At 38.7% G+C, this 104,121-nt stretch overlaps 6 protein-coding genes, 1 long non-coding RNA gene and 1 other non-coding gene across 13 annotated transcripts; 3 read left to right on the top strand and 5 right to left on the bottom strand.

Moving 5' to 3' along the window:
• Positions 1–1,746: 1,746 nt before the first annotated feature.
• Positions 1,747–13,621, top strand: ctdsp2 (CTD (carboxy-terminal domain, RNA polymerase II, polypeptide A) small phosphatase 2). Its single transcript, XM_014991896.2, has 7 exons — positions 1,747–2,385; positions 6,132–6,298; positions 7,696–7,797; positions 8,014–8,070; positions 9,458–9,550; positions 9,802–9,987; positions 10,522–13,621. The coding sequence occupies exons 1-7, from the start codon at positions 2,325–2,327 to the stop codon at positions 10,645–10,647; spliced, it is 792 nt and encodes a 263-aa protein (XP_014847382.1). The 5' UTR covers positions 1,747–2,324; the 3' UTR covers positions 10,648–13,621.
• LOC148158385 (uncharacterized) lies at positions 8,077–8,595 on the top strand. The gene is made up of 2 exons (XR_015763772.1): positions 8,077–8,238; positions 8,293–8,595. It is a non-coding gene; the product is annotated as an uncharacterized LOC148158385 (long non-coding RNA).
• A 2,194-nt stretch (positions 13,622–15,815) lies between the features above and the next one.
• On the top strand, positions 15,816–25,998 carry tmbim6 (transmembrane BAX inhibitor motif containing 6). 3 transcript variants are annotated; one of them, XM_014991895.2, is made up of 10 exons: positions 15,816–15,961; positions 17,284–17,391; positions 17,488–17,596; positions 19,721–19,841; positions 19,943–19,991; positions 20,100–20,197; positions 20,279–20,358; positions 21,361–21,461; positions 21,604–21,679; positions 25,113–25,998. In XM_014991895.2, exons 2-10 carry the CDS (start codon positions 17,336–17,338, stop codon positions 25,134–25,136), a joined length of 714 nt encoding a protein of 237 aa, XP_014847381.1. In that variant the 5' UTR covers positions 15,816–15,961; positions 17,284–17,335; the 3' UTR covers positions 25,137–25,998. The 3 variants fall into 3 exon arrangements, with proteins under 3 accessions (XP_014847381.1, XP_014847379.2, XP_014847380.2); XM_014991893.2 differs by having other exon boundaries at positions 22,475–25,183; XM_014991894.2 differs by having other exon boundaries at positions 15,819–15,957; positions 22,475–25,183.
• An 842-nt stretch (positions 25,999–26,840) lies between these two features.
• nckap5l (NCK-associated protein 5-like) lies at positions 26,841–76,478 on the bottom strand. 3 transcript variants are annotated; one of them, XM_014991890.2, is made up of 13 exons: positions 74,755–76,478; positions 49,744–49,813; positions 39,475–39,618; positions 38,849–38,917; positions 38,736–38,774; positions 38,526–38,645; positions 37,080–37,172; positions 34,005–36,832; positions 32,774–32,903; positions 32,511–32,583; positions 31,290–31,568; positions 29,716–29,873; positions 26,841–28,590 (listed from the first exon to the last, which is right to left on the bottom strand). In XM_014991890.2, exons 3-13 carry the CDS (start codon positions 39,616–39,618, stop codon positions 28,330–28,332), a joined length of 4,194 nt encoding a protein of 1,397 aa, XP_014847376.2. In that variant the 5' UTR covers positions 49,744–49,813; positions 74,755–76,478; the 3' UTR covers positions 26,841–28,329. The 3 variants fall into 3 exon arrangements, with proteins under 3 accessions (XP_014847376.2, XP_014847377.2, XP_014847375.2); XM_014991891.2 differs by lacking the exon at positions 74,755–76,478 and adding an exon at positions 55,401–55,710; XM_014991889.2 differs by lacking the exons at positions 49,744–49,813; positions 74,755–76,478 and having other exon boundaries at positions 39,475–39,675.
• Positions 76,479–76,985: 507 nt separating this feature from the next.
• Positions 76,986–84,692, bottom strand: kansl2 (KAT8 regulatory NSL complex subunit 2). Its single transcript, XM_014991887.2, has 10 exons — positions 84,596–84,692; positions 83,208–83,465; positions 82,947–83,119; positions 82,122–82,236; positions 81,767–81,930; positions 81,517–81,680; positions 80,514–80,610; positions 79,358–79,611; positions 78,357–78,569; positions 76,986–77,214 (listed from the first exon to the last, which is right to left on the bottom strand). The coding sequence occupies exons 2-10, from the start codon at positions 83,456–83,458 to the stop codon at positions 77,125–77,127; spliced, it is 1,521 nt and encodes a 506-aa protein (XP_014847373.2). The 5' UTR covers positions 83,459–83,465; positions 84,596–84,692; the 3' UTR covers positions 76,986–77,124.
• LOC148158384 (small nucleolar RNA SNORA2/SNORA34 family) lies at positions 80,272–80,408 on the bottom strand. The gene has a single exon (XR_015763887.1). It is a non-coding gene; the product is annotated as a small nucleolar RNA SNORA2/SNORA34 family (small nucleolar RNA).
• A 122-nt stretch (positions 84,693–84,814) lies between the features above and the next one.
• Positions 84,815–92,998, bottom strand: ccnt1 (cyclin T1). 2 transcript variants are annotated; one of them, XM_014991885.2, is made up of 9 exons: positions 92,794–92,998; positions 91,826–91,907; positions 91,618–91,746; positions 90,205–90,265; positions 89,741–89,803; positions 89,594–89,639; positions 89,283–89,446; positions 88,316–88,386; positions 84,815–88,213 (listed from the first exon to the last, which is right to left on the bottom strand). In XM_014991885.2, the coding sequence occupies exons 1-9, from the start codon at positions 92,964–92,966 to the stop codon at positions 86,948–86,950; spliced, it is 2,055 nt and encodes a 684-aa protein (XP_014847371.2). In that variant the 5' UTR covers positions 92,967–92,998; the 3' UTR covers positions 84,815–86,947. The 2 variants fall into 2 exon arrangements, with proteins under 2 accessions (XP_014847371.2, XP_087863213.1); XM_088007087.1 differs by lacking the exons at positions 90,205–90,265; positions 92,794–92,998.
• Positions 92,999–93,966: 968 nt separating this feature from the next.
• sarnp (SAP domain containing ribonucleoprotein) lies at positions 93,967–99,037 on the bottom strand. Its single transcript, XM_014991884.2, has 11 exons — positions 98,930–99,037; positions 97,765–97,864; positions 97,338–97,381; positions 97,190–97,260; positions 96,935–96,986; positions 96,368–96,441; positions 96,075–96,112; positions 95,508–95,533; positions 95,160–95,228; positions 94,821–94,907; positions 93,967–94,736 (listed from the first exon to the last, which is right to left on the bottom strand). The coding sequence occupies exons 1-11, from the start codon at positions 98,960–98,962 to the stop codon at positions 94,695–94,697; spliced, it is 636 nt and encodes a 211-aa protein (XP_014847370.1). The 5' UTR covers positions 98,963–99,037; the 3' UTR covers positions 93,967–94,694.
• Between the last annotated feature and the right edge of the window lie 5,084 nt (positions 99,038–104,121).

Raw genomic sequence — 104,121 nt, 5'->3', positions numbered from 1 at the left:
CCTCACTCACAGGGAGGTTCAGAATCGGATACAGAAAAAAAGAGAAACTGGACGGATCCTCGTGCTCCGAAATCTGTTACTAGTGTAAGTTATCAACAAACAGACTGTTGCTAAGATCTTCGTTATTTATTATAGAGGTTTAAAAAGTTGAAAAAGTAGCATAAATTTTGGTGTTTGCAAAATGTTGCAGTGTATGCTTGTTATTTATTGTTTTTTTTTTTTTTTTTTTTTTTTTTCATTTTTTAGCCTCATATTACTTATACTGTATTTATGATAGTTTGGTCAGAAGTTTACATCCACTCAGTAAATTATCTGAACGTGCTCTTTCTTGGTTGAATTATGCCTCAGGCTCAAATCTACGTGTATGCCAACAATAATCTTTGAATAAATGTCCATTCTGGCCTAATTTTGATTTAACATGTCACCACTCCATTTGTAAGAAAAATTTAAAGTGGTTGGTTTCCTTTGAGACCATATATTGTAAGCATATTCCATACTTTTTAAAAATGGTTTAAGTCAGTACCATTAAAGAATCTTAAAGCTAGCCTGCTTTAATTCTTTGAAAACTAGTTTTGATGTGAGTTAGGGGGATCATTGTTCTGATAAAACACCTAAATATGGCCAAGTTACAACATCTGGGCCAAACTGTGAAGCTCAGATGAAACAAAATGGGTCAGAATATAAAACAAAATAACAGAGCAACCACAAACTCCATAAGAAGTGAGGTTTCTGCCCAGGGTGGCATGAACTGTGGGGAACCAAAAAGTCACTTGAATCTATCTATCTACTAAATAAATCATATAATCTGATTGGTTAACCTGGGTCGCAACTCGACCGCAGACCAATCACCTTTGGATTTTATTTTTAATGTATTGGATTGTGGCACTTGTAGCCTTCCATACCCTACATAAGATGGCCAAAATCGTTTTGAGTTAAACCAAAAAGGCCAAAGTTGTTCACAAATACAAGTGATGCCCTTGGTTCTATAGTTGTGTTTGTTCTTTTGTGACCTCTTATATCAGTTGTTGATCCGCTCTTTTCGTAATTTTGACACTTCTGGAAAGGTTTTCCCCTCTTCAATGTTTCCTTTTCATCTATGTGTAATGACTGTCACTGTTGTTCACATTTCCTTAAATGAAGGTATGGTGTGTTTATCTTGTAGCCAACTTCATTTTGTCAGGCCTCAGTGTGATTTCCAAAAAAATTGGTTAATTTTATTGTTTAATGAGAGGGGAAATTATTTTTCTCCATACCTCTAAATAGGTTTGGATTTGGCTTTCTTCCCTCCTCCTTAATATATTAAATCATCATTTAAACTCGGCTGAGTTTTGTCTATTATTAAATGATTTCGACTATCTACAACTTCTAAGTGTGACCCCGAAATAAGAAAAAACAGAAGAAAAATTGTTGCACTGTTTTGATTTGGAAGTAGTAAATATTCAGCTTGCAGTTAAACTAACAAAACAGATCTTATTCTAACGGTTTTGTCCCGCATTATTTGCGTGGATTTGTGTTTTGTTTATTTTCTAACGTTTCATAAACAAGGCGCGCGCCCATTTGCACGAGAAGCGCTGGAATGTGTTCGGCTGGGCGCGTGCAGGATAGGGAGGAATGCCTTAGCCACGCCCCCTCCCCACCCCCCCTTCCATCCGTATCGTCCAATCGGAGAGAGGGGACGGTTTCAAGGCGCCCGAGGAGTGCGGTCCGTGGAAAAACAAAACCCCGCATAACATCAAAACCCGCATTTTACAGCCAACTACCGCCCGGAATCCGTTTTTCTGTGTCGGATTTTACGTTTCGCAGCAACAGACGCGGGTTTTCGCCGCTCTTCGGGCCGTGCGGGCGGTGTTGTTTATCTGTAGTAAGGGGGGGCTTGAAACCGACCTCCCTTGCCCCATTTCCTCGGTTGTTTTCCTTCTCTCGCCTGGATTCTCCATGTTGTTGGTGCAAAAGTGACGGCGGAGGGGGGCTGCTCGGCGGCTATCACCACCAAATAGTAGCGGTACACCCGAGGAGACGGAGCGGGCAGAGAGTCGGATAACCTCCGGGAAACATATCCAAGTGCCTCGCCCCCCTTGCCTCCTCCTTCCTCCCGAGGCAGCCGACTGAAGAACAAGAAGCATCGGTGTGGAGAAGAAAGAAACCAGGCAGGGACGAGATAAATCCGGACCGTAACTGAGGCGGGTCACACGGACGGTAACCTCGGTGAATACTGCTGCTAGAGTCGCCTTATCAAAACAAAAACAAAAAACCCCAATGAGGGACGCCCATCATCAGTGCTCGGGGACAGGATTTGAGGATTTTGAGGGCTCCGTGATTGTCAGATGGAAAGTTCTGTTATCACCCAAGTGCAGAAAGAAGACGTCCAAGTGTCACCGAAAGCAGGTGAGCTCATTAAACCCCCGTAGCTGCTGTGTTTATGCCCACAGCTCGGGGCCCCGAGCTAGCTGGGTTTATGTGTAATAATAAAACCTTGTAAGAAGAGCGCCTGTTTTTATTTGACAGTTGAGGGCTGCGGTCTGAAAGGCGCGCTGCCTTGTTTTGGCATTTCCCCCCTCTCCTCTTCCACTCCACTCCACGCAGGTCTTAAGTGATCACTGTGGAATACCCACGCTTATCCTGCTCATTTTATATGGCGCCAAAAAAATCTGTTTTCCTTCTGAGATCACCAGAGAGGAAGAAGAGGGGGAAAAATAGCATCAAATTACAAATGAAGACGTGCAGCGTTAGTTTTATATAACAACACAGAAAATGTGTTTTATAGTTCGCGATGTCCATTACAGCCCGGGCTTAGCTATTGTTGATCCTGTTTGTCTCTTTCTGCAGTGGGTGCAAATCTGTGGCTCCTCTTCGTGTTATTGTCAGTAGCGGCACTAAGGAGGGGCCAAGGGGGCTTTTAGCCCCTTTATTAGGAATGTTAGCAATAAAAAAAAAATCTGTTTTGCCTGAAAGAGGAAGGGAAGAAAGTTCAATTCTCTCTAGATCATGTGAGTATGTTAAAAGTTTAAACAGCTATAGCATTTTAGAAGCTAATTCTAATTTCATTTAATGGCTTAATTTTTTTTTAAACTAGATGTTGCAACTGTTTTTATGGAAATTTTGAAGACAAAATGTATGAACTCTTAAGAAAATAAACCAAATAGATAAAAAATAATATATTGTATGCATCTAGCCATCTTGTTTTAAGTTGTTATAATCTTGAAAAGCACATTATCAGGTGTCACAAAAATGTACACAAATGAGCAATAACAATAAACACAGTCAGAATAAATAGTAACAGCCTATGTAGCCTAATTAAAACCTAGAAGAACACAAGTATAATAAAGTAAATAATATTCTTAAAAAACTGTATATATGTGTGTTCGTGTGTTTATAGGAAGGAACACGATGTTCAAAATGTGACACACCCACTACCTCCATAGTCCAGCCCACTGAAGACACCTCCGATTATTCTATTTTTCTTTAATTATTATTAGAATAAATACAATTACTTTACATGTGCTAATCATTCTTGCAGTCAGTGTCTCAGATTTATTACTTCAGTGTTGGAAATTTAAACCATTAAAAAAAAGAATATTCTACACAGAGAAATTCAAAGTAAACATAATTCATTTCTGTGACTGAGTTAAAAAAAAATATTCCTAATTTCTAATAGAAACTGAATTTTCCATGGGCTTAATTAGGCAAGTTCACACATGTAAAATCAGTGGAAATGTATGTAATATTTGGCGAATATTTACATTGTAAAGCAGCAAATTGACCCATAAATATGCATTTATTTTTACTTAAAAGGGAAAAATGACAATTGTTACCAACTAGCTACCAGAAATATATTAAAAAATAGTCTGGATTGTTTTTGTTTTCAGCCAGCTGACATGCAGTGTGCAGCAACAGCTAGTGTACAGACTTTACTGTGTTCCTTAACGTGTCAGTGTAGATTGTTTCTCCTCATTTAAAGTTTTTTAAATGAACGGCATGGTGAAAATGTTTTGAAATTTATAATAGTACATAAGAATTTTTTTTTTAATTTCTGTTAATATATGTCCTGACTTTGCCCTCAGATGATGTCAAACGCCATTTTGAAATCATGAACACTATGTTTTTAGCGTGTTTTTAGCTGATTTTTGGTATCTTTGTAATTAAAAATATTAATTTACAGCATTTTTAAAATGTAGAAAAGTTCAAAAACAGAACTCCAAAAACTCTGTTGTTGCTTTTGGCTTTGATGGTACATTTCTGAGTTCGGCTAACTGTTTAAAAACTGAGTACATTTTTAGTTTTTATGTGTTTTCTTTCATCGATCGACATCAGGATAAACCTGCTGAATTAGGAATTTTCTCTCGGATGTGCTTTGCTTCTGTTTCCGGCTGGTTTGGCACCGTCCCGCGCCCTGCCAGCAGCAGGCACAGCGCTGTTTCTGTCCTCTGGACGCCAGAAGCATCATATGCGCCTCTGGCTGCAGCCGATCGCGGCGCCGCTTTAGGGTTTTTTTTCGGAGCAGGAACTGGGCGTGCATCCTGCCGCGCATGAACGCTGGGATGTTTGCTGGTCGCAATAAGGAACAATCAGGTGCGGCGGCGCTGACAGCGGAATGCACAAACACTCCCTGTCCTTTACACGCCCATTGTAGCACCGCTCTGAAACATTTGGTTGTTTGCACACTTTGCTCAGGATTGAAAGAGGCTTTGCTTCACTAATTCGGCCTCTTGGTTCATGTTTTATCCATAGAAGATAATCCAGCCTTAGAGTGTCAGATTCTTTGGCTTGTATCTTTTTTTTTTTTTTTTTTTTAGATTGTGTGGGCTTGGGTGATATTTTGCATTTTTTTTGGATCCATCTGTCTGTCACTGATAAACCTCTGAGAGATTAATCTTCCCATCCTTTTCACATGAAGGGGAGTTTTTCTGTGTTATGTCATACGTATCTTTTCCCTGGAAACCAAAAGACTGATTTAAATGCCAAATGTGTGTGTTAAATCTTTAACCGTAACGTCGTCTATAAAGGGAAAAAGGTCGCATGCTTATCTGCAGTAACTGTATTGAGTTGCAGCGTGCTTTGTCTCAACATGGCGTTGTGTAACAGGGTTGTTGCCGTGTTTGCATTACGCGTTTAGAGCAGCGCCGATCCGGGTGCAGGCTGCTGGTTGGATGATTAAATACTGAAAAATCTCATTTTCAAGTTTCTAAAAGCATTAACTGTAAATACACTTTGATGCACTTTTTCTTTTAGTTTAACATCAATCAGATGCATTTTTGACATGCAATCTGACTAGTTTTCTTTTCTCAGCTCTGATTTTGTTTTCATTAAATGCAGAAAAATGAAGCTCTCCTATGAGTTTTGCACTTATAGAAATGTGTCCTAATGATGCAGTTTTCAGCTTGATTCACAACTTTTTGTTCTTTTTTATGTGAAAAGATTGTAAAGAGAAGCAAAAATCGGTTTCTGCCAGTGAAAGCCTAATTGGTGCATCTCGGTTTTCTCCACTCTCCCTCCCCCTTTGCATGTTTATTCCAGCGATCACACAATATTGATGGGTTTTAAACTCTCGTTGCGTTTCTGTGCAAGTCCTCACACGAAATGCACCAGAGGGAGGTACGGGGGGGTGGGGGGGACTCACAAGAATGCCTTCCTCCCCTTTTCTTTGTCTGCAGCACAGGTGTTGCATGGAGCTTCGGGTCTGATCAAAGGCGAGCCGCGGTTGTCTGTGTGGTCCGGTCCGGCTCGCCATTTCTGGCCGAAAAGGGCCCTGGGAGTTTAAAACAGCTGGAATGTTTTCTGTCTGTGTTTTCCGCTGAAAAGTGTGGGTTTTCCCGCCCTCTGCGATTATGTAACCTGTACCAGCCATTTCCAGCAGAAGCAGCAGCGGCAGGCGCATTAGAAATAGATTTCTGTGCATGGGTCTCTGCCATGCATGTCGACAGATGGACGATGCCTTCAGGAAAATGGGAAGTTCAGAGTAGATTTTGCAGGCAAATTGCATCTCATTACACTACATTAAGCACTTTTTTTTTGTTTATTTAAGCTTTTTTTTTCTTTTTTTTTTAAGTTAGCTTATGGGAGTTGTGGGATTAAAAGCTGAGGCCCCACTTAAGATTTTCCCCTCTCCCTCTTTCTCTCGCTCGCCCCTTCAGGCCAGGTGAGCCGCTCTGCCCTGAAACAGCCTCGGAGTTGTAACATCTTCAAAGCCCTCTTCTGCTGCCTCAAAGTCCAGGATGGCCCCAAACCGCCTCAGCCGCCACTGCCGCCGCCTTCCCAGCATGCCCTGCTGGAGTCGCAGGAAAATGGGACGGTTGTCAAGGTAACATGGATATAGAAATCTTCACATCAGGCTTGTTTAGGATTCATTTCATTATATGTAATAGATGGTGGCCAAGTGCTGATTCTTTAAATGTTCTTTTCTGTTTCACTCTTTTTCATCCTCATTTTGTTTTATGATATTTTGTACATATTTTATCATCTTTGCTACAAAATCTGCACCAGATATGGACATCTAGGACTGTAAAAGTCCCCCCAACTGTCCTAAAAGCATAAATGCATAACATGATGCAAGTGATTAATCGGATTAATCGATTATTGAAATAATCATCAACTAATTTTAGTAAGCGATTAATCATTAACTGGAATTTGACTTAAAAAAAGATATTATAAAAAAAAAACTTAATCAGAGGGTTAAATAAGGCACAACTGTACAAAAATATAAACATTTTGCATTTAAGATAAAAAAAAAACATTTCTATGTCATAAATATGTCTTACCCAGAACTTTTCAAGTAGCAGTTTTAGTTTTGCCTGTTTCAAATTCTGTGAAGAAAATCTCCAATTAAGCATCTTTTTTTATATAGTTAATTTGTTTATCCAAAAAATAATCAGTGTTTTAATCCTGCACTGTGTTGATGTTAAGTCAAGCATAAATATTGATGTTGGAAATATTTTTTAGCTGCAGATGCAGTCTTTGCTACAAATAATCAATAGTTCAGTAAAGGAATGCTGTTACTGCGTTTTAGGCAATAAAATGTTTATTTTTTTAATTTAATAACAAAACAACTGAATAATTTGTTTATTTGAATCTTAATATAGTTTTTTTTAAAAAAAGGAATACATAATTAACTTAAATAAATTTTTATTTGATTAACCAGTAGAGTAATTGATTACTAAAATAATCGTTATCTGCAGCCCTGCTACCAAATACCAAGCGATCCTGCAGATTTTCATGTTGCAGTTCAGTGCAGCTTTACTTTGCTTTAAAAGAAATGAATGCTGAAATCAGCTCGTCAGAGTGATTCTGCAACGTTTAGCATCACGTTTGGTAATAAAAACCAGTCCCTGCTTGGGTGTTACTTTGCTTTTTACAGGCTCACAAAAAGAGTCTTTCTCTAACTTGATTTTCCTTTCCTAATGGATGAGCCATTCCTGTTACATAATAAATTAATTATTAAACCCCATCTGCGTGGAAAGATGGAGATCTTAAAAAATGACACTATTGTTTCCCTCTTAGAAAATCAACTAAAAACATGTAAAGATGCTCCTGAGCTGCAGCTAAAGGAGATAATCCTCCCTGTTCTCCTGAAACTGAACTCATCTAATCTCATTTTCCCCAAAGAGAGAACATCGAATGAGTCGGGATTGATTTCCAGAGAAATCTCTGCCTGGTAGGGACGAGTTGTGTTGTTATAAAAGTGTTGATGTTTCTCCTCAGCCATCAGAAGTTAGCCTCCTGCCTGAGCTGAATGCCGAGGACCAAGGGAAGGTCTGCGTGGTCATAGACCTGGATGAGACCCTGGTGCACAGCTCCTTCAAGGTACATCTGCCTCTGGTTTTCTTTTATATATATATATATATATTTTTGCATTTTGGATGCATTTTTCTTCATAAAAGCAGTGATTTTTGGAACCTCCAACCCTGCTTCCTGCAGGGCGTTTGTAGAGCGACTCGCTGCCTGGTTGTTATGTAATGCCATGTGAATGTACGCAGCGTGCCAACCCTCCCCTCTCTCCCTCTGTCTTCTCCCCTCCAGCCTATTAACAATGCAGACTTCATCGTGCCGGTGGAGATAGAGGGGACCACACACCAGGTAAACGGCCATGTTTGCTGTGGGCGAGTGGGGTGGAGCCCGTCCATTAGGTTTTCACACAGAGACGTGGCCACGGATCCCCCTGCTGGCCAGATGTTGAACAGAAAGTGGAATCAAAGGAAAACAGTTTTTATTGACATGCACAGGAAATGTTACTGCTTTTTAAATGTTACTACTTTAAACATATTTTATTTTAGAAGAGAAAATAAAATATGTTTAAAGTTTGGGGTGTCCAAAGTGTCCCAGTTTGAGGATGACACAAATGTATTTTTAATCAGGCAAACATTTTTATTGACATAATTTTCTTGCGATGGAAAATGTTAAGTACAACATAAAGTATTTGTCTGTTTACAACCAAACTGTCATAATAAGTAGAAAAGAGTTGAAATGATTAATCATTTATTAAAGTAATCATCAACCAATTTAGTAATGGATTCATTATATGCACTCAAAAAAGGCAATTTTTCTGAAGAATCAACATATTGAGAGCAGTAATTAAGCCAAACCTGTACAAAAACATATAAATGTTGGATTTAAAATAATAAAAAAAATTCTCCATTTGTAAAATGTACCCAAAACTCCGGAAGTGACATTGTTTATTCTTCAGCTAGTTCATGTTCTGTAAAAACAAATCTTAAGCCCCTTTTGTTATCCAGTTATTATTAATTGGTTAATAATAAAAACACAGATCAGCCCTACACTACGTTGATGAAAAGTCCAGCAGAAAGGGCTGAACCTTTCACATTTTGATGTTAGAAATATTACTTTAGGTGCAGCATGCACTAAGGGAATGTTATGTTATTGCATTTTATGCAATGAAATGTTAATTTTTTTATTTAAAAAAATGAATTTAATTATTTGTATATTTGCATCTTGCAATGTTTTTTAATATTGTATAGAAAGACTTAAATTAAAAATCAGTAAACATGACGATTTTTTTATCCGATTAATTGATTAATCATGAGAATAATCAATTAATCGATAACTAAATAATTGTTAGTTCCAAATATTCCTTATTACAAAACTAAAAATATACAATGACTTTATTTGTTTGATTTTTAGTTTTGACTTGGCGATTTTGACCCACGTGACTGAAAGTCTGGGCGCCCCTGGTTTAGAGCTGAGCACCCCAGCCTATGTATGAGCATGTGTAAATGTGATTAAGTTAGAAATGTGATTCCTTTGGACTTGATGTGCTGGTAAGGATTCCCCCAGTGGGCCTCCGCCTGGTTCAAGTAATCCAGGATAGGCTGGTTCACGCTGGCGCGGCCTATTCTTGATTACTTGTTTCAGGAAGAGGTCATGAGCAGCTGATGCATGATTCGGAAGGGGGGGGGGGGTGCATGAACGTGAACCTGTTTTGCTTACAGCCTGTGTGCCTCTCCAGGTGTATGTCCTGAAGAGGCCGTACGTGGATGAGTTCCTGCGGAGAATGGGAGAAATGTTTGAATGTGTGCTGTTTACAGCCAGTCTTGCTAAGGTACAAAAACAGATCCTGAACTCCATCTTTATTTTTTATTGTGTGTCAGCAAGTTGAAGTGTTGCGTGGCTGATTTAAGCCCTGATCTGTCAGATGTTGTTCTGCTTTCTCTCGCCTTTAGTTCCTGTTTTTTTAGAGCTGCCTGACCTTGTTATTAGACGCCCTGAACACATACACAGCTCTAACAATCCATAGACAGTTCTTCATTAGTGTGTCCTCGCACGTCCCCGCTCTTCTCCCTCCTCCTCTAGTATGCGGACCCAGTGACGGACCTGCTGGATCAGGGCGGCGTGTTTCGGACCCGACTGTTCCGGGAATCCTGCGTGTTCCACCAGGGCTGCTATGTGAAAGACCTGAGCCGCCTGGGGAGGGACCTGAACAGGACCCTCATCCTGGATAACTCCCCTGCCTCATACATCTTCCACCCTAATAATGCTGTGAGTCAGCGCCTGCCTCCTTTTCCCGCTTCCCAACCCATTTGTTTTTAAAAATTGTGGGTGATATTGCTTAAAGGTGACCTATTATGCTTCCTTGAACAGGTTAGGATAAGTTTATCAGCGATACAAAACATGTTCATTACGTTTTTTGCACCAAATCGTTCTCAGATAATGAAATTTTAGTCTTCTCAGTTCGGAATGAACCGTTTTAGGGCATCTTGTCCCTTTAAATCTAATTAACCTGCTGCTGGCCACGCCTAAGAAACTCATCATTTACACTCTTATGAGAAAATGGCTGCAAACAGACGTGCAATCATACAACCGTACATCTTTGAAAAGCAGAAGTAGAGCCTCGTGCACAACCAATAAGAATGCAGCAAGTGGTTTCTGGATTGTAAGACAACAAAACCGTTTCTGAGAAGGAATTATTTACGTAGAAGCCAGTTTTTAAAAATATTTTATGTCATTTGTAATTTTATTTCATTCAGGACTTTCTCATCTCTGTTAACGATCTGTTTTCTGTTTGTCCTCCAGATTCCCGTGGTGTCATGGTTTGACGACGCAGACGACGCTGAGCTGCTCAACCTGCTGCCCGTGTTCGAGGAGCTCAGTAAGGCCGAAAACGTTTACACCCGGCTGGACCAGCTCCGGGAACAGTAGTTCTGCTCCTCATTAGTCTGCATTCGCCCAGAAAAAGACGCCGCCGCGTTTTACCTTCGCACTCACGTGCAGCTGGTTTGGGGATCTAGTCCAAACCTGGCGATCATGACAACCACTTCTGTTCTTTTTTTTTTTTTTTTTTTTTTTTTTTTTTTTTTTTATATATAAGCACTACAAGAAAAGACTGGGAATTAACCAAAGCCATCCCATTACAATCACTCCAGCTGGTTTAAATATGAAAGTGGATCTTTTGCCAAAGCAGACGTCTGCCTGCCCTCACTGGACTTTTGGATATGGTTTGCTTTATTGTGCCTTTTAAGGAACAAGAGTGAAAAAAAAAAGTTTTTTAAATCCACCAGATTTTTATACATTTATAGATTCCTTTTTTATATAAGGAAATCTATTTTTAAATGGTGAACATTGTTTCTCTATGCAACCCAGTTCGGTAGTAACATGGTGTACCTCCTGCGGTCGACAGATGTGCAGTTCTGTGAAAAAGTCTTAGCCCCCTTTACAGATTTCCTCTGCTTTTCTTCTTAAATGTTTCAGATCATCAAAAAAACTTTATTATTAGACGAAAACTATTTTTATATAATAATTATTGAGGGAAAAAATCTTTCCAAATTCATTTGGTCCAATATATATGAAATAATCTGTGATTAATCATATTTTTAAGGTTTAATTTCACTAGCAATACTTTTTAGAATCGAGGAATTTAAGTAGTACTTGTCTGACAACATGAAGCAGGTCAAAAGATCACACATTAACCTTAAACATAAACAATCCCTAAGACCTATCGGTTTGGAAAAGGTTACAATGCCTTTTTTAAAGATGCATGCTTTAATCAAACTCTAGTTTGTTAGCCTAGAAAGTTTGGTTCGTTTGGGGAAATGCAAAAGCGAACTCTGAAAAACCTATGTCTGGGTTGAAGTGAACTCTGGACTGGAGGCCGCTCCAGAAATGGGAAGCGGGCTAAAGCGCAGGCCATTCTAGGTAAATACAACCAAAACAAACGCGCCATGTTGCAATTTTGGTCCCCAGTTGAACCGAGTCTACCAGACTCTGAGGAGTTAAAACGGCTTGAGGCTGAAGGACGATATCCATAGATGAAGAAAACATGGGTCAGAAATATGACCTGGATAGCCTGGATCGTCAAGCCAAATGTTGCCTGGGCCAACCGTTTTCCACTGTAAAAAAATAAAATAAAATCACTGCCAGTTATTAAAACGCTTTATTTTAACTTAATGAGTTTCCCTACACTCATTACTGCACACTCCCTTTGTTAAACAGACATATTTGGTATCCATAGCAACGTCAGACTCTTGACTAGAAGCTGATAAAAAGCATTTTAGTTTATACCCAAGACAAATGTCAGTGATCAGGAACCTTCATCAGAAAGACATTGTATGGAGTTCTGGTAGTGTCAAAAAAGTATACATTTTTGTGATTTTTTTTTTCCAGTAAAATGTGCCTAAATTTCATGTCATTTTGAATTTTTTACACAGGATTTCCATAAAATACCCTTCAAGTGGAGTCAGATATTACAATTTCTTATTGTTTTACTACAACTGGGAGAGGAAAAAAACGATAAACGATTTTAGACATGCAAAATCCCCAGTTTTGCAGCTATTATTTCACTAAAACTTCTGTAAATTTGTTTTAGTTTACCTGAGTTACATCAGTCTTTGCACAAGTGGATCTATGATTTTCAGAAGTCTATAGCCTTATTTATATTTTTCAAAGGTTTCTATGCAATATAATGTAAAAGATACAAATTATTTAATATTCCAGCCTTCTAAAACTATAACAGGTGCTGTGATGCTTACACTTCTGATGGAGTCTCCCAAGTGTTAGCTTCATTTACATATTGATTATTGAATGATTGATTATTCCTGTTGTTTCAACAGAGGGTGAAGGTCTGAGATGAAGAAGCAAAAACTGGAGAAGTCTTTAAGGGGGCGAATACTTTTTATGGAACTGTAAATGTTGCTGTATGCTTATTTACATCAAATCAAAGTGGATTCTACTCATTTGTGCTGTAAACAAACTTTTTTTCCCAAACATGCAATATAAATAATCGACGTTCAGATTGATATGGTTGAATAAACGGGCGAAGATCTTTGGTCTGATGTAAACAGTTACACTGGATAAGCTGGCACATAGGATGAACGTAAACGTTAAGAGTTTTCAGACAATACTTCATTTGTTACTGTGTTTTTCTTTCTTTCCAAACGACAAACAGCTTGCACTTGTTTTATATTGACAGTGCTGAAAGTAAAAACTGTGCCTTTTGGAAACAGAGGGACAGAGAAACGCCTGAACAGAGATTTTGGAGGCCTGCACACTCCCTGGTGTCATGCTGAGCGTGAGAAAAATCAGTCAGGAGCAAACAGGTGGGGATGCCAGCAGCTCTGGTACTTACAGTGCAACACTTGAAGCTATCAAATTTGATATTTTGAAATTGCTAAGTGTTTTTTCTATATATATTTATTGGCCAAAATAAAGTTGTAATTGTCCAGAACTTCTTAATGCGCAACATTTTATATTGTGATCCATTTTGCCTGTACTGAGGCTGGCCTTGTGTTTTGCTGTTTATCTGTGCCTATATAACACCTTTTGCTGATGGAATGATCTTCAACCTGTTCAAATATAATTTACAGAACAAGCGTGAATCTGTGCTTACATCATGTTTTCTATTCATGTCGTATTTCATGAGGTTTTCTTTGGTAGGATGGTTTTTACGATGTTTGTTTGATGCAATTCTTGCCTGCATGTTGATGAGTCAAATATGAAAATGAAAATGTATGTTGTAATGACCAAAAGTATTTGAAGAAGTCTCAATTCTTTTGTGTGTTGCAAAAAATACAAATAAAAGAAACTTTTTATACCTGATCTGACCAAAACTCTAAAAACAAAAGAAAAAGAAAAAGGTGCTACCAACTTTGGTTTTACAATAAAATTTAGTTATATTTTATATTCTTGGTACTGTATGTGTCCTTTCATTTTCATTTAAGCTACATCTATAAATATTTACATCCATCTTACAGTTAATGCATGTTTTGGTGAATAGATTTGCCAGAAATCAATAATAAAGAACAAGACGTTGGGAAAATATAAAGCATTAAATGGAGATATCACCTCTTTTATGACAATCTGTTTTAAAATACTTTTATTTTATTTTGTGTATTTAAATTAGTTTTAAAAAATTAAATCTCTAGCAAAAAGATATGAAAACCAGTCCAATTTATTATATTTTAACATTTTTCGTACCTTAACTTGTTCTAACCAAATGTACTTGTAAATTTGTACATTAAAAGACAACAGACTGTATGTATGGAGATAGCTTTTTATTTTAATTTATTTTTCAGTCAGGTTTGATTTGTGTTTCATATTTAAAATGCAGCAAAAATATTCCTAGGATACAATGACTCATTTTATTCTTTTTTTTGTATTATTATTATTATTATTATTATATTATTATTATCTTATAACATTTATACAAATTCACATTGATTGTTTTGAAACATGCAAAGAAAATAAACCTGGATGGACATTTTTACTCAGCTTTTTGGAATCACAAAAATGTCTTCTTGTAATTAAATTTAACAATTTTTACTTAAAACATTTTTAAAAATTATCTAACCTTACTTTTTTTTCTTTGTCAATAATGTTTTCAAATGAGAAATAATTACCAAAACCCCCTAATGTTACCCCTAATGTTTAATCACATTAGGGGTAACAACTAAATTCTGAATTATGTATCGGTAAAAAGACAATTATAGGACTGCGTATTTATCTCAACGTAGGCAAAATGTATTCAAAACGAAAGTGATAAACATTTTTACATGCTCGTCATAATGAAACATACTGAACTGTTAGGTGCATTCATAAATAGCTCTAACTTATTTCTATGTGACCAAGCTAATTATTAATATGAGCCCTCTGATATTTCACGTTCAAACTAAAAACTAAAATTAGACTTAACATTAAGTCAAGTAATCAAGCAATGACGTCGTTTCGCAGTCTGGTTACAAAGAAGCGACTCATTACATGACGGCCATTTTAGGTGAACGTTTCCCAGTTAACGCATCAGGAAGTGGCAAATAGATTCGTCAATGAGCAGCGACTCTGTTATAAAATTACACATTTGTTTTCACAGGCAGTGTTCACATAAAACAAAGCAGATTATTTATTTACCAAACGCAACAACGTCGCCGAAATGCGAACGTCACTGCAGCTGTACGAGGATGAAGTTGGCGTCTGATTCGGAGCTTCATTAAAGGGCCATTGCAGAGTTTTAATGCCATTTTGGGTATAGCCTCATTCAATCATATTTATTTGAGTAACTTTTTGGAAAAGAAAAAAAAAATACTTATAGATGTTGTTTTACCATATCGTACTTTATACATTTACATGAGTAATATTTTTTAGAAAGTATTGCTACTCTTACTTGAGTAAAGTTTCTGCATACTGTGAAGTTACTTGCAGTAACTGAATGAAAAACAAATGATACAAATCTAATCATTTTGTGTTAAGTGATATACTTCTTCCATCTGTCATTACAAATAAGCCTTAGTTTAAAAAGTTTTACATTGAAAAAAGATTAGAAATGTGTTTCTTCTGCCTTAGTTAGATTTTTGTGATAATGTTATTTACTTGTACGTTTCTCATTTTGGTCTTTAGCATGTCAAGCTTTGGACATTATGTCATACAGCAATTGCCTACCAAGATGGCCGCTCATTGATGTGGATCATTTCCAGTTCAGATTATGTATTTTTTCTGTCTGATGGCATCATTACAAAATATTAAGTCAGATGTTGTGATCCATTATTGGAAAAGTAATTAAAAGTAGCCTTTTTACCAAATATGTTTTGAGTAATTTCTTGGCCTGCTACGTTTAACCTTTACTGGAAATAAAATACATAAAATACATACTGCTCTTACTTAATTACAACTTTTGGATACAGAAACCCCAATTAAGATTTTTTTTTCGTTTTTTTTTTTTCCACAAATAAATTCCAGGTTTTATTTATTACTACCTGTTTCTAAAGAAGTTACAATCAATATGGAATAGTTCACCTATGTTTTGATCAATCTAATCAGTTTAGTTGCTGAACTGATCATAGGTGAACCCGCCGTTTACTGAAGCTACAAATCGAGTGCCGACTTCGGTGTAATGAAGTCTTCTGGGTGTTTCCATGGTGACATCAGCAGACTGACTCGATCTGACTGACACGTACTGGTTTGTTAAGAAACTGTAGCAGCGAACGATCCAGGAAAGATCCCGAACATTTCGGAAGGCAGAGCCCAGTAGGTGTGCTGCCCCAATGTATTTTTTTGTATCGGTGTATTTTAATGCTAGCTGTAAAATCGCCACTGGTTATAGCAGCAGCTTCCTGTTGAAAAATACCGAAGACGTCGAGTTGTGTTGACAGATTTAGCAACCGTTAGCTACGTAGCTAACTAGCGAGCTGGGCTAGGCTACCGACGTTAGTTAACGCTGACTTTACAACAGCTATTCATAACCACGTAGCGCTTTTTTTGTCTGTATTTATAAATAAACTTTTGGGCTACCTTTAAATTTGAACGGCAAAACTGAACTCTCGCGTCTGTTTACACAGCTTTTATTTGCTCGGTGTATTTGTATATGTGCTAGTTAGCCGTTGACATTTGATGTTAACCAGTGGTTTAACGTCTTGTTTAAATTACGCAATTATATTGTCGTAATTTGGTTTAATGGAGTACCAGACGGTGATTGATTTTAAATGTAGACTATTTAAAATAATAGTTGTTTTTATTGAGAGAATATCACTGAGTTTGTATTGTATTATTGGGTGTTAAATTTTAACTGAAAATTATTTAAATATCTACAATTTTAATATCTTAAACTATTTTAAAAATGGTTTAAATATCTAGAACAAGAAATAATTACCAGAAATCTATTTGTACTCAGACTAGTGGAAAAACTAAAAAGGGAAATCCAACTGTTGACATTATCTATTGAATTTGATATTTATTAACGCCTATTGTAATAGATATATTAGCTATTGTTTATGTATGTCAACACAATTAATTTTGATTTAGAATAAAAATTTCTGGAAAGCCCCATGATCGAATACATATATACAGATTACATGTTTGAAAGGTTACAGCATCAAAGGAGCTGATTTCTGTCAAATCACATTTTTCCTTAGTGACTGTTTTAAATGCAGTTATTGTATGCTGATATATTAATTGTAAGTTCACACTTAGCATGCTAAATTGCATTCAGCCTGTTAGATTGATAACAGAGCTTACTTACATTTTTAAAGATCTCAAAACAGGCTAAAAGCTCTGATGAGAAGTAGTGAGGAAAATTTGTATTTATTTTAATTTATATTTTATTAAAACACATCATACTAACCAATCTCTCTCAAAGCTAAATTATTTGACAGTCCTATTATTTGTTTATCTTTGCTAGAAATTATTTATTTTAAAAGGTGCAAACATTTATGTGCAGCAAAATGAATTGTTAGCAAATCCTTGTCCTTAACTATCGTTGAATCTGTGCTGTCTTACACAGACCAGTGTTTTATGACCATACAATAAAAATCAAAGGTCAATAAAATGAAGTAGTAATTTAATTTTGTTTCACAGGAGGCATTGTTGGATCAAAACACTCTTAAGATCCTGAATACCTGATACCATCATGAACGTGTTTGACCGCAACATCAATATTGACGCCATCTTCAGGTTCTCCCAAATGTATGTAAGCTTGTTTTCGATTCAGTGTGTGACGCTCAGACGCTTTAACTCGTGTCGCCATCTCTCATACGTCTTTTGCTGGAATCTTCTCTGCAGATCTCACTCCACCCAGGTGCACCTGAAGAATGTGTACTCCAGCTTGGCTGTCTGTATGTTTGTGGCCGCAGCCGGCTCATATGTTCACGTGGTCACCCGCCTTTTGCAGGTAGGTCAGAATGAAATGCAACAGGAGTAGGTTGAGCTTTTAAATGGTGAAGCTAAGCAGAAGCAGACAAATTTGAGCTAATTCTGTCGAAATAAAACTTTTCAAAAGTTTTCAAAGATTACGAACCAACCACCACATCTCTGCTATGGTCTTATGACCAATTACATTTCATTTGTTTTAAGAAAACAAACAAACCCAAAAAAACAACTTTTTCACTCCTTAAAATGACATTGGCAGAGGTGGAATAAGTTAGATTTGAATGAAATACGAATGTGATGAGATGTAGCATTAACAAAATGTTGGTCCTTTGTGATTCAGCAGAAGTTTGGTCTTTCAAAAAAGTCATCTAAAGAGTTTAAAACAAGTTGCATAGAGAGACGTTTATGGGCAGCCAAGGTTCACTGAGATATGTGTGTGGAGAGGCTGGTCTGGACTGATAAGGCCGCTGTACATTGGGCTACGTTCACACAGCTGATCTGGATGTTTGATTACGTTTTTTATTTAGTTTTATAAAATCCTGTTTATTTTTGTGTGGTTCTTCATTCTACTAGTTAAATGTGAACGCAATCAGACTTCTGTGTTTATGGGTTACGACCCCAAAAAGAACAGCGGCAAACTTTTTGCAGAAATAAAAATGAAAGGCTCAAACATTTTCCCTAAATACTGATTAAATCAAGTTTCCACTGATTAGTTCCATTCAAAGTGTCGGCATTGATTGCTTCAGGCGTTGTTTACGTCCAGATTCTTCTGGTGTAGAATCACGACACATAATCTCATGATGTAAATGTCCAATAACATGCAACATACATTTCAAACTCTGATATGGGTTGCACATGTAAGCAATAAGTAATGATAAAGTAAAGAGTTTGATCATTTCCATTTTGATGTGCAGGTCAAACTTCTATTATTATGCCATTATCAACATATTACTTGAAATTGGCCTCAAAACAACAATATTTTAGCTAATCCTAATAATTACGTTTACAATTTATAGTCCAGAAAAATGTACCATGTCAGGCGCTTGGGCAGCCTGCTGTCTGAAGGTAGACTTGGATTGGTTTAAAACGTGACGGTACCGGTTCACAGAACTTCCTCTGCATCTGACGGATCAGCGCCAGAATTAAACACTCAGAGGTCTAATGAAGTCTGTCCCGACAGCGAAAGACCAGTTTGGGTTTGGATGTTTTAAATTCTTTCGCTATGCGGTTTCCATTTGATGATTTTAACCTTTCAGAGAAAGTGAAAGCAAACCGAAGAGGCTGCATGCTCTGTTCATCAGCTCTTTTAATACGTCTTGTTAAAACATGTAAAGATGAAGCTTTTCTTGTCCAAATCCTTATATCGGATTTAACTTCCATTTCTTTGTGATCTAATCACATAAACTACCCCAGCATGATTTCAGTGAGCCATCTGTGCAGCCATGTTTTGTGTGGACATTTGTTAAATGTTTTGTGTTCTGGTTGCAAACTGTGCTGGAGATGATGCAGAATATTTTGTTGTTCTGCCATCTATCTCACTTCCTTTTACCTGATGAACTATTAGGTGGATTATTTTTCTGTTAACTTGTCATCAAGTGGTCAGGTTTATTATTGTTAATGGTTTGCTTATGCTTAAGAAAATGGCCATAATAAAGAGGCTTTCTGTGTCCAGCAGTCTTATGATCTTTTTTGTTACATTTGTGAGGGTTCGGTTACCGTTCAGGTCTGTGTGACAGTAGGGTCAGCTGTCACACACTGTTAAACGATTCAGCACACATGAAAAACTGAGACACAACTTCCTTTTAACCTTCACAATAAGAGCGTTTTGCATGCGCTAAACTTAAAATGTTGCTTTAAAGCTCATTCAGATACTTTTGAGGTGTACATGTTTAAAAAAAATCTCTAATATCTCTAAACAGGAAGTTAGTGAATATATGACCTCATACGGCATCATTTCATTTCAGTTTCTTCCACTACACACACAGTCTTCAGATTTCTATCCTAAAAGTCTCTAATCTGTTTGAATTGTTTTTAATGTTAAAACTGTTTTCAGAGTTGATAAAAGGAACTCAGACACACTTAAAATAAACGTTTGCAACCAAACGTCGTGGCTGTGAGATGACTTTGCTGTGTGCCGTCCCTCCAGGGCGGCGTGTTGTCTGTGATCGGCTCGTTGGCCATGATGTTCTGGCTCGCCATGACACCCCACAACCCTGAGACAGAGAAGAAGAGACTGGGAATCCTTGCTGGATTTGCCTTCCTCACAGGTAAACTGATTTATTTCCAGTCTAAATTTGTACGTTTGGAAGTTGGTCTGTAATCATGCGAAGGTTCATGCTGGTGTTTACGCTCCTCTCTCCCTCTCCAGGCGTCGGCCTTGGCCCCACACTGGACTTTGTCATCACGGTCAACCCGAGGTACGTGAAAGATTAATGTGTGCTTATTATCTAAACAAGCTTTAGCCGTTAGCCTCCAGAGCTTTGGGCAGCTGGATTTACTCCTCGCTCTGGTTGGTTTCCTTCCAGCATCATCATGACAGCCTTCCTGGGAACCTCAGTAATTTTCATCTGCTTCACTCTGAGCGCGCTCTATGCAAAACGCAGGAGCTACCTGTTCCTGGGAGGTAAGGACCCCTCTGCTGGAAGCCATGTTGTTTTAGTTGAATATTATAACCTAACCCTGACTCCACTTCCTGTGCTCTCAGGCACTCTGATGTCCGGCCTCTCCATCCTCTTCCTCATGTCTCTGATGAACATCTTCTTCGGGTCTATGATGTTGTTCAAGGCAAGTCTTGAAACATGCAGACATTTTTCTACCCTAACTTCTTTATTTTCATCCTCTTTGACGGCGGATGTTATTACTGTTCACATTCATGTTTGCATATAAACCCATGCTGAGCATAACTGCTGAATGACTCCTATCTGATAACGTTGTGGAAAACATCCAGACAAAAGAAAATCGTTGTGTCTTTCTTCCCTTTCTGTGATTTTCAGTTATTATTGGAAGCGTTATCATCAGATAATTACAATTAGAGATGCACCAGCTAGGATTGCTAAATTTCAAGTGAGAGTTTTAAAAAAATATGCCAGTATTTCTAAATCTGGGCTGTCAAACCTTTTCAGTTCAACCAAAATTGATTTCTTAAATTGGATTTATTGTACAAAATTTATATTTTGCACCTTTTTGTACTTCTGTGTGTTTCAACTGCTTCTAAAAACAGCCAAAGCGTTTAAAAACAAACAAAAAGAAACATTCAGTTGTTTCTTTGGCAGTAAGTTAATGATTTTTGGTGTCTGGAAAGCAGCAGCTTATTTAAGTTAAAGTGACAGGAGGTGACCTTCTGACTAAAATCTCAATATCTGACAATGATTTGGTGGAAAAAATTTAAAGAATATATTTTGTAGCCCATAGACGTATCCTAATCTTTTAAAAGAAGCAAAGTAGGTCACCTTTAAATAAAAATAAAACACTTGTAGCATCATCTCTGCTCATAAAAACACAACATTCTGAATCCTGGATGTATTATATGCTTAGACTGTAATTCATTCTACTTTATTTATGGTTTTATGATTTCATGGTACATTGCTTCTATCAGTTTCTAATGTATTGTTAATTGCTCTGTTACGTTGAAAATTGCAACCACTTTGAGTGCTGGTCATGTGTTGTCATGGATGTGGTTTTTAATTTATTTCAGAAGCAGGTTTTCCACAGCATTTTGCTTTTTATCTATTTATTTTATTGAACCAGGAAGTTAACAGTGTTGTTGTGTATTTCTGTCCCTGCCAGGTGCACATGTACCTCGGTCTGTTGGTCATGTGCGGCTTCGTCCTCTTTGACACTCAGCTCATCATCGAAAAGGCAGAGAACGGAGACAAGGACTACGTGTGGTGAGTTCTTCTATCTGCTGTCGACACGCCTCACCTGGACCTCCTAATCTGGTTTTCCTAACCAAATAACATGCAAATGCACGTGGAGTCGCCATCGGCTCCCAGGCAGATAGTCCTAACCTCGTCTGTTCTGCTCTTCAAGGCACTGTGTGGACTTGTTCCTGGATTTTATCACAATCTTCAGAAAGCTGATGATCATCTTGGCCATGAATGATAAGGTACAGAAACTCCAGAAACGTTACTCCATCCTGCATTAGTACGGGTCGGGTCGCAGAGACGTTCCTGCAGCGTGTCACCAATGCTCCTCTGGCTCTCCTCGCCTCCAAACTGAAATAAAATTTGCCAACCGATTGTGAATTATCATTGGAGTTGCTCAGCAGACAGGAAGGAAACGCATTTCACATTCAAAATCAAAAATACTTTCTTGATACCAAAGGGAAATGAAATGTAACTCATTTTAATTCAAAATGTTCTAAGAGTTATTGTTGGCAGGAAGGATCTCCTGTAGCAGTCTGTATCACAGTGAATTTGAAGAAGCCTCTGGCTGAAGACACTCATGCAGAGGATGGTCAGGGTTGTCCATAATTTCCTTGATTTTTCTTTTTACATTTTTTATTTTTGAAGAATCCATCGCATCATCATTCTAACAAAGTTTCAGTCGTTTTCTTCGTTTTTCATTTAGCCAACACCAAACAGAGCTTTAAACATACTTTCAGTTTTATTTACTGAGGTTTACCAACTTCTGCTGCCACTGCACAAAAAATTAGCTTGTTTTTATCTAAAGGTAGTCATATTTAAAACAAGTTAAACATCTCGTTCATCTTCAGTTGAAATAATGATATAAATAAGGTATTTAAATTAGAAAAACCTGCAAAATTTCAAAATATTTTCAGTTTGTTAAAAAAACAAAGAACAAATACAAGCACTTAAGAATCTTAAAAGTTTGTTCCCTGATGTGGCTGGTTAGGCTTCTTCACAATGTAAAGACCGAGGCAAATGTTTTATATTTGTAGAGAAAGAGAGGGAGTGCAGAGATTTCACAACCTACCTCTGATGTGTAGAGAAGATGATGGGGCCGCAGATATACGTTAACAGGTATGGCTGCAACGTTCTGAGCTGTTGCTAGGACTTGATGACTCATTAATATGAGAGGTCAGAGGTCGCTGGGTGGCTCGGTTAGCGCGCACGCTGTGTGCAGAGGCGGTTCTCCTGGATTCGAATCCTGGTCTCAGATCAATGGCTGCGTCTCTTCCCTTCTCTCTTTTCCAAATTTCCTGTCAATTTACTGTTCAATAAAGGCCACCAGAGCCTAAAAATATAATAAAACAATTATGTTTAACAGCTGCTGTCTAAACTGAGCAGTTCCACTTTGCATCAAGACAACTTAACTTTTTACAGGCTAAATATCACAAGAGTTGTAAATAGTTATGCTCTAATGAGCGTATCCCAAATATAGCATAATCTGACTTCCTTTAAGGTATTATTAGACTAGAAATAATATTTATTGTCCTTCAGTGGGGAAATTCAGGTGTAACAGCAGCAAATGGACAGGAAATTTAAAGGGGCAGTATCATGGAAAATTGACTTTTTTTAGCTTTGCATCATTTTAGAACTTTATTCCCTCATCAAAACATTCTATCATGCATGTTTGAGAAGTGAGTTAATCTCTATGGCAACCATCCAGCTGTGCAAAACATCTGGGTGAGCCTAGCCCCGCCTTTTCCTCAGAGCTTCAAGTTTCCAAGCTTCCGCCTCAGAGCTGCCCTCCTCTGTTATTCCCCCACTCAGCTCCTTCAGACTAGCCTGTAGCAATTAGCAAACACCTGGTGGAACCCTGTATCTGCTGAGCTCATTATGGGAGCTGCATCTCAGAGTAACGGTGGCAAAAACCTCGTTAAGGGGTTCATAGAGGAGCCGTGTTGTGATGACTTCCTGAAGGCGCAGTTTCAGAAAGAGCAGGAGCTTTTAAAGAGGCAGAGGCCCAATTTCAAGGCATGGACAATACAGAATGTAGATTTAAAACTAATAAAAACAGAGTAATATAATGTTCAGTGAGAGTAAATATACAGTATAAGAAAATACTGTGCAGTTATTAAAAATCCAGCAGTTTCTCCTTGAAGGAACTATCAGAAGGGATTTTTGCAGCTGGTTCAAGATGTTCCTCTTTCCTCTCAGCTGCCGGTTTAAATGTAAAAGAGGTAAGAATTACAGACTGTACAGTAAGGCTTTGGAAAATACAGTACTGTTAGATACACTCTGATCCAAAGAAATATGAAACTGATGGCTAACGATGGGTAATAAAAATAAAATGTGTTTTTGTAATTAAAAAAAGACTATTTACAAGAAGTGAAAAAAAAACTGCAAACGACAGCAGGAATGTAACAACTTGTTGAATTTTACCTTGACAGTTTCCAGAAGGACAGAGGTTGAAAACTGAAAAGGCTAAAATGTGGCAACTGCAACTTTCTGTTATCTTCTCAAAGCTTGAGCTTTCTCAGCCTGAAAAATGCATTCTCCTTTTAAATTCTTTCATTTCTGCTTCCTCCAAATTTTTAAACACCTCACATCTACTGAAAATGATTAACTTCTAGTTTTCTTCACTCTGTAGCCGCCTCCACACTGAAGAGTGTTGTCAGAATGCATGCACCCAGGGTTTTTGTTTTGAGCCAGTTGATCATCGGTCAGGGTGGATTCCTGTCTCCAGCTGGTTTCTTCTTCTCTGGTTACAGCCTGGTTTATGGTGGCAACAAGAATTTTATAAACCACAGAAAACTTTCAGCTGAACTGTAATAAAACCCTCATATTGGACATTTCTCTTTGGTTTCTTTTAAGTAAATTTTGATGAGAACTCTTGAAAAAGATTTATAAACACAGTTTTATGTCAACATAGTCTTTGGGCTGTAGGCTAATGGGAAAAAATGAAAATTAAGTAATAACAGATAAGTCACAATAATACAAGATGAAAGTCATATTATGAGAATAAAGTTGTAATAAAACGTGAATAAAGTCAGAGTATTACAAGAGCAGTCATACGATAAATCATACAACAAAAAGTCCGAATAGAATAGTTGTAATATTACATGAAAAGTTATATTAGAATAGTCATATTACTAGAATAAATTTATAATAAGAGAATTAAGTCATAGTTATAATAATGAAAATAGTATGGCAAAAAGTCATGAGAAATCGTAACAATGTGAGAATAAAGTCGGAATAATGAGAATAAATTCAGAATATTTCCAGAGAAAGTTCTATGTTGTCTTATTACCAGAAGAAAATTGTAATCTTAGGAGAATAATTTAGAAGTTTTATGAATAGTTTCATGAAAAAATAAAGTGAGGAATGTTGAGCGTCTTGTCAAGTTATACTTTGGTATCAGTTTTACAAGAGTCTTTTGTAAAATTATTAGCAGCAGGACTTTTGAAGAACGAATCTAATGGATTTAATGACCTGGTCACGACAAATCCTTAATTATCAAAACCTTGTGCTCATTATCGCATTTTACAACTTCCTTCTTGTGTTGCGTCATTATTCTGCTAATATTAACTTTGTGATAATTTTATGAAGACTTGTAATTTCAACAACAAAAAATTAGTCTGACCCTAATCTTCTGTAGTTATACTAACTTATTTCTTTTGTTTATTTTTTTAGGACAAGAAGAAAGAAAAGAAGTAAAACCTGATGGAATCGGTGGTCAAATATTAAAATCAGAAAAGGCACAATTTGCGATGCACTTGGTGCTTTTTTTTTATTATTTTCTGCTTTTCTCAATCTAACTCTTATGTGGTCTTATGTTTTTGTTTTTTTGATTGACTTATTTTTGAAACTTACAAGGGTTGAATGTAAGTTTGTGGTACCCTGATGGTAGTTCCATGTTGGCTGTGGAGAACACAACACTGCAGTGATCAGGCTCGGCCTGTAGAGGGGGGTGTTGCCTAACACAGGCCCCGATTCTGAGCAGCGCTTGAAGTTTCTATTACTGTTATTTAGTGCCATAAATTAAGACAATAGACTCACTTTTAAGACTCATGTAAGATTCAGAAGCTGAATACTGTTTAATTTCTGTTTGATTGCTTATTTATAGTTTTCCTCAGTTCACAGTGGTGAAATGTAAGATTAGTGTCCCATGATTTAGAGAAAATAACCTTTTTTAGTTTTTTTTCCTTTGTTTTTCCCTGTTTTGTGTAAGAAATAACGGAACCTGTCAGAAAAAACTAATCCCATTAAACCCATCCAGACTGACTAAAAGTCACTGGACAGACTGGTTTATAAATTTAGACATGCTGGGGATGGAGACTGTCCCATCTGTCCTTTTTCTCTTTTATTTTCCCCCAGCTCATTTAACAGCCTCTTGTAAATTTCCCTAAAATCTGCTGTTGAACCTTTATTCTGCCAAATAACAAGGTTAACCAGGCAATTTGGCAGCAGTGCAAAATTATTTTTTTCTTTAAGTGTAAACTGTGAACAATTTTTGTTGATGTATAACGAAAACTACTAATTTGATACATTTGCTCAATAAATGTGTTGAACAGATTAACACTTCCTGTTTTTCCTCTATTATTTAATCTGTTTGTGCAGAAAAATGTTATAAGATTTGTGTGAAACTCTGATCCAGATGAGAAACTGAGTGAGAGGTCAAAGGTTCTTGAGCGAACAGAGAAAAGAAATGTTTGCAGAATGTGAAGTAAATTCGGTCTTCTGGTTGAAAAGCTGAAAATTTATAACAGAATAACAAATGTTCCTGTTTGTGGGTTTCCTCACAAACTGGGTTGCAGCCTAGAAAAACCAAACTGTTGTTACAAAGTGAACTGGAAATAGTTTGGCGCTGACAGGTTAAAGGTCGTTGGTCGGCGGCCATTACTGCTACAATTACCCACACAAATGATAAATTCAGAATAAGTTTGTTCCTCCGTAGAAAAATCTGGGTCACAATCAGAGGAAATATTCAGCTGTAATCCAACTACACAAGAATTTAAATTTGAAATATTTAAAACAATTTCATGGAGTTCAAATTTTCCAAGTTGATTAATCTAAAAGCAGCATAAACTATAGTCATAAGATAATTAAATGTAGAATATACTATGAAATAGGTACATGAACAAATACATATCACATTTTAAATAAAACAAAATGTAATTAAAAATTAATCCATATTAAAATATGTATTCAAAATATGTAATTATGCATTTTATGTGAACAAACGGATAGATGATGGACAGATGTAAACTGGCACAGAGGACGAAGTCTGGAAACAAATTCTATATTTTTTGTTCCATTTTTGAGAACATTGAAAATAAAGCGAAATATGTCATTGGATGCCTTTCCAGCTTGAATCTGAATCCGGCACTTTGGGGGAAAATAAAAACACTTGAAGCAAACTTAAATCAAAACACTTTTATTTAGAAAGTTGAAAAACGGCAGTAAGGATTTTCTATTTGCTAAGAAACCAACGGCGGAGATGGAGAAACGTAAAGATCAGAGCTGAATCTACTCAGCCAAATGGACTGCAGATTTCACGTAAAGATGATTTCAAATAAATAAATAATAAAAAATACATTTTCATCAGATGATGTAGCCTTTTTTCTCTCGTCTATGTTATTATTGCTGGCATATATTACCTTTAAAATGCATTATGATTCAGAAACAGACAAGTCCCTGGCTGTGAAAACAAATACCAACGTGATCAATAAAATTATTTTTTACATTAAAACATGATGATGCATGAGAAGCAACCAGAGAACACAGACATGAACATTTTTTGTTTTTTTATTATTATTTTTATTATTATTTTCTAGACGCTCCAAGTTTTGTTTTTAATCTTTTCTCAACACTCTACGGTGAAATGATGTCAAGAAGAAGAACAGTATTTCACGATGAATGAAGAGTTTTCTACCAGAATGAGAACGAAAAAACAAAACGGTTCTGAGCGACTAGCAGGAGTACGGAAGAAGATTAGGGCCGCTGGAAAAAAAAAAAAAAAGAAAAATCTGGACTTTTCTCAGAATTCAAGAATTCTGAAAAAAGTCATAATGTTGAACTTAAAAGTCAGAATTCTAAGAAAAGAAATCTGAATTCTAGACTTTCACAGAATTCTGGAACTTAAGATAAAGTTATAGAATTGAAGATTAAAGTTAAAATTCAGAGGAAAAAAAGTCAGAATCCTAGAATTCTGAGAAAAAAAAATATTTTTTTTTTCTCAGTGGCCCTTATCCTCTTCCATACAAGAGTGACAACCTCTTGTGCTGATCTTTAGCTTGGCCATGCGTTTTTTTTTTGTTTTTTTTTAAGTCTTGTATACATCAATTCAAGAGAAGTGTCCACAGTTCAGTCTGATTGTGAAAAAGTGAGCAACCTAAATTATTTTGGCTTCACGTGTTTTGGAAATCCTGAGGAGAAGAGATCGATCCGTCTTTTCCAGTTGCAACAGCTGACAGATGACAGCAAAAGCACGATTTTTTTCTTCTTTAAGGTGAGCAGCATCAGTACGGCGGCGTGTCAAGGCCAAATAGAGAGAAAACAAAAAAATTAGGAGTACATTTCAGCCAAAAACTTTGCCGGACAAAACAGATACATTTTTAGATTAATCTCAGGAAATTTCTAGAAAAGAATTTGGACATTTGAGAAAATGTTCAAGTTTTTTTTTTGTTTGTTTTTTTTTTGAAAATTCTGAGATTTTCTAGAAAACTCAGAAATTTCCAAATTTATTCTAGACAATTTCTGAGATTAATCTCAAAATTTCTGATTTTTTTTTTTTTGGTGGAAATTAACTTGTCCTTTTCATTTTCTCCATCTGCAATGGCCCCAATACGCCATTGTATTATCAGAGTGAGCAGATGGGGCCTCTGCCCCCCGCCAGCCCCCTCTGCCATCACCCTTGGCTGCCGCAGGATGACAGACTGTCGTACAGCGAGTCGCTCAGAGACTCGGGGGTTTCCAGGACCTGAGGGCGACTCGGGGAGAGCGCCTCCTCTGGCCGCTCCCTGAGCAGCTCAAGCCCCGCCTCCCGGCTCATCTCGGGGACGCTGGGCGCACGCGTCTTCCCCCTCCGGCTCAACCCGGACTGGGCCGGGACGGGCAGGCTGCCCGGGTCCACCACTCGACTGGAAGACGGGCCGCCGGCTTTCATGTTCTGAAAGAAAACATTTTATGGTCAGCTTATGTAACAGCATCAGGTGCAGGAGACAAAAGTGGAATGCAGCTGTGAATTTTTAATATTGAAGTCATTAATATTTCAGAAGGGAAGAATGTGGTTCTGTGTTTTAGCATTACATAGATTATTCACACAGTGGCAAAACGCAACACAAAGCTGCTTTTTTTTTTTTTTTTTGCCTAAGACTTAATAATCAAATTAATATTAATACTTCAGTTATAGGTTGTGGAATAATTGTGAGGAGTTAGAACTGTGTTTTTTACTCTTAAATACAATAAATGCATAAAAATAATTTGCTAAACAAATACAATAATAAAGTTTGATTATAAGTTTGTCTTGATACGTTTTAGGAAAATATACAGGAAGGATTCTGCTGCTTTGATTTTGGTAAAACTTTATGTACAATAAAGTGAAAGTGTAATAAGTTTACGCTTCAACCTAAACTTTTTTTTGCTCTATATTTTGTTGCCATTGACAGTAATTTAAATATTGTTTATCTATTTCTGTACTTGTTTGTTCTTGTATTTTTGACTTGTGTAGGGAAAATAAATAAAGATATGAAAAATATTGAAATAAAAAAATACTAGTTTCAGTGGCAGATTTTTTCCACTCATAAGAATCTTTCCATATAAATTAAATGTCTCTCAGTTTAACTACTACTTTTCTATCAACAGCTGCGTTACCATTAGCTGTATCAAAATTAGCACAACTAAATGGAAACATTTTTTATCACTAACATTAGTGGAACATCATTAAAGTTTTGCGCTCATTTGTAATGGAAAATCAGCTAAAATGAAAGAATCATTTACTTAAAACAAGCTCCTATATCTTACTGAAAAGTTATTTATCAGTTAGTTTTGTCTTATTTCTAGTCTGTTAAGATATTTGGACTAGAAACTAGGTCAAAAATAGAAATGGTAAGATTTTGTGTTTTTGCAGTGCAATATGGACATTTTGATTTTAATAAGAAAAACAGACTTAAAATAAAAGCCTCTAATGGATCAGAATAACCTTTCCATGATGCTCTGATTTATTGAGATACACTTGTACGTAACTTTTGCAGATTTATTCAAACTTTTTTTTGTTTCATGAAGGATAGCTCACCCCTCTGAACGGGGATCCAAACGTTACTGCGTCTTCCTCTTCCTCCTCTTCCTCCACGGCCAGGTAAACCTCTGCAGGTCCGGCTGGAGTCTTCAGATTGGGGAACGTCCAAGTCTTGGAGCGAGGAGAGAACACGTTTCCTCCGTGTGCCTCTTTATCTGCAGATGGAAAATAAGATGATTTAAAACCTTAAAAACTTTTGATGTGGTCAACAAAAACAAAGGCAGGGGTGTCCAAACTTTGGTAATACTTTATTTGACGGGGCGCGCATAAGGCTGGCATGACATGGCATAACATCTGTCCTGAACATGAAGGAGTCTTTATGTCATGAAGTGTCAGTCGGTAAATAATGACACTTTTAATGGACTTTTAAGGCAACTTTTAAAGCAACTTTGCATTAAAAGTGTCATTATTTACTGAATGACACTTCATGACAACATTCATAAAGACTCCTTCATGTTCAGGACAGATGTTGTTTCATGTTCATGACAGATGTTGTTTCATGTTTATGACAGATGTTGTTTCATGTTTATGACAGATGTTGTTTCATGTTTATGACAGATGTTGTTTCATGTTTATGACAGATGTTGTTTCATGTTCATGACAGATGTTGTTTCATGTTTATGACAGATGTTGTTTCATGTTTATGACAGATGTTGTTTCATGTTTATGACAGTGTCTTGTCAGTCTTATGCACACCCCATCAAATAAAGTGTTACCCAAACTTTTTGCACCAAGTGCAAAAAGTCCTACAGGTTGAAAGTCTTCAAGAGGAAAAATAATAACTTTTTTCCCCTCCAATCAAAAACACAAAACTAATATTATTATCTTTTACCTGCACAAAAAAAATATATTATTAATAGTAATATTTTTGATAAAACACAAAATCTTACCAAGTATTTCTAGTCTAGTTTCTAGTGTAAATATCTCAGCACACTTGAAATGAGACAAAACTAACTTACAATAACTTTTCAGAAGCTTGTTTTAAGTCAATATTTCCTTAATGTTATAAAGAAGCATTAGTTTCACTGGCAGATTATTTTACTTAGAAAGTGGGAAAAATAAGTGAAATAATCTGCCAATGGATCTAGTACTTTTTAAAATCAATATAAAGGATTTTTTACTTGAAACTAGATAATTTGTCTTGCTAAGATAAATGAGACTTGGCTAGATTTTGTGTTTTTGCAGTGTTTTATAAAATTTGTCTTCATGTTTGCAGTTATTTAATTTTTTGGACCATCTATTTTTGTGTATAAAATGTTTATAAAATGAGAATTTTTGTTTAAAAAACTTGTGTGAAGTCAAATATAATGAATGGGTTTATCCAAGTTTCTGAGTAAAACGTCACTGGGTGCTTGTGGCTTGACTTAATATAAAATAAAATTTAAAAAAGCACTAATAAAAAGAAAAAAATCCCTGTGTTGTACTTAACATTTTCTGTTTAAAAATCATCTCAAAACATTCTTGAACTAAAAGTCAAGGGCCACACAAAATTATTCCGAGGCCCACAAATAGCCCCCGGACCACACTTTGAACATCCCTGAGCTAAGATGAAGATTTTTTTTTTCTGGCACCTTCACGTATGACTCCGGCGGAGCTCCTCCCCTCCAGCATGGAGCAGTACTGGATGGTGGGAATCAGCTGCTTGTGCGACGTGAAGCATTCCTCCTGCGATGTCAGCTCCCGGTCCAGGGTTCGGGCCCGCCGCCCGGACCGACCCGGGGACCCGGCGGAGTGATGCTCGGCCCCCGCCCGCCCCTTGGACGGGCCCCGACCCGCGGCTCCGCTGCTGCAGTCGGGAAGAGGGAACGTGCCGATGCCGCTGTCCAGGGTGTAGGTGGAAGCACCGGAACCTGAGGAGCAAAGAGGAAGCAAAACACTTCAGGTTTGGGAATGCTTTAGGATCACACTTTACCACTAGAAAGTGTTTAAATTCCCTCTTGGATCAACCATTAATTTGGAAGTATTATGCAAAATTCAACATTTTTCACATTTTTATACTTCTACTTGGGATTCTACAGCTAATAAAAAAAATCAAGAGATTAAAATTAAGCAATAAATGTATGTTTTTCAGTGTCTGGAAAATGAGTCGTTTCTAAAAACCTCCTGAATATAACATAACAAATCAACAGGCACTGACCCTTCACCCCAGCTAAAGGCAGCCTGTTACCTAGCAACCCCAGCGGAACTCAGCCTGTCGCCTAGCAACCCAACCTGAGCTCCAGCCCATTTGGTCAGCTGGTTTTAAACCAGACAGTGAAGTCAGATCTCAATAACACTAGAAGCTTTTCTCTCATTAAAACAACTGTTCCCCTGTATTTTAAGTCGTTTTTCAGATAAAATTGGCTCTTTATTTCTGCTGGCATTGTGACTTTATTGTAGTTTTATTGCCCTAATACTATCATACAACTCACAGAAGGAATGATTGAAATAAAAGCCACTTTTTGAAATCCTTTGAGAGTTATACGACGAGCCACGCTGTAATAATGTTTGTTGTATTACCAGAATATTAGCAAATTACTAGCAGAAAGCAGATGCGATTTTTTTTCCAGAATAAACATCTTAAAATTGAAAGAAAGTTTTAATTCGAAAAAAGTTTCGTATTCAGGGTCTGACATGTCCAGTTCAGTTTGTGTGATTCTTTCTTTGAAATGGACACATTGCTTACATGATCATTTTGAAATCCTGCTGCTGATAAGAATTTGATGCTAATGAGCTGGAAGATGAAGTAAAATCATCACAGACGTCATAAACATTTGAAAAAACACCTTGAAACTCCTGCACATGTCTCTTACCTGCAAAGTGCTGAGAGTGAACTGAATCTGCGAGGTTTTCATCTGATGTGATCTTGCTGATTCTGTCTGATCCCTGCATGAAAAAAACAAGAACCAAGAAAGCTGTGAACACCTGAGAGACAAACCGCACGAATCTAAGGCCAAATACGGACTTTAAAGCTGAAATCATGTAAACAGGTTTTCTTTTTGATGATGTGATCAAAGTTCTGGATGCTTATTTTTACCAAGTGTCAGTCTAAGCTAAAAATGAAGAATAAAGGAACCTTCTCCATGTCGTCATGACTGGTGGTGTGACTGATGACGCTGGTCTGCTGAGTGAAAACCGGCTTGGAGGTCTTACAGTCGAACGAGAGGCGGCGCTGCGGCAGACTGATCACTTCCTTCCCATCCACTCTACATTCATCAACCACAAAATGAAGTTAGCAGACCTTTCAGAGGCTACACGTATATTTATGCATTCTGAAGCCTGCAGTTAGATAAAAGGCTGCAAAACATTTTATGATCTACCTCAGGGATTCGCAGAAGGAGGAAGGCCTCAGTAATTATTACAGTTTCCACACCTCGATTGCATACATTAAGATCCCAAAACTTTACTGTTACTAGATTTCGGTTATTTGCTTTTAATCAGCCGTCAAATTGAAGATGTAGAGACTCTGTTTCCATTTTGCTCACTGAGTTATTTTTAAGACTAACCCAGTTTAAACTCATGTTGGGTTATTATAATGGACCACAGACCAACACTGTCTCCAGTGTGAATAACTGCAGCTGTCTATGTAAATAACTGCCTAATGCAAATGTGATGGTGGATTAAAATATGATTCATGTGAACCGCTGTGAAATGTCTGCTCCTTTAAAACGGCAGGAACCTGATGGAGCTGCATGAACGTTTTTAATGTCCACACAGAAACCTGGGCTAGGAACCGTACAGAGATACAACAGGAACCAGACTTTTACATGCACCAAATAAAAAGACAAACACATTTTTTTCTCATTGTGAAGTTAAATTTGACCAAAGCTGTCTTGTTTTAGGTCCGTTAGAACTACTCAAATTATTTCTATTTGCAAAATGCCAGAAAACTAGTTGAGATCATTTTTTAGAGATTTTTTTGTAACTTTACTTGAAATCAAAAGTTTTACATACATTTGTTTGGTATCAAGCATAACTGTCTTTTAGACTGTATGACTTGGGTTAACGCTTTCTACAAAATGTTCTTGCAAAGTTTTCTGGGATTTAGGAAATAGAAATAATTTGGGTAATTCTTATGGACCTAAAACAAGAGAGGTATAACTTCAGACGGTGAGAAAAAATGAGTATATGTCTTTTTATTCAGTGAATGTAAATATCTGGTTTAAGCTGTGTGAGTCTAGAGGTGACCACAACATAAAGGCTGGAGGTGGTGGACTTTGGAAAGTTGCTTTTTTCCCAGTGAGACGATAAAGGCCATTCCCCAGACTGCTGAGCCTCGTTTCTGAGGTCCTGTTCTGAAGCCTCACCTGTTAAGCAGCTGTTGCATGAAGTTGTCAGAGCGCCCCCCTCTGTACATCACAGCCAGCTGTCCCTGAGCTTGGTCCATCACCACCTCACAGGAGTGGCCCCTGCCGGACCTCTCCACGTAGGCCCTCTCCTCCTCCAGGGCCCTCCTCAGGCCCTCAGCCTTCTCCATCAGAGTCGAGATGTTCAGACCTTCCACGCCTTCTTTGCATCTACTGGCCATTTTGGAGTCTCTGCCCACTGAGGGGATGTTTATCTTCCACTCCTTCTTCTCGTCTTTTGCCTTGGTGGCGTCCGTTTTGCGGCTCAGCGCGGGCAGCTTGCTCTTCTTCAGGCCGAACCAGCTGGCGATGCCGTTTGAGGCTTTCTGCTTGACTTCACTGCTCTGCCCCCCGCGGTCCTGCTCCTGAAGCTTTAGGACGTTCTCCTCGATCCCCTTCATCACTTTTTGCTCAATAGCAGATTGTGGAGTGGGAGCCGGCTGAAACGGCTTCTCCGCCTCAGTTGGGGGTCTCGGAGGAGGAGGTGGGAGGCTGTCGCCATACATTGGATTCTTCTTTCCTTTCCCGCTGATTTTTGTCCTCTCCTCTGACTTCGATGAGTAACGCGGCGTTTCCGAAGGCTTCCCGCCCCGGTGGACAGATACGCCTTGGCAAGGTTTGGAAGGCGACTTCGGGGGGATTTTGTTAGGACTGTTGCTACTCTGGGGGCCACTTTTGACATTGTAAGCCAGATTCAGGGAGCCAGGACACTTGATGTTGTTGCGTAGAACCTGGGGAGCATCTGTGTTGGGGGATGGTAACCCAATTTTGCTCTTGGAGCCCTCAAGTTTGGGAACGCACAGTTCTTGTTTACCTGATTGAGATTTCCCGGTCTGTTCGTACATCTGAGATGGACCCGGATACTTCAGACCAACACTGTTACTTTTAGGTTTACTATCTAAAGAGTCTTGGTACTTTGAATGCCTCTGCTCCTCTTTATGGACCTCTGAGGATCTCTCTGCCATCTTGCTTCTCTCCTCTCCAGGCGCGCCCTCAGTCACTGCGTCAACAGGCCTGATTTGTAAATCCTCAGAACTCCTTAGCTTGCCCAGTGCCGCCAGTCTGTCTTTGAAAGCGTGGTGACTGGAGTCAGCCTGGGATCTACCCGCCCCAGAGCTAGGCCTTTTGGGGATGGATGAGGAGTCGCTTCTTCGGACCGGAGGCGGCGGAGGCTGAGAGACTTCCCTTACGTTCATCTCATGTTTGTCTCTTACTCTTGGGTAGCTTGCTTGGCTCTGAGCTTTGTTGAGGGCGGCTGTGTTGGGTAAACTGTGATGGTTGACCCATACTGGACTGTCTGAATCCTCTTCGTCATCAGACGTCGACTCCGACGTAGACGAAGATGACTGCTTTCGCTGAGGAGAAGGATTCAGGACACTTTCTGGTAAAGACTTAACAAGCTTCCTCTCACCACCGTTTGCCTTTGCTTGAGATGGAATAGTGCTTCTTTTCTCAAGACCCTGGGTTGGCTCTTCTTCTCTGGTGGCGGACATTTCCAAGACATTTTCATAATGGGGAACCTTTTGGGAAGCCCTGGGTGAACCCATGGACGCAGCAGATGGATTTCCCAACTTTGAGCTGTCACTGGTTTTTGGTGCAGAGAGACTGCTGTAGCTTATTTCCTTAGGAGGCAGAGAGCAGACATCTTCAGGCTGTGGAGGGGAGGTCGGTGCCGAGTGCGTAGCAGGGTAGGACTCGGACCTGGACGGTGGGGGTGGGGGCTGCTTGCACCTCTCCGTGGTGGTGGCTCTGCGGGAAGGAACCGGAGAGTGGTACACCTCGTAGTTGTTGGTGCGACATGGGATTCTGGAGTTGCGTGTGAGCTGTGGGCTCAGACGAACTGCCGTGGTTGGTGGCTGGGCCTTGTCCCCTATTGATGGGATCTTCAGGAACTTGAGCAGCTTGGACGGGGAGTTGATGGCCGCAGCTTTGACATCATTGAGGCAAGAAGGGCTCGGACTGACGGATGCACCGGCTCGGACTGAGGAAGCTTCCTGGTCTGTGAGGTCTCTCTCGGGGATAGTGGAGGGGTCATTCAGCGCGGTGCTGGACGAATGCCCCAAGCCGTTGTGAATGCTGCTGCTTGTATCCGGATCACAGTGAGTGATCTGTACGCTCTCCTCTACAGAACTGGGCAGATTGGAGGTGCCACAGAAACCAGTCTGCTCCTCAGAAACACCACTTTCAGAGCTGTCCTGTTCCACTCTGGCCACCTCCAGAGCCTGAGCTGTCTCTGTGGCTGAGTGGGCGGAGGTGCCTACTGGCTGCTGGTGGACCTTGTTGACGGCACATTGCTTGGACTCTCCTGCTCGGGTCTTACTGTGACATTCACTCATTGTGGCTGCAGGAGCATGACTCTGGGCGGAGGAGCTGGCTTTTGATGGACTACAGACATGGTTGCATGGCTTCGGAGCGCTGTCCGGACTCCTTTTGCAGTGTAAACAGCACGTGCTCGCTCCCTCACACTTCACCGCGCCGTCGCCGTTGACGTGCTGGTGTGCGTCAGCGTCGCTGCAGGAGCAGTGACAGTGTGTGTGGTGGGACTTGCACTGGACCGGGTGGGGGTCTGCGGTGGCAAGAACAGCCTCTGTTGACATCAGCACCTGGCTGTAGTCGCAGAAAGACAAGCTCGTGGTGGACGGGTGGAACTTCAGGGGGTCCGTCTCCTCCATTTTGCGCAGTACTTCCAGGATGTGCGCTTTCTTCTTGAAGAATGGAGACAGGGCCTCCATGGAGGCGGCGGGTCCACGGGGGCCCGGGGAGGCATGTTGTGTGCGGAAGCCATTTCCCTTTTGAAAGAAGGAGATTAAGATCAAAAGTGTATTCAGTGTGGACACCTAAACAAATTGAACAATTCAGTTCATGAAGACCTTTGAGTGCATGCGTACAGGAAATGACTGAGAACGAGATTAGCAGCCTCAGCTAAAAACAGAGCAAAGGTCAGAATTCAACACGCCCACAGGTGGGGTTTGTAGACCCACCGTTTTCTCCTCAGTGTCTGTTAAAACTCTACATGCTTGGCTCTTTAATAGTCACCTTGGCTTGTGCTTCAGTCTGGGCCGGCTCCACCTGTTTGGCCGAGTCATTGTGCAGCTGTGCATTGTAGTCTGGGAGGGGTCCTGCCTGGACCTGCAACAGGAGAATCACAGGGCAATTAGAAAGACAGCACATACCCCACAGGCCATTAGATACACACAAAACAATGAGACGGTTCAGTTTGGTAACTGTAGGAACAAAATGAGACCCGGGTGATTCGCCCGAGATTCATCACTGTGTCAGGGAAAAAGCTTTAGACATTCAGACAACTCATCGGTGATTACATCTGATTTATGGTGTGTGATTTTACAATATTTAACAAACTTCTCACTCAAGAAATACTATTAGTTGCCACAACTACACAGATGATGATAATACACTGCTCTACATTACGATGTCACTCCAAACCCGTCCGAGTACCAAACACAAGCTTAGAACCAATCAAAGTGAGGATGTGCCTTAACTTCCTCCAGCTAAACAGATACAAAACTTACATTATTAACTTTGGACCTAAAGAGGAGCGATCCAGAGTCAGCACACAGCTCCAGTTATTACAAATACAAACTAAAGATCAGGCCTGAAATCTGGGAGCAGTGATGAACTCTGACCTGAACCCTCAGAGCCACATAAAGACAGTTACAAAGCCGGCCTTCTGTCACCTGAAGAACACTTCCAGGTTTACAGAATTAATGTCCCAGCAAGATCTAGAGAAACTCATGTGTTTATCTTTAGTTGAATTGATTACTGCATCAGTGTCTAAAAGGTCAATCAGACAGCTAGAGGTCTTACTCTGGATCCCTGTAGATCAGAGAATAGACCTTAAAATGATTCTGTACTGAACGGCTTAGCACTAAAATGCATTTGCTGCTGTTGTATCAACCTTCCAGACCTCTCAGGTCTTCTGGTTCTGGTCTGTTTTACCTTCCAGAACCAGAACCAAACATGGAGAAGTAGCATTCAGCTTCTACGCACCATAAATCTGGAAAAAACTTCCAGAGAACTGCAAAATTGCAGAAACACCGACTTCCTTTAAATCAAGACTAAAAAGGCACTTGTTTTTTATTTTTGCTGTATATTTGATAATGATTCTGATTGCAGTATTTTAAATGTAATGCTTATTGATTGTTTCAGAATTGATGACTGTGCTATCTTTTTATGATGTAAAGGACTCTCAGCTGCCCTGCTGATGAAATGTCCTGACTTGACTTCATTCATTTTAAATATTTTTTGGGATAGAAATAAGTAAAAATGTAATAACTTTATGCACTAATAGATATTCAGGAATGACAGGTGAGCATCTTCCATACCTGACAATGATATCAAATCTAGTACAGATATACAGAGGCGATCATTTCAGTTCAAATTCAAATACCTGCAACAAACATCTCAAGTTTTTCTTTTGCATTTTCCGTGAAAGTTGTTGCGTGGAGCTGTGGTCTGAGCTACCTGGTAGTGAGTGGTGGGATGGTTGGGCAGCTTCTGCTGGAAGAGCTCACAGAGCGCGCGGTTCTGTCTCTCCAGGTCAAACACCAACATCTTCAGCTTGATGCACTCCTCCCGCAGATCCTGCTCAGAGTCGGATCAGAGCGACTTTCTGTTTAATCCAGGGGTCAAAGGGCAGATTTAGATTCAAGACAAACTGAAGTTTGGCATTACCTTCTGATTAAGCAGAGCTTGGACCACATGATTGGCCACCTGTTAATGAAGCAGAAAATCATCACAGAGTTACTCTGCGCTTTGTGAACGATTCATTCCCGACATGGACTCACCTCATCTAAGCAACGTTCATAAGCTTCCCTCTGGCTCTCATTCGCCAACATCAGAGCAGAGTTCTCCGCCTGCAAATAGACGGGCAACGGGTGAAAGTCAGATGTTTATAGAGAAACACTAAAACTACAGGACCAGACGATGGCGGTGGGCATTTATTGTATCGATTATCATTTATCATGATAGAGATTTTGATTTATTGTTGTCACAATAAACTACAACTAACTTTAAACCCCCCAAAATGTCCGAATTGTTAATTTAACAATTTTTTTCCAGTTTGTTCAATAAAAGTAACAATAAATTTGAAAATATGATTAAATGCAGTTATGATACAGGATTTAATTATACAAATCACACTTCTTTATCTGCCTGGTGTCTTAAAAAAGACACAAGAAAATTGTTCTTATTGTCACTTTCATTATCACAATAATACTAGAAATTATGGTAAAACTAAGTCCCTGTCACCCACCTCTACAAGATCATGATTTGTCAGGAAAAACCAAAATATTTATAAACATACCAATGTAAAAACTTTCTCATCCCCTCTAGGGGGCGCCACAGCAGATCATCTGACTCCAACCCCAACATCCTCATCTGGTTCTGTGTATAAGAGGTCTTATTAACTCACCTCCAGCTCTCGGAGTCGGTCCATGAGCTCGCTGCTGTTGTCCTCCAGGTAGGACTCCACGTCTCCTTCCTCGCCCTCCTCTTCCTCAGAACCAAAATCCTCATCACACGTTCTCTGTTCTGCCTCATCCGACATTGTTCTCATCTGCAACAAAGAGAGGGATTCTGCTGCCATCACTGCTGCCATCTTTATGCTAAACTAAAGGGAAAGCTACTTTTGGACATGAGCAAACAAAAGCAAAACAGTAAAATAAAGACTTAAGTGTTCAGTAGGATAGAGACTATTTCTGAGGTTTGCGAATAAACTTGTCTTGAATTTCTAAGCTTTGTTCTGTGCAGCAAAAGCTTTCTGACATTTTAAACTAAGTATGATTAGCTTTTAAGCTAGTAAGTTACTGTTTGGTCCTCCTGGAAAGCAGAGGGCGCCAAGGATTGCTCCAATTCTCTCTCTCACACACACACACAAACAAGTGAAAGCTTCAAATTTGTAGTTCAAAGTGTAACTAAATTCCCTGTGAAAGCAAAACGACGCCCAAAGCAAAATTTAGAAAAATCCCACCAAAAGTGGGTGTGGCCAAGATACGCTGAGGGGCGTGGCCAATATACGCTGAGGGGCGTGGCCAAGATACGCTGACGGGCGTGGCCAAGTGTGGGGATGTGTTCAGGTCAAGAGTGGCCAACTTAGCATTTTTATCTCTATATTTAAAAAATTTAAGATACTTTCTAGCAAATGTTTTTTTCAAAAAGTGGAAAATCTGGAGACTTTTCTCATTCCACTCCATGTGCAAATGAATCACACGTGTAAAGCTGAGAAACTTTATCAGTGTGTCTGAATGAGAGTCCTTGTACCAGAACGTGGGACTGTGAGGTAGACATGAATCAAGCTGTACCGTTTGTAACCAATAGGAAAATTCCACTGCAGAGGCCAAGATTCAACCCATAGAGGGCAGCACTGGGACTACTTAAAGCCAAATATCACAGAATTAAACACATTTTCACAAAAATGTCACAATTTGTACAGAAATACAAAAACAGCACCTTCTAAATACCAGTTTAGATAGCTTAATGCAAAAAAAATTATTTGGGGTTTTGTTACTCTTTAATAATAAAGCCATTTTTAAATTTAGTTTTAAACTGGCCAATTTATTTTGCATTTAAGATCTACTAGTGGTCGTTCGGAGTTAACTCCTCAAAGTGTGAGTGGTTTACAGTCAAATCTGTTTCTTCTGCACTTGTGTATACACTGAAATCACATTTCAAAGAAACTAATTGTAAATAAATCTTTATAAATTTCATTTTACAGTTGCACGGAAACAAAACCAATTTAACTTTGACAACAGTTTTGAAAGTTTCGTACCAGACAGGACCGTCTCTATAATCACGTAAATATTTTTAGATCACCAGATTTTAATATCAGACAAAGATAACCAGAGTAAATAGAAATTGCAGGTTTCAAAGGATGAAAACTGAGCCCAGACCTAATAACTGGTTGCGCCGCCCTTGGTGGGAACAACCGCTAACAAGCGTTTATTATAACTGGTCATTATCTTTTACACCCTGCGGATGGATTTTGGCCCACTCTCCTTTACAAAAATGTTTTAATTCAGCCCAAAAGGAAGGTTTTCAGGCAGGAAATATCCATGTAAGGTCACAATGCTTCATCTCAATTGGATTCTAGGATTTAAATCCAGACTTTGACTAGGCCACAGTGGATTAGAAGTGTAAATACAAGACACATTTTTGAGGATTTAGTCAGGAGTAAACCGCTCTAGGGATGTTTTGGTTAGATGTCTGTGAAGCACATTCCAATAATCCAGACGAGACAAAACAAAAGTATGGATTCAGATTTCTATCTCAGAATGGGAGAAAACAGGTAAAGCTGGAGACGTTTCACAAAAAACCAGGAATCAAACCAGGGATTTGACATGATTCCCAAAATGAAACCCAAGTCAAAGGTTATTCCAAAGTTTCTAACAGAAACCAAGAGACAGAAGAATCTTCTTTATCTTTACAGTTATTAGTTTTCTTTGTGCAAAAATAATAATTTTAGATTTTTGTCATTTTAATTGAAGAAAACTCATTCAGCTAATGGTTATCAGAAGTTAGCCAAGACAAGAGAAGAAGATGGTGAACAACATCAGAATCTTCTTCTGAATTATTCATCTTTCCAGAGAATTTGTAGCATTTTCAGAATATAAATACAAACTTTTATCTTGAAATGAGGACGAAGGTCAACCTCGAAATACGGACAGATGGAAGAAAGGAGGAATGTTTGGTTGGACGTTGGGAATAATGTCCATTTTATTTTCATTTTCCCCATTTATTCAGACCTGAAACACACTTGGTTTAACACTGGTATCCAACATGGTTCTAAAGCAAAACCACGTTGTGGAAAAACATTTGCAGTCATCCCAGATCGGTTTATTGTTTCAAACGCTGCTGCTGCTGTAGTAAACTTCCTCCATCCGTTTCCCTGAGCAAACCAAAACAGAGACTGACCAACCTGCCTCTGCTGCTGTCTTCACCGTGTAACCCGTCTAATCCACACACACACACACACACACACACTGACTGTGTGCAGAGATAAGCCTTCCTGTCCGTTTCCTCCAGAGATCAGGCAGCACCAGCAGCGCCACACCAAGCGGACCGGCTGCCCGAGTCTGAGAGTGCGCCACGCTGCAGGGCTGAGCGCCAGGCGGGGATCCAGGTGAACCTCTGAGTGAGTGTGTGTTTGGGAAAAGAAGGTGTGTCGATCCAACCGACACATCCTGAGGAGTCATTAGAGCGGATAAGACTTGCCTGGTTCTGTGGCTGGAGGCCAGGAAGAAACTGGCACAGTTTCCAGTTTTCCTGACGGTCACACAGGCTGCCACGATGAAAGCATTAAAGCAGTAGCATTGATCATTTAATGACATTAAGAGCTGAGTGCAGGTAAATCATTTGTTGTTTTATCTTCCATTAAACCTGATTTCTGCCTGGATGTTGGCCCTGAACAGAGAGTCACCCGGTTAAACCGGGTTGCATGTTCCTTCCTCACCAGGAGCACACGACGGTTTATTTAACCTCACTCCCACACACACTGCTGCTGTAGGAATCTGGGTTAATCCTCGGATCAAAGACGCTCCAAAGAAACGCTTCATTCACTCCGATCGATTCGGGTTCTTATAAACCGGTTTCAGCAAAAGCACATAAATAATTTTCCAAATTTATCCTGTTTTGTTGACTCTGCAGAAAAGTCTTTAGCCTAGCGCTGCTTTAGCCATGCTCAGATTTTTCTTTTGAACCTTAATGTGATTAATGTCAACATTATCACCCTCTCCTGGCACACTAGTACTTTTGTTTTTGTCCTTGATTCCAGAGAACAAGTAAATACAGATGCTTTCAGCAAAAAAAGGAAAAAAGAGGAGTGCTGGTAGTTTCCTGAAGCCATTATTTATCAACCGTCCTTTCCACTGAATCTACCCTGCTAGGACGGTAGCACTAAACCATTTACCTGGAACTATTTTTCCAAGAGGATGAAAGGAAAACACTTCCTGTTTTCAGGATTATTGTTTAGTCATGTCAGGTTGATCTAATCAGAAGTTCACATTTCCTGCCAACAGATTTTACATCACTGAGACTTTCTCAGCGTCATCTGCGCAGAAAGAGAGAACAAATCCTTTACTACAACTAAAATGTCAACTTTTTTACAACATTTATGTTCTGAGGCACAAATCCAAGATGAAGCAGTCCATCTGGGCATTTTTAAAAAGTCTTTTTTAAAAAGTCTTAAATATGTTAATCTAAAATTAAGGCCTTAAAATGTCTTAAATTTATTTTAAAACTGTAATTTTACCTTAAATATATTAATTACAGGTCTTAAATTCTGTTGCACGCAGACATCTTAATTACTTTCTTTGACTTGAGGCAGTTGCAGCTACTGCTGACTAGCTGCTAATATACCCTTATTAGCTAATTAGCTAGCTAGCATTTTTACATCAATCACGGCTAAGTGCCAAGTCATCACCAATTTATGTGTTGTGTACATTTCTGTCACGGCAGAAGTCTTAAATTTCATTCATAGTCGTCTTAGAAAGTTCTAAATTAATTTAGAAAATGTAGTTACGCCTTAAATACATTAATACAGGTCTTAAATTTTGTTGTGGCAGGAGTATTTAATCTTTCATGTTCTTATACCCTTGCTAGCCAGCTAGCTAGCTTTTTTACATCCAACTTGAGTAAGTGTGAATTTATCATCTTTTGCACATTTTTGTCAGGATACAGGTATTAAATTTCAATCACAATGGTCTTTAAAAGTATTAAATTGAGTTGGTGAATCCTGCAGAAGTCCTGTTTTTGGTTAATTGATCAAATTTATCACTCACTGACTGGATGATGTCTGTCTTCACTACTGACTCACTTCTGTTGCAAACCCGTATGATGCTACGTGCATTCTGCTCAAAACGACTCGACTCGAGGCTGTAGAGCCATATGCAGTGTGAGAAGCAGAGAGCTGCTGCCAAAAGCCACAAACAGACCCCAGAAATGTATCAGTTTTGCTCCCCTGGCGTTCTAAAGCTCCCCAGAAAGTGCTGCTGATACTAGGACTGACCCAAGAGCAGCATTTGGTGCAACAAAAACTCTGAAATTGGAGTTTAAGTGGATTTAAAACATGGTGGTAAAGCACCAGTTTAACCTAGAGATTATTTTTATTTTAACAAAGTTGTTATTATGGAGGGAAATACAGCTTAGAAAAGGAAAAGAGTAGATCATGGAACCAGAGAGCAGTAATAAATGCATTTTTTTTCTTTTGTACATTTATCACAATGCAGATCTTAAATTTAATTCACAATGGTCTTTAAAAAGTCTTAAATTTCTCCATAAAGACATCCTAAATGTTCTGCATCCGAGCTTCTTAGAACTAAAACCAAACGAAATATTACAAATATTAAATGCGAACCCCCATAAAAACAAAAGACACTACAACACATAATGGTTAAATGTTCATCGGCTTTCAGAGCTGTCAGAAGAAATGAGCAAAGACCCTGCAGGCGTCGAGTAACAGGAGCTGTTTGCAAAGTGTTTACTGGAAGATTATTGAACATGGCCGACAGTGAGCCCTCACGGACCGACATGAGCAGCTGCATCTGAAGCTCCGGCTGCTTATTGAGCCGGGATTGACTCAACACAGTCACATCTACCCGTATAATGGAGGCCTGATCAATGGAGCCCATCTAAGAACGGAAGCAGATTTTCACCGGCCGGCCGACCCTGGATGCAGGAACGATACGAGCGGTTATAAATACCGGCTTCTCTCCTCGCTAATGCACATCAAAGCTCTGGGCGGCAACGACCGAGACGCGTGCACGTTCCTCTTTGTGCACGTGGAAATTACAGCGTAGAGCAAAAGACAACAAAAGTGGGGCTAAATATACACATGAACGTTTGGCTCTGCGTTCACTGATGTGGTTTTGTCTCAGGGGAACGAAGACAGATGAAGCTGTGTTTTTATTCAGGCACAAATCAGCAGTTCAATCATAAAATACTAAAAAGTGTTTTAGCTTAAGCTAGCAGGTTTCAGCTGTTTGACTGAACTGAGTTATTTTACTTGTGGCCTGCACTTTTAAAAACAAACATGTCAGCCATATTGTTTTAAAAACCGTAAACACAGGATCGGTTTCAGGAAAGTTTTCATCCACAGAAACCTGCTGAAATAAACCACTGAGCGTTGTTTGAAACCAAATGCGGCCCGGGGGCCATTTGTGGCCCGTGGATTGATTTTGTGCGGCCCCAAACTGCTGTTCATATATTATACAAATATATGAACAGCATATATTTGTATAATATATATACATATTATATATATAATATGTATATTATATATACATATTACATTCACCATCTGTGAATGACGCAGATGGTGACTTTTACTGAAAAGTTGACTTTGCTGCACCAAAATCAGCTTTTATGTAATTTATTAAAACTTAGCTAAATATTAGCAAGTGCTTTGAAAGAAAAATCCTGTTTTCACACCGATAGTAAATTTGTTCAACTGAGTTTTTTTAATACTGTAAATATGGAAGATGTATATCTTGTTACTTTGCTTGTATGATTGAAATTGCTTTGGAACAGTTGTTCTTTTTTTCTGTCCGTTAATGTGTAAAATTCAACAAAAATAACTTAAATTTAAAATAAAAAGATTATACCAATGAAAACTCACTGAAAAATAAAAAATAATGCAAAAGTATAAAATAAAAATGATGAATGTTATATTTACATTAAAATAGTAATGAGCATTTTAATAAGTAACATTAAAAGACAAAAACAAAAATTAAACTTAAAAAATAAATTTAAATCCAATTAAATAGAATTTAATTGGATTTAAATTCTATTTAAATCCAATTAAAAAATAATTTAAAATTAGATTTAAAATGTAAAAATCTGAGCTGTGTGGGCTGCAGATTGAAAGCTGCTATTGATCACCACTGATTATGTATTTTTTATTTAGTTATTTAAAATCTGTTTAGATGTGATCTAATTTTAACCTGTTTTTCTGATTGTTTTTGTTTTTACCTTCCTTGTGCTGGACTTTGAATCGTCTCTGGCTGAAAGGTGCTACATAAATAAGGCTGCCTTGCATATGTTTGCTTCAGGCTACAGCGCAGATAAATCTGAGCCCAACACGGTGATGAAGATGGGGGTTGGGCGAGGCAGAGGAGGGAGGCTGCACGGTTCCTAAACTGCAGGATCGCCTTGATGATGACTGCGGTTTGGGAGGCAGCGAGCGGGCTGCACACAGAGCCTCTTTGACGGGGCGGAGGAGAGGCTTGGCGGGTCCCGCCGGCGCTGCAGTGCCAGCGGGCTCCTTCCACCGAGCCGGGCTGGCAGCCGCTCAGCCGCCGGTTCTGTCACAGAGAAACCACCGGGGGAATGCAAGAGGAACAATGACACATTAGCATTCATTACAGGCCGCGTTGTTTCATGGTAGAAACTGATGTTCCTGTCGGTGAGTAACGCAAAGGACCCGATGCGTGAATCGTAATCTCACACCGGGTGATGGAAAGAACCGAACCGCACTATCGCCAATTCATTTCCAGCCCAACAGCTAAAATAATCCTCGGAAGAACAGCAGAAGTCTGAAAAGTAGCTTTTGCAGACTATCGGATTTTTCTGCAACCCAATAATCAAACCTCTGCCTGGTTTCTGCATTTAAATACAACCTTTCGCTACGGAGGCATCGCTCAAATTTAAAATAAAGCTGAAATTTGAAGTCCATGTGCAACCACACCGACGAACATCAATATTACTGCCCCCGCTGCTTCACCCTGCTGTAATTTAGCTTTGGTTCGTCTGTTGTGAGGAGAAACGCAGCAAAACTGCAAAGGATTGAAAAAATATTTTTAGTGAGACGCTCAGCTGGTCAACATTTTTCAAAAGCTGCTTCAAAAGCTGTAAAAATGAAACAGCAAATTCATCTTTATTAAATCTGATCAGAGGCTGAGGTTGTGAGATTTTTGCTCTTGCTTCTAGAAAACACAGGAAGAAAACTACCAGAATATCAGTTCTTCATGAAAATGGCTCCTTTTTTATTTAAAGGAAAACTTTAAGAGTTCTGTTTAATAAGTTACAATGTTAGACGAGACATCGCAAGTTTTGCTGGCCAATAAATTACCCCAGAAATTATTGCGATAAACGATAATATTGTTGTTTTTAGACTATTTTCAACTAACATAACGGTAATGGAATAATAAAACAAGAACATATCATCAAAGCTTAAACTTTAAATTCTAGTAAACATTTAACACTGGAACTTTAAGACATTTTAAGTATCCAAAATAAACAGAAACAACAAATTAAATGAATGACTAAGTCTCTGAAAACAAAATTATCCTTCAAATAAAGAGCAAGTTAAAACCAAAACACCAGAACAAAGATTTTTATCATCCAAGAGAAAAAAAGAGAAAAATAATAAACTATGCAAATGGAAATTATTGAACTCATTTTAATTTATGATGCAATTAATTGATTTATTGCTCACTGCGACAAAAGCTGTAAAGATGAAGCAAGTATTCATTTATATTAAATCTGTGATATTTGGTCCTGGATAGAAAATCGTTGGCCGAGGACACGGCGAGGCTTTCCAGTTGAACCTGGAAACTAAAGAGTCGATGTTGGAGCCACTCTGGGTTTATTTATTAGCCAAAGTGGCTGCTGGGCTTCAGAAAACTGCAGGAATCAGTTGTTTATTTGGATTTCTGACAGGTTTGTAGAACCTTCAGCCCATCAACCACATCTTCTCTTCGTTGTGTCTCATAAATATGTTCTGAGGTTTTTTGCTAATATTTGTTTGCAGTAAAACAATTAGCCAATCCCACTGGTTTTACTATGTATCAGTGTACCAAATGACCACCGGTTAGGCCGGCATTACCACACGAACATCTGGTAATTATCTTTAAATCTATTAATTCCCGTGAACAATTATGTCGTAATCTTTCAACAATTGTAAAAAGCTGTACATTTGTAATGGTTGCTTTATATTATCCTAAATATTGAGCGTAATACTTTCCATCTAAGGGAAACGCTGCAAAATTGTGTTTTTGAGAAAATAGACAAAGATTTGTGCCAATTTGTAATGGAAACGCGGCTGCAGAAACATATGAATCAAGCACAAATACACATAGCATGTAATCACCTGGTGTGAAATAAGAGGTGCTGCAGAAGCAAAGCTGCCTGTGGGTAATTATAAAGGAGGAGGGCAGTGAAGAAGCAAGCAGATAACAGGGAAGCTCAGAGTCTTTTTGTTTTGGTTTTCTAAATGCACCCTTCTCAGAAGCCCAGAGTCCATCAGACACGGCCGAGTGTAAACAAAGTGCAGCGAGGCGCCGCTCGCAACGTAAGGCTCCAATCAGAGAACAAAAAGAGGGGGATCGTGTGTTCGGCCTCCGAGCCAAGCTGGCATGTTGCGCTTTTGTTCCTCCTGAAAGTGACTCAAACAGATACCTGCAGATAAAAAATGTGAGCTGCAAGAACACGCAAATACGCTGCAACATGACACCGAAGGAAGAAGCCAACCTGTTGTAAATAAATAGCCTTACTGTCCTTTAAGCAAATCACCCAGCAGCATCTGAAAGGGCTGGTTTAACTTTTCATACGAGAAAACCACAGAAACAGAGGGAGTTTTTTTGGTTTTGGTAAAGTGCCTCTCTAACAGGAAGCCTCATGACAGAACAGACAGGAAATTCAACAGGGAAGTGGCACATTTCAATGGAAAAGGCATTAAAGCACAACTAATTTCCACACCACACAGTTGTTAGTCTTTCTGTACTAAGATGTTTCCACCAAACCGTGGAAAATCAAACCAGTTTCTTCTACATAGTTCCAGTCAATAAGAATCGATTTGGCTGAGTTTTCACACCGTTTCCCCACATATCAGGAAGGAAGGAAGAGATGATTTATGGTAAGAGTTTGAATCAGTTCAGTTTATTTCTAAAGAACTGGTGTGAAAAAAGTTCATCAGCGTGCAAACGGACCCCAACCAGCAGCCTGGGCCGTAAAGTTTTGGGCGACCCCCAAAACTTTTCGTTTTTTAAATGAATCAAAATCAGAGTTCTTTGAAATCAAACCATGTCAAATGATTTACGAGTTGTTGTTTTTTTAAATGGGTTGATTTTTAAGAATTAGCACTGGGACCTAATTTCGATTAATTTTAATTTTAATTCAGATAAAAGGATCCAAAACGGAACCTTTGTTGCATGTTTCTGGTACGCCCGTAAATCTGACGCACAAGCGTCACCGCTAACAACAACGATTAAAGCCGCTTCTTTTGACCCACTGGAGGTTAATTTTTGCTTCAAAAAACCAATTAGTTGCTGGAAAATACTATTGTGTTTAATCTGTGCTAAAAGGAATCAGCATATCAGCAAATTAGCTAAATTAGTATCACAATGCTAACATGTTGCAGCAGCACAAACGTCCCCAATGCTAATGTTAGCGTCCACAATCCACATTTCTAAAGACGCTTCATGAATGATCTGAGTAGAGTAACACTTAATAACCTAAGTTACAGATTAAAACAAATAAATGTCTTTGTTGTTGAGCTCATGTCTATTTATTCAATAATCTAGAAGCAAATTAGCTTTTTGTTTTTGAAAATGTCAATTTATGATGCAATTCTTAGATTAAAGATCCTGCAGTTAACTTATAGTTTATTATTATATTAATGCTAATCAAAATAAAATATTTGCAAAGATAAGGAAATGCCATACAGAAATAAAAAGGTGGTGTGGCCGACCTGTGGGTTGAGCTCCTGTTATGATTCTCCCGTCACGCTCCTCTGTCCCCCCGACGACGAAGCCACAGAGCTGAGGGACAGAAAACACCAGGAAATGTTTAAAACACAGAAAACCTCTTTTCAGTTTAGATTACCCACACAAAACTGACCTGCAACACATTCTCTGCCAGTCCTGTATAACATTTTAAAAGCATATTTCACATATTTTTCCGGAAATGCTATTAAATAAATCACTGTTAAAGGATGTGGGCCCACCTTTCTTGACAGAACTGCTCACATTTAGCTGCACTGGAGGGTTTTCAAGCATCAGTGGCATCAACGGAATCACATTCAAGTCATGTCCTTTGACTGGGTCAGCTCAAAACCCAGTCAGCTCAAACCCTTCTGGCTCTTTATCAGCTTTATTTTATTTGCAGTTCAGAGGTGGACTTGCTTCAGAACCTTGACTTGCAGTAGATTCAGTTTGACTGAGGACTAAATTGCAACAATCGTTACATTTTCAGCTACTGCGGTTCACTTTCATGCGGCACTGTGGTAAACAAACCAAACCTTTTGAAAAACAAGTTCCCCCTCCTCACCTGTGGGGGCGCTGCACCAAGAACCACTAACGAAAGCGTCACAAAAACCTTTGAAGACACAACTTCCTCTTTCACCAAATGTAAACAAAAACGGAGTCCGATTTTAGTGGTTGCAGGATTTCTCTCTTGTCTTTGGTACAAGACCACAAGGCATTTCTTTCGCTAGCGCTAGATTAGCACATTTGTTTTTGTTCTATTTACCCAGAATGCCCTGCACTGTAGTCCACTTTCTGCTTTTGGAGCGGTCTCTGGTCCGCTTGGCGTTCATGCATGCATTCGATCCGTACCAGAGTTCACGTCAACCTAACCAGTAGGTGGACTGGAGTTACCTTTGTGGTCTGCATCAGAGTTCGATTACGCTTTCACACCTCCCCAAACGAACCGGACTATCTCAGGAGACAAACTAGAGTTCCACTAACGCGGACTAAACTGGCCTTTGCGAATGCACCCCGAATGTCCTACACACAGAAGCTGCCCCACATTCTTACAGGGACAAGAGGACATAAACAACCATAAATGACATCCACCTTTTTGCCTCTGCAAAACAATGCAACACTCAATCCTCAAAGGTGAGCCGTTATAATTCCTTGAACAGTTTAGGATGTTCATGTCTATGGGTGATACAAAATACGCTCATTATGTTTTTTGCACAAAATCACTCTTATCTAATAAGAATGATTTCAGTTTTGTTAGTTCTGCCCATTTTGAACTGTTTTAGGGCCTCTGTCACTTCAAATCCAAATAAGCTGCTGCCGGCCACAACTCATCGCTTACACGAGGAAATGCTTGCAAACAGATGCAAATTATACAATCTTTGAAAAGCAGACGTGGAGCCTTCTGCACAGCCAACAAGAATGCAGCAAGTGGTTTCTGGATGGTAAGTCAACAACAAAACACTTGTTTTTTCCAGCAGCCATTTGTAAAGCCAGCTGAACAAATGTGCTAGAATTCACATTTGTTAACGGGCTGTTACCAAATGTGCTTCGCCAAACGAGCACTGCCTGATGATTTGTGACGTTACATTCTGGAGGTTTTTGAAACAGTTCATTTGCCAATCAACAGTTTTTTTGTTTTTTAAGCGTTTAACTGTTTTCAGAAGCAGTTGAAACCCAAATGGAAGAACAAAAACATACAAAATGTAAATTTTAGACAATACGTCCCTTTAATCTCGATCTGCAAGCGGCACGGTAGATCTGTTTTGACAAAAAAAGAAAAAAAAAACCCTGGAGAATGTTGCCAATATACCTATTAGACGTTTGCAGTCTGATAGAGATTAATCCAATAAAGTGATAATATTACGTTAGTCTGATGTTGGCGACGTGAGCCTGACAGCCAGTGTTCATGTGGTCAGCTGAGAGAAACTAAGAGCAGAAAATGTTGGTCTGTGCCAAACATGCGATCTCACTGCAGTGGAAGAAGCCTGGGCAAAGTGACAACCAGAGTAAAGATGTGAAGAACAGCAGGTGGTTTCTGGATGGTAAGAAATGCTTCTCTTTTCCAGCAGCCATTGTACAATGCATACAGCTGACTAAACGTGCTTTCTTTAAAAAGGAAAACCAGCTGCACTCAACAGATTTTCTTTGTACTCCTGAGCTATGAACTTGTCTAGCTAGCATTTGTGTCTCAAATCATAAGACGGAAACAATGATGTGCTTCTTATTAGTGGGTGTGAAAGGAGTTATTTTTGCCGCGACCTTCCAACGCTCCACCAGCGAACAGGAAACCGGGAGGACGATTCTCCGTTACCCTCGGGATACGACCACATGCCCCCTACTCCTGTGTCTCGCTCTTTTCTTCAGTCTCTTCTTTCCCCCTTTTATCTGAGTCATTGTAGAGGAGCAGTGATGAATAATTCAGCAGATATGCTGTTTAAGATCACACGGGATGCACAGCGCCACACAAAGACTTCTTACAGTCTAAAGTGGGATTCCCCATCAACCTTGTTAATTAGGTCAGGAAAGGGAAAGTTCAGATTATAAGCAGGACACTCCATCTGCCGCCGCGATTCCCTTTTGTGTCACGTCGACACAGTTTTGTTGCAACAAAAACTCCTCATTCCTAAAGGTTTCCCTATCTGAGCCTGATCCCACAAGATCTTATCAAACGGGAATGGGATTAGAGTGTGGAGCATCTGCCAGCTCAATCTGGGTTTAAATCAAGGATCATCTGGTGTTGCTGAACTGCGCCCTGTGCACCTGGCCCGTGACCTGTGATCCGTGTCGATATCACATCGACAGTCAAATCTGACCAGTAAATACAACGATAAAAACCCAAACAGAAACAAATCGAGTCCAATATAAAATGCTGGAAGAGATTAAGTGAATAATTACAAATCAAGGCTAAGAAAGGAAACAACATAAATAACATTTACTCTTTAATGCTGCAGTAAATGTGTGAAGAAGCTAACCTGAAAATGTTGTTGAACTTTATCAATAATTTTAAAGAAGAAAAGAAAAAAGTGAATCTCATACAAGCTCTTAAAAAGTACTTTTACTTTTAGCAGTTACTTTTTTAAGACAACAAACACATATTTCTATGCTAGAAGCAGAATAATTGCCAAAATGTCAATGTTAGCTTGCATGGCAACATTAGCACTAAACCATTTTAGCTTACAATCCTAGCAAAATTAGCTTATGTTCAAATGGTAAGTATTATGCTAGCATTAGCATGAGATGGTTTTATCTTACAATCTTAGCTGAATTAGCTAAAGTTCTAATAGTATGTATGCTCCTAGCATTTACTAGCATTAGCATGTTAGATAACATGTTAGCTAATGCTTGGTGCTACGCTAAAAGAAAACCAACCAAATTTGGGGGCTACGTCCTTCAAAGGCCACACAGAAAATAAAAAACGCAGTGGAGCACATAGAACAGGAAAGGGTATTTCAGTTCGGCAGCATTTCAGATAGTTAAAACAAAAAACTGATCAATGATTATCAGTAGCAATAATTATTAATGTTGACTGATAAACGCTTTTATTGTGATAAGTTTTTCAGCCAAATTCTTCAGACCTACTTACAGTCCTTGAAGTTGACGCATAATTTATTAGACACCCCATGTAGTAATACTAGGGAAAACGTTAACCTAAGCTAACAAGTTAGCAATAGCATGAAAGGATTTTTAGCTAAGAGTAGAAGCAAAATTACTTAACATTTTAATGGAAGGTAATAATCTAACATTTGCACACATGTTACAAATACTACGATTGCCATATTAGAGAACATGAAAACTAAATTTACATGATATTTGGAAAACTACATTATGATTTATGTGATTATTGTGATGACAATACTGATTGTGATTAAACCATCATCACAATGTTTCTATTGATCTGTTGGAGCTTCAAGAATTTGAGCGCAGAGATCTCGATCCGATGTGGGAATAATGACTCAGAACTAGAAAACATCTAAAATATTCTTTGTGACTGAGATATTGTCTCTGTGCCTCTAACAGACCACAACATATCAATAAATACATCATTAATAAGGGTGCACCACAAAACTGTACCCAGTACTTTTGGTCTAGTTTCACATTTGAAATGAGACATAAACTCATAAGTAACTTTTCAGCAAGAAAGAAGAGCTTGTTTTAAGTAAGTAATTCCTTATTATTGATTTTAAAAAGTACTAGAGCCGCTTGAAGATTTTTTCAACTAAAATTACACAAAAATATTTGGTAAGATTTTGTGTTTTTGCAGTGAAAATTATGTACAGAAGAGTTTTTTTTTTTTAAATCGGAGAAGCAACTAGCCTTCAAATAATGTCTTTCACTTAAAACCTTCTATTAATTTCTATGGTAGAAATATTTTAGACAAGTTTATATTTTATATTAAAACAAATAAAAACAATAAATAGAAGGAGATTCAGCCGTCATCATCATCATCTGAAGATTAAATGTTTTGATGCAAAGATTGAAGAAGGAGTTTGACGCCAAAAGACGGAAAGCAGAAAGTATCAAGAGGATGGAAATAAATCAAACTGCTACAGCGGTGAGACGAAATGCACAAAAGCTTCTTAGATCATGTCAGCCTCACTGCAAGGGATTTGGCGCAGGAAAGACCGTCTGCGGATGTGTCAAACGCCACCTTTTCCATCTGCCAATCCGGAGATACTGAAGTTCTTGCACTGAAAGCAAAGTGTGTGGGTGAGGAGGAGATGTAAACAAAGAGACTAAAACCCAAATCCTCACATGGAGGCGTCAACAAAGACAGGAGATGACTTAATTTTTCCTCCCTTTTTCCAAAAAGAGACGCAAATCTAGGTCAAAGTCGTCCATTTTTTGCAGACGTTAATGCAGATAAATATCAAAGAGCAGGAGTGATGAGGGGGGAGACAGAATCAGGCTGACGGGCTCCCTCAGCGCCACTTCCTGTCTCGTGTTTGGCTACAAGAACCGAGTCAAATCGGATAGCAAAGGGTGATATTTGGGGGATGGGGATGCAGGTTGGAAGAGGAGCGCTTCGCCTCCCAAAACGACTCGGTGGGCTGGACGTGGGCTGCCATCAAAGCAAAATTTAATAAAAATAAAAATGAAAAACAGCAGGACCCAAGCAGCTTCCAGGCTGCGGCGTCCGACACCCACTCAGGAGATTTATGGCACTTTGTTAGCTGCAACCCAAACAGACTCGAGTTCAGACCAGACCTGGAAACAAACACTGCCGGGCGAAAAATCGTCCCAGAAGTTACTGCGATAAACGATAAACATCGCTGCTTTGAGATCCTGTTCGATATAATAATGTCAAACTTTAAAATCTAGAGAATATTTAACACTGGAACTGGAAGACATTTAAAATATCATTTTAAATGAACAAAAAAAGCAACCAGTAAAATGAATTACGAAGACTTTTGTCATTCAGAAAAGAGAAACAATAAATCATGCAAATAGAAATAATTGAGCTATAATTAAGTTATAATGCGATTAATTGATTTGTTGCATTAGTTCAGATGGAGTTGCAGTTCCCACACTCAGTAAACCCAACAAACCAAATAAAAAATTTAAAAAAGGTCACAGACATTAAAAATCGGCTTCGCTACGACAGAGAGACAGCATCGCCTTCTGCAGCTCCAGGCTCTGCGCTCACCTTGCTGTCATCCAGTCAGAGCATCTGAAATGTCCCAGGCGAAAGCCAAAAGGCACCAGAAGAAGCCGGAACCAGAAGCCTCGGCTTCACATGTCTGCTCCCCGGCTGCTGGGGAGGAGGAGGAGAAAATCCCCCCCGGTCACTTTCCGAAGCCGGTTTCCTCTACGCCGGGCCTGTCCTTGTGTCTGCAGCAGCCGCCGTGTCTCCCATTGTTCCAGGGCGAGTGAGGCAGGCTTCCTCACCCCAACAGACCCAGCCTACTACAACAGCTGTGGACCAGCCCCCCACCTCTCTGCCGCTCCTCCTGCCTATCTGCTAAACATTAACCCTGCAGCTGCTGGCTTGCTCGGGCCATAAAGAGGCGGAGATGATGGCTGGTTGGAGGCGGGGAGGAGGGGGCTGCAGAGCGGACAAAGAGACGTAACAGAGAGGGGATATCCTACAGAACCAACAGGACTTCTGCAGGGATCCGTTCTGTGGCCTAGAAAGAAAACAGGCTCTGTGCTAAGAGGATTGTCTTCCTCGATCACTTTGGCAGGAGGTGTTTGTTGCGCGTGAGGAATGTGTGACTGCATGGAGGTAAATGGAAACCACTGGAAACTCAGGATGGATTCCCAACAGGAAGCTTCATTGATACAAACCAGAGAGCTCAGAAAATCTGATGAAAACAAAAAGAACCTTTAAAATCAGGTTCAAGTCAAAACCACGACTGGTTCTGTTTTCATCTGTCTCCAAAACGCCACCACAGACACAAAGTTTCACTGTTCGGGTTTCTTTTTTAGATTTTTTTGCTTCATTTAAGAATCTGAGTCATTCATATACAACAGTGTAATATGTTTACTGTAGGTAGAAAAAAGGGAGCAAATTTCCAGCAAACAACTCAGAAAATTTTAGATTAATTTCAGAAATTTTCTAGTAAAAACAAGGGAATGTCTATGCTCCAAAAGTTGAACATTTGTTCGAATATAATTTTGAAATTTTGTGATTAATTTCAGTAATTTTCTAGAAAAAGCGAGAAAATTTCATAGTTCCAAAAATTTAAAATTTTGTGGGAAAATAACTCAGAAATTTTGAGATTATTCTCAGAAATTGTCTAAAAACACAAGGAATTTTTACCTCTAGATTTAAAAAAAATTGAGTGAAAGTACAGAGAAAATTTTTAGATTAATCTGAGAAATGTTCTATAAAAACAAGGAAATCTATGGGGTCAAACAGTCAAACATTTGTGGAAAACAACTACGAAGTTTAAGTAAAAAAACAAATTCAAGAAAAAACAAGTTTATGAAGTTCAAAATTCAACAATTTGCGAGAAAATAAATATGAAATTTTGAGATTAATCTCAGAAATGTTCAAAACCAGGGCATTTATGAGCTCCAAAGTCGAAAGTTGTGAAAAACTAACTCAGAAATGTTCTGGTTTTTTCTCAGGTTTCGGACATCACAGAATTGTGACTTTTGGTTTCAGAGTAAAACCAGCAAACCGAACCACTGCTCTGCTCTGTTCTCGTCGTCGAGTTTGTTTTCCAGCATCACGACAGAATGTGAAGAGTAAACAGAAACAGAAAGTCCAGACCAGACTGTGTCGGGTCTCCTGCTGTGCATGTGTGAAAACAGCTTCACGTCTACATGTGGTTCATCCGTCCAGGTTTTCTCCCTCCCTGTCCGTGTGACTCATCTGCTGTCCTTGTTAATGAAGCCACATCATCCCTGTAGACATACCAGACGAACTCAGCAGAGTCTGATAACAAAAAAGCTGCAACGGCAGCAGCTAGAGAAGGAAAACATGAGATTCAGGAGGACAAACAACCAAGCAGCTCCAAGGGCGTCCGCAGGTCATTTCAGGGCCTGATCTTGTGATTTGTAAACCAAAGAGGCTTCCTAATGTTTGGAGTAATGAATTCCTCCCTCACACTGCAAAAACACTGAATTTAACCAAGTATTTTCGTTGAGTTTGTGGCGCAAAAATGCTACTTAAATTAAGACAAAACTAACTTACAAGTCAGTTTTCACAAAGATATTGGAGCTTTTCCAAGTCAATAATTGCTTCATTTTGATTAAAAAAACAAGTGAAATTATTTCACTTATACAGGAAGTCCTTACAAAGTTTTAAGACATGCTGTGGTTTTGCAGTGCAGAGTTCTGCTTTCAGCTTTTTAAAAGCAGATCCATACGATCTGAAGACTTTTTGTATTATTTTGACCTGAATGCAGATCTGACCTGAATCGACTCAACCCGTAAAGCTCACTTCCTACACGGTGAAAATCTGGCGCCCCGGGGCGCCAACATGGCGGCCGCTCGGCTCAAACGAGTCACTCGGATCTCGGGATACCCCATTTGGCGAGGACTGAGCTGCCCCAGATTCGTGGAGGAATTACAGCTTTCGTGTCTGAAATCAGAGCGGTGGGGAGGGGCGGCTTTGCTTTCCACCAAGACGAATGTTGATGAATCCCATACGGAAAAACATCATCAGTTTAATCAATTCAACAGGAAACGTTTCAGGATTTATCGCCTTCTTACCGAAACAAGTTTTACAAGCTACAGACAGAACAAACTAATTTCTAAACAAATGAATCCATTCTCTACGTCATTCAAGCTCCACATTGCAGGATTCGTCTCATTGGCAGCTGCACTGCAAAAACACAAAATCTTACCAATTATCTTTTTTCCTAGTTTCTAGTGCAAATATCTTAGAATACTTAAAATAAGATCAAACTAACTTCTAAGTTAGTTTTCTTGTATTTCAAGTCATTAGGGCCAATGTAGATAAAAAAATGCACCAAAAATCTTTGAATCTCAGAAGTTTCTGAGTCTGAAAAGTCAAAAAATTTGCTAGAAAAAAACTGAAATGTAGAAACTAATCTCAGAAAAAACATGAACATTGTTGAGTTTTGAAAATTTAACATTTTTGACTTTTGAAAATATTTCCATGATTTTCGAGGCTAATCTAAACATTTTTGCACTCAGACATTTCAACATTTTTTAGGACACTAAGATTTAAAAGTAAAAAAAATTTGGATACTTGAATCTCAGAAATTCCTTTTGTTTTCTAGAATTTTTTTTAGATTAATTAAAAAATTTCAGAGATTTTTTCTTGCCAATTTCTAACTTTTGAAACTCAGAAATTTCCAAGTTTTTTCCAAGAAATTTTCTCCACTTTTCAAACTCAGAAATTCCCTTATATTTTTCTGGAAACTTTTACAGGTTTTTGGCAAAACTATGGAATTTGGCACACTTATGATTTCTAGTGTGCAAATTTACACTAGAAAATAGGTTAAAAAAAATACTTGCCAAAATTTTTTGGCTTTTAAACTCAAATTTTCTTGTTTTTTTTTTTATTTCTGAGATTCATTTCAAAATATCCATGCTTTTCAAAATTGATTTTTGAAATGCAGAAATGTCCAAATAAGCTCAAAATTTCAGAAAATATTTTGTTTCAAACTGATATTTTCTTGTTTTTTCTAGAATATTCCAGAATTTGTTTGGTGGAAATTTACTCACCAGTGTTTATATGCACTAGAAACTAGACCAAAAACACTTGGTGAAGTTTTGCAGCTGGTAGTGACTCTGCATGTCATTTGCTGAATGAAGGACTTTCAGCAGATTGTCGTTGCTCCGCTGCGTCAGAGACGAACTTCTGTATGAACTGAATGGGACATGGAGCAAAAAGCTTCGCCAACATGACCTGAGAGTCACATGCTGCCCTGCAGCCAACGCCGGCGAAGGACGACGACTCAAACATAAAAGCCTTATTGTGAGAACCTTCAACAAGAAAAGGAAGCGGCGTGAGGAAGTGAAGGGTGACTACATGAATCCTAAAGGAAGGAAGTTTACTGCAGGCCGACCCGCATGGCGGCATGTGACGGCCTCCGGCTGCCATGGAAACAACATGGAGGACAGCAGCGACGCCACGCCGCTGACGCACAGACCTTCACGACCCCAAAGGCACAAGACGGAAACACACAATTAACGAATAAATATCGATTAGTGATCAACCGGAGAGATTAAGGAAAACGGTGAATAAAAGATTTTATCACATGGCCAGAAAAAAACAAATAAATAAAAAATCAAGCAGATAAAGTAGCTTGATTTTTATCTCCCTCTCTCTCTCCCTCCCTCCCTCCCTCCCTCCGTTCACTAGAAGGCCATCATTTCCTCTCATATCGTAACATCGAGATCAGATTTTCTTCTTCTTCTGTGTTTTACGACGCTGCTCTTTTACTTTATTTGAGCTCCTGATGTTTCTGAGGTGGAGCAGCAGAGAAAGCCAATCTCTGCAGCTAAACTACAAACTATGAACAAGCAATTTCAGTTTATGAATCATTTTATGGATCCACTGAGAAAGAGAGATGACAGATCAGCTAAAATAAAAACAAACTTCAATCAGCGCTCACAGAGACAGAGCCGTCAGCAGACGTTTGAAGAATGGAGCGAAGTGTTTGCATCGCTGCTGTAAATCAGAGTCTGGGCTACAAACAGTCACCGACTGAAGGACAGTTTAATGCGAAGGAATGCGCGCAGCTCCGACTGAGGATGCAGAACTAATCCACCTCCAGAAATGCGACACCGGGATGTGCAGCGGCAGCCGCAGCCGGTCCCATAAACCCCCCAGTGCAGCTGAAGGAGGCCCAGCGTTCATCTGCACTGAAGCCTGCACTTCCTGCGAACGCATCAGGAAGTCGGGGCAGAAAATGGCCGACACAGGTGGCAAAATGAATCGGAGTCTTTCCTGAGAGAAAGTCAAATATTGATGCTGATGATGGTGGTTTTGACTTTTATTTTAAAATTTCTGATGTGGGATTAGAAAATAAAGACGAGAAAACAAACAATCTCCAGCAGGCGGTCTTAATGCTTCGCATGTCTTTTACATGTTATTTATGGAAAACAGCAGCAAAAAACATCTAAATCCAGCTGAGAAAAACACAGAAAACCAACGTTTTCCAGATGTTCAGAACTGCAAAAACACAAAATTTACCAAGTATTTTGACCTGGTTTCTAGTGGAAATATCTTAGCAGACTTGAAAAAGAAAAAACTAACTAATGAGAAACATTTCAGCCAAATATGGGAGCTTGTTTTAAGTAATTTATTGATTCATTGGCAGATTGCTTCACTTATAAAATGGAAAGAAAAATCTCATTTTAAGTAAATAAAATCTGCAAGTGTTACTAGCACTTTTTAAAATCAATATAAAGGTATTTTTACTTAAAACAAGCTCAAAATATCTTGCTGAAAACTTACTTTTAAGTTAGTTTTGTCTTTTTTCAAGTGTACCAAGATATTTGCACTAAAGATCAGAGTAAAAATACTTTGCAACATGTAGTGTTTTTGCAGTGTACTTGTCAGATCTGTTGGATAAAGAGCCTTGTAAAGTGGCTGGTTGCAGAAATGCATCATATCTGACTTTGGCAGAAATCTAAACAGTGATGTTTAGTGTGAAGTCTGTGCCGTTTCGTTCCAGTGATCACAGAGCCCGTTAATGAAAGCCATTCGCTGCGATCCTCGTTAAATAAACCTGGTCTCAGATCAGCGCAGGACGCTGCTGCCTCCTTCCAGCCCGACATCCAGGCCTCCTGCCAGGGGAACAACTGCACTTCATCCTCCTCCTCACCACATTTCCACATGTTAGCAAGCGTTTTTACTCCAGATACCTCAGCGACTCGTTCCGGCAAAACGAAACGGTGACCTTTGACACGCCTGGAAAACATATTACAACAACAAGCCGGTGAGTCCGGGTCACAGCCGCTCCAATGTGAGAGTCTCCCTGCAACCAGCAGGACCAGATGTGAGCAGAACCGTCCTGCTATTTTTGTTCTCCATTTAACCCAGTTTTCCCATTATAGACACCGGTGGTTTAAAGATCATTTTAGCTGCTAAAGCAACCTTGGACTTAAAACTAAACAGTGTGAGGCTGAATTTAACATCTACAATTTGCAATTTAATGCATGACTTTCAAAGCTGCATGTGTGGGGGTATCAAGTATTCGTTTACATGCAAAAGGCAACAGAAATAGTTGAATTTATCTGCTTCTTCATGAAAAACATGCTTATCTTTCATTACTTGTTTATAACTATTCAAAGGGCACATAGTGTCACTTTCTATCAAGCAACTATGTTGATATAAGTTGCCATAAAAACGCTATAAATATCAAATATTACTAAAAAGAAGTTTGACTTTGTAATTTAACGAGAAGTCATCACTACATCTCTCCTCTTAAAAATTCCTGAAGTTTATGTTGCAACATCGTTCTACCCTAAAAACAGAAGTTGGTGCTGCATTTACTGAGTTAAATTCAACTAACTCAGAAATTTCTGAAAATATTAGTCGTGCTTGTGCAGCTTAACTTTGTGGACAGGACAGCCTTAAATCTGGAACATTAACCTTTTTTCTCAGTAGACGTGAGTAATTTTTAAATTCACTTCTCTGCTACTTTTATAGCAGGCAGCAGTCAGATTATCTTTATTTTAACTCAACATTCCTTTACACCAGGCATTTTTAGAGCATCTAAATGAATAAATAATCTTCTACTCTGCATTTATGAGGCTCACATGAGCAACGGCTATAGAAAGAAAACCCCCTCAAGAAAAGACGTGACGACTTCCTGCATTTGTCTTCTGTGAAAACAAGCCTCAAAAACAGCTCAAGTGAGAAAAGGTCCTGACCGATTGTGTCTGAACAGGCAAAACTAAAACCGGTTTGTGACCAAATGGATGCTCCATTGTTTAAAAGGGAACAATAAGTCATAAAAATGTTCGTTGTTACGTCAGTGATCTGATAAAGCTCCTCTCTGCGAGGCCTGTCGGTGCAGACGGCGCCGTTCAAAGCTGCGGTTCAGACAGACCAGAACCTGCATCCACACAGAAAACCATCAACTTCTCAACAACCGTCAAGTTCACTCTTAAGGAATTCAATAGTTGGGTTTCTCTTGGCGTTAATAAGAAAAACTGAATGGAAAAAGGTGAAATAACTGATAAAAAATATGTTCCTACACCTGTTTGATGAAGATTTGATGCATCCTCTTCGATTTAAACGGAAGGTTTTCCAGGAACTAGGTTGAAAAAAGGTTTACTCCACCTTCCTGTTATCTACAGCCTTGCTCTCTCTCTGTCTCTTGAAGGTGAAATCTTTTACTTTCTCTGACAACTCTCTGCTTCTGATCACTTTAAAGGTGTTTTTACACCTGGAACTTTGATTGGAGACCAAAACTGAAACATTTGTTACATTTACTGAGTCAAACGATTCAAACCATTTTAGCGTCCTGTTCCCCTCCTGGCCTGTGGGGGCGCTGCACCAAAAACAACTGAAGGAAACAACACAAAAAGTCTGAAAAGTTACTTGGTAACATTTTGTGTTTTTGCAGTGTACAAACATCCAGAGTGCAGGGACACCTGATGTGGAAAAGATGAGCAATTTGCACATCTGGACTCCATCAGGGGTCAGCAGTTATCTCCATCCCTTTCTCCATATGCACCCGAGAGGAAAACCTATTCACATCTGTGCTAACATGTCTTCTGCAGCTGCAAACAACTTTGTTCAAGTGTTTTTTGACAGTCGAGATGATGGAAGAAGCTGAAAACACTGCAGCGGCAGATAACTCAGCACTTTGTTGCAGAGGGTTAAGGGAACTGAGGAGGTGGTGAGTGTGGGTGGGCAGGCTTTAATATCCTCAATAACAACTCATTTTAGGATAAATTAAAATAATCTGCAGCGCTGCACAAAAGGCGTGCTGTTCAAGACATCCTGAATCAAGACAAAACCTCCCTGTATCACTGAGCTCTTTTGTCTGCAGCCCAAATCCCAGATTTCCAAAGTCACACTTCATCATTTCACATTTCTTCTGCACAGTAAATAAAACTGCAGCTATTAGGTCTTTTAATTCTTCGTGGAGCCAAAGGGGATGTGGCGATGAGCCGCTAGCTTTTGATTAAGCAGCATTCCAAGCCGTGTTTTCTCTGGCCCGGCTGATGAATTGGATGCTTGTTGCAGCTGCAGCGGCTGAAGTGCTGTTTGCATGAGCACAGATTCCTGTGCAGGGTGGATTTTAATGGGGTGTACACTGCAAAAACACAAAACCTTACCAAGAAAATTTAGGTCCAGATTCTATTGCAGACATCTTAGTGCACTTCAATAAGACAAAACTAACTTACAAGTAACTTTTCAGCGAGATATAGGGGCTTGTTTAAAATAAATAATTCCTTTATATTGATGAAAAACATGCAAAAAATTATAAATTTGCACTTACCCAATATGGATGCAAAATGTTAGCTAGTTAGCTAGCTAGCAAGGTTATATTAGAAGCTAGTCACAGGTTGTCTCAACCACCAATACCAAAGATGAACATCGTCCAGCCAACCCGCAATAATCTGAAATTATCCACAACAGGCGCAAAAAAACCCTAGCTAGCTACAAGCTAGCTTTTGTTAACTAGCTAGTTTGGAAATAACTTGTTACTGGTAGCCTCAAATGCTTTGAGTCACAGAACGCAATGATGATGTGACTCAAACTTTAGTCTGACAGAAAAGTCTTGTGAGAAACACAATTAAATAAAAACCACATAGAATATAAGAGATTAAATCGTCTTGCCACAAAAAATGTAAGATCTATGTTTAACGTATTTAAGGCCAACTTATATTTCTTTAAGACAATTTAAGGCCTTAATTTTAAGACGTTTTAAGGACAATGCACCAAGAACTACTGAAGGAAACAACAAACACAAGACACTGAGCAAAATGTAAACAAAAATGGAGTAGAGTCAGATTTTAGTGGTTGTAGGTTTTCTCCTTAGTCTTTGGTAAAAGATCACAAGTGATTTCTCCTGCTAGCGTTAGTCTAGCACATTTGTCTTGGTTGCATTTACCCAGAATGCCCTGCAATGTAGTTTGCTTCCTGCTTTTGGAGACGTTTTCGGTTGGTTTGCATTCAAACTAAAGTAGAATTCACTTTAACTGAACTGAGACCAGAGTTCCTCCACAAACAAACCGGACTGTCGAGGCAAACAAATTAGAGTCTTAAAGTGGACTAAACGGTGCTGGTGTGAATACACCCTAAAATAATCTACTAGTACTTTTTCATCAATCTTAAAGAATTATTTAGAAGCTCCTCCATCTTCATGAAAAGTTACTTTTAAGTTAATTTTGTCTTATTTCAAGTGAACTAGTACAAGAAACTACCAATAAATCTTGGTAATATTTTGTGTTTTTGCAGTGATTCTGAAATATTCGACCATATTTTCACCAGACAGAGGAATTTTCGGGGGATTCATATTGAGGATTTTGAATTTGGGTTTGATGTTTTAGGTTTCCCTGGTGGTGTTCCCACCAACGCTCGAGTTTCTCAGTGAGGTTTGAGCTGAGGAGGTTCAGCGGGGAGAAGAAACCCACCTGCGGGGAAACAATGCAGATCGCAGATTTCTTTGATGTCAGACTCTTCGCTGAGTGCGCGTAAACAGTTGTGATGATGATGATGAGGACGACGGCGCCATGTGGAGCTCTCAGTCGGCTCTGCCTCCTGCTGGGAGCTCTGCCGGATTGTGGCGGCTCTGTGGGAAATCTGATGAATATTTTTCTATGCTAATGCGAACTCCAGAGGCGCCTTTGGTGCATAACCATGGAAACGACACAACCTGCGTGCAGCAGACAGCGAGGCGATAAAGGGCCGCGCTGATCGCTGATAACGCGGGGCCCGGGTCCCAGCCAGGCCCCGTCTTCAAAGCGGATCCGTTTATGCAAAGCGCAGGGGTGCATAAGCTACATATGATGACAGCAGGAGGTTCTGACCCGTCTGCAAACATCAAACCGGCTGAATTATTGTCATGTTGGTCTGTGCAACCTGGAAAACCCACAAACTGTGACCTATTAAAGCGATATTTCACAGTCAGACCGACCTTGAACGTTCAAGGTTAGCCGGCTTTGTTAAATCCAGATGTTGCTTCATGAAACCAACCATGAAATAAACTCCGACAGCCTGAAACGCGAGCTGAATAACAGATTAGCTGAGAGAGATGTTATTTTATTTTTATACTGAATTTTAAACGACTATTAAAATCCATTTTTAAATGTAGAAAAACATGAAGATTTTTCCCTCTTCATGTTTTATTAACATTCTGCTGAGAAAAATATGTGAGTATGTCATTTATTTTCTCCTCTGCAGTTGAGGCGCTTCAATTCGATATGGATATTTTGATAAATCCACCAATCGGGCTTCGCCTGGCAGGTTTCCAGTGTTCTTTGAAGTCTGAGGTGCATTTTCTGAATTCTTCAAATTCAGCCGTAAACGCAACAAATCTTGACCTTGAAAGGAATAAAATATCTGCACATTCCTTGTTGGAAGCTCGCAAAATGCAAGAGAACATTAAGATTTGTACCAATTTATCTCTGTAACTCATGAAAATACTAAACTACAGTAAATTCACTCTGAAGTGGGTGAAAAGGATTGTTGGCATGCGGAAAATGAAAACAGGAAAGGATAAAACAGCAATGCACAGATATGAAGACAGGATAAAAGTTGCTAAGGGTGATTTGATCTGATTTGTCCTTGATTGTTTTCCTGTTGTGATGAAAACAAACAAGACTCATCGGGCTATGCGGAAAATCACAGTTAAAAACGCCCTAAAGAAACATCTCCTGCTTCAAAATCATCAATAAAAAACAAAATTCAATCAAAAATGATAAGTCTAGACTGAATTATGAATTATCTCTACATTAAAATCTAAAATGGTCAAACCTTGAAATAGAAAGAAATGCAGATTTCTATTCCAGATTTTCAGATTTATGAAATTTCTTTTAGTGAAAACAAAAAAAGGAGATGTGTACGTTTCACATTTGATACCAGTTTTATAAATGTAGTGCATTTTATGTTTGTGTATTAAAATATGGGTGTAATGCAGGTTTAAACAGGAAGAAATGAAGCGTGGCATCAACTGACTCGCTCACTATGCGGTTACCTAGCAACGTGTTGAGTAACTTGTGGTTACCTAGCAACAACGTGTTGAGTAACTTGTGGTTACCTAGCAACAACGTGTTGAGCGACTTGCGCAGCAGCAGTTTTGCACTTTGCCTCGTAACTGTTTAAAATGGCGTGGAGTGAAAACTGAAGATAAAAGGAAAAGTCACACCACCAGTTTGATAGTATTTCATATTTAAAACAAAAAATCAATCAATAATTAACGATATCAACTAATATGACACAATTATATTGTGATACGATTTTTTAGCTCTATTTTGTAACCAGTTTTTAGGATTTGTAGTGGCTGTTGCACCTTTTTCTACCACATTTTTTCCTTCCTCTCAACTTTTTATGAATACAGTATTTAACATTTTCACAATATTCAAATTTTCTGAGACACTGAATTTGTTTTTTTATTATCTGCAATCAAAATTAAAATAAAAGCGTCAAAAATAAAAAAAAATCTGTGTAAAAACCTATACATTAGTTTTACTCTGTAAAATAAGCTAATTATTTTTCACAATGTTCTAATTTTCTGAGCTGCACTTTTAGCTGTGCATATTCTCCATCTTGTACAACTGTTTCTCCTCCATAATCAGAAGTCAAATACCTCGAGTAGTTTGGAGGCTGCATGAGAAAATGCAACCTGGAATAACAAACTGTGGAATGTTCTCCGCTGCAGAGGAAACAGAAACGGCGCATGGCTTTGGGACGCGTTGGCAGATAAATTACCACCAACACCTGATCATCTTTCACCTGTGTCTGTATAATCCTTTCACCAGACACAGCTGGGATTAAACAGAATCACAGGCAGCTTCATCATGGGAGCTGCACAGCAAAATATTCTGCATCAGCAGCTGCACTTCCTTTGGCCATAAAACTGCACAAATTGGAAATACGAAAGTAAATTTGCTTAATGGAAACACGACAAGTTTAAAAAGGTTTTTGATAAAAAGTTTTTGCGCTAGGTTGAGGTGTTTTTTCGGCCATTTCCAAATTTCACAAAACTGCATTGGAAACATTTTAAACGAGTCACGTGATCAACAATAGGAAGTTACTACTGGGAGAAATGTCAAAGAAGATAACAGGAAGCCAGATTGTAGTTTGCAGAAGGACACAAGAATAAACACTTCATTTCTGGAGAAATGTTTTGTGGTTTGATGAAACTAAAGAGAAAAATTACAAATATGTTTAAGGAAAACTAAGTAAATTACCAAACTGATACAGTTCAAAGGAAATCCAACTAAATACTGGCCAAATATATGTAAACTTCAAATTAATAAATTAAAATCTGACATCTTTCCTCATTTTTGTTACTTTTAGTAAGTAGAAGTAATTTTGGTAGTTTATCTGATTTAACTTCAGGCAGTGAAGAAAAACAGTTTGATCTGTCTTTGCTTTCGGTGGATGTAAACTTCTGGTTCCAGCTGCATTTTTTGATGCAGTTATTTGCTCTTCTCATTTACCTCCCCACCTGAAAAACACTCCATACTTTTCCAGATTATTTGTTTTCAAATCACTCTGGTGGCATCTTTAAAATGCATTTCATTTAAACGTTTTTCTCTTTCATTTTCGATTTCCTGGTTAATTTACAACAATTAAGATTTTATTGGTTGGTTCTTGACAGAAAATCCAACACAACTGACCATAAACCCAGACTTCTTGTCCTGGCATTGTAGTGATACGCCTATGTTAGGGGACACATCATGTCTTGCAAAGTTACAAGAACTGTTTAAGAATTTTCTCTTGAGGAATGAACCTTTTTGCAACTCTTGTAAATACTTTAACGAGCTAAACGAGTTAACGGGACCAGCATCCAAATTAAACACTTGGTCTGTGCCACGTTTCCTTTCTAATAAAGTCTCAGCAGCGAATGTGGCGTCTACGCGAACCGCCCGATACAAGATGTGGGACAGAAATGCCTTCAGAACATCTGTGAACAATTACAGGCGAACAGAGAGAAAGAGAGAGAGAGCAAGCCGGCACTCATGCTGCCCATTCCGCTTCAGTAAGTTGTTGGCATGACTTCTCGTGATGTAATGCTGCAAAGCTTGGAAACGCTATCTCAAAAGTTGCACTGCGACTGGGCACTTGGAGAAACTTCAATCGGCACCAAACACGGGCGGCACAGACCCAAAACGTCACACCGCGAGCCCAGAGTGGAACCACATTTATCCACACACACCAACCCCCAACGCCGTGTTCAGGCTCTGCATGCTCCTCACTCAGTACCGCCGCTTTTCAGTTCTGGATTTCAGGTCTGACAGATAAATTTAGAAATAATATTATCCCAGTTATTCCACAGCAGAAAGGTAGATTGCAAATTTTGACCCAGGAAAGTAATTTGGCGTTTCCATGCTAGCAGCTGCTGATAAGCTGCAAGTTTAAGCTGCAAGAAATACAAACAAATAAAGGTGGTCTGGTTCAAAAAGTAATTTTATTGAGGGAAAACTTCTTATTCTTAAACTAGGTGGACATAAGTGTACAAATTGATATATTTAATTATATTTCTGTGGCCAAAACCCAAAAGCGTCGCAATAATTCAATTAATTGGACGATAATTAAAATGAATTTCTATTTCAATAACGTTTTTCTCTTTCCTCTCTTTCCACCAAACACTGGATGACAAAAGTTGTTTCTGAAGGATCATTTTGTTTACAGAGACGTCATAGTTAATTTTATTTGTTGTTTCGGTTGTTTTGTTTATTCATTTTGGATTATTTAAAATGTCGTCCAGTTCCAGTGCTAAATGGTCATTAGAATTTAAAGTTTATTGATCTTTGAGATTATTATGCCCTTATTATCATTATATTACTTTAAAATTGTTTCAAAACAACAACATTATCGTTTATCGCAGTAACTTCTGGAACAATTTATCATCCAGAAAAATTTGATATGACATGGCTAGTAGTGCATAAATAAAAATAATGGCCTTTTAAATGCTTTTCTTAGAATGTAAGTCGTTTGAAAGCAGACTTTTTGAAAAAACACAAACTTTTAGACGAAGGCCTTCAGAAAACATAATTTTATGACCATATATGGAGAGATGATGCATCATCAGCAGAGAGCAACGAGCCAACAGGTGTAAACAGAAAATGAATCGTTTTTCTCTGTAGAGAAAAACGATTCATTCTGCTAATCTGAGAATGTGCTAACCGCGAGGCTAATTTCTCCTTTCGCTAACTTTGAAAGCATGTAGCTTCTTCTTCCAACTACTTCAAGAATTGTTAACAGTCAAGAACCAAAACTTCATATTGTCAAATGTTTTTCAACTTTAAGTTTACAAAACACCCAAGTAAATTAGCACTTTACTTAGCTAGGAGCTAAATAAATGTTTTCAAAGTTCACAAAAGTGCTAAAGGAGTTAGCTCCACTGAGCTAGGAGTTAGCTAACTAGCCACTAGCCGTAGATTACACATCCATCTTGTAGTAATTTCATGCAGGTCAGCTCAAAGACCTGCTTGGCTAATGGTTATGATGCTAATGGTTGTGATTCTAACGCTAGCACAGAGGATTCTGTGCATCCTTGACCAGATAAACTTGGTCTTCATCTTAAAAAGTAGATTTTTACCTTCAATACATCATCAAATGTTATTTTATCTGTATCAAGCTAAACATAAATGTAAATATAACACGATTTATTACAATCTTCTTGAACTAGACACAGAAAAAAAGCCCACAACTCTAAAATGCATCATAAATAAAGATTTCCAAAAGTCTAAAATGATAGAATTGTGTTTTCTTCTTCTGGTTACGCTTCAATCCAATGTTTCACTTTTGTTCAGTGCCACCTCAAAACGACTATTTCAATCATAAATATGTCATCAACTTGTGAATCATTTTGCTGAATCAAAGGGAAAAGTTACATTTTGCCTTCCACTGCTAACTGGCAACACAATCTGCAGAGCATCATCATCAAAAAGAGAAGAAAATACCAAAGTTTCCCATTTATGCTGCATCATTATCGCTTTTATCGGTCAGGCAGGAATGTAATAGAGTCACAGAAGAAGAATTTAGGTTTATATTATAGATAAAACAAATCAGGCTCAAACAACAAGGTCTTTGTTTAAAATGAGCCTTTTTTTAAAATGTGGTTTTTGCAGATGTCGTACATGATAGACAGTGTTTATCAGAAGCTGCCAAAAGCAGCAAACTGCAACACTAAATCAGCATAAAATCTAGAAAAGAAAAGCATTAGGATGAGGATAAAGCAGCCTGCAAACACTAAAAAATTCATCGAACGTTTCAGCAGATCTTCAGTGAAAGCTAAATATTTTACAGCCCAAATTCTTCCCAGTCATTCCACCCTCGTTTCTTCTGAAGTCAAGCTCACTCTTTGTTCAGAAAAAAAACAACAAAAAAACAGGAAAACGACAAGACAATGAAAACAGCATGAGCACATCTCTGGCCTCCAACCAGCAGTGCCGAGATCATTAAGCTCCAAACGAAAACAGACTCTTTGATAACGCCGCAACTATTTCATAGAGGTCTTAAACCCCAGTTTAATCTCTGATTGGCCCAGATATTATTGGCATTATTAACACATGTGCTGGTGGTGATAAAAACACTTTATGAAGTGAAAACAAACAAGGAACAATCCGCTCCTCGTGACAGGGAACCATTGAGAAAACGTGCCGTCCTGATTAAAGAAAAGCAGCATTGTTAAAGCACAAAGCAGAACCACAGACCCAGTCAGACTCAGATGCTGGTCTGTTTTCTCATCCCTGCTCTCCTTCTGATAAAATCCTGATGTTTACAAGTTGAGCTTCGATTTTCGATTCTTATAGACCTTAAAGGTTCACTTGTTGCTGCATAGACGAAAAAGTACCAACTGCTGAAATCAGGATACCCTGGATGTCAAACCAACAACAGCTGAACGCTGAATAACTTTAGTTGCATTTTCCAGACTTCTCAAAGCTGAAGTATGTGACTTTTATAAAGAATATGATTTTTGGGGGGTCACGTGACCGAGAACCGGAATGGCAGCTCGGTGAATAGCTCCGAGGACAGTGTTCGAAATTTCCTTTTTAAAATGTAATGTTTACTATTACATTTTAGTGTAATAGTAAACTAAATAATCTGATATGGAGAATACACTCAAAGGAAATATGGAAAATATCAGAATTACAAGCTGGAATGTCAGAGGAATAAAAAAACTAACTAAATTGAAACAAGTAATAGACCGATTAAACTATTTGAAATCTAAAATAGTTTTCCTACAAGAATCTCATTTGATGGAGCCAGAAATGCATCAGATAACCAAAAGATGGCAGGGTCAGGTGTACCACTCTTCCTTCACTAGTCACGCCAGAGGAGTTATTATTCTTATACACAAGTCAATACCATTTCAAACTATAAGGACAATCAGAGATATATTATTGTGCAGGGACATATATCAACATTAAAACTAAATTTGATAAACATGTATGGACCTAACAATGATAACCCATCCTTCTATGAAAATGTATTCTTAACCTTGTCAATCCTGGAGGGACTTTATATAATAGGAGGAGACTTTAATTGCACCCTAAACCCAAGTCTGGATAAATCTACTCAAATTGATACCAGTCATACACAAACCAGGAAAATACTTCTTAACTATATAGAAGATTTAAGAATAAATGAAGTATGGAGAACAAGGAATCCAAATAACAGGGAATTTTCATGTTATTCAAGTACATACCAATCCCATTCACGTATTGATTATTTTCAATCTCTGTGGAGTTACTGCCTCAGGTGGAGAACTGACGGTATAATAGTATTGTAATCAGTGATCATGCTGCAGTATCCCTGGAAATTAAAGTAAATAAGACTGATCAAGGGGTGAAACGATGGAGGATGCAGACACTTTGCTTAAAGACTCAAAATTTGTTACATTCATAGAAACCTGCATTGACAAATATTTTGAAATGAATAAAGACGAAACCACAGCTAGTATTAGATGGGAAGCCTATAAAGCCTATATTAGAGGAGAAATTATCAGCTATAGCGGCAACAAAAATAAACAATATAACCAAGAATTAAAATCATTAGAGAGACAAATGAAATCCAGCGAAGCAGAACTTTATCAGAGCAATGATCCTACAAAATTACACAAACGTATTGTTTTAAGAACCAAATATGATAAATCAACGACAGAGAAAGTGGCAAAAACTTTAATGTGGACAAAACAAGCATTTTATGATCAAGGAGAAAAGGCCGGTAAATTATTGGCTTGGAGGATAAAACGGATTCAAGCGGAAAGAGCAATTGACAGCATAAAATCCAAATCGGACATTTTAACCACAGACCCTTCAGAAATAAATGAAATTTTTAGAGAATACTACAAAACCTTGTATGAATCTGAATACTCTGGAATCAAAGAATCACAAACTGCATTTATAAATCAATTAAAATTCAAAACCCTGTTGGAGGAAGAGAAAACTACTCTTGATAGCCCTTTAACAATAGAAGACCTATCTGAAGCAATAGACAACATGAATAGCGGTAAAACGCCAGGTCCTGATGGACTCCCAATAGGATTTTATAAAACATTTAAAAATAAATTAATCCCACCACTTCTCAATATGTATGAAGAATCATATAAAGCTGGAATACTCCCGGACTCACTGAGAATAGCTACAATAACTCTTCTACTAAAACCAAACAAACCACCGACTGAATGCTCCTCATATAGAGGAATCAGTCTCATGGGATGTGATACAAAGATTTTGTGTAAAGCTCCATCTAGGAGATTAGATAAATACCTAACCAATTTAATAATAGATGATCAGCAAGGATTTATAAAAACAAGACAAGGAAAATTACCCAAACTGTGGAGCGTTTAGCTGAGTCGGGCCGCGCTGCTATGTGCTAACATCTGGGTTTCCATCAAAGTTTTTTAGGTTTTGTATTAGAAAATGCTGATGGAAATTGCAAAGTTCAAAATATCTTCCTCATTTTTCAAAAAATAAAACTACACTTGCTTGAGGCAGTTTTTGGTTTTTCAGAAAATGAGTTGATGCAGTAAAGGAGAGACAGAAACATTTTCCGAATAATTTCTGACGTAGTAGATCTGTGCCTTACCATAGGAACAAAACTCAGAAAAATATATAAGTCCGGGTTTCTAAGTCGTTTCTGTGTCGTCCACATTTGCAACCTCTACTTCCTGTTTATTACAGCCAAATGTAGCGTCAACATCTGACAAAACTACTGTTAGTCTGACTGATTCGCTCCAAACCAGTAGATGGAAAAACAACACATTTTCTTTATTTTTTATTTTTTGCAACATTTTTAAGATTTGCATGACAGCTGGACACAAATAAAACCATCAATGGTGACAACGTTTGTGACAATAAATACTACTTCCTTTTCAGGTAACTGTATCCGTGTCGCAGCAATCAGTCCCATAAAACACAAATGCTGCTGTTGACAAACATTCCCTTTTATAATATGGTCCTTTATGAAGCCAGTCACATAAAAAGGTGATTTATATCATCAAACTGACTTGAGTTTAATAATATTTTCACATTCACTGATATTTTCATAGAGCAAAAAGTAGAAAAAATGGGAACATTAATAATTTAGACAGTTTGGGGGAGTATTAAACAATTAAGAGGAAGTTATATTGACAACAATAAATAAAAATTCTTAACGTAGTAAGAAATTTATCAAAATGAATTATAAACAAGACAACACATTTTTCCATCCTGAAGCATGATTTTAAAGAGACTTTATATGCATATTTTTAAATTTAAGACAAGATGTGGCAACATTTATTCATTCATCCAATCTTATTCTGGTGCCCCCCTTTCTGACCGCCCCCTTTTAAAGCCTCCTGGAAGCACCCCTGCACACAAGGGAAGTGACATTTTTACAGTTTTCTTTCTTCATAGAAATTATTCAATATCTAAACTCATTAATCCATTATCAGATGAGCTATTATCGCTTGTTATTAATGTATTACTTCTGATTGTGGAGCATCACTGCTTTCAAAGAGGCGCAGCTGATTTCCATCATAAATAAGCTGCAGGATGAAACCAGAGCCGCACACACCAGTTCCTTCTCTGGGTTCCTCTTTCTGGGTTTCGAGGCTAAATAAAACCCTACATCTCAGTCCTAAACGCGGATTAAACCCACATTTGCTTTAGAGGTAGAAGTGTTGGTAAAATGGTTGTATTTTCTCTTTAAGGACGGGCCCTGCAGACCCAAACACTGCGCCGAAACGAGTCCCCTCCGACGGGGAGAGAGAGCTGAAACGCCCTGAAGCTTCTTCCACAAACAGCAACAAAACGCTTAGAATTAAACATCCATCATGAAACATTAGAACCGACCAGAGCTTCGCTTCACCCGGTGCTGTTACGGTATTCCTGCAAAATCTCGGCCGGCGAGCGAGCATTTCGCCACACAGAAAGTGCGTTTTTCATTTTGCGCTCACCTCATCCGGTAGAAGCGCGTCTCCTCCGGATCATGGCTGATAAGGATGAAAAAACCTCCAAATGTTTGGCGTTTATAAGCGGCTTGTGCTCATTGTCGCAGCGGCGGCTCCAATGCAGCCAGCGGCCGCTGTCCCCTCCTCTGCCTCGGCGTTGTGTTCTGTGTTTGGGTCGGAGGAAAAGTGATGTCATTGCATGAAAACGGCCGAACCCGCCCCATTTTTTTCCCCTTTTCTTTTTTCTTTTTTTTTTTTGAGGTGGCTCCAAGAAGTTGAGCTTTACTGTAAACCTAGAAACTATAACTGGGTCAGAACCAGAGGTGGGCAGAGAATTGTACTCCAGTAAAAGTAGCACAGCATGTTTTTACTCAAGTAAGAGTAAAAAGTATTTGGTAAAATGTCTACTGAGTAAAGTACTGAGTAACTCGTCATCATTGCATCCAAAACCAAACATGCATCAACCAAAGAAACTGTCAAATTGTCTAGAACTACCAGAACTAACATGCTGCCACCAGGAACGGCGATATTCTAGAACTTTGCAGTAAATGTGTCCAAAATGAGCATAAAGACGAACATTCTCAAATGTTTTTTTTTTTGTTTTTTTTGAACAGGGAAAAAACTAAAAATATTTCCCCCTTTGTCTCATTGGGCAGTTTTAACTTCTAATTCACATGTGGAGTTCCTCAAGGCGCTTTTATCGGTCCACTTTTCTTCATATCTACACATTTCCCCAAACTGAGACGAGGGTTTATTTCAGGTGATGATTAACAGTTTTACACTCACTGACCAATTTATTAGGTACATCTTCAAGGTCTCACCAGGTGTAAGACATCAACCACTGAATGCAATTACCCTCTTACAAATTTACTGCATCCAACCAGTCTTTACATTTTAAAATTAAGAAAAAATGATGCAGAAAACACAGAATGGCGCCATGTTTGTTACAGGAAACTGGAGTTCTGAAATGCATCCTCTCTGGAACCCGGTTATGAAAACGATCGTTTCTGGTGAAACTTCTGCGGATCCACCCGCAGACGAAACCTAAGACTGTAAACCAAAATGGAGAAATGTTGCCATGACGATGTGCTGAAGGCAGAGTCCCAGAAAGAGCAGGAGCTTCTTAAAGAGACAGAGGCCCAATTTTAAAACATCAAATTTCTTTTACATTTGATAGCTGCAGCATTTTTACAACTGGAGCTAACAGTTACTTGATTGCACTATAAAACTGCACACATGGAGGAGATTTAGGAGTCTTTAGACCCTCTGGTCTGGGAATACATCGAGATCCTCTATGAGCAGTAAAAGTTTGGGTTTCCCTCCTGGATCTGGAAGAAGTTTGATAAATTGATGGAAAAAGGTCTAAAAATTCTCTTCTCGCGTTTCAGGATCCAGTAGGAACCCTAGTTCCATAGCATTAGTTTTCCAGAGTGAACTGAATGCAACACGCAGCTCATTGTTGAAACTAAAATCTACAGTATCTCACAATCTGGGGAGGAATTTTACAGAGCACTTAGCTGAAATCTCCTTAACGAGAAACAGCTTAATCAAATATTCTCCCAGTTTAATCTACCAGATTTAGTTTAGCTGCATAGTTGGACATCTTATAAAAGCTTAGCAGGACTAAAACAATGAAAAAAATGGATTTTGAGGCACCTGTTAGGAACATTAGCTTAGCAAAACTTTGATTATAATAATACAAACAATTACCAATAAAAAAATGGATTTTGAGGCACCTATTAGGAACAATAGCAAAACTTTGATTATAATACAAACAATTACTAATAAAAGTTTTTTTACTGGTATAAAAAACTCAGGGGCCAAAATTATAAACTTTTTCAATAAAAAAAACCTAAAGTGATTTTGTTGTGAATATTTTCTTTTTGCCTGTTAAGCAACAATTAACATGTAATAATTTAACTAAAAGGTGAATTAAAAAGTTGAAAATATCATTTGTAGTTTATTTCCAGCAACAGATACGAAAACTGTCTTGACTAACCATGTGACTAAATCTGTTTTTTAGTAAAATATTGCTGGAGATTTGTGGCCCCACTTACAATGAATTACAAATCTCAACACAATAACAGAAAAACACTTGATTTGCACCTAAAACTTTCCATTTAAGACATAAATTGGTCATTAAAAAACCTTTCAGAACTACTCTAGGGGCCACAAACGGCCCCCGAGCCGCCCTTTGAGCCCCCCTGCACTAAAGCAAAGACAACCAGCTGAGAGCGTTTTGTTCCTCTGTCACCTTTTATTACAACAAACAAACACTTGAGTACCGCCAGGTATTTCAGTAGATCAGAAGATTACCAATTCACAGAACCAAATTATCTGGAACCAAAAGTAGCAGAAAAATAAAAAGCCCTCGGTTCATCGCGGAGCGTCGCCGGCTGCCAGGTCCAGGTCTTGGGCCGAGCTGTCAGTGGCGTCTTCTTCTCCTCCACCTACATCTGACACCACCTGAGGAAAGACACCAGAAATAAATTAAAGCTTTTTCTACGAGAGGTCGGCCATTAAAAATCCACAGCAGTAGCGGTTCTTCTAGCCGCTTTGTGTCATGAGACAAACTGAGAATCAAAACTTTCACAAGAACTGAAACGTGACATTTATGTTAACTAAAATATAAGCTGGTGTTTCTCTGCTCTGGTTGTGCGACTTTAATAAGTTTGGTTCCTCAAGTCAAACACAGCATTTAAGTTATTAACAAACAAGTTTTAGCTAACCATTAAAAATCCCCATTTTTAAGACAAACCTCTACTTGTCGACACATTTCCCTTTAAAAGAAGAGCCGATGATCAGCAACAACAACTCTTGGATTTTATGTCCTGAAGTAAATATAAAAGTAACATATGGCAGAGTAACCTTAAAACATTCAGTCAAAGCAGCAGGAAAAAAAACAACAAAAAAACTAGACTTCAAATTACTAAGACAAAAAAACTAAGCAGAGTTTCTAGATTATCCAGTTAATCTTAGTCATCTTTAAATGCTCATTCAGTTTCAAATAGATATGCCTTTTTGGATTATTTTTCTTTCAGTTAAGGAAAATGTTTTTTCCCCCATTTTAGTTTTCATAAACAATATTAACCTTAAAGGCAAAAGCTTAAACACTTTAGGTCCAGGATGTGTGTGGTCTGCAGAGACATTTGTGGTCCTTTTCCTGACATGACTATGGTATCATTATAAATTTTAAAGTCAGTCATCATTGCCTTGAATAACATTTTTAGTAGCTTTAAATTATTGTTATGCAAAAAAACAGGATGGGGGGTTATCTATATTTATTACATAAAACTTAAATAACTAGAAACAGGAATGTACATTTTTATTTTTGGCAACAGTTATAAAACTAAAAGCTTTCTTCCAAACACCAACTTTATGGTCAGAGAATGACTTGATATAATTATAGTCTGATGTGTGTGAAACATAAATGTCAAAGCTCTAAAACAGGAACAAAGTCATTTTGTTCATTCAAATATGAAATTAAATGGTCAAAAATAATTAACTACTTCAAAATCCATTTGTCTCTTTGACTAAGATCAAATCTAGTCCTTATGAGGAATCACAGAGGAGTCCAGATGGTTTTCACTGTTGAGCCTCAAACTGACCTGATCATCCATGATGGCGTCCACGTCTCTTTCTGAAAGCTCGTGTCCCGAGGTGTCCAGGTCCACCTGGTCCGGTTCTGGGTCCTCTCCGGTCAGGATGTCCATCGGAGCCTCGGCGATGGCTCTGATGGTCTGGTCCTCCAGGGCCAGGGCCGTGTCAAACTGCAGGGGGGACGGGGGGCCCTGCATGCCGTCCCCTTCCACATCCAGGTCCTGCAAAACACACAGGAGCGCGTCAAGAGGACATAATCAATAAAAGAGGTTCAAAAACTTACCATCAATGAGCTGAAATGACTCGTTTTAATAATTATAGTTAAGCTTGTCACGATAAACGATAATATTGTTGTTTTGAGACGATATTTAAGTAAAAATGATAGTAAAGGCATAAAGCAAGAACATCCTCAAAGCTTAATAAACTTAAAATTCTTATGAACATTTAACACTGGAACTGGAAGACATTTTAAATATTCAGAATAAACAAACAACAGAAATGACACATAAAATAAATTATGGAGTCTCTCAAAAAAAAAAGGTCTAGTTGAGGTCAAAGCACCAGATGGAAAACTCATCATCCAGATCTTGGTAGGAAGAAAGAAAAAATAATAAATGATGCAAATGGAAATGATTGAGCTTGTTTTAATTTATTGTGCGATTAACTGATTAACTGCGACAGGCTTAATTTTCCTTGTTTTATGTTTAAGGAAATGTCCAATTAAAACAAGTTAGCTGCTGCGCCATGCTGCAGGCACCAAGTGTCAAAGATGGATCAACTGCAAACAATGTAGCTCAATTCGACACCTCAGCGTCGCCCCCTGCTGCTTAAAAAGGGAATCAACTCTAGGACTGCCAAGGATTTATACCAATTCAATCAATTTGATACATTAAATGCCAAACTAATTTTATTAATGGTTAGTTTGTCATTGTTTTGGTTTGTGAAACGATTCTGTTAGCAGCAGACGTTTGTGTCATGGTGGGTGCGTATCGGCAGAGGTCAGACGTACGTCGCTGAACTCCAGTGGGAGGCTCTCTGTGGGCTGCAGCTCTGCCGCGCTCAGGTACATGTCCTTGCTGGATGGGGTGAAGTGCTCCTGCGGCGGTGGCTCCTGCTCCGGCTGGTACATGGGCGGCGGCAGGGTGAGGTGCAGCGGGCAACGGGGGTCGTCCGACTGACCCATGTGGACGGTCCGGTCGCAGGGAGCGTCTTTCAGCCCCGGGCAGATTTTAAAAAGCACCTGGTTGCTGTCCTGGCAGATGTCTGAGCAGCGACTTGTTAAGGAAAATTAGAAGGAATTCACACAGAAACACGATTAAAAACCCAGTAAAAAGCGGAAAAATACACAAAACTGCAAACCTATAGACTATGATGTGATGTGGAGATAAGTTTATGTTAAATTTTCAAACTTTTATAGCACCACTTTGGAGATAAAAACAACACAAATGAACAAAAGAAGATAGTTTTAATTCTCCATAATGAGATACTTTTAATCTTACCGTTTTTAAAATAAAAAATAGGAATAATTTAGGTAATTTTAATTAACCTAAAACAAGAAAAGTTTGATCTGATTATTTAGACAGTGAAAAAAAGTTTGGTCTTTATACCGTCTTTAACGACTGAGCATTAAAACGACTTTTTTCTTGCAATTTCAAAACATTCTTTTGGTAAAATTGCTTCATTATTAACCTAGTATTATGATTATATTCTCATAATTAAATAAGGATTTATGTAGTTTGGCTCTAATAGTCTATCATCCAACTCCCAAAAGGGATGACTGAAATAAAATCCACTTTTTGAAAATATTTTCTGTTATTTGTAATTTTTTTATTATTATAATTTTTTTTTTTAGAAGAAAAAGCAAAAGGTAAAAAAAAAAATCTGGAAATGGAATAAAGAGCCACATCGCCGAGCTCTAGACATGATTGTTCCTCCCAACTGAATTGATTTAGTCCCTGTAAGTCTGGGGAAAATCAACAGACCACGGGAAGGTTTTACTTTGGGCTCCTTTTAGAGAAAACTAACAGCTACTGCAAGCTGCTGCTTTTGATCCGAGCCGAAGCAGAAACGAAAGGCAGACGAAGGGTTAATTAATTCAAAACCCACAACAACAACAACAACAACAACTCCACTGTGTGACTCAACATAAGTAGAGCGAAGGATACGAGAGAGGCAGTGTCTGGCCACCGGGAGGCAGGGGTTGGTGCATCTCACTCCATCAACGAAGGCCATGCAGATTTCACCCACGGCTCTCATGTGGAGCTGCAGCGCAAAACAGGAAATATCAGGAGAAAGAAATGCAACAATTAAGGAAAAAGGTACCAGAAAAATTATTGATGTGGTTCAGTTGGAGCTGTTAGCATGAGTGCTGAGTGGTGGATAGAAACCACTGAAAACCTGCCCAACAATAAACGAAGCTGCAACACTTTAAATGAGTAAAACAGTCAAATTTTTCTGGTGGAAACAGATTTGTGACTTATGGTAGAAACAAAACGCAACAAGGGTTTTTTCTCATTAAAAGGAAGGAGTCCACTTTGTAAATATTGAAAAGTCTCGACGAGGCCCGTCGCAATAACAAATGATCCTGGACCAGAAACTGTCTCAGGAGTTATTGCAATAAACAATAATGTTGTTTTGAGACCATTTTGAAGTAATAAAATGCAAGAACACATTCTCAAAGATCACTAAACTTTAAATATTCATGAACATTTAACACTGGAACTGGAAGACATTTCAAATATCCAAAACAACAAATAAAGTGAATTATTAAGCCTCTAAACGGGTCTATAAGGGCTGGTAGAGCCCAAAGCATCAGACTGAAGACTTTTATCACCCAGTTTTTGGAGAAAGAGAGAAAAGAGAAAAAATGATAAATCATGTAAGCGGAAATTATTGAATTTGTTTTGATTTATCACATGATTAATTGATTTAGTGATTATTGCAACAGGCCTGCAAATAATACTATATTGATATTGTGAGCTGAGCAATAAAAACAAGATTTAGGTCACATTTATTAAAAAGTGAATAGCCAAGTTTAATAAGTTCATTGATAGCAGATCTGGGTGCATCAAAGCCTGCTGGATGGATGTGGTCTGGTACTGAATACTTTGTGTTGTAACCGACACTTTCATAAGACTTTAATAGATCCTTTCATGATGCTTTTTTCACCTGAGAGGCTCCCTCTGTCACCGCCTGCCTCCTCTCCCGGAGCTGCCGGTGCAGCAGGGCTTCCACTCCGTACCGGCGGCGGTATCGACGCAGAGCTTTCAGCTTCTTCAGGTTCTCCCGCTCCTTCATGGACAGACCTTCAGGTCCCGTTAACAGACTGCTTCCTGAACCAAAAGCACAAATCGTGTTACAGAACTCTATGGGAACAGATCTCATCTAATGCTTTCTGGCTGCAGGTAGTTGTAGTTACCTAAGGTTTCATGCTCCAGTTTACGGTTTTGCAGGTATCGGCGTTTTTTCTCCTTCAGCAGATGCTGCAGGCGCTTAAACTGGTCGATGTACAGAGACTGCAGCCTGATGAGCTTTTCTCTGGTGATCAGAGCCACTTCCTCTGCTGTGTAAACCCCTGCATGTCTGCAAAGGTAATCGAAAAGAAATCTAAATGAGCACAGATATAATACGAGGATAACGTTAAATGCTTTTGTAAAATAAACGATAAGAAATGATTCGTAGGTCGGAACAGGAGTTCAAAATGTTAAACTTGTCAACTCTGCTACACATAAAACATTTAGGAGAAGAAAAGATGGCTGAACATTTCGTCGTACTTCAGAGGATCTTCATGATCGCTGTCAACACTGTCAGCCTCGCTGTCAGGATCTCCCCTCCAGGTCTGGTCCAACACCAGCGGGCCCTGCTCCTCTTCACTCAGACTTTCTTCATCTGCAACAGAAACAGAGATTAGATTAGAAACGATTGATCGTGATGAATCAATTATTGAAATAATCGCCAATTAAGTTAGTAATCGCCTAATCGTTAACTGGAGTATGCAGACAGAAAAAGGTAATCTGCTGAAAGAAATAACAACAGAAGAGAATATATAAACAATATGAATATTGTGCATTTAAGATTAAACAAAGAAACTTCATCTGTAAATATTTTCTACCCAGAATTCCTCAGGTGGTAGTTTTAGCTTCACCAGGTTCAAATTCTTAAAAGAAAATCTATTTAAGAACTTTTTAAAATCCGATTTTTAATCTGTTAATCCAACAGATTAGGTCAGCCCTACACAATAAAATAATAGAATAGTTTTTAATGATCAAGACTCCCCTAAAGGAATTATGTTATTGCCCTCTAGAAATAAAATGCTTATTTTGTCATTTAAAAATTTGATTTATTTATTTGCACATTTTAATATTTTTCCAGGCTTAAGTGGTTAAATGAAAAATCTGTATAATTTGCCAATTTAGTTATCTGATTAATCATCTGAATAGTTGAAAGACTAATCGATTACTAAACCAATTGTCAGCTCCAGCCATAAATTAGATGAAAAAATACGCAGCATTCAGGTCCTGAACTAAAATGACATTCAGGATCTAAAATAAACGTAAATCCTCTCACATTTAAGTTTGCTGTCAAGCCAAAGCTCTTACCCAGGATGCGGCTGGCCTCAGAGCGTCCTCCGTCTAGGCTGTGGGTCTCTGATCGGTTGAAGCAGCTAAGCTGGGACAGCAAAGCCTCCGGAGACGGACCTGAGGAAGCCTTCCTCATCTGAGCTCGCAGGGCCATCGCATTCCTACGAGCGTGCTCGGCACAGAACGTCACCCTGCAGCAGAAACATAAGGAAGAAAAAGAAAAACGTGTTTGAATCAGTTAGTAGCTAGGAGGATGAATCTTGACCTCCCTCCACGTACCCATCTTTCCTGTCGGCCTTCGGAGCAGCGTTTGGGCAGCGCTTGCCGTTCTTGGCGGAGACGTAGCTACAGTGTTTGTACGGGGCGTTCTTGTCCTCCAGGATGTGTTTGATGCAGAAGTCGAAGCCCTCGAGGCGAGGCTGGGTGCAGGGCCGCTGGGTGAAGGCGCAGGCCTGGGGCTCCTGCGGTCGGGCCGTCTGACTCACCCGGTTGCGACTCGAGGGCAAAACGTGTATTCTGATTCTGTTCATCTTAAATCTGGAAAGAAAAGGAAGAGAAGAGAATTCAATCTAAAATGGATACATTTTCTGATATTTTGTTATTGTGGATGATGATGCTGTGGGCAGGAAGGATCTCAGTCTCGCAATGAGTCTGAAACAGCCTCTGACTGAAGACTGTCATACAGCAAAGGTCTCATAACTGTAATAAAATGCTAACAACTCAATTTCCAAAAAGCAGAGAGAATATTTACCACCTACCTAAGTGCTGTTAGGTAAGAAACTGAATTCCCTGATGGCTAATTTGCAAAAACTTTAAACTGTTTGAGAAACACAAGTTTAAGACAATAACTTTGTAACTAAATTCCTGAGATCTAAAACCACTTGAGCTTCTTGGCTTATGGGTTTATCTGTATTATTCCACTATCTATAACAACAAAAACCATGTGATAAGTTTTTCTTTTCTTGAGCCTGTCCTACAGTAAGTAGTATTACTGAGCCCGTTTCTCCCTGTTGAAAGGGAGTTAATCCTTTCAACTGTTGCCACATGTTTGCTTAGGAGGAGGAACTGCTGTCAAGATCACTGGTTCCCAGACTTTCCAGACTCTGACCCACAAAAACCTTTGAAACGGGTTAGTCAGCTCTTATATTTGTTATGAATGATAATGTAGTGTCATAAATATTATTTAAAGAATCTTAGACCTACAATAATATTAAAAATATAGATTTAAAATGCGTTCATCATAAGTGTAACAACGTACAGTTAGAAGTCGTTATTTTCTACAGTTTTAATACGCGGGTAAATGCCAGTTAACCTTTTACACATAAAATAAACGCAACTGCTAAACAAAAACAATAAAAGCCGCACTAATAATAACAATATCATTTTAATACTTTACATAACTGCTATACAGTGCGGTTTGATGGCTCCAACTCCGCGCTACAAGCTTTAACCCGCCTCTTTACACTGCGTCACTACTTCAGTTGAAGAGTCGCCATCTTTGTCTGGCTGGTAGCATCATCAGCTAACTGCTACGTTAAATAATTCTCATCAAAGACCACAGATTTATCAAACACGGCCAAAAATCAGCTGCCATACATTATATCGCTACAACATGTAGAAGCCATGCTCTGCACGAAGCCTCGTTTAGTAGTAGTAAAGCTGCTTACCCTCCTGTAGAGACGTCCGGACGGACGAAGAGTCCCAAACTACAATAACGCGACTTCTCCCCGGATTCCCTGATTACAGTCAATCTAGCCCCACCCGCTTGTAGCGCTGATTGGTCAGAAGAAAATGTAAGGCTCATGATTGGCTAATCAAGTCGCCACTCAAACTGGAAACAACTCTCTTTCTAACACGCCCAAAAAAACAGAAATTAAAAGTCCAAATCCCTTTTTCTTAAAATATTTATTGACTTCCGGAATAAAGCAACCACATTTTATCAAAAAACATTGTTCACATATAACTTATTAAATGAAAAGAAAAAAAATCCAATTTCTTTATTTCCAGACCTGAGTGTCAATAAAAACACCAAGAAATGAAACATGAAACTATTGTAAATGTGATTTTTGCATTGTTAGGTTGCATGAGTGTCTTCCATTCACCTTATATATATGGTCTTAGTATAAAAATGAGTCATTTTCTCACAGCATGTTAATACTTCAACTGAAACATTTGTCCCAATTAGATAATTTGTTTTGGAAATCTACTCTAATAGGTTTACCATTATACATGTAACACTTTGTCAATTTCATTGTAGGCTCACCTACAAAGATAAATATTCAGTGCATTCACCATTTCCCTGTTACAACTAAAAGCCTAAAGAAAAGAAAGCCTCTTTTCTGACATATTTATCATTATGAAGGGAATTAAATACAATTATATGGCTGATTTGCTGAACTGCATTACCATAATCTGCTTGAAGCATTTTTTTTTTTACATAAAAACTGATTAAAAACAAAAAGGGAGCAGGTTAAGAGCAGTAATATTACACAATCAAACCTATATAAAGCTTTATGTGTATGAAATGTACAGCCAACAAATAGAACATTTGCTAATTTGCTCAAGCATAAAATTTAAACATTTTTATGGGACTACATGTTCAAGACTGGGATGGAGGTACTGTAATTATAGAGGACGTGCAAAAACTTTTTAAAGAGTGGTCATTTTTGGATGGATTAATAAAAATAAAAAAGCTAAGTATGAAAAACAGTTGCATGAGTAAAGCCAATTTTAACATGATTAAAACAGAACAGATTATACAATTAAACATCCTAAATCAGAACCATCAAAGGTGAGATTACATGTCTGTCCTTCATCACCACTGTACTGGGTAGATATGATTAAACCTTTCCAACTGCATGAAGCTAGTGTAACTGAATATGAACATTTTACAACCATTTAAAACAATGACTGCAACACTAAAAATCTAAAGGAGTACAAGCTTCATTACTTTACATTTCTTTTTTTTCTGTAATTTTCAGTAACAAAATAGAGAGAAAGATTCCACAATACAATCTTCATACAAGTAACCCAAATAAAACAGCCACTAATTATGGAGGCAGGAGGTTTTTTTTCTTTTTTACCTTGGAACATAAAAAGTAAATTAAAAAGAAAATATGTAAAAACATGGCTTTTTTGACATGCACTCTCAAACTGTACAGTCTTGATGAAATCATCTCTCCCTGTGCAGACAGAAAGGAGGGAACCTTAAAGGTCGACAATGTTTTTTTAAAAAGCACTCAATAAATAACATACTATAAAAACAGTACAAAAAGGGGCTAAAAGATATCTGATGGCAGTTTGAATTTCATTAACATAAATCCCCATTGTCACATTTCCTTAGAATTGAGCAGAAGAAGAAAATCTTTTGTTCTTTGCGAGGCTTTAAGATTCATTATGTGAAACTTCTAACCACATTATTACATTTCTCTGCTGTCACCCTGAAACATACGGAGGAGTGTCAGGACCACGCTAAGGAAAAATACAATTACGAGAATAAATTCATGAAATTATGAAAATATGGTCATAAAGTCAGGAGAATAAAGTTATAAGAGTAAAATCATATTTTGAGAAAAGTCAATATAAAAAGAAAGTCACAAAACTGAGAAAAAAGTTGAAATATTCAGGAAAGGTCAGTTTTACAAAATAAGTCGTATGATGCAATAATACGACAAAAAATTAATTATATAATAGTCATAGTACTTTGCAATAAAGTCAGTATTACAAGAAAAAGTCATAAAATTGATTTTATTCTCCTACAACCTTCTTCCTACATTATTTAAACTTTATTCTTGTAATTTGACTATTCTTGCTTTATTTAGACTTTGTTCTTGTAATTGTATTTATTTTCTTAGCGTGGCCCTAATACCCCGTCATAGAAACTCACATAAAAAACAAAAAAAGTTGGGTGAATTTAATAAAAAAAGCTAATTTAGTTTTTTTTTTTTTTTTTTTTACAACACTTTACATAAGATGGACGCTTGTGATTTCAAGTAAAATCTACATAAATGACCGGAGGATCATTTGGGTAGTGGCGGCAGAGGGGGGGGCGGTTCTGAGGGCAGAGGCGGCGGTCTGGGGTTGGCCCCCCTGGAGCCGCCGGGGAACCGGTAGTCCGCGTACTGGGGTCGGTAGTCGTACATGGACGGCTGCGACGGCTGCACGCCCTGCGCGCTCAGCAGCGAGTTCAGCATCTCAAAAGTGTCCTGGTACTCGTTGGACTGAGCGCCGCCCGCCGCACCGTGCCCGTTAGTGTCCATCTTGTCCCCTTTGGAGTGTGAGAATAGCCCCTGGTGGTGGGAGAGGCCCAGCGGCGGCAGGACGTCCGAACTCAGGGTTTGTCCGGAAGACAGGGAGGGCAGCTGGTAGGCGTTCCTGGAGGTCTTGCTGACCTTGGCGGTGGAGGCGGCGTGCGGGTCCTGGGAATGTGTCCTCTTTCGGGAGCTGGACGAAGACGAGGAACTGGACCTGGACGAGTCGCTCGGGACTTTTTTGCTGCTGCCCAGCGAGCCGCCGGAGCTGGACGAGTGTTTGTGTGAGGAGGACAACGAGGCGCTGCTGGAGGAGGAATGGTGGTGGTGCTGCTGATGATGATGATGCTGCTGATGATGGTGGTGGTGGTTGGAGCGCTCCCTGTGCTTCTCCCGGCTTTTGCCCTCCTCTCCCGAACCCCCCCTCGGCTTCTCCGGCACCCGTATTTTCACTTTAATGTCCGGATCCTGACCCCGGTCGCCGTGGCCACCGCCACCGCCTGCGGGCATCGGGAAACGCATTTTCAAATGTTTGTCGGGCCGCTCCCTGTCCACAGGGATTTTGAGGATGATGGGCGAGGGGTTGGACACGTCGGAGGCCGAGGAGGAGCTGGACTGCTGGTGGTGATGATGCTTCTTCTGCTGGCCAATGAGAGCCTGCGCTTGGTTGGCGTAGTCCCTCTTCACGCTGGCCTCCATGTTCTCCAGCTTCCTCTTCTGGGCAGCCAGGACGTCGGCGTTCTTGGCCCGGTATTCGCTCAGCGACACCTTGGCCGGGGCGTGGACCTCGTGGTTGGCTGGCGGTTGCTCGCCGCTGACCGCGCCCTTTCCGCTCCACGTGGCGGCGCTGCCCGGCACTGCCCGCTCCTTGTCGCCTCCCGAGGAGGAAGAGGAACCAGATGGCGGCGCCGACAGGCTCATCAGGCCCGCCACGGTGCTTTCTGATGACACCATGGAGATCATGCTGATCATGGTGTCTCTTTGGTCTCCGTCCTCCTGCACCTTTGGCTTGGCTTTTGGAGTTTGACCTCCAGCCTGGGAGAGGAGAAGAGACGGAAAAATATTAGAAAACCATAAACCAAATGTTAGCATCCCAAATAACGACAAAAATCTGTTTTTGTTAAAAGATGAACGCACCTTCCAGTTTCGAATTCGCTTGAGCCGACTGGGCGTTTTCTCCAGGATCTGAAGAAACTCGTGGGTGAGTTCTGCAAAAATATTTAAAAGTTCAGAAATTGCTCAAAAGATTATGGAAGCCCATTTCTGCCATGAAAGAAAAATAAAGAAAAGGCCAACAGGAAGTAGTAATTACAAAAGACACAGGCGCTACACACAAAACTTGTAATTATGACTATAAAACTTATAATTACAAGTTTAAAACAAGTAAATACAGCTTTAATTTTTGTAATCATGACTTCAGAACTCATAATTATGATTTTTATTCTTATAAGTTGTAAATGTCAGTTTTAAAAGTTTTAATTTTAAACTGTATAGGCTCTACACATAGAACTTGTAATTATTACTTCAAAGCCCACAGTTATGACTTTAAGTAATCAAAACCTTTTTTCTTTTAATTTTGTCATTAAAAGTTAATGACTTTAAAACTCAAACATACAACATTTATTTTCATATCTATGGTTTTAAAACTCAAACAAAATTAATTCTGGTGTTGATTCTAAAACTTCTAAATATGCCTTCAAGAAACGTAATTATATCTTTTTATTCTAATTGACTTTAATAATTATAACTTTAATTCTCAGAATTATAACTTTAAAAGTTGTAATTATGTTTAAAACTCACAATTACAATTTTAAAACTCGTAACTACAACTTAAAAATTTTAAAATTTATACAACTCGTAAATTACAATTTTTATTCTTTTAATCACTTTAAAACTCATTTTATTGTCTTAATTATGACATAAAGATCATATATACGAGTTTAAAACGTGTAATTAAGACTTTATGTTGAGCGTTCCTTAATTTCATGGTGGGTTTCCATAAAAGCCACTTCAGGGACAGAAAGTAACATTTGTTTATCTTTAAGCTAAATCTGGACCATTATGTCACCTTAAGCAGAGCGACAGGATAAAATCCAAGACGTACCGTCTAACAGCTCCAGGGTGACTGTGGGATCCACATACTCCCACCAGTGTTTCCCGTCCGTAGAGACGGGGATTTCCCAGTTGGACCACTTGCAGGCCAGATGGATGCAGACGCAGGCGACAACAGGTGGACTATACTGCAGGCAGAACGTGGTCAAATGCAGGCTGGATCGCATTAAAAATACAGCAGGGGGACAAAAAAAAGAGAAAGAAATCAGAAGATTAAAATTTTGGTTAAAAACAGACTGAAAGTCAAACAACATGGAACAGATGTACACTGTCTTCCTAAAACAACGTTAACTGGGCGTATACCTGTTGGTGGCCATGAAGTAAGATGTTTGGGCCAGATCCTTACTGGCTGGAAAACCAGAACAAAATATACTTAAGAGCCTGAAGAATAAGCTTGAGCAGTAACTATGTTCTCCTGCCAGCATGTAGGCGTTCAGGTGCGATGCTCACCTCTGACCAGCTGGGTGCATTTCACCACATGAGTGTGAGGATGATCAATTGTGATCTCAAACGCTGGAATGAAAAGGGGACAAGAAAAGCAGCAGACTTTAGAAAACTGAACACAGAATATCAGCATGAACATATGAACCGCTTAGGCTTCATTAAATCCAGTTGCCACGGGAAACGTAACATTAAAGTCCCTGAAAAATCAGAAAATTGGTTTTATTAATCCAAACTCAAAGCTGAAATTTACAGTAAGTGTGAGGAAAAAAAACAGCTTTCCATGTGACAATGAGAGAAATAAAGAGCTGGTTTAAGTCATTTAACAGTGATCTGGTGAAACTTTCCAATGCTGATAACCACATTTGGCATTTCTGTGAACAAAAGTTAAAAGCCGGTTAGCTTTACAAGCTACACAAGTTTCTGGAAGGGAAACAAAAGGGACCCAGTTTTTTTTTTCCTTCTAAACTTACCCAGGGTCTGGAGAATTATGCTCTCAAGAATGACCAGGTCTTGGGCTTGTTGCAGGTAAGCCTGAGGTTGAGAGGACAGGCACGTTACTCACTGGGAGGCCTCTAAGCGTTGTCAAACAAGAGCTACAGAACATGCTCTGTGGTTTTTAAATGTTCGCCTGTTGGTCTGAAAGGCTGTCCTTTAAGTTAAATTGAGGATCTGGCAATAAGAAAAAGAAAAGGATTCCCCTTCTGTCGCAGAACCCGTCTTTCCCGTTATGCTGAGGACGCCTTGCAGACCACACAATTAACACCACAGAGCATAACCAAATGCTCTTGTTTTACAACTGCTAGACATCACAATACCTGGACAACTGACACTTCTCTCTCAACCCACATATCAAGCCACAGAACTGTTATCCGACGCAACAATGCCCAATCTTCTAAAACCGAATAAAAACAAAAGTTCACACGTACAACCCCTGGTTTTGGAAGGCAGAAGGCAAATTGAAAAACAAAAATGTCTTTTGGAGGCATTAGACATAAGAACCATAAAAAGTCAGAAACTGCAAAATGAAGTGGTTGAAATTATAAAAAGAAAAAAAATAGCTTCTTGTCCCATTCCTTCCGTTTGTGGTCACATTTAGGCCTGTCACAATAAGCAATAAACCTATTTATTGCTTATTGTGCAATAATAAGCAAAATTAAAATTAGCTCAACTTCCATTTGAGTGATTCGTCGTTTTTCTCTCGTCTGTTTCTACCAAAAACTGGATGATAAAAGTTTTCATTCTGGTGTTTTGGTCTCAACTAGACATTAATAATTCATTTTATTTGATGTTTCTATTTTATTTACTTATTTTAGATATTAAAAATGGCTTATAATTCTGTTAAACGTTTATTAGAATTTAAAGTTTATGGATCTTTGAAAATATGTTCTTGCCATTATGGCATTTTTATTTGTTATTTCCATTAAGTTACTTGAAAATTGTCTCAAAACAACAATATTATCATTTATCGCCATAACTTCTACTACAGTTTATTATTTAGCAAAATGTGTTATTGCCAAAGGCCTCGACACACTTTCCGTAATTTCTGGACTATTAGAGTAGAAATATAGCAAATGCTTCCTCTTCCCTTCCTACTCTGGATGTCAGAGTCAAATAGATTGGCTTTGATTTCCTTTGTCTTTTCTATTATTTAGTGCCAATCTTGAGTTGGCACTGTCTTCTTTATAACGCAGTAGTCCAGCTTTTCAAAACCCGTTGGTAAACAACACATCTCAGTTTTCAAAATGTGTGAAAAAAGTTGTCTTATAGTCCGGAAATTACGGTAACAAGGGGAAAAAGGCTTTTGGCGTGGAAATGCATCAAATATCTTCATAAACTCCGTTTTGTGGTGGTACAGATTCACTGCATGGACACCCAATACTTACATCGCTGCGGACGTCCGGCGAGGGGTCCTGAGGGTTTAGACATGCATGCGCCACCTTGATTACGTGTTCCAACTTTCGGGGCTGCTCCTCAACCTTTGCGGCGAGGAAAAGAGCGGCCGGAGCGATGACCTGAAGGACAGGAACGACTCTTAGGCTCGTCAACGTCCAATTAAAAGCCGGCAAGAGCGAAAAGAAAACCAGTACTTACATTTCTGTGAAACCTTGTAAATGATTGGACCATGTAGAACCGATGCATGTACACAATAGCTGTATTAATAGTTAGTTGGGATCTGACGCAGGACGGTTAAGGACAACAGAAAAAAACACAGAAGCAATAAAAATCAACACCATGTCAGCCTCTCTTTAGGTTCACTACCATCAGCCTGTTTTTCTTTATTGGGTCAAAGGATTCCCCTATGAATTTATACTACAACCATCTGAAACACAGTCACTACACTCAGATGATCTCCATTCCACTGACTGAGACACTACTGGCACCAAGTGGATGGGCCTCTGCTGAATTAGGTCAGTCACTTTGAAGAAGACGAATCACCTCTTCTATGTTGCATATTTATGTTATATAAATCAGTTTCCACTTTGACATTAAAGGGGTTTGCATTCTTATGACAAAAAATGTTGTTGATCATGACTGATTTGCAACGGAATAAAGAGGTAAACATCCAAGGAGGTGATTACTTTTTATGGGCACTGTAAACATTAGTGAGTTGCCGGAAGAAGCATTTTATATAAACAATACACTAAATGATGCCTTTAGATAACTACTACGTTGTTTGGGACACTCTAAATATGATGGTTACAGTTAGATTAAGCAGCTTGGCTCCGTTGTTTTCCGTCCTAAACAGTTTCACTAAACAGACAAAGCTAATGCTAACGTTTATAAGGCCTGTGAACCACAGAGGCCTTGTCGGCTGCGGTTAGCATGTACGGCTGCCGTCGGAGAGAATAAACAAGCCATAATCAACTAAAATCAGCAACAAATGCGCTAAACAGCTATTAATATACTTAAAAAAAAACTACAAGGCCTCGTCCAAACCACAACAACAACATAAAGCGACCACGCTCTCGGTCGAGCCGGCTTCGAGAGAAGCTAAACTTTGCTAGCCGACGAGCTAATGCTAATGTTCGCTACGTGCGACGCACCACGACAAAAGATACACATTGAGCCGCTGCCCCATGTCCTGGAGGAGGTTCGCTGCCTGTTGTCGGTAGGACAGCTCCTTGTCGGGATCAAGTCCAGCTTGCCGAGACGGGCTGTTGTCGATCTGCTGTCGGGAGTAGTACCATTTGTTGTTACAGCTTGAAGGGAGCGAACGAAACGAAGCCGCCATCACTGAGAAGGACGAGAGTTTAAAATTTCTTCGCGTCACAGGAACATACGTCACACACCAGGGAGCGGTGCATTTCCGCGGACGAACAGCAGGTGTCTCCAAAACTCAGTTACATTCCAGCTAAGCACAAAAACACGGCACAGAAACACTCAAGATTCTGGCTAAAATATACAACAAAAGCATTATGTGCTTAATTTAAAGGTGCGTCTTTATTTAATGTCCAGCTGTGTAAATATGCATATATGCATATTTATCTTGTTAAAAGTACTTAAAAGTTTGATGCAATTTACAAATCTGTTAGTTACGTCTCTTGTTTCTTGTAGTCTGTTAGATTTGTTTATGTTTGTATGAATATGCATGCTTCCATTTACCTTAACCTTAATGCTGGTACACCAGAATTTCCCCACTGTGGGACCTATTTACATCTCTTGCTGCATTTAAAATTTAAAATGCAGTGCTATAAAAGTAGTTGATTTCCAAAATGTTTCTTCAAAAATCATTTATATCATCAAAACATTTAAATATCAAATTAAGATAGAGTAAATACAGTTTGCAAATGATTTTCATCCTGGGCCTATTTTAAAATATAATTTATCATCTTGATAAGTCAAGGGTTAACAACATCGATCACATTTTATTTTGTTCAGTTTCCTGTTCTTTCTCAGCCTAAAAATAAATATTTTTTAATGTTTTGGAACTTCAATAAACCCCAGTAGGATTTCTGCATGGATAAAACACAGAACCGTGTCAAAACCGTCAAATTTGCTCCAAGAGAGCATCAGCAACTCATCATAAAAAACAGGCAATTAGTGTTTCAGAGTAACATCAATAAGGTTTCATGCAAATGTTTCAGATCATTTTTAAATTATTCAAATTAATTTTGTTGATTTGAAACATTTAAGTAGGGCAGAAGAAACCTGGTACTTCATAAATCTAAATGGCAATTTTATCAGTATTTAGCAATTCATACAGAAAAAACAAGAAACATGACAGACAGGAGTCAAAAAATTGAAAACAATTTATTTTAAATTTCAAAACGTTATAAAATGGACAGATAACCTGAAGCAGTATTTTGATGGTATCCCTCAAAAGGATAACAACGAATTAAAAGGCTGTGTGTTGAATCAAAAGTACAAATAAATTCAAATAAAAAAGTTCAAGGAAATATCTGGTTTGATAAACAAATAGAAAAGTGAAGTTTTTCCAGCAATGAACAAAACAAAAACAAACAAAAAAACATTTGAACGTCTGTTTTGATTTAAGTTGTAATTCAGCTACATTGATGTCATAAATTCAACACCTTAATTTACATCAAACAGACAGAAATCGACTTTTAACAGAGCCAAGGCTGCACAGTAAATGCTTGATATATCTCCTGTCAATATCCAGGTTTCTAGGCAGCAGGATTGTTTATTATTGGGGTATTATGTAGCTGCAGGAAATAAAATATTTATTGCTGCATCATTATTGAAGCTAATTTTGAAAAAGAACGGCAGGAAGTTAGTCTGTTCCTCTAAGTTTTCATAAGAAGTAGAAACAGATAAATATGGAGCTTCTAGGCTCCCAGGAAAACAGTCCAGAATCTAACCCTCAGATATGATCCTTTATTTAAGTGTACTTTTGATGAACAAAAATCCAGTTACTGATTATTTTATCCCCAAAAATCTGTTGAACAGCCTTAAAAAACCACAACAACAAAAAAAATCCACTACAAAAACAAAAATCTTTTTAAACTTTTCCGAATCTTTCCGCACGTTTCATTTTCTTCGCCTGCAGAGAAAAAGCAAACAAGCAGAGGCATTATGAAGCAGCTGAATTAGTGGTTTTTAATGATGAGTGAAACATGGACGTTACCTCGACGTCGTCTCCTCCAACCGACGGAGCGCTTGTTAAGATCCCAAACCTCTCCTTTCTCTTTTTCAGCTTTTCATCTTCCACAATCTGAATAAAAACAACGAAAAGATGCAAAACCCAAGAAGACTGAATGTTGTGAATGAGTAAAACAGTGAGATAATCCAGTTATTAAAGGTTTTTTTTGTTTACATTTTCGATGTAATATTATCCAACAGATTCACTTAAACGATCACGGATTAATGCCACATTGGACAGAGGTGTGTAAACTTTCAGATCCGCTGTAAATGCCAAACCCAGAGAATTTTGGAAGTAAATAAGTTTAGGAACAAAGTTTGTCACCTTCTGTGAGACTGATGAGACGTTCATGCCGAATCTTTCCGCTCGTTTCTTCAGGGCGTCAACGTTGACCTGAAACAAACACACAAACCCGTCAGACAAACGGCATCAGCTGGAGGAAAGGAGGGAGAGAAAGAAAGACAGGCCAAGAAAGAAAGAATGGAAGGAAGAGAGAAAAAGAGATGAAAAATAATGGAAGGAAATTAAAAAAGTAAAATAAGGAAAAAAAGAGCAAGAAATAAAGAAAAAAATAAAAGAAAGGGTGAAAGAAGTAAGGTAAGAAAGAGAAAGGAAAAAAGAAATAATAAAAAAAGAAAGAGAAAAAGAAAGAGTAATTTCTGAAAAACTCACGCCAGCTTTGCTGTTTGCCACAACGCCTGTTCACAAGATAAGAACAAGAAAGAAAATAATCATTTGCCTCCATTCATGAGAGTCAGGAAAGTGAAAATGAGACAAAGAGGTTCATTAAAACTTTCACTAAATCAATCAAGAGACTCAACATCAGCCGCTTTTCCAGTTTTATAGAAAACATTGATTGGAGGGAATGTTTAAAAGGGGCTGGGAAATAATCACCCAATATCACACAACACTTCAACCATAACAAGATTATCTATGAAGATGAAACATCAATACTAAAAAATGGAAACAAAGCAAATCTCTTCAGTAATCAGATTGCATCAGACTGGATGGAATGGGATTCTCTGACTTGTTTATCTTATTGACATCTGCTGTAAACTAATACATGAATAAGATGAGGTGAACTGAAGGTGATGCTGTTCTGCTTCTACTGGCTGAAACACTGGTGTCCTCCTGCTACCATAAAAAGTTCAGTTTGATTTAAATATAACAAATCCTGAGTAAAGGAAACAGTTTTAGTGTTTTCTATGCATTAGGCTTCTGGAGAGGACGATGATGTACCTGGAGAGGGGCTGGAAGAATCGGAGGGCGTTCCAAACCTGCAGGAAAACAGCGGAAAATAAACTCAGCATGACATAAAGGATCAACAGTTTCCTTCCTTACAAATACAAACAATGTTGTGACTTTTAGACAATTTAGATGCTCAGCAAGTTGTTTAATGCAACAACACAATCTCAATAAGCTGAGATGAAATTGTTTGTTCCTGCCACTTATTTCAAAATTTTCAAGATCCCAACATTTTGTCTTGTGAAAGAAATGACAGAAAGGAAGAACAAGGTGAATTAGAGGTCAACCTTGCTGCACGTAAGGCCTTCTTGCTCTCGGCTGATGCTGGCAGGTTGAAACGCTCAGCTCTTTTCTGTAGTCTCTGCTCAAAAAAGGTAGATGTTAAACACATTTAGTTTTCTGTCTTTCACTGAAAGTTTCACTGTGACATGCAAACGAGCTGAAATAACGTTACAGGAAATTATACAACTAGAAGTGCCAATCAGGAGAATATGTCATCTTAGTCCTTATTTCATAAGACTGTTTAGGTTCAGTAACATTCAACAAAATGTTTCCACATGATCATAATTAGTTTGTAGAATTCTGATTAATTCAATGCAGTTTAGAATTAGGTTGTAATGTAACAAAATACGGAAAAAGTGAAGCGCTGTGAATACTTTCCAGATGCTCTGCATAAATATTATAAACCTGCACTTTTCCATGCTACTGTAATATTTAGTCGGTTGTACAGAGTCTATCAGCAGCAGATGTTCACTCATGGAAAAGAGGGGAAAGAAGAAAAGCAGTGTCTAATTTCAAAAAGAAAAAGAAAAGGAATTATTGATCTGCTTTAGGAGAAAACAAGTCAGACGTACTTCACTGGCAGATAAGGGAGGACTTATTTTCACCACCTTCTTCTCAGCAGGCCTGAAAAAAATTAATTAGAATTACTAATAAAGGACTTGCAGATTTTCAAGAAAGTTTTAATAAAAAAATAATAATAATATATTACAAATAAAACGACACATTTCTTCATCATAGAAGACAAAGGTAATAAAAACCATTTTGTTTGAACCTTTGGAAAAAGAAGGAAAGTAGAATAATTCCCAACTGATTTAAGAAACACTTACGGCTCACTCTCAATCACTTCAGAACCATTGTCCACTTTTATGGTGTCGGAGCTCTCCACTTTACCAAAGTCCTGAAAATAAAACAGAACCTTAATATTTAACAAAGTTACAGCACAGTAGCATGAGATGTGAAGTGAAGTTCTTTTACCACAGAATCGTCAGCCAGCACATCATCGACGTCCACATCTTCTTCTGTTGTTCAAAATGTGAAAGAAAGACATTTCCAACATGAAAAACAGGAATATTAGCAAGTTTTAGTGATGAGATACCATAGAAGACAAGAAACACAAATTAAAATAAGTATTTGTGCAGTACGTTGTAACTCCTACTGTTTATCTGGTAGATGTTGTGTCTCTTACATTTGAGTTGTAAACTTGTCTTACTTAAGGTGAATCTTAATTTTTCTATGAGTAACAAACAAAATGTTTTATATAATCTTACATCACAAGAGATTTACTTTAACTCACCCCTCGAAAAATTGAATAGTAATATTGCAATGCCATGTTTTCTAGTGGTAACCCAGTAAACACCTTTGCAGGTGATAAATATAGGTGTGTGAACACACTGAGCCTCACCGTGCTCCTCCAGGTAGGCCTGGAGTCGGGCGATCAGGTCTCCTTTGTTCCCCTTGGTCTCCAGACCTCGGGCTTCACACTCCTGCCTCAGTTCAGCAAGCTGCACAGCACAAACAAACACAGCCCGTTACATTACCCCTTGTCTTTATTGTTCGTAGTTTAATAAAAGAAAAAAAGTTGTATATAAAAAAATAAATTGTAAACAAAAGCAAGCAAAAGAAGAGCAGTAGTAAAGTATATTTAATTGTTCAAAGGAGTGGGTAGAAAATAAACTTATTTTTACAACCACCCCTCTTACAAAAATAGCATCATCCAATAAATTACTATTCATGTTGACCTGGTAATAAGTCTTTTTTATCCACTGTAAATAAGTTATAGAAGAGATTTTTTTTGCCTGTTTTAAAATCTCCATAACTAATCAAAAATACTTGTATTCCAAAAGCACACTATGATACACAATGTTTAAGTATATGTTTTCTTTGCAAGCTTGAAATACAGTCAGGTTGAGATGAATTGGTAAAATATGAGCACAAACTCTACCTTGAGCCATCTAATATAAAAATATATTCTGATTCTAACAAACCTTATATTAAACAATATAAACCCTTTCCTATGATGGTTAACTTTCTAAATCTGCACAAAAATTAAAATTTTGAATCACAAACACTCTTAAATATGCCAGAAATTTTATAGATAGATAGATAGATAGATAGATAGATAGATAGATAGATAGATAGATAGATAGATAGATAGATACTTGGTATTTCTGAAGCGGTTTCAACTTTAAATAAATGTGAGCGTATTTTTGAAAATGCGTGGAGGTTTATTCTTATGAACAGATCGAGATCGGCAGAATATTTATTAGTACTGAAGTTTATCTCTGAGTTTAATTGTTTAGACTCCAAGAAAAATGTTGCGTACTTTAGTACTGATTAATTTAAATCAGTGTACTTGTACATTTATTCGTCTCCAGCCGGGCTAACTGAGCTAGCTGCCGCTCATTGAACACACGCCGGTAGGAGTCCTCGCCCCCGGAGGATCCGTTTATCTCTTTAAAACTATTATTTAGCCGTAACTCCGGGATATTTTTCGGTAACCAACAGCTGTTCTCCACTAGTAAACACAGCAAATAAAAATAAAATTCATATTTAAAGGCAATACCAACCTTTAATTTGTGCAGCTCTATCACTTCGGCCATCTTTTTTTGTTGATGTGCCACTTCTTCCAATCAAACTGGAGCTGCTCTCCTTCTGAGCTCCTTGACGGCGTTAAGCGTCTCACAGCGCCCTCTGTTGAACAGATTGATACCCTGCAGATAAATTTCGCACAAAATCATAGCTGATTTTATTATTATTTAGTTATTGTACATTTGTTTGTTTTAACAAAAAAAGTTAGACATTCAGCTCCATTGGTTGACAAAAAGGAATAAATGAATGACTTCTACTTTTTAAGAATTTTTATTCACGACGTTTAAAGGTCTCAATCTATTGTATTTTTTTCAAACAGGAATGTTGTAAAAAGAAAAAAAGAAGTGAATTCTTTTCTATGTCCTTGGTATTTGAACAACCAATTTCTTAAATCACAACTATGACAATCAACATATCTCATATCTCCCAAAATGCAATCTCTTTTAATACTGTAATGTCAAATGTATAATTGAAAACAGAGATTTACTTTGCAAAAATAATGTTTTTCTCATTGACTGACATTAGATCAAAGAAATCTTTACACTTTATTTCAGTTAAGATGACCAGTTTATTTCTATTTTTTACATGACACAATAATGTGATAAATATTTTTTTCCAAAGTACATGTTTGCTAGAATGATATTCTAGACTTATGATTTTGGTCAAATGTTATTGGAAACTTTTACTTTACTGAAATCTTAGTCCATTCCTCCTCATAGACCAACAGTAATATTCTAAAATTGTTAAAGTCAAAAGATTTGCCAGAAAAATATCATAAACTGTTAGATTAAGCTGAGAAATTTTCGAGAAAAATACGTTGAAATTTCTACGTTTGCAAAGTCAAAAGTGTCCCAGAAAAAAATCTGAAATTTTCAGATTAACCAAAAAGAATTCTAGAAAAAAAATCTGAAATTTTAAAATTAATCTTTAAAATTAAAAAGTGGACATGTTTTTCAAAAGATTAAAAGATTTTCAGCTTTTGAAACTCAGAAAATTTCTAGTTTTTTTCTGAGATTATTTAAAAGATTTCTGAGTTTTTTTCTAGAAAATCTTTTACTTCTCAAACTCAGCAACTTCCAAGACTTTTTCTAGAAAAGATGTTTTGGTGGAGATTTACTCCTCCTGTTTTATCTAAAATGCCCTACTACACCAGACTCTTGCTGTTATTTTCAAATTAGTTTCCATCTCAGCTTTTTGTAATAAGTGGTTTGCGAACAGATGACTTTGTAATGCTTTTTTTCTAGCAGAACATTTACAAAACTTTGCTGTGCAGTGTAATGCTGCCTCATTTAGCAGTGAAAATGAGAACTATCTACACCAGGAGAGTGAAGCGGCAGATCGATAGATTTCTGCAGATGTCAGAAATTGCTCAGCAGAATGACAGGAGCCACACATCTGAGCAGGATTTGCCGTGAATGCATACATTGTTTAAAAAGAGGTTTAAACAGGACTGCAGTTTGCCATATGATATGGAGACAATAGAAAGCTTAATACTGTGACTTTAAAGTTTTGGGTTTGGAACAAAGCCGGATAAATTTAAAGAGTCACAAGTGGCTCAGTAATCCTCATTAACTGTTGCATTCCTTCCATCATTTTGTTGCTCCTTGAAGTCATGTGTAACCTATTGTTCTAATAAAATAAAAACCTCCTGCTGTGTGCCTGAATCTACAGACGGTCTAATTTTCTCCTAGAAAGAAAGCATGAATTGAAGTACAGAGAATTAAGCTTTTCGCTGGGAGTCTTAAGAAAGCTTCAGAGTAAATCTGGGCACAATTTGGACTAATCAGAGACATAAAGTGGGTCAGACAACATCAGAGGAAAAGATTTTCTAGTCTACTGGGATGCATGCAAGGAAAATTCTGACTTAAACAGACCGTTATAATATATGTTTATATTCATCTGTGTAAGTAATAATTACATATCTGCTTATTATTGTGAAACCAAATGTTGTGATTTTTATAAAGAAAGTATACCAAATGGTGCCTCACATATTTTCATGTTTTGCTATGTTACAGTCACATATTACATGGATTTTATTAGCTAGACCAACACAAAGTAGCTCATTATGGTGAAGTGGAAGTAAAAATTTTATGCAGATAAAAATCTGTAGGAGACAAATAACGTATTCAGACTACAGGAGTTGTTTGTAGAACTCCTTTTCGCTGCTCTTTCAAAGTTTTGAAACTCAGTTTTTCAAAAATAACTGAAAAACTAAGTTTCTTTAAATCAAGGCTACATTCCCACCGGTTCAGAGCTGTCTTTAATTAATAATAACTGGAGCATTGATCAACATATTTAATGGATATTTGCTTGATTGTTTTCAGAATCAGAATCAAAAATTATTTTATTGTTATTGTGCAGACGTACAACAAAAAGAGTTTCAGTCCCGTCCATCCAAAGAGGATGACAGGACGGCAAATACACTGCAAAAACACTAAATCTCACCAGTATTTCTGGTCCAGTTTCTAGTGCAAATATCATAGTACAGTTTAAATACGATAAAACTAACTTACAAGTAATTTTTCAGCTAGGTATATGAACTTGTTTTAAGTCAATAATTAACTTGATGAAAATCAATTACTTCCAGAGGAAGATTATTTCACTTATAACATTAGAAAAATATCATAAGTGAAATAATTTGCCAGTGACAATAGTACTTTTTCATCAATATTAAGAAATTGTTAAAAATAAACTCTTATATTTTGCTGGAAAGTTACTTGTAAATTAATTCTGTCTTATTTTAAGTGCAGTAAGATATTTGCACAAGAATAGACTACATACCACCGAGGGCTAATGCTAAGCTAGCATTAGAGGAGCTGTACTGCCTGATCAGCGTGCAGATGAACTCCAACCCGGAGGCGGCCGTGATTGTGGCGGGGGACTTTAATCACGTGGAACTGAAGGCTGTGTTTCCAAAATTCCACAAATCCATAAACTTTCCCACCAGAGACAATAACATTTTGGACCAGGTCTACTGCAATATCCCCGGAGCCTACAAGGCTGTAGCAGCTCCACATCTGGGCATGTCTGACCACATCTCAGTGGAGCTGATTCCTGTCTACAAGCCTCTGGCCTGCAGAACTAAGCCGACCATCAGAGTAGTTCAGGTCTGGACTGAGGAGGCCTCCTCTGCACTTCAGAACTGCTTTGAGCATACAGACTGGAGTGTGTTCAGGGACGGTGCAGATTTGGAGGAATACACATCGTCCGTTCTGTCCTACGTTCAGTTCTGCACCGACACTGTCCTCCCTGTTAAGACCATAAAAGTGTTTCCAAACCAGAAACCATGGCTGGACAGCACAGTACGGGCCCTGCTGAAAGCCCGGGATGCTGCCTACAGGTCTGGAGACAGGTTGGCTTATAGCAGGGCCCGGTCGGAACTGAAAAAAGGTATTAAGCAGGCCAAGCTCCAGTACAAACAGAAGATTGAGGAACATTTCATCAACAACAACCCCTGAAGCATGTGGAGAGGCATTAGAACCATGACAGACTACAAACACAGCACTCAGCTAACCAGCTGCGACCCCACCCTGCCTGACACCTTAAACAGTTTCTTTGCCCGCTTTGACACGGCGGGCAGCAGAGAAGCCGTACATCTACCCCAACTGGAAGAGCAGCACCAGCCCCTCGTCTTACAGAAGCATCAGGTGACGTCCACCCTGAGGAGGATCAACACTCACAAAGCTCCAGGACCGGACAAGGTGTCAGGCCAGACGCTGAAAACCTGCGCCGACCACCTGGCAGGAGTGTTTCTGGACATTTTCAATCTGTCCCTACAGCTCGCCATGGTTCCTGAGTGCCTTAAGTCTTCCACCATCATCCCTGTACCGAAGAAGAGGTCCATCACCAGCCTGAACGATTACCGGCCCGTCGCTCTGACCCCAGTGATCATGAAGTGCTTTGAGAGGATTCTTCTGAGGTACATCAGAGACTTCATCCCCACAAACCTGGACAGCCTTCAGTTCGCCTACAGAGCGAACAGGTCAACAGAGGATGCTGTCTCCATCACTCTGCACACAGCCCTGACCCATCTGCAGCATCCCAACACCTACGTCAGGATGCTATTTGTAGACTTCAGCTCAGCATTTAACACCGTCATTCCAGACAAGCTGGTGCTGAAGCTACTCGAGGTGGGGCTGCCCGCTTCACTGTGCCACTGGATCAGAGACTTCCTCACCAACAGGCATCAGGTGGTGAGAATAAGTGGCTCAACATCGTCCCCACTGGTCCTCAACACAGGCACGCCGCAGGGCTGTGTGCTCAGCCCAGCTCTCTTCACCCTGTTTACACACGACTGCGTGGCCATCCACCCCACCAACACAGTCGTGAAGTACGCGGACGACACAACAGTAGTGGGTCTCATTTCAGACAACAACGAGACCCACTACAGAGAGGAGATTCTGCAGCTTACTCAGTGGTGTTCAGCCAACAACTTGGTGCTGAACACAGGGAAGACCAAGGAGGTCATTGTGGACTACAGAAGGTCCAGGAGGTCGGCTCACACTCCCCTTCTCATAGATGGAGAAGTGGTGGAACGTGTGGACAACATCAAGTTCCTGGGCCTCCACATCACGTCTGACTTCTCCTGGAACACAAACACCTCCCACCTGGTGAAGAAAACACAACAAAGGCTCTTCTTCCTCAGGAAACTGAGACGGGCTGGACTTTCCTCACAGCTGCTCGTGAACTTTTACAGGGCGATGATCGAGAGCATCCTCTGCCTCAACATGACTGTGTGGTATGGTAGCTGCACAGCACTGGAGAGGAAACAACTGACACGGGTGGTGAGAACAGCACAAGGCATTGTGGGATGCCCCCTCCCAGACCTGGACTCCATTTACACAGACCGGGTCAAGAAGAGAGCTGGATCCATAGCGATGGATTCCAGCCACCCGGGTCATAGACTGTTTGTGCCGCTGCCATCAGGCAAGCGGTATAGGAATATACGGACTACAACAAATAGACTGAGAAACAGTTTCTTCCCCACAGCCGTCAGAGCCATTACTCCCTGCCGTCCCCCCCTCCAACATATATCATAACCTCGCAGTCACACATACATATTCCTCCCCCCCCCTTCCCCCCCCCCCACACAGCCAGATTGTTCTGCACTTTGCACTGTCACATTATCTGTACTTTGCCATAATTGGACCTGCTGCTACTTCTTTGGCAT

Source organism: Poecilia mexicana, unplaced genomic scaffold, assembly GCF_051168715.1.
Source record: "Poecilia mexicana isolate PSO_F unplaced genomic scaffold, ASM5116871v1 scaffold_7, whole genome shotgun sequence".
Taxonomy (NCBI): domain Eukaryota; kingdom Metazoa; phylum Chordata; class Actinopteri; order Cyprinodontiformes; family Poeciliidae; genus Poecilia; species Poecilia mexicana.
This window is presented reverse-complemented; position numbering and strand designations above follow the sequence as displayed.

What these genes read in the sequence shown, in the direction of transcription:
- ctdsp2 (XM_014991896.2), top strand. Translation starts at nt 2,325, where the DNA reads ATGGAAAGTTCTGTTATCACCCAAGTGCAGAAAGAAGACGTCCAAGTG. An exon ending in TGGTGCACAGCTCCTTCAAG is followed by an intron (nt 7,798 to 8,013) that starts GTACATCTGCCT and finishes TCTCCCCTCCAG; the next exon opens with CCTATTAACAATGCAGACTT. An exon ending in TCTTCCACCCTAATAATGCT is followed by an intron (nt 9,988 to 10,521) that starts GTGAGTCAGCGC and finishes TTTGTCCTCCAG; the next exon opens with ATTCCCGTGGTGTCATGGTT.
- tmbim6 (XM_014991893.2), top strand. Translation starts at nt 17,336, where the DNA reads ATGAACGTGTTTGACCGCAACATCAATATTGACGCCATCTTCAGGTTC. An exon ending in TGGATTTGCCTTCCTCACAG is followed by an intron (nt 19,842 to 19,942) that starts GTAAACTGATTT and finishes CTCCCTCTCCAG; the next exon opens with GCGTCGGCCTTGGCCCCACA. An exon ending in GAGCTACCTGTTCCTGGGAG is followed by an intron (nt 20,198 to 20,278) that starts GTAAGGACCCCT and finishes CTGTGCTCTCAG; the next exon opens with GCACTCTGATGTCCGGCCTC.
- nckap5l (XM_014991889.2), bottom strand. Translation starts at nt 39,660, where the DNA reads ATGGCAGCAGTGATGGCAGCAGAATCCCTCTCTTTGTTGCAGATGAGA. An exon ending in ATCCCACCACTCACTACCAG is followed by an intron (nt 37,173 to 38,525) that starts GTAGCTCAGACC and finishes CTCCTGTTGCAG; the next exon opens with GTCCAGGCAGGACCCCTCCC. An exon ending in TTGGATCCCCGTTCAGAGGG is followed by an intron (nt 28,591 to 29,715) that starts GTGAGCTATCCT and finishes GTTTTCTTTCAG; the next exon opens with AACATGAAAGCCGGCGGCCC.
- kansl2 (XM_014991887.2), bottom strand. Translation starts at nt 83,458, where the DNA reads ATGAACAGAATCAGAATACACGTTTTGCCCTCGAGTCGCAACCGGGTG. An exon ending in ACTGGAGCATGAAACCTTAG is followed by an intron (nt 81,681 to 81,766) that starts GTAACTACAACT and finishes CTTTTGGTTCAG; the next exon opens with GAAGCAGTCTGTTAACGGGA. An exon ending in GGCCAGACACTGCCTCTCTC is followed by an intron (nt 79,612 to 80,513) that starts GTATCCTTCGCT and finishes GTCGCTGCTCAG; the next exon opens with ACATCTGCCAGGACAGCAAC.
- ccnt1 (XM_014991885.2), bottom strand. Translation starts at nt 92,966, where the DNA reads ATGGCGGCTTCGTTTCGTTCGCTCCCTTCAAGCTGTAACAACAAATGG. An exon ending in CATAATTCTCCAGACCCTGG is followed by an intron (nt 89,804 to 90,204) that starts GTAAGTTTAGAA and finishes TTTTCATTCCAG; the next exon opens with CGTTTGAGATCACAATTGAT. An exon ending in AGCGAATTCGAAACTGGAAG is followed by an intron (nt 88,214 to 88,315) that starts GTGCGTTCATCT and finishes CTCCTCTCCCAG; the next exon opens with GCTGGAGGTCAAACTCCAAA.
- sarnp (XM_014991884.2), bottom strand. Translation starts at nt 98,962, where the DNA reads ATGGCCGAAGTGATAGAGCTGCACAAATTAAAG. An exon ending in TGCTGGCTGACGATTCTGTG is followed by an intron (nt 97,261 to 97,337) that starts GTAAAAGAACTT and finishes TTTTATTTTCAG; the next exon opens with GACTTTGGTAAAGTGGAGAG. An exon ending in TTCTTCCAGCCCCTCTCCAG is followed by an intron (nt 95,534 to 96,074) that starts GTACATCATCGT and finishes TCTTGTGAACAG; the next exon opens with GCGTTGTGGCAAACAGCAAA.